This window comes from Strigops habroptila, chromosome 17 (genome assembly GCF_004027225.2).
Source record: "Strigops habroptila isolate Jane chromosome 17, bStrHab1.2.pri, whole genome shotgun sequence".
Lineage (NCBI taxonomy): Eukaryota > Metazoa > Chordata > Aves > Psittaciformes > Psittacidae > Strigops > Strigops habroptila.
In genome coordinates this window covers 3,244,239-3,359,651 of record NC_044293.2, presented here as the reverse complement: position 1 = coordinate 3,359,651, position 115,413 = coordinate 3,244,239, and the positions used below count along the sequence as shown (strand labels likewise).

General features: G+C 42.3%; 1 protein-coding gene across 8 annotated transcripts; it reads left to right on the top strand.

The window, feature by feature from the left end:
• Positions 1 to 24,199: 24,199 nt before the first annotated feature.
• LOC115616258 lies at positions 24,200 to 112,947 on the top strand. Of its 8 annotated transcripts, XR_003994250.1 has the most exons (12): positions 24,200 to 24,278; positions 24,945 to 25,043; positions 26,387 to 26,749; positions 28,889 to 29,117; positions 34,399 to 34,476; positions 37,205 to 37,329; positions 58,082 to 58,142; positions 73,779 to 73,858; positions 76,042 to 76,247; positions 96,395 to 96,583; positions 98,975 to 99,052; positions 111,425 to 112,947. XR_003994250.1 is itself a non-coding variant. In XM_030505277.1 (2 exons), the coding sequence occupies exon 1, from the start codon at positions 104,308 to 104,310 to the stop codon at positions 105,268 to 105,270; it is 963 nt and encodes a 320-aa protein (XP_030361137.1). In that variant the 5' UTR covers positions 102,525 to 104,307; the 3' UTR covers positions 105,271 to 105,298; positions 111,550 to 112,947. The 8 variants fall into 8 exon arrangements, 2 of the variants coding, with proteins under 2 accessions (XP_030361137.1, XP_030361136.1); XR_003994251.1 differs by lacking the exon at positions 34,399 to 34,476; XR_003994252.1 differs by lacking the exon at positions 96,395 to 96,583.
• Positions 112,948 to 115,413: the final 2,466 nt, after the last annotated feature.

The window sequence follows — 115,413 nt, the reverse complement described above, 5'->3', positions numbered from 1 at the left end:
CCATTGGATTATTAACATTTTATTAACTCCAAATCCATATGTTGTTACCACCTGAGATGCACATAGGTAGAGCAATATTGCTATAAATCACTGATTAGGTAATCCACTGCTTTTACTGGCCTTTTGAGGTTTACAAACGAACAGAACCAAGCCATTGCAACGATTTCTGTGTCCAGATAGGCTTTGCATGTCATGGACAGCATCTTCCCTGGGGATAGTCACTGGTTTCCATATGTTTGTTCATAGAATTAGGTGCTATTCAACAGGGGCAAAGTGGTTTCAGCTTGACACGTAGAAAACAGGGTGGTTACAGCCCTGTTAAAAGTGGAGGCATCTGAAATAAGACATGGAAGAACACATTGTCTTCCACTGGGAAAAGCCTGTTTGGAGGGACTCATTTAGCCATGGGAAGCTGGGAGAGAAGTGTGGAGTGAAAGACTAGCCAGGCAATTATTCTACTAATGGGTAAGATTGTGTTGGTTTTCAGTAAATCAGTGCAAATGTGTGGTTAACTATGTTGAAAAGATTCTGAATACAGAGAGCGTAAGGGGACAGACCCTTATCTGATGAAGTGTTCAACATCAATTGGGGATCTGCTTCCACTGCAGGATGTAAGGCAGATTGAAGTCCTTGTGCAAAACTGGCAGGGACTCTGTCTTGCTTGGTCTGGTCTTCCCTAAGGTTAAGACAGTTTTGTGCTGGCAGATTTCATTTTTCCTTATTCAAAACATGTGACATAGTTTAACAAAACCAGAACTTTGAATGCCATTAGTATGTTAGAACAACAGAAAACTTTCATGTGACAATATTGGCAAGAAAGAGCAAAGAATCCTTTAATAACTGTTGCTTTCTGTCTAACTCAGGGCAATTGCTATATTTCGATGTTGGGTTAGCAGTGCCTCATGTGCTGAAACATCAGCCTTAATTCAGATTTCAGAACACAATTTAAGCTTTGCAGGATGTTAGTTTGCCACAAAGTGATTTTGGTAGGAAAATTATTTGCGGTAAGACTTCAGTTTTATTTAGAAGCTGGAAATCTGCTCAACTGCTTTCTCCTACCTGTGTGTGGAATTCCCACTTCTATTGATGTGAATACATTTTTCTATGGAAATACTGTGCACATGCTGAAAATTGTGGACATTATTTTGTTTCTTTAGATTGACTATGATGAAGGACTTAACTTGGGTGTGAGTTAGAGGTTTAAAAAGGGCAATATACAGGTTGTGTTTCCACGTGCCTCTTGTTCCTTTGGGTTTTCATGATCTTTAGTTTGTGGTTTGAGAAGGGACTGAAGTCTAATGAAAGGAACTTGTCACCTTGTAGGTCCCGGTCTATTTTTCATTGCTACAGAATGTGCAGTCATTTCTGTAAGTTTCAGGGGCTTGTTCAAGCTTTCATCAAAGCGAAAATCAAGCTCTGCACTGCTAATAGTTTTCCTGTCCTTCACAGGTGTTCATTGTCTTGTCCAGCTTCATTGTGTATTACTTGGTGAAACAACAAGGGAATGAGATTAGGAGACTACATAATATGCTGTTGTAACGTAAAGGTATAATCAGCTGAGAGGACTCTGTATGTGGGTATGATATGGTCTGAAGTGCCTAAGGAATGTGCCAACGTTAGGTTTAAATGCTGAGAGAGCAATAAACCAGTTCCAAGTCATGTTCTTCCTACAGAATTTACCTCAGACTTTGTTTCTGGTTACATCTCCCTCCATTCTTCTGATAATATTTACTTTGATATCCATCTCTGGGTCATATTCCTGCCTGTGCATAGAAAATCCTTCCAGTCTTTGCCAAGTCATCACCTTCTCAACATGCAAATCCCTCCTAAAGTTTCTTCAGTATTGACCACATAAAATGATTTATTCTTCTAACATATCAGCATATTTGTCAAGGCTGTAGATAGATGAGCTAGGCAGCAGGCACATATCTAAATAAGCTGTGTGAGATTTTCACTGTAACCATGGTTCTTTCCCTCATTTATTTACCTTCCTCATTTTGCTTGTTTTGTTGTGAAATAAGCTGCTAAACTGCTTGAGTTAGGACATCATGTCAAGTGATTTCATTTATTCGTGTTATACATTTTGAATTCTGTATAAATAATAGGCAAGTGGCAAAAAATCCCCTAAATATTAATTCAAGTACAAGCTGCAGCTCAGAAGAATGCCTGGTTAGCATTAAGATTCAGCAACATGCAGTGGGCAATGGAAATCAAACAGTGGTGATGATTGCCAGTGGAGGATTATGTCTTGCTGAAAGCAACAGTATGGTTGAGAGACTGGACTAAGCCTTGAGTAACTTGGTTTGATCTCAGAGCTGACATGTGTTGAATAGGGGGTCCCTTCCAACCTGAATTATCCTATGATTTGGTGGGTATAGGTGGCCTGATGCTGGGAAATCGTGAACATCCAAACCCATGAACTCGGGGTAGTGGAAGGATCAGATTTCTGACACATGACCTGTTAAAGAAGCAGGCAGTTTTTACCTGTGAGCACTGAACTAGTATGTAGTGACAGTGTAGTGTAGTGTAGAAGCAGCCTTATCGCTGGTATGAGAGAGTGATCCAGGCTAATACTCACCATCTGCCTGTGCATGCTGGTGTTGGATGTGGGGAGAGGGTAACTGTGCAGCTGCACCTACTGAGGTGAGGCTGAACTGTTGTGAAGGCTGGCTGTTCATCAGGCTCCAGGTTGATGGATGCAGTAGTTGGATGGCCAGCTGATGCTATCGTGGGCTCTGTTGTGGGAGGCTGGCTCGGGCAGGGCTGTAGAGATATCATAGGTTGAGGCCAAGCCAAGATCCAGTGGGATAAGCTGTAGATTCATTGCTCCTCCAGGAAGAAACTTGCCCAGTCTTTCCCTTGCATGATCTATTTTAGCCAGATTTCCGGAAATAGGCCTAGATCATGGAACATTTCTTCATTTTAAGAGCTGCCCTTACAGTTTTGCCAGGTTTTAGCAGTGGATTTGGTATCAGCCCATGATAAAAAAGACCTTAATTTAAATCAAAAAGCTGATCAGGAGTTTTTCAGGAGTACCTTTTTCTTTTGAAAACTGTAATAAGTTAGTGAGTTAAATCCTGGGAGAGATTTTAATACCTACTTACAAGGAAAAGGAGAATGAGTTCAGTTTTGATAAAGTTTGTAAAAAGCTGGAGAAAGCACAAATATGTGTCATTTCATACAAGATGGTTACATAGCTTTTTATAAGTTCCAGGATGGACTTAACTATTGTAGGTAAAGTGAGTAAAAAAAAGAATTAAATGGGGAGAGAGACAACTGAAAAAGTGCCAGCATTAGTTCAAAGGCAGTGGTTAATCCAGTATATAGTTTAATTCAGTAGTTAATAAAATCATGTTGTCTGTTCAGCAGTTAAGTATGTACAGCAAGGTAGTGCATCATGTAGCATATTCCTCTTCTTTGAGTGCTGATAAATGGGTGTTCCTTACTGTTGTGTTCCGTATATTGACCTGATAGTTTCAGTCATTAAAGCAATATTTGGTTTCTGAGGATGCAGATCCCTGTTTTGGAAGCTTCTGTCCAGAAGAGAAAACTAAACGCTGGTAAATGATCTTTTGGGCCATCTGCTTCTTACGTGTTTAGAAAGCTGTGTTCGGAAGAGTAGATCAGAGAAGGGACTCTGTGACAAACCTTCATTGTTCTGAGGTTTAAAATAAACTTGTTGTGGCTAAAGATGACAGTGTTAGTTTCCCAGAATGCATGTTGTCATTTCAGTGCAGTATGCTTTATCAACCAAGCTGTGATTAATTGCAGCAGGGCTGCTCACGATTTGAAACAGACATCAAATGCTAATCTTTCCCTTAATGTACAGATCATATGGGGGCTGGCTAGGCACATAATTAGTCCATAATCCTACAGATACTTCTGCACACGTGTGACTGTGCTCATGTGAAGTCATTGAAACTCCATGTGAGCCACGTTCTGTAAACACGTGTTTGTGTAACCCACTGGTATGCGTCTGATGTGTGTCCCAGTTTACTGGCAGCTTAATAAGTGCTGCTGACCTGTGCCTTGCCCTTTCGTGCACTTAAGCAGGCACACAGAAATAGGAGTTTGTCTGGCCTGTTGATCAGCCAGCCCTCCCCAGGGACCAGATTTTCTGCCTCGTGAACTGGATCTGGCCCTTGAACTCACCAGCTGGCTATTCCACTGTAAGGCAGGGAGAACTAACTGCAGACAGGTTAGTTCCGATGCTCAGAGCAAGACCAGCCTGGCTAACACAGGGGCTAATTGTGCCAGGTTAATGTGGCATTGTATATTTTAGGTCCTGAGCTGATCTCTTTCCCTGGAACAATGCTGAGGTATGTAGGCATAATAGGTCTTTCAGTTATCTCAGAAACGTGATGCAGTGTTGCTAATGGAGACTTGAAGTCTCCTAACTCAAGGTCAAGCTGTAATTCCTTGTGTGTTCTAGCCAACACTCTTGTCATCATAATTAGTGGAAGCTCGACAGAGATATCCCAAGCCAATCTCTACTGATCAGAGAAGGGTATAGTCTGTTGGTCAGTATGTATTTTGCATCCCTTGAGTGCCCATATCCCAGAGGAACTGAGTCTGTCTTGGCTCTTGGACTTTGATCCCACAGCTCAGACTGTAAAGGATTATTGGCTTAACTCTGGAGGTCCTTGGTGCAGTCCCAAGTTAACTGGACAAGGTAACTTGCAAGGTAAAAAGCCCAAGGCTGCACGTTTGTAGATAAAAAGCTTATGAACTATTAATGTAATTTTGTTTCTGTGACATTATAGGCTGACTATAAGAGATGAGGTGACTTTAGATGTCTTCATGAACTAATCCACCGTAAAGATGGGCATTGATTATGATGTTAACTGGTTTTATTACAAGAGAAATAGAAACAATAATCCTAATTCTCCTGTTTCACTGCTTTGTCTCTCATTGTAACATCATTTCAATTCAGAGCGATTCTCCACTGCAGGCTATAAAACAAGAATATAAGAGTGGTTGCAAAGGAATGTATGATGTTACGGAAAGTGGATCACAGTGACACACAGCTCCCACAAAGGTTGTGGGGAATTTGAAAATGAAGAAAGAACTAAAGAGACAGGATAGTTGTGCAAGCTGGCATTTGCCTAAGTAGGTTTAAAGTCTCTGCTCTTTCAACAAGCAGTTTTATAAATGCATTCTTCATTGTCCTATTACTGAATCCTTCAGTTAAAATGCAGTGCAGATTTCGCTCTTCAGTTTACATCTTGAATAAAACACAAGATGCTCAAGTTATGAAATTGCTCTAAGTTATGAATCTGTTCTTGATGTCTCCTGGATGGATTTCAGTGAAGTCCAAAGCTCGGTGTGTTTGCTGGGAACTGATTTTGGCATTAGTAAAAGACTGACTGACACTTGCAAGAAGTGCAAACCAAACGAATGGGAAATTTATGTCAAGATCTCTGTAAGGTACAATTTGTTAAGCTGTGACGTTTCAGTAGGATGGCATAGTTTGTGGCAAAAGTTCAGCAGCATTACACCGTAAGAGTGTTGGGCTAGATGCTCACCCAGGATCTTCTGGTTGAAATCAGCTGAACACAGCTGACTGTCTGGTTTATGAGGTTATTGAGCAAACAACTCTACTTTTCCTATGTGTCACTGCTGCCAACAGGACTGTTCTGAGTAAAAGAACACGAGATTAAACATCTTTTACACAAGTTAAATCCAGGCAATCTTTACGAAGAAAACTATTTCTCTCTTAGTCTTAGTTGAGAAGGTTTTAACTTCATGGATGATGATTCAGCAGCCAGCAAGCTGGTAGGAGTCTCTCAGAGAGCTCCAATGGATTTTGGACCAAACTCTTCCCAATATGTGGATTATCCTGTATCTGCTTATTTATAGTGGGGTTTTCACCCCTCTAAACAAGAAGCTGCTGGCTGGAATCAGCTTCCAAATGGTACAGTAGACAAAAGCGAGCTCCCTGTGATAATCTTGTTATTCTAGAACACACTGGACTCCTTGAAATACTTCTCAATAAGCTGATACTGCATTTTGCATCACTGTTATTCAGTGAGCCTATTTCAGCTATGCCAGGAAAGTCATTGTCAGGTCAACAACATTCATTTCCTATTGAGTTTTCCTAGAGAGTTGAGCCACATTTCGGTTTAGTCCACGAGAGCATTCACAGGAAGAGATACAGGAATACCTCAGCCTGTTCCCTGAGTTAGTCTGGTCCAGACAGATGGTGGTTAATTCACTTAGCACTTAACTGAAATTATGAAGGACTTTCTTATCATTTTATTTAGTTTACAGAATGATCTCAGTGTAGATAATCTTCTGAGCTCAGGGATGGTGCTGATTTGAGCATAAGCCCTTGAGCACCGAAATGTCCCTCCTTCCCTTTACAGTTTCTTTTAATGCTCCTCTGGTCCCCTTTGGCTCAGTAGCTTACATATTCTTCAGTATGAAGAATTAGCCTCATTGATTTATTTCCCTATTTCAGTGGCACTGGAGACAGTTTAGAGCGGCCTGTTTTAAAAGTCAGAGAAGGAGAAGGAACCCAAAAGCAGAATTTGCTCTTCATCAGCTTGCATCTCTCTTCTTTTTTTCCGATAAGCTGGTTAGCTATAACCATACCAGAAGATACGGGTACAACATGATATTTATAATATAATTTTTAATCAATAGTTATGGAAATCATCTGATAGTTTGAAAGAGAACAGAAATGTGCTCATTATTCCTTGTCCATGATGTCAGTCTTGGTCCAGGACCTTTGCTCTTGCTGCCAAGGCTCAGAATTAAAGCTCTGGGTGTGGTAGCACTGCAGTGGCTTTTCTCTGGGACCACGGGCAAATCCCTGAAAGCCACAATTTGGAAAAGAGATTTAGGAACCTACTCTGTTCTTAAAAATAACATATGCTTCAGCTTAGAAGATGATATTAATTCAAAGCAATTAATTCCCATAGCTTTCAAAGTTTTTTCCTCTTTGTTGGTACTGAGCTCAGTAAATGACCCAGTTGTGCTTGGTACCTTCTACATATGTAGTAATAGAAATAATAAGTCCTGGATATATATGGAATGGGTCACAGGGACTGTGTGATGATTTTGCAGGTCATACTCATTGCCTGTGCTATATTTTGTTCAGGCGGTGATGAAAGTTTAAAGTCTTTGCTGTCATGAGATCCTGCATCTCTGCTCAGCCCTCCTGCACTGTTGCATGTGGTACCTGTGCTTACAGGTATCCAATCTTCTTTGGCTTTCCCCCGTTTGCTGGTGTAGCTGCTACTTCCAGGTATCCAATGTACTGCAGAGAGTTAATATTTTGTTCTGCATGACCAGATGTCAAGGAGACACCAGCTTGGGCTTGAAAACAGCATTGCTATTTTAGTGGAGAATTCTGAATTGCTAAATCCCATCTCTTTTCAATGCTTTTTAATCTGACTTGGAGCTCCTCCTAATCAGCTCTTCGGCATCCACAGCGTACTGAGCTGGCAATAGGCTGAAATTTAGCCTGGTCTCAGCTGCCCAGTGTGTGTAGGCTCAAAACCCTCGTAGATACTGACTCCAAATGGCACAACAAACTGCTGCCTCATGCAGTGACCACTGCAGGGCATCCCAGAGGGTCACTGTGACTTTGTTGCAAGAACAGAAGTATCAGTGGAGATATTAAGGACACAAAAATTCCCCTGCACAAAGAGTCTAGCAAAAGGGAAAGACCCATATACCACTGGCACTGCTCACTTCCCATCTTGCTGTTCAGGGCTCAGGTACCTTCATCAGCAGAAGGTGGAAGGAGCTGAGAAGAACAGAAGTCCTGAAAAGATTTTTTCCTCTGCTTAAAAGGCAGAGAGAGAGAAAGGTTATTCATTCTGATGTGCATCCAAGTTGTCTTTATTTGCACGTATTAAGTGGCTGCATTTACTATGGCTGTTATTTTAGGTCAGTACTGCCTTTGTATATACACTGGTAATTTATATATAAATGGAAGGCATAACAGTATCTGGGGGAATGAGCAGATCCTGGTTCCTGCTGAGTGATAGCAGTCCAACCATTTGTAGCCCTGACTCCTGCCACATGAAGTGCTCTTACCAGCACTCCTGTCTGCTGGTGTATTAGAGATGGTGGAATTGGGCCCACAATATTATGTCACAAAATAGAAAACACACGACCCTACACCGGCTGTAATAGCATAATAGGATAAGTGTGAGGGAGAAATAGCAGGATATAATAGGTACTCAGCTGCTTCAGAGATGGGGCCTCTATATTTACCTAGATAGAAGAAAGCTGGAGAACTAGGGCAACACAAGAACAGAGTGACAGTGTAAGTGCTCCAGGATGTGGTTGTGGGTGAATTGGAAATGCAGCAATATGAGATGTTATATAATAAATAATAACAATAATATCTGTGCTTAGTCCTGTTCATCCTGAAATGCTTCATCCAGCTGCTTTACAGAGCTCAAAGTAGTGTTGGGGCCTCTTTGGTATTAGCTTTCCTAATTCCTTCTCTTCTCCTGCTCTGTAAAAGCCTCTATGTGGTGTTTCGTGCCTTATTATGTCTGGAGTGTAAAGAAGCATTCATCTGCCTTTCTCTACCTGAATTTATGTTGCTCATGGGGTACAGAAATGTGTTTGAGTGACCAAGGCCAGCCATGCTTTGTGATATTTGAGAGTGGAGCTGATGCGGAATAGGAAATCAGAAGGGGGAAATGCCAGCACTTCCTGCCTTGTCCTCTCTTGACAGCAGTACTCCATCAGAATCATGCTGTCTCCCACAGGAGGTTCTTCGCTGCAGGTTGCAGATATCTGCTTCTCTGTATTTGGTTGTTGTGATGGTAGGAGGCCTCTGTGTAGACTCATTCAGGCCAAGACATGACTTTCTGGCACTCGCTAACATATTTAAGGTGTGTTTTCTATGCCTTTGATGTATACTTATCTTTGCTCGTGGCTTTGCGGCTTATCTAAGTTACCAATTTCACTTTCAACTTATTTGCTGACTTGGGTTAAAATCCTCCTGCTTAAGTGATGACTCATTTTTACTTGCATAAAAATTTGCATTTTCCTCCACAAAGGCACTTAGGAGCAGGTTAAATGAACCATTTAGATGGTTGAGAGGGAGATGCCAGGGAAAGTGGTAACATGTGCTGTGATGCTATTTTGTTACTCTTTAATTCAGATCACTTCTATTCAGTTACGTTCTTAGATGTGCATTGCTGCGTAGTGCCTCCCTCTGCATCACCTTCCTTTCCCGTAGTCCTGGGCTTGAATCGATTAGAAGTCATTTGTGTATTTTGGATTGTGGTTTCACATTGTAGTCCCAGGAATTGCCAAGGTGGATGGAACTGTTGAACATGTACAGAAAGATGCACATAGCAGTCTTTAGTGATAAAATAAAAGGTATTAAAATGACAATGAAAGCTTTTAAATATAGTATTCTTTGCCAGCTGGAGCAAGTGGAAAATCTAGTTTAACAAAACATCCCAAAGTATGAAACATACTTTATAATCTTTCCACAGCTTTGTGAGATTTATTAAGGGAAAATCAATGGTCATTTTTATCAATATACAGTGATGGAATCATTGTGGTGATTTACAGGTGGTCAGACAAGTTACTAAGTAAGGAGCTGAGCTTGCTTCCCTAAGGGGTATAATCCAAAGGAAGGAGGGGATATTTGCTCTTAGTGTTATCTTTGAGGACAACGGTTAGGATATCACCTGCCAATTCAGAATGAGAGGTTGAAATAAGTGAGCCATTCTGCGTAAGGATGATGCAAAATCACCCGTGTGCTTAGTGTGCTGTGCAGAAAGAGAAGGACCTGTTGATATGAGTTTGATACTTTCTGGAGTTGTAGTTAACTTTGAGTAGATGACTTGTTCATAACTGGGTTAAACCATATAATTCTTCTCACATAAATATAGGTTCTCGCCTGGCCTATATTACTGTAATATCAGGGTGTGCCCTATTTTGCTAATGTATTCTTCTCATAGCGTCCCAAAGATAGGATGCAGTGGTGGTGTCCTGTCTTACAAATGGGAAACTGAGGCACAGAGAGGCTAAGTGACCTGACCGAAAGTTAAACAGAACACGATGGCATTTTAGGGACTCAGATGCAGAGCCTTTCAAATTTTAAGCTCAGACCTTCCTCATGGCACAGTCGTTTCTGCTTGCAACATCTGTATTGTTGGTTGGCTATTGATAGGTGATGTGGGTAGGCATGTATTTCTTGTATGTGTGAGTACACACATACAAATGCACAGACAGCATTTAGAAGCTTATACTTTAATGGTGAGGGGGTGGTTTAGAAGTGGGGTTTGTTATTAAACAGCCTCTTTGCGTGGGCAATATGTATGTGTTTCTAAAAATCCGGTGTCTCCTTGCTCTCCTCCCATTTTAGGTCTCTATAAAAAGATGGATAACAAACATCCATATTCAAACCTGCCTTATGCATGTATCAAGCTTGAAAAGACATTTTACCGCAGCTGTGGGAACCTCAGACTGCCAATGCCGATGTGTCACATGATGGGCTTCAATCAGATTTCAGTCTGCAATATGCAGCTTTAACTGCATTTGCACTGATTTGCTTCATATAGAAGACACTGAGTTGTTTAGCATTATTGATTCCTCTTGACTTATTGGGTGCATTAGTTGCCGTTGACCCTGGCATCTTGCTGGAACAGACTGGCGCGTCATGTGATACTGTCTGGCTTTGTCCTTGTTCCGAGTCAATTCCTGTTTTACTCAGCAGATGTCTTTTGTTCCTGACAAAGATTGCTCATCCGATTGTTCGCCGGTGTGCCCTGTCCAGCCTGAGGTCCCCAGTCCCAGCCCTTCCTGGGCCAGACTTGTCCCCCCCTTGCCCGCAGTCTTTACTGCGGCTGCTGTGAACACCAGAAGGAGCCTGGTTTGCTTTGCCTTTTTTCCTCCTTCTCCCCAGGGGTCTGGCTGGGTTATTTCTGGCTCTTTCTTCTGTGAAAGTAAATGGGTGAAAATAGATTTCATTCTTTTGGTAGGTTTTTTTGGGCAACACCTTGACTAAATCAGCATTCGCCTCTCCTTAGGTTTGATTTGCATCAGTAGAGAATCTCTCCCACAACGTCTAAAGAGGTTTTCTTCGTTTGCTGCATGGCAATGCATTGCATCAACCTGCTAGAAGAGGAAAATGCTACAGACTACGACAGGGATTTGCGTGACAGCCTACAGGATTTGGGTGCCTGATGCACTTCTCTCTCATGCCAGCATCTGCTAAATTAGGCATTCTCACTCTTCAAATCAAAACCATAAATCACTGTAAACTAAAGTGAGAGTCTTCTCTGTCAGTATGACTGCAGTTCTTCGAGTGCCTTTAGGGCATTGGAGTGCCTTGTGGGTATGCTGCTGCAGCCAGCATTTGGGGATGTTTGGAAAAGCAGGGCTGTGTCCTGGCATGTCAGTTAGGAAAATGGGCATAGGGTCAGGTGATGGGCAGCAGAGAGGGAATGAGAACTCATTTCAGCCAACCCATTACTCCAAGAATGGCTCATGAGACTGCAACCTGGGGCAGGGGATGCTGATAAATTCTTCATTGTCTACTAATGGCTTTACAGTTCAAGGTTTTTCCTTGAGTTCTAAGATTTCTCTTCAGCTCTGATGGTATACCTTAAGATTTTCACTGCTCGTGTGGCAAGCCCAGGGGTTGAGTTCTCTCCCACTTCAGGTAGTACTTGTAAAGTTTTGGACAATTCCTTCTGTGTGCTTGATTGCCTTTTCCCTCCAAGAAATGAACAACATTGTCAATAGGTCTGATTTCTGCACCACCTTATTGAAGCCAGGTTCTGTTTGTTGGCATTGTAGTACTTCATTTCACCTTTACGTGCAGAACCTGAATCAGGTCCGTAAAAGCTGCTCAGAGGCCCATTATTTTCCATTATTATTCCTTTTTGTTCCATTATTATTTTGTCTCAGAAACTAAATATTTGTTTATATATTTATTTGTGTTATTTAACGTTGTTTAACTTAAAGCCACACTTTTACTACTAAAACCACAATAGATTTCCATGTTATCCCTTTACCTCACTGACTGCAGCTTTATTCATATGGCACAGGGATTCATGGAAAGGAGGGGCTTTTTTCCTTACTATTTTTCTGTCACCGGTGGGAATTGGAAGGGGAAAGGGCAGAATTAAATTAATAAAAAAATCTGTTAAAGGAGAACTGATTCTGGTGGTAAAACTCACCTTTTGGTCAGTACTGTATGTGATCCCCCTCTTCTGGTAGTCTGTGGAATTGGCCACGGAGGGAAGTGTTGCAGAGTAGCTCAGACAATAGGACTTTGGCAAATCTGGTCGCAGAGGTATCATTTTCATTATCCTGGTGAAAGACCTTTATGGAATGGTACGGCAGAATGTGATTTCTCTGTCTATTGGATTCACCCTGGTGTAACTCATTTGTTGGTGTTAATTTGCACTCAGCATAAGGGGGCTCAGTTGTATCTGTGTGCGGCTGGATGCAGCTCAGCTATATTTGTTGGGGCTCTATTTTTAGTGTGTCTTGCAGGACTGACAGTGAGGGAGAGTGGTTCTGCCCTGTCTGGCACCTGGTGTCATTGTTTGTGCCTACAAGAAGTCAAGGTGTGAAACACTGCCATTCTGATTTGGTAGTGCTTTAAATGATATTTGTCTAGATCAAAATCACGATGGGTTGAAGGCGGTTTAAAGCCAATCCTAGAGCATCCTCAGGAGGGGTTGTGTGAAGCATGAGTAGACAACAGGCAAAACAATTCACTGTCTGTCTGCCATGGATGCTATCGAAGAGCAAATCCATCACTGTGTGGGGTGAGGAAATGAAACGGGGGGTCAGGTTTGAAACTTCTGCACTGGAAGTATTGCAATAGTTTTCTGGGTGTAGGTTTGTTTGGCTCAGAGCAGACATATATAGCAGCCAGCTTTATATCCATATCCAAGCTTCATCTTCCAGAAACTGCATCTAATCATAAAGGTCATTGAGCTACAAACATGTTCCTGGCTAATTGTCTAACATCTGCCATCTTGCTCTTCCTTTTTGCAGCAGTAATCACATTGGAGTTCATAACCTCTACCCAGGCATTTTAAAGGAGGCAGCAAAATATTCTAAGGAAGGTATTGAATTGCAAACTGGGTTTAAATTCAAAGGAAGAACTAAAAGTGAAGAGAGATCACATCATGCCCCCCCACCTTAAGGAAGCAGCATTCCCTTACTGTTGCTCATCTTTTCAAGGCAGAGTGAGATGAACAGTCTTCTCTATTCTTCCATCCCTCCTGGCCTCAATTTACTGTAATTCCTGGTTGCACATGGCAAAAGAGATTGAACGTGGATGTTGAACCCAGTGCTGCATATGAAATGAGCCCAGATTCTCCTAGAGTAAAAAATATCCTCTATTTCCTAGAGTCCTAGAAATCCAGACCCTGAAATGGAGCCCTATAACAGAAGAAGGTTTCTTCTGGCTTTCTCTGTTGCTCCTGTCAGACATGGAAGTGTCATGCAGAATTTAGTTTCACAGTTGCGTCAACTGGGGGAGACATATTTTCCTTACTGCAGTGGGAGATGATTTCTGAGGGATGTAAATGCCAAAGCTCCCAGAACATTGCAAGGTAACTTTGTCCCACGTGTCCAAGGAAAGAGTCCTCTTGGGTAGGAGGAACTGGTTATGGGCTGCAGATTGGTAAATGGTTCGGACTCAGAGTGTCTCGGTTTTGTTGCTGGTGATGCTACTAGTGTGTTTAAGTCAACTCACCTCTCTGTTTCTCCTTCTCCCCTTCCTCTTGCTGTGTCTTGCAATCTACATATCGAAATCTGTGTAGTATAATGGGGCCCTCATACCAAATAGTGCCTCTGGGAAATGCCATAACGCCAGTAACATTCGTGTGACCCTTGATGTTGAACTTGCTGGTCTTAAATCAGGTGCCCTCTTACCTTCAGGGAAAGCACTGGGGAAAGGGATGAGTCAAAAGCTGCAGGGGGACTGCAGGAGATGTGTCTGACTCAAACCCTGAGCTCTGCCATAATGGATCCATCTCCCTTTCTGCTAGAAAGTTTCCGAGGAGTAATAAATTCACCCTAGGTCTGCACTGAATGCAAAATTGATCAGACTGCAGGAGCCACAGGGAATCAATGCTGGGTGTGTGTGTGCCGGCGCGTGCGCCCTCAGCAGTGCAGTCTGTGTGTGCGCTGCATATACATTTGCTCCCTTTCTCTGCTTCCTCCTGCATTGGCCTGCAGATGCCACAGCAAATTGATTTCTTATGAAATAAAAAGGTGAACCGTGGCATTAGGCGGTTCTGAGCCATCTGTCTTGTCAGGACACTTGTTTGAGGGAAGGAAAGCACACAGGATGGTTAATCAGAATTATTCATTAATAAAAGGCCACAAAATTTGCAGACTAGGATGTATCCTTCTGTGTGAGAGAGAAGTTCTCTTTTGTTTTTTCCTATAAAATCGGTGAGCACAGATTCTCTTTACCTTACAGAAAAGTCAGCACACACAGCACATCCAGTTGCATGAGTGTTTTCTTGCCACCAAAGAGCCAGATCCTGCCAAGGTGCTGAATCATGCCAAGCACCCGCAACATCTCCCACTTACAGGGTGAATTGCAGCTTCCTCGAGCCAGTGGGATGCAATCAGATACATCTTTTAATCTTGCCCAATACAATAATCTACTGAAAGAAAGCAACAGATGCTGAGTCATGACCCAGCAATTCTGCACTACTCTGTTCATCCAGAGAAGCTGGAAATGAGTTGACTTTCCTTGGCTCGGGAAGTAGGAGAGGATAGGAGGGTATCTGAAAGCATGGAAGCAGAGCTAAGGTGTTTTTGGTAACCTCTGCAGTATTTGTATGTATTTCAGCACTCGTTTGAGCATTTTTCCTTTGTCTTTTTTGTTTTAAACTGATTGGTTTCTGCTTTTCTTCTCTTTCTATATTTTGCTGCAATCTCCAGCCAGGTTCTCAGCTGCTGTTGCAGTAGAGGGCATTTCAGAATCATACCCTGTGTATGGACTGGCCTGAAGTTAAAAGAAAAAGAGATTACATTGTACTGCTCCTTTATTTCACTCTCATTCACTGTAACTCAAAGAAATCACAAAGTTATGGGAAAGATTCGACTTCCAGCCTGTAAACTGTGCTGTTTGCCTTTCCGAGGCGCAAGCTGCATCTTCCTTTTATTCCTTCAATATTGTATCATGTTGAAGAGCCTCTGTTTTGAGATCATGTCAGCGATTACAAAGCCCCAGAACCCTCTTCTGCCCCCGAAGAATCAATCAACCTAAACTAATACTTTAATGACTCCTTTTCCTACCAAGGAAACAAATTCAGGCACACACACACACACGCACGAACACAAAAAAATGTCTTTTTTTTTTCCCCTGTAAAAGAAGCTAGGGGCTGAGGAGGACCTCGTCTGGTCAATGAAAGAAAGAGACGGATGTCTGGTGCCATGGCAATGGAACAGGGATTACTTTGCACTGGAAAATAGGTTCTTTTTCTTTTTTTTTTTCGATTCCAGTGTTTTTTCTCAGGCAGCGAAGAGTTGTCACTGAGGCTGAGAGGCCCATTTAGAGGAAAACGAGCCTCTGAGTAGAATTGAATGCTTGCTTTCACCGGCTGCTGCTTGAACAGTCTGCTTTGCTTTACGGGCAAGTCAGGATGCAAACACCCATATTTGTTTAGAGCACTTTCACAATCACGGTGTGTGTGCATGTGTGTGTATACATCTCTATATGAAATAAGAGTAACTGGATGCGCACTTGGGCTAGCAGGAACAGACATTAGTAACAAAACTATGTGAGAAGATGTCTAATATAGCCAGATATATCATGTATGATTCGGTGCGAATGCATCAATTTACTCCTGGGGGGGTTGGAACTGGATGATCTTAAGGTCCTTTCCAACCTTAACTATGCTATGATTCTAACTATTCTATGATTCTATATTGTGTCTGATTTGAGGAGTATTTAGCATTTTATTGCCATGAGGCTAGATTTTGATTGGGATTAATCAATTCCATTAAATGCAGGTTAAGACAAAAGGTATTTCTGTGGGCAGTGCTGGTTTATGGAGGCTTCGGTTCTGTGCTGCCTGTTCCCTACCCCCAATTCCAAATATTGTTGGAACCAAGTTACCAAGTTTCAAGCTGAAGAAAATATTTTGGTCAAGACAATGTTGTTTTGCAAACTCATCTTCTTACTGTAAACATTTTCGAAAGACATTGGCCAATGGAAACATACCAAAGTGACACTATTTTCAAAAAAGATAGTATTTTTTTTAATTGAATTTTGAATTTCTGGACTTTTTAGAGCTTTTTGGCTTTTTTTCTCACCTCTTGGGGTGAAAGAAAGGTTCACTTGCGAATGTGTACCAGCCCCTAGAGTTCTCTGATCTGACTTGTTGAGCAGTGAATCCACCCACCAGCCTCCAGACAAGGAGGTGCTAAATAGACTATTTATGGCAAGTAAAATGAAATCAAAGACCTTTATGTGACTTTGCTAGGCTGGCCAGGGATTCCCAGGTGATACCAGCTCAAAGCTCTGTGACACCCGGGGTCTCCTTGGTGGCTCTTGCTTCTCTTCTCTGCTGAATGTCCCTCTATTTGCCATCCCAGAGGACAAGAGTGTTTCTTCCCATATGCAGATGGCAGAGATAACCCAGAAGTCAGTGGCCCTGATTCTTCAGTGCTTTGGTTTTTCACTCCTTCTATAGCCATGGACTTTGAGAGAACTGCGTTGATTTCTACCATTTTAGGGACTAAGCAGTGTATTAGCTTTGCAGCTTTAACTACTGGGTCATTTAGACACACATTTCACTGGCATGAACGATGGCACAAGTTCCTGCTGACATTCTGAGGTGTTGTTGCTTTTTACCATAGTAAAATTGCCTTAAAGCATGAGCCAAAATATGGTTTTAAGCTATGTTAATCTTATTCTCTATGTGCCATGCTTTTTGCATAGCAGGGCCACATTAAAGCCTTTGAAATCCTACTGTAATATTTTGTGCTCTCTGCCCTTTCTGGGCTGAGTAGATGTTCTAAGCTACGTTGTTGTAAATGGTATGTGTATCTCATCTCCCCTGTCTGGAATGAGAAATAGCTCCTCTCTTTGATCTTCCCTCATTTGCTAAAAAGTAACCAAAAATAATCCCTTTTTTCTGTTGGGGGGAGGTGGTGAAATGTGCCAGGATTCAAAAAACGTGACCCTCCTTTTCAGTGATTACTAACTGTGAAACAGAAAATCTCTGTCCAGGTAAAAAATTTGAGTTGTCATAGCAACAGCAGGATGGCTATTTATTTTTGGATTTCCATTTTCACTGATTTATTTAACACATTGACAATCCATTTATAATGAAGAGGAATTCAAGAGGGGTTTTGTTTCTGGCTAGGTTTATACTAAGCCAAGGTTGGGTTACTTTCCTTCATAGAAAATAAGCAGAGATAAAAGAGGTAAATAAAAATGAAACCTTGTGGCTTTCAGGGGCTTTTCTTGCAGGCAGATATGGGTGCTGAGTGGCACACAGGAGAGTGAAAACATGACTGACTTGTTTATTTTATGTCTTTTAGAAGAACCTTAGTGTTATAAAACAGAACAAAGATTGAAGTTCAGTGCAGCTGTGAGGCACACAAGCCATAGATGCTTCCCTCCACCTGCCTTTGGTTGCATGCACGCACTTGATGTCAAGAAGAGGTCATCAGAGCCATTGCAAGTGACTCCTACTGCTCCACCTCCTTGCAGAAGTCAGGGAGTGCCCCAAGGCCATGAACAAAGCCATCTTTCTCATTTTGGTTGTGACCTCTGCAGTGATGCTCAGTGCAGTTCAGTGCATTCTCAGGATCAGATTTGCCTGCTTTTCACAGTGGTTATGTGCAAGCAGGCACCTGGTCTGGGACTTGGAAGGAGCCACAGAGCAGCCTGGAATGTGGGGAGCCCAAACATGCTCCATGCTTCAGCATGGATTGGGTCCAAAAATGGTAAAGATGGCCTTGTCTTATTTTGGGGTGTTTGTGTTACAATGGGCTGTGTTGATCATTTTCATTCCAGGTGAGACCAGTAGCACTTTGGATAGGGGATGCGTCTGAAAGGTTTTGTGTGTGATGACTGCAGCCGTCCCTGGATACAGTCAGCTTTGGATCTAAGTGAACAGGCACCCATAAAATCAGCGGTACCTGGGAATTTTCATAGCTTAAAGCAGTGTGAGTCAAAGCACTTTAATAACAGTAACAAAAAGCCCAAGAAACTCCTATAACCTATGAATTCCTGTATAGCTTCTTCCCTGGAAATTTCATTTCAGTGCATGCCTTTGAATGCCATTGAATTTAACTGCCACAGAAGCTGAATTGAGCTTCAATGTTTGGTGACTTTTGAAAGCATTGAAAAATTGGGAGGTTTGAGGCAGATTTTGCAGAAGCGAGCAGTAAAATCAGAGAGGAATAACACAGCAAAAGCAAACCCAGCAGATTTCTGCCTGCAGAACGTGTCTGAGAGTACCTAGACGAAGCAAATTGCTGCACGGGTTTGCTCACAGCCTGTCTTTCTGCAATTGCTCTGCAGATTGGTTCGTCTCTGGGATTTGTTTCCTGTGATGGATTTGGGTGACTAAGATTGATGGCTTTAAAAGAACTAGTATTGATGACACATTTGTAAAGCTCACTAAAAATGGTGAGCCTGGCAGATAGTGGGGAAGCCTTCAATCATTTTCTTCTATTATTGCTGTTTGTGGCATGAACAAACTGGACTGTTCTCAAGACAAGTATGACAGGAGGCCAGCAGCTGGCCAGAGTAAGTGCTGCACTTTCAGTCCAAACCTGTTAATTTGTGAAGCGTGGGCTTGGTTTTTGACCAGTTACTTCAAGAAAAGGTGAGCTTTGACCTGTGTTTTAGATAAAACCAAGCGTTATTTCTGGATGTGGTCTCGAGCATATAGAGAGGAGAGTGCTGTCTATCAGTCACTGGTGTTCCCCCCATTTATCCCAATGGAGGATTCAGCTTGCAAATTGTCTTGGGGGCTGAGAGTGGGGGAAGGGTGGGAAAACCCAAGAAATCAACTTCCAGACATAACTACAATATGGACAAGTCATAAACATTATTAAAGCAAGTCTATCCCTGCAGGGCAGGTTTTTCTTCATAATGCTTTCCTGATTACGCTTCCGCAAAGCTGGGGAAGTGAATAGTGGGCTGATTATCCATGGACCATGATCTACATCAGTGTAAAACTGTTGCCATTGTATGTGAGAAGAGAACTTTGCATATTTACTGGAAGGGAATAGCCATCCTGCTTCTTATTCCATCTTCAAATTCACAGTGGGCCTGATCCAAAACACAGCTATGTCAATGGGATTCTTTGTTTGGGCTCTTCATATGTCCCACATTACCATTGCAAAACCTGCCCTGTTTATCATCTTAAATATACATGCCATAAATGGACCTCATATTGACATGGTATGCGAACAAACCCAGGCTGATTCCTCAAACACTTTGGAAAATCGGTAGATCAATGCATAGGCAACTGAAAAGGCTGGATATAAGGGGAGAAAAAACCAAAGAAAACTTACTGACTCTGTGACATATTAACAGAATTGTGTGTCATTGTTTTTCCTTTAAAAAAACAAAACCCTTGAGAGAAATCCGAGTCTTTTTACATAATGCTTTCTTGGAGCCAGGCTCCAGTTGTCAAGCTCATCTTAAGGACCACTGGCTTTGTTAAAGACTTCATACACACTATGGCACTGCTGGCTGTGAGAGTCCAAATGTGATCTTTGGTCAAGAGTCAGAAAGAATTGGACCTTGTAGGAAGGTTAGTGTTGGCAGTATATCACATAAAAGGCCACTTACGCTTGATACAGACCAAGTAGCAGATACTTTTTAAACAAATGCACAAGGTGCATTAGTTTCATTATTCAATTAGGACAGAATTTTCCTCAGCATCTTAACATTCATTTACTAACTATTAAACCATTTTTTTCCTGTTAAAACAGAAAGATCAGTGCTAGGAGCTATACATTCTGCAAGATAATTGCACCATGTAATTCTGGTGCTTCTACAATTTATACTGAAATATTGATGGATATGTTCCAACATTCTTTTTTTTCTCCCCACAACCATATTTCATAATCTTTTAAATATCTCTCTCCTGAAAACTTTAGTAGAAAGTACAAATCCCCTTATGTAATAGCAGTTTAATGCATCTGGATAGTGCTAATCAAACAAAAGTATTTCAGAGTGATTTCTGCTTTCAGAAAGAAAAGAAGTTGTTAAAGTGTTGTAAATATGAATTTATGAGGAATGTGCAATAGCAGAAGGGCATGACTAAGGATTCTCATAAGTTAAGGGCTTCACTTCAATAGTAGAAGTAACAAATATCTTTTCTGATTTTTGTGTGCATAACTAAGAATAAAACCCTTCCATTTCCAAACAGAAATGTAATGCTAAGTGGCACTTTGCATTATCTCCTTAGAAGAGTCACTCTGTAGCCTTACTGCCTGTGCTATGGTTCTAGTATTGACCAAAGAATAATGAAATAGAAATGCAATGAGGTTATATAGAACAATGAAGGAGTATCTCAGAGAAGGAAGCCTCACTTATAAACAGCGTTTGGAACATGGTTCAAGTGGTTTGTATGTTTGTCATGAAAGTAAAACTTTGATAAAGTGAATAATAATCATTAGTAAGTAGTCAGGATAAAGCACTTGGTTGTGAATTTCTACAAAGTGTGCAGAAAGCTCTTGGATTTGCTGTAGGAAGAGACTGTTGGAAGGCTGCAGAGTGCTAAGAGCTCTGCCTCAGGCTGTTGGATTAATTGGTACAGAAAAGTTGAGGGATTTACCTTTAACACTGCTATTGGTTTCTAGTGTGGGAACAGAAAGTAAACTACAAAGACCTGTGAAATTCAGTAAACGTTCATTGAATTTGCTCGTGTCCTCTTTAGTTATGTATTTACAATGAAGTTTCTGTTTCTCATGCTCTGGGTGTGTTACTCTGCTACCCACTTGGCAAGTCATGCCATGCTGTTTTTCTGTTGTTCTGCAGAGTTGTCTTTCCTACCTTTGTTTGACATCATTCTCTTCCTTTTGGTGCATCTTTCCTACACTGTATCTACTTTTTCTGTATCCTCTCCCATCTGCTGAAGAATTAAGTAAGGCTTGTACAGGCAACAATTCTGAACCCTGCTAGTTTGCCCCAGCTCTGTCCTGGGAAGTCCCCTCCACTGACAATGAGACATAGATCAGCCTTTCTTCCAATTCAGTCCTTGGCTTCTTTGGGAAGACCACTAAGATGGATGCTTACTGTGATAATGGTGCTGACATTTGCTCACCAGGAATTGGAACGAGACCATCATTTCATGTCATATAGGTCTCCAGCAACAATCAAATGCTAATGAGTGCCAGGCCATTAGAGGCCTGGCTTGCACTCCAGCTAGTGTCCTAAACTCGGTGTCCTTAGCCCATTATCCATTGTATCTGCTAGGTATTGCTACAGCTTGCCCCGCCAGCAAAGATGTTGCACAACCAGCTACTGACCACCCAGGGCTATTCTGTTTAGGCTGCATGCCATCCTTTCTGGGCAAGTGTACAGATCATGTCTTGAACTGTGCCAGACACGCTGTTTGTGGTTCCTTTTCTGCTTATGAGCCTGGCTGAACAAAAAAGGCTGTATATATATGTATATATGTACCAGTGGTGTTCGCGTTACATACAATCTGACACCCGGTAGATGCTCCCTGGGGATTATAACGAGGCACCCACTGCTATACGGCATGTTTTGGCAACCGGGAGGGCTGGCGAATCCCATGCCTGTCTTTCTTCTTCAAGTCTTTGAGTTTCTTTTTGGCACATACATGTAATGAAGCACAAGATGCAAATACTGCCAAAGCTCCTTGTAGAATAGATGACATTTATATTGTTATGCAGTTTGCTGATCTAAACATACCATTGCCTTGCCTTGATAGCCCAGGGCAAGTGCTAATCAGCTTGTTTCACGGGCACCATGCCATCTGAAAGGGTGAACACAAATAGAGACAGTATGTGCATCATCTAGGAGTGTTGCAAGAATATGATTCCCAGCTGAGAGTACAGAAATGTGTCTGTCTCCTGAGCTTGTATGTTGGCATGTAAAAGATAAGTGACAGTGTTAAATATAATGTATTTGGAATAAATCAAGGTTATATTCCTTAGCTGCTTCAAGCTAGTTTTCATTATATAGGTCACATCATCAACTGATGTAAATTGGCATAGCTGCGTTGAAAGTAGTGCATTTTTATCTGCTGAGCATCTGGCTCCATGTGACTGTTCTCCACGAGAAGCTTTTCTTCTCATTTTGCCCTCATTAGGGCATCATCAAAGGCTGTTTAGGCTAAAGGTAACATGTAAGATGAGGAGTTTGGGTTCCTATATTGTCTTCACAGCTCTGTCACTGACACTTGATGCTGAGTAATTTGCCCTCTGTGTATCTGTGTGCTTTGCTTCACCTAGTGTATGTAACAGTACTTTAATTAGTACCATAGCACTAAGGGCTTTAATCAAGGTTTGCTAGAATGGCAGGCATGGTGGAGTAGTTCCCTTGACTGCATTGTTGTGATGGATAGATGGATGCACCTCTTTGAGACTAAGATGTACATGGAAAACCAGGGTTGTGTTTTGTACAGAGGAGTAGCAGTGGATGTTGAGGAGCTTCTGGGTCAGGATTTGTGGGGAGGTCCACAAAGAGGGTGTCATGGTGGACATCTCGTATGAACCACCTGATTGAGAGGAAGAGCTGAATGAAGCAACTTGAAGACAAATCTTCTGTTAATAGATTTAGTTTTGATGTTTGCCATGTTTTGAGTATAAGAATGGCTGAGGTGACTCCCAGCAGTCTCTTACAACCTACATGTGAAATACTGCTTTTCCACAAATATCTGTGTCTCTCAGGGGTTTTTTCTAGATAAGGGGACAGATGAGGTGTAGCCTCTCCATCCTTGTCCTCACTTTCAGTAACACCTGAAGTACCCTCAGTGTCATCTCCTGCCTTCATTTGCCTGGTTTATATACTGTCCCTTTCTCCTTTGTGTGCTTTTCTTTACACCCATTTCCCTATTTGCTTGCTTGTTTATTCCTCAGATTGGATTTTTCCTGCCATGTTTTCAGGAAAACACAGTCTGTGGGTATTACGTATAAACAATGACATTTGAAAACCCCCAAAGATGCACTGAAAGTGGATACTTGCATGAAATAACAGGGGACTTCGGATGTACAAGTCGAACTTTAATAGCTGGCTTGAATTCTTTTTGGTAATCTGGCCCTTATCCCAGCCTTTTTGAAAGATAATAATCGTTCAAAAAGAGGTTTTCATTCACTGTAGCGTACACTTTATATTTCACCGTGTAATGTAACCTTCCATACACTCAAGGAAAACAATTTCCAGAGCTAATTGCTGAACTCTGCAGATCTAATACTTTAAATGGGTTATGTTAGATAAGAGTTTATGTTGAAAAAGAAGAAATGTTCTGGAGGAAAATTATTGTTTAGGGAACATTGATTTGGGTGAATTAATGTTTTCACTTTGGTTGATAGTTAAAAATGGATACTTAAGCTAAGCCACATTTTTAGTGTAACATTAATGCTTTGTTAGCTGTAAACTTAGGGTGCGAGCTGACATCCGTTGTTCGTTTTTTTTCTTAAGTCTTCAAACTCCAGTTGGCATTGTGTCAGCCTGTGCCACAGATTTATATTGATTTTCATGCAAAACAACCCTACATGGGCTCAGAGATGGGAGGATGCTTCGGAGTTCTCATTGTTACTTATTCACTTTAAACATCCTCTCCACCCTTCTGTCTCAACCTTCTTATCAGTAAGATTAGGGGCAGTGTTAATGATCCTACCTGACATAGATATTGTAGAAATTAACTGATGAATGTTTGTATAATACAGTATTTGTACAAAGGTGGTGTGTAACTTGTACTGCAGGAGCAGCCATCTGTCACACACATGCATTTAGACTGCAATGACCATTTTGGGCATTGTGGGAAGTTAAGTAACTTTCCAACAACTATTTATTTTTTATTTCTTCTATTTCTGTCAACTGTTTCTTATATTTTAATTCAGAATATAGCCCAGGTCTGTAACTGCTATCAGTTGTTGGGGGTTTATTGGCTCTATAGTTTGGGGTTATGGCACAAAGTGTCTATGTAAGAGGTTCAGCACTGTTTAGAAGGTGTTAGTAATGAACTAGACATAACGTTTGAGTTTAATTTCAATTTGTTTTCTCCCGTGTAGCTGAGTGTTGATGACAGATTGAGAGAGAAGGAATAAATCACAGCATTGCGATTTAAAGCAGCCCAATCAAATAAAGGGTATGTATATTTGTTTTCCATAGTTCTCTTTAATTGCCTTGTAATTCCTGTCATGCTTACCTTGGTTGTGTTTAAAGGAAGGTTGCAGATTCATATTTATCTAAAGAAGAAAAGACTGAGGATATGATACTCAGGTGAGGCCAGTCTTAGCCAGTGGAAGTAGAAATGTTGACTGTGGAGCTGTCCTTAGCCAGTGGAGCATCGAGAGAGTGGATTGGGGCTTCCATGGTAGGAGCCTGGCTCTCCTCATAGTAGAGTCTAGAGTTGAGGGCTCGCATCTTCTGCATTAGGAAGCTCTGCTTCTCTACAGGTAAGGTATATGCCTAAAGGTCAACAAGTACCTTGAGCTCCCTACCTGTAACTCTGCTGATTTCAGCAGACAAACACTGGAGAAGTAACGCAGCCCACTCTGATGTCAGGTGAGAGGGTCTGGCTCTTGATCAACTTGTACTGACAGGCATGTCCACTGCTGTCAGCTGGACTCTCATGCGCTTACCAATGTACCGAAATACCTCAATTCTTCAGGCTTAGATTGACTCGCTAATTAGGCATATAGCAGACTGTCAGCATGTGAATGGAGCTGGGCTCTCCAGCAAGCAATGACTCAGTAAAATGCAGACATCACGTCTAATTCCACTAGTGAGTGTGAATTTCCTTCTCTTTCAGGATCTACTAACACTGGTGAAGTCCCTTCTGTGAACCACACAGCAGAAACTGGGTTGCTCCTTCCCACTGGCAAACAGCCTAAGGAGGAGCTGTTTATAGGTGAGATGTTCAGCATCAACGGAAGCAATTAGCTTTTTGCTCCTTTCTATAAGAAGGACCTTAAGAATTGTGAATTGAACTGATAATTAAGAGCTCAGAAGCTCTTATAAACTGTTGCTATATTTGTACAATATTTGTACCAAGGTACTATAAGGCTACACTTTATTACACAAGCCCATTGCATTTGCATGGTTATCTTATTTCTTTCTTCCTCTCTTTCTATTCTGTGAACTTCTATTCTTTCAATTACCTCCTGCTACATCTTTTGATCTGTTGCAGCTACAATTGATCTCACCTGTGAATTTAACACTGTAACTTTAAAGGCATTCCTGTGGCACTGGCACTGTGTGAGGCACTGAAGGAGAATGAAGACCGGCAGGGTGGACTCAGTGTTGAATAATCATGTAATGTGGAGGTAATTCAAAGAACTAATCAGAGACAGGCACAAAAAGAAGTTATCTTCTGGAATGCAGAAAGTCAGGTGAAATGAAAAGCAAACCTGAAAACAGTGAATCTGTTTTACATCAGTGAAAGCAGAGGAGTCCTACCCGGGATTAGTTTGGCCATTGTCAGCGCTTGGTGCTGCAGATAACATGAATTCCATAGCAACGAATTTTTAACTTGAAATTCCTGGGTGCAAAGATGCATATTAACGAGCAAATGGACTTGAGTTTCACTGAGATCATTAAAAAGTATCTTTATTTTCCACCCACCATCCTGCTCAGAAAATGGACTTTTTTTTTTTGAAGTCCTTAATTAAAGATGAAAATTTAGTGTTAGGCAGATGCTGTCATTTTCTTCCTACCCCTCCAGCAAAAGCCCATGTGTAATGTGCTGCACTGGGCTCTGAGGCTGGAGGATGGGTTGTTAGTGATAAGCATCTGCAAAACCTGCAACACATGCCCAGGAACTTAGTCAGATGAGTCAGATGTTGCATGGGCCAAGTTTAAGCCCAGAGAGAATGTTACAACACAGGAAGAAACCCCTGAAAATAACAGGAATTGGTACAGTATTTGGGCTGTAAACACAGGTTAGAACAGTCTGGATATTTGCTTTAATCCTCTCTTATTCTATTTTGAATTCCAATGTTCCTGCTTGCTAAACCACTTTCCATTTCTGCTCTGTTTTACCGTGACATAAGGAGGAGGGATATTTTGGAAGCTGGAACAGTGCCGCTTGCACCAGAATGGCATGCCACTAATTTTTGCAGGTTTTTTGAACTGAGCATTGCCACCCTGAGAGCTCTGTCAGCCTCTTCTCCTAGGATTTCCCACAGAGATCCTCACCCTCCTACAAGGCAGGACATGCCCCAGGTTACAGGACTTCTCTTCCTTTCTCTGCAGGCTGTGCTGCCCCACTTGCTTCAAAATCAGGCGCTTTGAAAAGACGAACTGACTATCCCAAAAGATCAGAAGCACGGGTGCATCCTTAGGACAGGATGAAAAATGACTCTGCAATGTGTACTGACGTAGTTTAACATCTTTCCAAGCAAAGGTCAAGCAAATAGATCCAACTTTCTATGAGGCCAGTCTCCATGAAGGGTTTGGCTTTGTGGCAGCGAGATGGCAAGAAAACATCTGTGTAGCATGTGGGCTGGCCTGGAATAGAGGTATTTGTGGCAGTCCTAGCCAGGAACATGCCTAATGATGGACATTTCAGTGGCTCGTATTGCACAGTAGCTCGTGGTAAAGCAACCTCAGTGGTAGGTAAGTATAATGAAATATTACAAGGGTCTTGCTTTGCACCTTTGCTTACTTATGCTCTGCCATATATTTGGGTATAGCTTAGTAGGCATGACGGGTAGCCAAATTGAGGAATGTTGGTGTGAGGGAGAACCTCAAAATGTGTACAGTGACATAAAGAAGCCTCTTTTACAGAAGGTCAAACAAATCTCACTTCTGCTTCTTTATTTTTTTCTCCTTTGAGAAGAAATTTGGCAAAGTCGTTTAATGTCACCTAGTGAGTTTTCATGGAGGCTTGGAAGAGGAAGAAAAAAGCCCCTCCTGTGTCCACTTGTTTCTTAGGTATGCCACATTACCCACAGCTAGTCTCACCACTCCCAGCAAAAGTTTGTGTAAGTCCTAAAATAATTTCATTCCACTGGCCCACAAATATTCCCATTTGGTCAGCCTTATATAGAGTAATTACTGTTTAACATGGCACCGCAGCTGGGTCAGGGCTTATTTTGGGTTATGGGTTATAAAAAGCTGCTTGAAAAAAGAAATGTGTTTGTGGATCTGTCATTCTAAACAAATGAGCCCAGAAACTTGTTAGTTTACTTATTTTCTTTCACTTGTTTTGCTTTAAGAGTCAGCTTTCATAAGGGCACTGGCGTTAGTACCAAAGGCATCCAGCCATCTCATCCCGGCTTATGTAGATATGTCTGCACTTCAATTACATAAGCTGTAATTGTTGGGTGGGCAGGGGTTGTGGTGATGCTGAGTGAGTATTGTGGGGTGGCTCATGCTCAGGAAAGGGGGTCAAGGTTTAACCAGAGGGAAGTTCATTTTCATGAGCAGGTGATAGGTGTGATGGGTGGGAAACATCTTGGCTCTGTGCTCTCCTCCACATAGGTCTTTGCATTTTACGTGCCTTAAGTGCTGTGCAGAGCAGGCAGTTCATTCCCACAGCTGTGCTATGGTGCAATTAGCATTTTTCCAGACCATAGCAAGTCCCACATCAAAGATCCTTCTAATTTTAATAACTTTGATCTATACATATATATGCATGTGTCTTACGTTGGTGCATATATGGATAGATATGTGTGTACAGCTAGAAAAAAAGAACATACGGCTGCATATATACGTGTGTCATTTCTTATCTGCTACTAAAATACAGGTGTCTCTGTGGGAAACAAGTTGTTAAGCTGTTTATTGTACAAGAGTTCAGGAAGTTGAGAGTATTTTATTCACTTACATGATTTCCCATGCTGGATTGGTCATTTCACCTCAAAAATTAGTATCTCGGTCTATTTCACATAAGACCCCAATATTTTTAGTAATCATAGGAAAGAATGCTGTCCACTGGGACAGAAAAAGAGGCTGTGGATCAAGAACACAGGGTTTGGTTGTCCTTTTCTACTTATTTTATGGCCTGGGACAATTCTTAGCACTCTTCTGTGCCTCTGTTTAATAGCTAAATGGGACTAGTAACATTAGGTTACCTTGCACAGAACTATTTAAAGATGAAATTGAAGTTTGAAGACCTTTTACTAGCCTTTGGCATCGCAGACATAGAGCAGTTATGAGAAGTATTCATGTGGTTTGGCTTTATTAATGATATGAACTTCTTGAGAAGTTATATTAGTGAAGTGGAGCTGGGAAACAAACCAGAAGCAGATAGGCAGAAATCAAGCCCTTTCATGGACAATTATACAATATGCTAAGTAAAGATGGCTGTATCCTCGGATTTCTTCTCATGAAACATTCTGAAATGCATAATGAAAATAGCTTCAACTCTGTAACAAAAACTAACAAGACAATTGACGTTTCAATAGTTTTTAAGGCAAGACAAATGTGAAAAGAAATACATTAGGAATGATGAAAATCTTTCAAATTGGAAATCTGGGAACACAGGCTGTTGGCTCAGGAGTAGCTCTCAGGTTTCTTGGCTCTTTCATCTCCTTGGCTCCTTCATTCTTCATTAGCTATGCCAGACAGGTGGTGAACGGCAGCCCTGAGGTCCAAGCCCTTGACCAGAAGCAGATACCTCATGATAAGCAGAATCAGGATGGGGAAACAGAGCTATGGACACAATTTTTCCTCTGCTTGGGCTTCGGGTTTCCTATCAGGTCATTCATCATATTATTCATTATATGCATGTATTTCTCCTTCTTGTTTTCCCAGGTTGTGCCTGCTGAGTGTCAGAGGTGACAAAGTGCACACACTCATTGCCTTTCCTGCTGAGGACAGGTACAACGTGGTCATTCAGGACTGAGCGTATTGCCAGCACACCTTCCTCCCCAGGTGGTGAAGCGAGCAGTCAAAAGTGAACTGACCACTGTGCTAGTCATAGCAGCATAAGTTATTACATACCAGCTCTGCCTTTCCGTTGGATATTTCCTACATGTTCATGGTAAGAATCTAATTATTTTTCCATCTACAGCAAATCTAATAGGCCCAGAGAAATGTTCTTGTGTAGGCACTAAGACTAAGGAGAAAACAAGTATGATCCCAGGCCATCAGGGACTGAATCTTTTCCATTGTAGGTTGCTTCTTGATTTCATCTGAAAGAGCTTTCATTTTATTTAAAAGGCTTTTATTGATTAAAAAGGCTTCGTTCATAAGCTCTATTTTCTTGAGTGGCTGAAGCAGGCTTGACTCATGATAGGAGTTCTTATTTGAGTTCATTTTCATCATCTTGGTTGTTGCTAAATTTCATGCTTTTCTTCTCTGTAAAGGCAACTGGGAAAGAGGCACATGGTTTAGAGATAGAAAAAAAAGTGCAGGTTTCCTTCCAGTGCATTAATTTTCTTTCATGGAGCTCTGTACCACTTTGAGTGCACAATTGGGAGGAATCAAAACAGACATCTAGACTATTACATAAGATCAAAAAGAGAACAGATTTATTTGGAAGCTGGGTCTAATGTATTTGTCCGAAGTCATGAACGTTTTTGAGAGCTCAAAACATTCTTCCTGTTCTGCCTCAGGATGAAACTTAGATCATATGAACTGGAGAGAGATCCCAAAATATTTGAAGCCGTTTAAGTAACTGTAGACCTACTTCAGAGTCCTTACTGAGTGAGGCCAAGCAGGAATTTGAACCTGATTTTTATGCGTGCTCTTTTCTTCTCTTCCCTCCTTTTAATTTGAAGTTCCATCTTATATTGAAGAAACTGTCCCCGTGGATTTTATAAAACTGGATTTATTCAGGTCAGACACTTAGGATTTTTTTTTAACTGACCCAATGTTTTGTGTCCAACCACCCCCATCCCTGAAATAAACAAATAGATTTGGCTGTGGAAATTTCCATTAAAAATTTCCATGTGTTTTGCCTCAGAATTGTATTATTTCACAACAGTTTAAGTTACAACTCTTCCTAACTGAGCTTCTGTATAATGTAAAGGACAGCAAGCAAGTGGACTGTCCAGGCTAGGAAGATGTAGTATTTAGGGAGAGCAAACATCCAGTGTATGTGCATTGAACCGCAGTGGATGGCTTTGCTGGGTTCACTGACCTCTTGTAGTCTGTATACATGTCTGTTAGGAACAGGCTAGAAACTGGACTGAGTTCCTTCTGCTGCCAGTCACTTGCAGTCCTGAACAGAAAAGGAAACACCAGTTTTTCTTCCGTTGTCCGGATGCTGACTCACCTGTGTGGTGAAAGAAAATAGCCAAAGGACTGCTATTTCACCAGTGTCCCAATGTTCCTGGGGTTATTTCATAAGCTGCTTTACTTGGGCAAGTTGAACTGCAAAGCTTTAAGGCCTGAGGCCAGCTCAGTAGTTACTCGCTCTTGGTCATGCACTTGGTGCCTTGGTGTCTGAGGTCCCCACCACTGATAAGTAAGTTCTATTTCGCAGTTTATTTTGAAGCTATTGGCAACAGCTAGTTGTTTTGCATTGGTGTTTCATTGGTGCACGGTGTCAACACAAGCCCATTTTTCTTGTAGTTGGAAACATATTCCAAATCATCTGCCTCTTTGCTTTGTCTGGCTCCAGGACTTGACCTGGTCTGTGGTAGGACCTGGGAGCTGTGCCACTGCTGCTGTATTTCACTGCCCAATAAAGGGGTTTTGGTGGGGCGGGAAGAACCAGGCTGTCAGGGATGCACAAGATGAAGGAACTGCTATTCCTAGTTTCTGAAGGCTGTCAGTGACTAATCAGCACTGTTGTGGTAGCTGACTGTCATTGGCCATCCTGATTCAAGCCAGGGAAACTTTCTCTGGCCTTGTGGAGTGCTTCCATGTTCTCTGCCTGCCCTAGAAGAACCTCCAGACACCTTCAGACCATACAATTTTCTAAGCTTGCTGGAGAGGGCATCACTTCAGGTACTGCAGGAAAGAAGATTTCCCCCCTGCTGTTTTCTTTATGCCCTAATGAGTACCTTAGCTGGGGACACTGGTTCAGGCAGGTTACCAGAAGGGAAGTTTGCTCTGTGCATCTAGATCAGTGCTTGGGCAGGATGCTGATGGCCCTTGAATCGTGCCTGTTTGCCTGCAAGGTCAGGGTCTGAGCTTCTCACTAGGTAGAGGCTGGCCTGAAGTTCAGGAGTAGAACGTGCAGCGTCTGCTTTTCACTGAGAGCTCACTGCAGTGCTGCTTTGCTATCCGTCTGCCATCTACGCTCACCTCTGTGAGCATGGCCAGTGCGGCTAATCCCTGCTTATCTGAATGCAGACATAGGCAGCAAGAGATTTAATGCAAATGTAGCATTGCGCAGCCCCGTTCCTTCTCGCAAACTATTGATTATATGTCTGATTTGCTCTCCCCTGATAATAGGCCATAGGCAGAAGCCAATAGTGCGGGGAGGAGGAAAACCTGTCATGATCATTCGATGCGGCTGGTGAGCCAATGAGAGGAGAAAGCCTGTGGATTGGGCTGGGAGAGAGCAAGGGTGGGGGAACTGTCTTAGCAACAGCAGAAAGCAACTCTTTCCCCCTCCCACCCTGCAACCATGCTGGAAAGTTCCTGGTGATGTTCCTTAATGTATTTGTCTCGCTCATGCCAAGTTTGTACGTGATTTGTGTGACTTTGCCGCATTTTTGTGTGACTTTGCCGGTTCACCCCTTTTCTCCATGATCCTTTGAAGGGAATCTTTTCTTTGTCCATCCAACTAAAACCAACTAGTGAGCTGAAGGTAAAGGGCTCTGATGCTCGGTTTGTTGCTGTGCCAGCCCTTAGAATGAATTTTGTATTGTCTTTTTGTGCTTGGTATCTTCCTCTTGACATCTTTCCAAGACAGTCTGTTGTTGAAACGGTCAGTTTCTTGCCAGTCTGAGACAGGGGGAGCTGGACACCTTGATTGTATTTTCATCTCTGCTAAAGAGTCCTTATATGAAACCAGGTGAATCCTTATCCTTCAAAATCCAGATCACTTTGTCATGTTGCTGGGCTCTCTGGTTTGGGAATTAGAAGAAAAGATTTCTCGGTTAAGCCCTCCCTGTGATCTGTGGGCTGAGAAAAGCCAGTCCAAGTCACCATACTGCTTTGCCTCTTATCTTTCATCTGCCTTACAGCAGGAAATGTTCTTTCTGTCTCTCTGCCTCTCTCATGGTCAGTCTCTCATTGGTTTAACCAACCGAAAATGAAAATGGCAGTTAAATTTGTCCAAACCTTTTGAACATTTATTGGAACCAAACGTTGGCACTTTCAACACTTCCTTGAAAATGACCTTCATTGTCCTCCTCTCACCTGCTGCCTCCTCCTGCTCATAAGCATTCACACGTTTATCTTGCTATTTGCATGCTGATAATAGACATAGATTTTGTTAGTCCTGCATCTGTCGAGACGGCGGGGACAATAATAGAAGCACCGTCGGGACCAATATATATTGGTCTTAGGAGTGTGTCCAATAATGTCTGGGTCAGGGAGCCTTTAACTGCGGTGTCAGGGAATTTAGTCAGCTGTCATCGCTTCTTAATTAAAAATAGCTGAGACTCACATTCCATTGCTATGTGTTAGCTCATTTGTCATCTTGTCCTCTGCTCAACAGCAAAACCCCTAAACACCTTCAAAACCAGACAATGGACAGAAATGCTTGCAGCAGGTAAGAAAAGGGAGCAGAGAGCAGATAACCCATGCCATAAGCTGCTCTTTGGGTCAAGAGTTTGCAAGAGTTCAGCAGGATTCAAAGGGGATGGGGATACATAACACTGCAGTATGAAATATACTATGTGTATCTTTTATATACTGCACAGACATGTGTCAGGAAATAAATCCAACAGTAACTATCCTGGGGTTACAACAAACTTTCCTTGTGGACAAACCAACTTAAGTTTTTCTATCTAGAGTTTCCAGCATCTTCCTCTGGTCCAGTACTCTCAAAGACAACGTTTTCTCAGTATGATCCGGTCAGACCTTTCCTATGTACATAAGTGATTGGATTCCTAATTCCTCACTAGATGGAATTTAGTGGTATTTGTGATTGCTATCACCTTCCAGCAGGTTTCGCTAATTTATTTGTGCTATTCCTGAGGGGACACGGAGATGGGAGGTTACAGGGAGGTTCAGGAGCTGCAGAGGGAAATAAATAGCATGTTGTAATACCATTACTGAAAGAAAATGTATCTCTCTCCCCCTGCCAAAAAGAAGAATTTATTGTGATTCTAGCTAATGCTTGGAGCCAAGGGACAGTTTTGGCATGGGGAGAATTATTCTGGCTTCCTTTTTACAAGTAAATCAGAGGTGGAAGGGCATTAGACCAACTAACTTCCTGAACTGGAAGTTGCATCCGGATTACCATATTTAATTGTCTGTGATTGACCTATCTTCCATGAATTTTGCTAATCCATTTTTGAACCTGTTTATATATTTGGCCTCCACAGCATTGGGTGATGATGAATCCCACCATTAAATCACATATTGTTTGAAAAAGTTCCTCCAGGATGTCCTGTACAATGCTATCAATCTGTCCAGTGAGTAAATGGATGGCTGTTGCCAGGGCTTGAGATTCCCTCAGCTGAAATTGGTGATAATTCCCCTTGAGACCACATCCATCCCTTGCACTCGAGAAAGGAAGAAGCACCAAACCTCCTGTGTTTCGCCACCCATCTTGGGCTGCAAGAGACCAATGTTTGCTCCCACACAGAGCAGCTTCTGCAGTCCCAGTACTAAATGGTGATTCTTCTGACCATGCATTGTTATTTCCCTCAGCACTGTGTCCCTGCTGACTTGACTGAAGATTCAGTGATATTTGTTGATGTTCTAAGAATGTTAGATTTCCTCTAGAGGGGAAATTCCCATGCAGCTTGTGGGATATACCCACATTAAGATACTCTCTTCAATCCAGTCAGTTACTTTGAGTCCAGTGCAATAAAGCTGTAGGGATAAACAGGGATTTGACTCAATATTGTTTGGTGATTTTGAGGTGTGCTGGTATAGAAGCAACAGGTAGAAGCTCATCTGAGCCCCAAAGCATCAAACTAAGGAGACACCTTCATGTTAGTAGAGACATTTTCAGACTGCAGAATTCTTTTTGAAAACTAATTAAGCTCTGATGACTTCAGCTGTATTTTCAGCCTCTGATTAAGGCCATGATACTAATTAAACTCTTGAATTATTAAAAATGCAAATAGTCAGTCAGACCTGTGTGCAATAGCAGACTCGCTTTTCCATGCTCTGGGACAGCAGTGGGAATATTTGGGAGAGTCCCTTGTGGTCACAAGTTTTTCTTTTCTTTTTCCTTGTCTTTTTATAAGTGGCTGCACTCCACTTGATGCAGAACTGAAAACATCAGCTGCTGGGGTAAATGTCTCCACTGCCTTGCAGCTAGACAAGTAAGTTTGATTAAACCCCAGCAAAGTTTGGAAGGAACTCTGCGTTTCATGACATCCTGACTGTGGCATTTTCACTGAATGGGCTGTTGGGATTGAAATACCATCTAGTCCTTAGAGAGCGAGCCTGCTTTCAGTAGCAAAACTCTTGGAGCTGTGTTTAAGCTGCCTACTTTGTAGTCATAGTTCAAAAGCATGATCAATTATTTAGACCTCTAGCTGTCCTCCCACATCCTCTCTCTCTGCTATCCCCTACAACGTACATGCACCTCCAGTGAGACGTCTACACCAGGAGGTCTGATTGTGGCCTTCAGTCCAGGTATGTTTTGGTTGTGGCACTGCTACACAGCAAGGTATCTGAAGGACTTTTTGATCTCTTTACTGTCAACATCCTAGCAGGCATGAAGCACCTCTTGTGAGTAATAGCCATCCTTGTGTACAAATACATCTTTTGAAGTGGGATTTTTGTAATCATAAGAAGGGCTCATCTCCAGATGGATAGTCCTGCAGATGCACAATTAGCTGGTCATAGAGTTAAGATGGAGTTCTGTAGGCTGGGAGCTGAGCGAGCAAATATTGCCTCTCACTGTCTCACCAGTGTTGCTGTGTAGCTGGATCATGGAAATGTCTGTGTTTATTATATTATATAAGGCCATGAGTTCCAGCGATAGCCTGAGTACCACTCCTGTATCACTGCCTATACTCTGGTCAGTCTTTTGGCTGTGCAGCCCTTCTTCTGGTTGAGGCAGTGTCTGTGTCCCATCCTGTGGCCCTTTTGCCTTGTCGTTATGGAGGCTCTGCTGGATCTGGCAGTGTTTGCCGATAGTACCAGCTGGGATATTAGAGGGATATGCCAGTAGGCAGTCTAGTTATAACCTGCCCAGAGGGAAGTTTCTTTCTAGAGCCTACTTAGTTCGTAATAAAGACATAAATTAAAAAAAGGTGCACGAGACACTATTCAAATGCAGCAAGTGAACATCGTATGTAATGAACTGAAATCCTCACTGGTGTGAAGTGACAACAATTTATTGGAGTCACTTATCACAAAAAAATACAACCCAGTGCCTATAGTTGAGGCCAGTCAATGGCAGGTGTGATGGTGAAGCTATGTCATTTCTTTTGCTTCCCCTCTCGATTGTCCTTCTCGTGTGTTAAAATAAAGGATGAAGTGGTCATTACTTTACCTATGACAAGTGATGGTTTTTCATCCCCCTGCTCTAATGGGCTGCAGGTGTCTCCCAGCCAGCCCAGGCTAATAAGGACAGACATTCTGGCCACAGGCCAAAATTATACAACTGTCCAGGGAGAGAAGAAAAGCAAAGACAAGGGGTGGGGGTGAGGGGGTTGGAAGGAAAGCAAAAGAAAGCATGGGAGTCACTCCATGCTGAGATTTTGTACTTTTGTGTCTCCTGAAGTGAATACATCAGTCAGGAATCAAAGGTTTGCAAAGTCATTCAGCCCCTCCAAATTAGAAGGCGAACCATCTGCACGACAGGATGGAGCTCTCCTCAAAGGCTGCAGGCCAGGGCTGATCTCAGTGACACCAGGGTAAGCCTGGAGTATCTCCACCAGAGTTACAACCAGCTCACCCGGGATCTCAGATTCTGGCCTGGTGCATGCATCTTCCTGCCAGAATAACGTTTTGGACCCAGCCCTTTAATGTTGTATCACCATAGTGACAGGCTCCTCTGTTCCAGAGCTGATGAGGAATCACTGTGGGGTTGTCCAGTGTTAATTAATCCCTTTTAGGCAAAATTCAAGCTCAGTGGAAACTGCAAAGACAAGGCAGCCCATTCAGAGCTCTGCAGCCTCTCACCCTCTTTGATTTTAGCAATATGTCTTGCCCTCCAGTCCCACATGCCAGAGCAAATCCCTTGTGTTTCCTGGAAGTTAGAGCAGTGGTGGGAAGTCAGTGGGAAGGAAAGATGTGTCGTATGGGACCTGAAGATATACATGTGTCCTTGCTGCTTTGCAGACAATGCTGTTTGGAAAGACTGGGTTGTCATGCAGGCTGCCCAAGGTGCTGCATTTTTGGGTGTGAGCCAGACAGCAGCCAGGATAACCAAGCACAAAGGAAAAACTGGATCTGAGGCACTGGCTGGCTTGAATTGCCCTGAGGCTTTGTGACTGATGGTGAGAGATCAAGATCTCTAAATGTACCAATCCCAATGCGATTACATGAATGCCTTGGAGATGTCCCTCACCTGAACTACCTCAGGCAGGTCCCTAAAGTTAGATGTGTCCAGGCCTAAGGGCACATCTGTGTGGAGAAGGAGATCCCAAAGTTAGTCCCGACTTCAGTTAGCCACAGCACAGGGTCACAGAGATGCTCTGATCCTGATAGCTAGACTGCTAATGTAAAAACAGCCTGAGTGCATCTTCATCTGTGCTGCTCAGTGTTTCTGGGTCTGGATTAGCTCTGAGACACAACTGGAATGCAGATACACTCTTGCACCGCATCCTGGAAGATGCCAAAAGACATTATCAAACCTACCAAATGGTTTGGGGTCCAGATATCATAGCAATGGACACATCTGAGGTAAATTTACTTCACTTGATTTAATATGACAGATCCCAACCACCAATTTCTTCTCCAGATTTGTTTGGAGCTGGGATTTGGTTCAGGCCAAGTGTTTTGTTTTGTTTGTTTATCCAAGATATGGTTTTGGATGCTTAGCAGGAAGGAAAAGAAAAAGCCATAACTGATGGATGTTAATTATGTTCATTTCAGATCGCCTTTTGGCAGCTGGAGGAGAAGGGAATGCCACCATAAAGGAAGGATTACTGAGGCGAGGTTCTCATTGTATTCAAAGGGAACACAAGTGCTGTGCAATACACATATCACCACCACGACAGGTCAGTTCCTTTACTCTGGAGTCACTGTCAGAGTTCTGTGAGTAGCATCCATGATAACTCAGATCCTGCATATGGATTTAAAGGTGATAAAAATGGTGTTAGATTGAATGTTTTATAGTATGCAAATGGTTGATGAAAGGAAGCTTCCAAAAGTGCTTTGTTGTAATGAGGCAAACTGAATCAGCTTTGAATTTTCTGCCTTTTTGGATGACCTTTGGGTTTTTGCCTTGACCTGACCAGGTAGGCAAAGTCTGAGAATTCTGGCTTGTTGTTTGGAAAGTGCTGAGAACATCTCTGAAAGTACAAATAATAACAGTGGCAATGAACAGCAGCTTATCAAAATCTTTTGCAATGGCTTTAATTCTTTTGCTCTCTGCTTCACTCCTTGAAGTACCCAGTGCTTTGATTTCTGTCCTTGGATACCAGTAATGTGTAGCTAAGACCTGGGGCAGTTCCTAGGAAATTGAATGCAATTTGATTTCTTTGAAAGAGTTTCAGATAGGATCAGATAGAGCTGGTGCAAACCTGTGTCTTGGATGGCTTCGGAAGTTATTCCCTAATCTGGCAGTCAGGATTTGATTCTCCTGGTTAGAAGTTTAAGTTCCTTACAGTTCCCATAACTAGAACTCAGATTTTGGTGGCTTTCTGCTGCTTTGGTCATTCCTTTAGTTAACTTCAACATGGTTTTATGCATATACAGCTGCTGAGAAGACCGGGTGCCAGTGTGAATCATTCACACTTCATATTTGTGGCATTGAGACTGAAAACGTTTTAGGTGCATGGTGTTTTATAGTGCAAGTGCACTAGAGTAATTCTCATCTCTTGTACTGTATGTGCAAACTCCTTGAACAGTCTGTACTACTGTACAGACTCCAAACCAGCTGAAGACTGGTTCTATCTAACATTAAGCATGGCTAGGCTGCCTGGGACACGGTCCTATGCTTCTTTACATACCTTTGGGTGAATGGAGAGGAATAAATGGGTGCGGAAGGTGGCTCAGGCTTCAGGCAGATTGAATATTGCTCTGAAAGGGTCCATCTCTCCTGCCGATCATGTCGAGAGCTGAGGGCATAGCAGAAAGGGGATGGGTTCAGAACATTGCTGTGCAGGCTTTGGAACAAGCTGCAGACAAAGATGCCATATCTTTGTATGGAGTGTCCTGGTTTGGGAGCTGTTGTGGAGATGGGATACAGAACCGTGTACTGGGCGGCAGGGACATTACTTCGTTTTCTTTTCTTCTTAAGCTTATCTGAGGGGAGGAAACTGTAGACCTTATCTTTTTCTGAGTGGAAAAACTGATCTCAAGTACATATGTTTGAAGCTAGCAACAGCGTGAGCCAGGTTAACTTGACTAAATAGGCATATGAGGCCACAGAATCTGACTGAGCCTAATTAGAAACCAGGATGCCTCCCAGCACTTAAAGGTTTCTTTTAAGATTATGATGAGCTGACAAAACATATTAGTGAGAGGTGGAATTGGTATGAGCCATGTTTGGCATTTTACTACTTAGTGGCAGCAACAAGAGGCCCTATATAGAGATCAGAACCACACATGCACAAGCCTGGATTAACTCACCTCACCTACTTTTTGGTGTTTAATACCAGTACCTAAGTTAGTTGCACTCTCAGAGTCCATAGGATGGACTGAATCACCTTTGGAGATGCTGCTGATCTTCTGTGGAGCCCAAGAAGACTGTGCTATAAACGAGGGATCTCAGTTGATTGCCTGCACTTTGTTGGAATGAATGCAAGCCAAGATGTGGTGTCCACTCATCACAGTGAGACAACACAAAGCCCAAGTAAATTGAAAAGGAGAATAGCAGGTTCTCAGAACCGATTTGTAGAGGAGAGGCATTGCGGTCTGCTAGCTGCTGAATGCTGCTGGGTAGTTTGCAAGCAGTGGTGAGGATTTAGAGTTCAAGGAGGTGCATGGTAGTAGTTTTATATTTCTTTCCGAGCATGTATTTTGCTTTGAGGCAGCACTATCATTACCACCACTAGCCTGGATTCCTCTGCCATCCATCCTGCCCATCGCATTAATACAGGCAGTGCACTGCCTCTGCTTGTGGGATCAAGCCATCAGCGCTGGAGCAGGGCCGTACAACTGTTGTTGTCTGAGCACAGCCAGGCTGCCAGTGAGAAGCAGGGCTGATTGATGCTGGCTAACAGTGGGTCCTATTGCCTACTAAATGCAGTCCTCTCCATCCGATGCCAGCAGGTGCTTTGCCTATCTGGGCACTGCCAAGTTTCCTCCTACTGTTCTCCTGAGTTCCAGTATTTCATCTTTGCTCGTGCTGCTGTTTCCAGTCCCTCCACCTCCTTCCCAGCCCTTGGTGTCTGTTCAGAGACTCGGTCTCATTTGCTGTTGTCCCGGTGCCAGAATTTCAAGTCCGAGGCGATGGAGCTGCCTGTGTGTTGGGAGGACTCATGCTCGCTGGCTCCACCGTCTGGACCTGGCCCCAGCACAGAGCTCAGCAACCCCTAACAGGTCCCCTTGCTTTCTCTCCAAGAATATGATTAGAGGTTTGAAACTGAGCAGACAGCTGGTATACTCTCCCAGGGCAGCCTCTGTGTCTGGGCCTCCATTGTTTTTGTCCAAATCATATCTGATTCCTTTCCAAAAACGTTTCAGTCCGTAAAAAACAGACCAGGTGCCTTTGGTTGTGCTCATTCCTGAAATACCAGCTACGAACAAAAGCATTTTGGATTGGTCTTAAAACGGGTACGAAATTCGTTTCAAACTGGGATGGTTTTTATTTCCCAATTAGAGCATTTGAATCTTCCCTTGTGATTTCCTGATAGAAAACTGACCTTTTTCAAATCAGTCCTTGGTCTTATACCTGATTTACTGTATCCTCTTTTACTGGATATTCAGTATTGCTTCATGCCACACTGCAGTCCCTGAAACCTCACGCCTATATACATTCTTTGCACCCTGACATCTCGGGTATTTTACACAGAGTAAAACTATCAGATTACAGGTTTTGCTGCAATATGCTTTCCAGTTTTGCTCAGTAGTTTGCCAGAACAGGGGAAAAAGTGGAAGAAACCTTACCAGTCAAAATTGGTGGAAGTGTTTAAAAGCTCGGGTGGCCTCTGAGCTTTGGTTTACTTCTGCATCCCTGTTAACTGCCAAGCTAAGTGCTTTGTCCTCCAGACTGTCCTTCATCTAAACAGCATGAGCAGTACCACTGGCACCAGGGCTACGGAAGGGCTCCTGATGCTGCCAAGAAGATGGGCCCTCGTTACGGAGCGGAGATCTGCCAACCTTCTGTGCTGGGGAGTTTGCAAACTTCCACAACGCATCTGTTTTATTTCAGATCATGGATTGCACTGAATAGTCCTTTTGTGTGCTCTGTCTCTGACTACTAAAACTGGCTCTGAAGACGCCAGAGATAAATATGACAGCTACTGTTATAGAGTATCCCCTGGATACTATGGCCTGACCTGTACCCACTGTCTATCTTAACGTTGTCAGTAATAATGTTTATATTGCTGTGTCAACTTCATTTCTTATCGTGTAACCAGAGAGGGACCAAATGAACGTGGAAAGCTTTTCTGTACCTCTGCATTCAGGGTCATTTGGAGGTCCACAGATGGGACAGGCACTTTGCCACTGAGCTGTTTACCCTGACAAATGCACAGTGTTGTATGTATCATTCAAGGGGAAAACAGCACTGTTTGAAATGACAGGAGAGCATTGCAAGGGTAGACTGAATGGCATGACTGCAGATGGGCAGGTCTGCCTACCCACAGTATGTGGTGTTACAGCAGGTTTCGCAGAGGTAGGCTCTGTCCACATTTCCTGTGGGACATTACCTTCCAAACTCACGCAGATTCTCTGCGTGGGTTCAGATAGCTACAGTAACACTAACCACAGCTTTGTGTACTGTGCGTGTTCATTGTTAAATTGGCTTCATTTTGTATTGTAGAAATTAATACACTTCAATGGCAGGAGAAATGGATTTGTGTATCTATCCCTGGATAAAGGTGTGTTTGCATACGACTGTATCAATAGCCACGGAATGTGAGCATTCCTGTACCTGGCATAGTGTTTGTCATTACTTCCCTGGGAGCACCTAGCCCCAGTGAAGTGGTTGGAGTAAAAAGGAAGGCTGTTTCATTACACCTCTGAGCAGCAGGTCTTTGATGCCTGAAGAAGGGTTTCCATCAGTCGATCTTATCTCCAGAGAGTGGGTATTTTGGAAAACGTGACCCATTTCATTTTCACTGAAGCATAGGCACCAGAAAAAAGGCATGCTTATGCCTCTAGTCCTAGCAGTTCGGTTGCTGGAGTGTCACCAGTTCAAGACATCACCCAGCCAGAGCCACTGGGAGCCCAGCTTTCCCTGCGCTGTCTCTGGACAGTGTTTGACCAGACTGCTTTTATCTCTCTAGTCTGTCTGTGGGAGTTGAATCTTTGTACAGAGACTGCATTGCTTGGCATCTAATCTCCACTAGTTGACTCAGTCAGCCTCAGAAGGCAAGGGGGGGAGGGAGATAAGTAGGAGGAAGAAAGGTGGGAGTGGAAAATAACATATTTGAGGGGACAGCAGGAAGCCTGGGCTCATTCTCATCTTGGGAATTGCTCAGGACATGACCAAGTGAGTGTTTCCTGATCCCCTCTTTTTTTGGTTGTTTCTGTTCCAGTGTGGGCCAGGAAGAAAGGATGACTAGTAGGGCACAACTGGGGGAATCCCAGCATGGGTTATGCTCTTAGCCAACATCTCTAGAAAGCCAAGTGTCCCAGGTGGGTGGTAACCTTGACCCTCCAAAACAGCTTGGTTGCAAAGGCTTTCTTTATGTTCTTTTCTGTGCTACCTGGATTTCCATTGAGGATCACTCATTCAGTCCAGTCCTTGCTTATGCCTCGAGAGGAGTTCTCTGCATGGAGGATATTTTAATACACATTTGCTTGTTATTGTTTGCTTTTTCTGTAGGGAGATGGATCAAAATGGAGACTATATGAGGTTCTTTGGTGAGGGAAAGGAAGTAAGAAAGAGTTCTAAAAGATAAAAAACATTGCTGCTTTGGGACAAAGAGATGGAGTTGTTTCAACCTGCAGGTTATTTGAGAAGAGAGGGCATTGTGGAGGTGGAGCCGTAAAGCAGGACAGGAAGGAGACGTGTATAGCTATAGGTCTTTTCAAGTGCTTTAGGACACTCCAACATAAAAGTTGCCATGTGAATGTCAGATATTGTTATCCATTATTATTAAAGTTGGGGATCTGCTCACGCTTTGGAAGATCAATAATCCCACATTTTCTGAACAAGCAGAGCTGGGATCACAGGATGCTCATGACATGTTCCATGTACTTCAGGGATTGATTATGTCTTTTCTTTGTCTGCCCTAATTAAATCAATAAATGGCCTTTGTGGCAGGTGATGAGTTGAGCTGCTTGAGGTCACTGAAGAGGGCATCCCGGCAGCCTTTGAAACAGAAAAGGATTTTGATCCAGAATAGTCAGGATGTCCCAGTTTCTTAGTCCTTTGGGCCAGCTTGTTCCTAGAACAGGGCTCTGAAGGCAAATAGAAAAGAACAGAAGAGATTTGTCTTCTGTGAGGAATGATCTAAGAAATCTGGTATTTCTGTTGTCTCAAAGCTTTCACTGTTTACTCCAGCTGTCACCTGTTTTGTTTCTTCTATGCTTCTCCTATTAACATATTAGTAATGTAGTGATGATTAGGTGAGCAGGTTATGTGTCAATTTGCATTGTGATTTAGCTTCTAGTTGTATTGTAGCAACTCCTGGGTGTACAGGCATTGATGGGAACTGTATTGTGTGCTGTATAAACTCAGTGCTTCTTTGTCAAGGTGAGATCATTTTAAATGGAAGTGGGTAGAAAGAAATTTGGATTCAGATTCCTCTGGGTCCTGCGGTTGTTTGAAATCCAGATCAGCTCCAAGTGGATCCGAATTTTACATGCAATACATGTTTCTCATCAATTCAGCCCGAGTGTAAGATTGACACAGCCTCATTCTCAGAGATGAAAACAAATGCAAATCCGTGTGCTGTGGTTTGTTCTGCTGGATTAGCCTGTTTTGGGTTTTTTTTCCCCCCAGATTGATGCAAGGGCATTTGCAGGTGTTTTCTCTGTGGTTGTTGTTTGATATTGGGTCCTGGCATGCAGGTGTTTGGAAGAGTGGCCACTATGACTGGTAAGACTGCTGCCATTAACCAGCCTTCTAAGATAAGGGGTGTAAGCAGAAACCTATCCCTTTGGAAGCACATGTCCTTCATTCCCTGGGTCTCTCTGAGGTGGTTCATCATTCCTAGAACCTCACAGCTTGAGGATTACCAATCTAAAATGAAGCAGCACTAGTAGGATGAGGCGGTTTTTTCGCTCAGGGGTATAAAAATGGTATCTTTTAACTTGTCAGTATGCATTTAAAACACATCTGAGCTTTGAAAGAGGCTGTCCAAAAAGAAACCCAAGAGTAATAAGACTGTGTTAGTAGAGCCAGTAGGCATTGAATAGTCTCTGTGGCGGTAGAAAAGCCTTAGGCTTCAAGCGATTGCTAATTATGTGGCTCTATTCCTTTTTAAGCAAATACCATGCAAGGGTTGTGAAGGAGGTAAAATGTGTTAAGCTGTGGAGAGTTACCAGGTTTGGGCTTGGTGTTTTTCCTTCTTTTTTCCCATGCTTCAATTTGGTATTACAGACTGGGCTCCGGTTTTAAAATGAAGGCGCATTCCCAAGTCCTGCCATCCATCTCTTAGAGCCCCTGTGTAAAGGGCACAAGTTATTCCACCTTAAAAAGAAAAGAAAAAGGGGGGGAAAAAAAGCAAAACCCACGCTGTGCAGAGAGGGAGAGAGTTACAGAAAGTGGGCCCCCTGCTTTTCTCAGAGGGGGAATGTAAGCAGATCCTTGCTGAAACTGCTTCACTCAGCAGTTTTCAGCTTGTTTTAATTGGCCTGGCCTGAAAGAATTCTGAATGCTGTACCTGTGCCAATGAAAATGCAAATGTTTCCCCGAGACGAGGCACTGGAGTGCCTGTGCCCCAGCTCTGATAGCAGCAGCAGGGGCATGGAGACATGTATGTGGTGGGAAATGGGGAGGCCTTGATCTAACTCAGCTTCGAAAACAAAAGACTTTGGAAAATGAAGCATGAATGAGGCAGAAAAGGGCATAACGTAGGATACCTACTGGAACTCCTGCAAAACCAGGAGCTTTTCTGTAGCGAAGCCCATTACCTTGCACTGAACCATTGGATCCTTTACTAATTTACAGGGGAACTTGCTATCTCTTTCTTTCTGTCTTTATTTAATTACTTTTTACTGTAGAAGGTTTCCTGTCAGAAAGAAGGCTATTCCTTCAAGTGCAGAGATGCTGTCTTTACAGCTAGTGGGTACAATGGTGCTGGGTACCACAGTGTGCCCTTGGAGACTGTCTCTCTGTAGGAGGACTGAGGTTACAAACTGATCCCAGACTCTTGCTACCTGCAGGAATGAATAGGGTGAACTGAGAAATACCAATTCCACAACATAGGTATTACAGATTATAGCCACACAAAAGTCTGTTCTTACCCATCCATAAAACATGCCTCCTCATAAAGGACACGCACTAAAGTCCTTGAATGAATGACTAAGAAAAATTACCTGGCTCAGCTTATTTTTCTGCTTCATGTCAAATTACAGCTCAGTTGTGAGTTGGGAAAAGAATTAATTTTCAATAAATGGTTGATCAATTCTTTTCTGTCTTTCTAACTCCCTATCCAGTAATGAATATGCATTCTTTGCATTTTCCAGATAAATATCCAGCATCTTAGGGTATTTAAAATTAGATCTGTATACATTTACAGAGTAATGATTATTCTGAATTTCATCCGAGGCAATTAAAAAGCATCACGATGACATTTAAGGTGATATTTTTCTCCCCTATGTTAAATAATTATAAATAATAATAATGATTAAACAAATTATTCTGTTCCTCCCAGTCTGGATCAACCTTTAGGTTAATAATCTAAATCATTAAAATTCATCTGTCTCTCAAAGGATTGAGTAGTTAAAAAAATTGGAAGAACCTTTCTGCATAAGGGTGATTGATAATTACCAAAGCAAAGATGTTTTGTGGGTAGAAATTGTGAAGGCTCAGCACATTCATTGGGTTATGTATTGGTCTTGGTGAGGTAATATTTTCAACATTTCAACACAGTACAGTTTTATCAATTGATGTCCTCTTCATAGGATGATGCAGAGGTCAAGTCCAAGCTTGTTTATTAGGGGACCGGCTCTCAGGTATGCATGGTTTGCAGCTACAAACTCGTTGCATGATCTTGGATCACTGATGGCCATTTTTCGAGGTTATTATTTAATTACAGTGGGCGTAAGGCCTTTAAACATGTTGGGGGTATTTTATTTATTGTTTTTCCTTAAACTGGCTCTATGGGTGTGATTTCTCTTGATTAAGTTCAGTCATCTAAAATCCAGATGTCTCTAGACCAAGCTACTACTTCAGGGAATAACTGGTGGTGCCTGTCATTTCCCTGTTGGAAATGCTTTAGGGTTGGTTGATTTGCCTCCACAGGTGCCTGTTTCTCTTTATTTGTAATGTAAAGTACATAGAAAATGAGAACTGAAACCTGACTTCTAGATGGTTACAGCTAAAAGATGAATAGGACTCAAGCTGTCTCTCAGCCTCTGTAACCAGGAGCACTCTTTTCCCTTAGACGTTGCAAAGACAATGTGGCAAAAACCATGAAATACTGTTTAGCTTCTCTATTGACAAGAGCAATCTAAGATGACTACCTGAAAGGTGTATGGACTCTTTTGGACTTTACACCTCTCTGGATAATGAGACTTGCCTGGCCACAAAGCGCCAAGGAAGAATGGATTTCCAATGCGGGAAGGAAGGATAAGGATTTCCCTCAGGGGTTTATTGGATTGTGAATTGCTCCACCTATTTGCAGAGTTTCTCAGAAGTAATCTGTGTTCATCCATCTTTCCCCCCACCTCCCTCTGCGGTATTAAATCTCTTCCCACTCTACTAAAACCAAGCCTTTATGTTGCCTTAATAAATTGCTTTCCTTGTTGAACGTGACTGTGCTTTGCAGGAAAACACCCACTTCAAAGTAATCAGGACTAAATAGGTACCCCCTACACAGAACACAGACTGAGGAGACCCTCTTTTAAAATGCAGGGGTCTGTGGGGCTGTGGAATTACATCTGATTTCACTGAACATAGGCTCCAGCTGTTGGTAACGCTCTCTTCTGTCTTTCTGTCTCTCTTTCTTTTTTTTCCTTAAAGACATTTTATATTCCCATCTTGGTTTGGCCCTTAAACTCCCACTTTCCGTCCCTTCTATCTCCTTATCTTCTTAGGTCTCCCTAGCAAAGTATGAATGCTGGTATTCCAGCTCAGATCTAAAGTCTTCTGAGACGCCGTAGTCCAGCCCTAGCATCCAGTTGTTGCTTGCTGCAGACGGACTGACGTTCCCTGGAGAACAGCCTTGCTCAGGAAATGTAGCTATTTCCGGTCTCGGCTGCAGCCAGGAAATGAGGAGGCAGCAGTTTGGAGATATTTTCTGTATTTGAAGGGATTTTTCCTTACTTTATAGCAAGGAATAGTCCTGCAGCGAGGGGCTGGTTGAAACCCTTGGCCCAGGGAGGCAATGTCTGAATGTGGTGTTGTGTTAGACTCAGGTTCACATGAAGGCTTGGGATTTGAAAGCAGCAAAATGTTAGCAAATGATCACAAGATTTGAAGCCAAAATAGTAAACATGACCTCATAAAGCCTTTCTGCTTTCTGCTGTTCTCATTTGCTTGTTTGTTTGATTTTAGTTTGCTTGTTTGTTTTTTCTTTGGACACAATTAAATAATTTAAAGCCTCTTCAGAACTCAGAGCAGCGCCTTTTGGGTGCTGCACATGGACATATTCCCATCTGCTTCCACTGCAATGAAAAGGGTTTCAGATCCACTCTAATACTGTCCCACTTCTGTGTTCATTTTAAATAGAATTTCTTAAAAGGAACCTCAGGAGAGTGTAAAGCAGTCAAGGGTATTTTAGTTTTAATGGAAGACGTGTAGCTAATCCCCTAGATTGTTTTAAAAGTCTCATTCTTATTAGTGTGAATATCCTGTAAATTTCTACTGCGAGGAGTGGTTAAAACGCTGACAGTAAGTTTTATTCTATGCAAAAATGTTGCTGCACCATTAGCCTGATTTTTCCCTGGGTGAAGCTTCTGTGATTGAGGATAAAGCATTAACAGTTGCCAGTGCGTTGTGTTGCGTTAGTGCTTCGGAACTGGAGTCACAAACCACAGCCAAAATCCTGCCATCACCTTACAAACACAAACAAGAGCTGGCCTCTGCCCTAAGTGTGCGTATTACAAGAGTGCCTACAGCAAACATTTCCCAACAGAGGAATGCATGACACCAGCCATATATGTGCCCCAAAGGAGCCAAATATGTTATCTGTGCAGCCCCTGGTGCCACAGAGTTTAGGTCATAGCAAGGTGTTTGAAACGCCAGCACAGGGGATCCAAGCTGGAGTGGTGCCTTTTTGCACTAGGGGTGGCACAGGTACTTGGTTTTTTTACTGCATCCTAGGGAGTTTGCTCTAAATCGGTGACCTGCTGTGTTGTGTTTTGCTTTCCACAGGTAGGGCTGCGTTTAGGTTGGGTGTTTGGTGTCTTCTTGGCGCAATCTGTTGCTCACAGAGCAGAGAAGCCCGCAGGCTGTAGGTCTGAAGAGACAAAAGGGAGAAAAAGGGGGAGTGACTTGCTTGTAGTCATCCAGAAGGAAAACATAAATCTTCTGGCCTGCAGTACAATGCTTGTTCCCCTAGCACCCACTGCCTCACAAGCAATGTCCCAGATCTTTACGTATGTGATAGTCCCACTGAGTTCAATTGTGGCTAAGGAAACACAAATATTGTTCCTTACATGTGGAGAGTTGCTCATGTACTAATCAGATGAAGAACAAAGATATCCATCTCAGCCTTATTAACTTCATCACACAATTCATCATTGAAGTGGGTAACTGAAGGCTCAATTAGGCACTTGTGATTTTGGCTAGTGCCTGCAGAATAGTGTCTTATTGTATAACTTTGTTTGGTTTTGGTTTTATATAGTAAAGCACAAAAAACATTTGCTCATGAGACAGACTAGGGACACACTGCCAGAAATAGAGGCTCCCGACAATTATACAGGATGTTGCTGTGGTGTTATCATATGGTTCATCCACTATGAGTATGAACAATTGTTAACCTCAAGACACTCTCACTTTCACGCCCTCTGACACACATACCACTGAGGACAAATATCCTCAAGATGAGTAAAACATTAGGATTGGGATTTTAACTTGTAAAGATCAGTTCATTTCAGGTTCGTATGTTTAGCCTTAATTTTGCTGTGTCCAGTCCTTGAGCATGGGGGTTATAAGGAGGATTTTCTGCAAGCGATATGGTGTGCTTGCTTAGTGAATCCTTTTTGGATGCTGATTGACCATAGTAATGGCTGCGGATAGAGGCTGTCAAAATGGAAACCACTGAAATCAGTTACAAAGAGAGTAAATTTGGCCCAGATGGTCTGATACAACTGAGCTGAATTCAGGAGAGAGTTATGCTGAGTAACACATCCAGTAAAGCTGGAAGAAACATGGCCAAAGACATTCGAGCGCTTGCAAGTGTCATTCTTGTGTCTCTGCAGGCTTTGCTTGAATGTAAGCTTGGCAGTTATAAATTGGTAGAGCAATAACAGCTTGTATCAGCTGAGCAGCTGGACTTTAAGACTTGTAGCTGCAAACTCGCATGTCCTTAATGTCCCCTACCATGCATAACAGCTGGATAATGGATGAACTTCTATGCAACCCCTTCTACCGTGAGCGTTTTGTTATCTTACGTACCATAATGCTTCTCTTTGCCATAGATGGTTGAGGGCCACCACTGGGTGTGCCTTGTGCTATCATTTTTGTTTAATTGAGTTTAATTTAGTTCTGGACCTTCCTTTCAGAACTTGACTCAGGCACTTGCTGGTGGTCAGCCATCTTTTGCTGGCTATTCTTCTTGCGAAGTCGCATCACTAGATGGCAGTGCAATGGCAAAAACCTGCCCTGCCTGTGCTGCCGGGGAGAAAAGTAAAATTTCACCTAAAATTGGCTGAAATTTGAAATTTGAATGCAAAACAACCACACCTTCAAATACCTCTTCAACTTCCTGAAGTTCCTGTATCACTCTCTGTAAAAAGACCTAGGACAAGGTCTTCACTTATGGCCCAATGGCATAGGAGCTACACCGATTTATGCCACCCACAAATTTGGCGTCGCAGGAGTATCACAGCCGTACTTGTGGTTTGCATGTGTATGAGATTAGATCAGGAAATCTGGGTAAGTTTTCAAATGCAGAAACAGTAAAGCAAGCAAACATGATATTTTTCTTCAAAATTAAACTTTCCTCACTCTTCAGCTTTGGCTCACGCTCTCCCACAGGGTAATGGTTTCAGTTGCTTTTCAGCCCCAGACTTGGTGGTGCAATAAATTAAGCTACAGGTCACCTCAGTTTGCTTGAAATAAAAAGGCTCTGCAGCATTCAGTCCTGTTTTGTGGCCCAAAGGGGAATTGAAGTGGTGCACAGATATTGGTTTGGTTTTCTGCAGGGAGAATTCCATTCTATGAGCCCAGTGTAATTGAAGCATACGGAGTACGTGCGTTCATGTATGTTTTCTTAGATGTGGATTAGCACCCTCATTTATGACCAAGATTTTAACAAGAAGGAAAATGTCACAGTATAGGAAAATAAACAGGGTGGAAATAAATGGCAGAAAGACAGTGTACACCACGCTAAACATCGTCCTTTTCAGACGTCATGAAGACAGCTGTTGGCCGAGAGCGAGATCTGAAGGTCTTTGTTAGGAAACGTTATTGCTGAGATTTTCACTGTTTGGATTTCCTGTTTTCCTCACTTCTGAACCCTTTAGCTTTTGTAATCTAGGCAGGGTCAGGTCTGGTCATCCGTGGGGAAACAGACTGACTGAACAACAAGGCTATGTGCTGCAAGAACAGTGCTGGGGAGTCAGTAGGTAAACGGCTGGATAGGTTATGGAGTCAGCCAGGATTCTCATCAGGGTCTGCTCTGACCTTCCGTGCAGCGCTGGCCATAAGGTTTCCCTGTCTGAACTGCATCTGTCTAGATAAAAAATATCAGTCCTTGATTTTAAAATGCTGAGTGGTGGCAAACCACCCACTGTCCTTCAGAAGCACTTCCAGGGGTTAATTGCCTTTGGCTGTTAAAAATGAGTGTCTTATTTTTGGTCAAAATCTACTTAGCTTTAATTTCCTTGTCACTGCATTTGGTTATACATCTATCTGTAGGCAGAAGAGCTCCCATGAAAATTTGTTGTAGAAGTTTTTGATACCCAGATATAATGTGCTCCAAAAGATGCTCTAAGAGCTGTTGTCTTCCAGGTAAGATGTGAAAGTAGATTGGAACCATTTGATCTCTCTCAAAAACCATATTTTTTTAAAAGAATGTGCCAGAATCCATTCAGGTTTGACTATAATGCTGTGTCATAAGATGCTTTTAACAGTCCTGGTCTGAAGTGACGATCTCCCTGCATGCATGTGCCTTTGTGTCTCCATTGGCTGAACGCTGTGATGTTTTCCCTGGCAATAGGTAAAGCAAAGTTAGCCTAGAGGATGAAATTAAACCAGTGTAAAGGTGCATGACTGAAAATATAGAGAGGGAGGTTGAACAGTCCCACCCACTGTGTGCATACTTGGTGGCAGGTCATATAACTACACCAGAACAATTGAAGGGATATAATTCTATTGTGATAGGTGCTATTAGTGTTATTGTGCAATATTATTTGTCACTGTGTGGTACTTAACAGTTACTCTACATAAAGTGATTAAACACTGTACAATATGGGTGTGTAGCAGGTGAGCCTATGGAGTAAATCGGTGCTGCCTGTCAATCTAGTTCTTTGTGCAGAGCCTGAAGGAACAACTGACATGGGATACTGAGCTCATTTTATCTCCTGCACATGTATTTGGTTCAAGGTAAACTTGGTCCTGTCTTACTTTCCTTGGAGTATGACCAGGAATTCTGCATAGTACCATCTCTGACAGAATCCCTCTTTTCTTTTACATCTTTCAGTTTTTACTCCAAACACTGGTTTTCACCATCAGATAGGTTAGATCTACTCTGGGTCAGTCTTCACCAGGCAGATGTATACTCTTCAAATTATTCCTAATTATTCATGGCCCATTTTCTCACAGTTATACATTGGCTTTTCTCAGGCCCTTCTTTGAGAAAAGCACGTGGCACAGCTCATCTGTGGTTTTGAGTTCTTTGATGGTAGTGAAATCCTTCCAGCTGCAATTGTAATTACGTTCAACTTTTTGAAGGACAGCTGGGAAGACTTTCACAGGGTGGGTTTTAATGGTTCTATTTGTCCCAGAACCTCCAGCAAATGTCTTTGGTTTCACCTTCAAATTCATAGGTATAGGGAATGCCATGCAGACTTTCAGGACTTGATTCTCTTCTCACTTTCGGTGCTGACTTGAAGAAAAGCAGAGAAATTACCTGGCTTATGTCAGTGTCATTCATGTGTTTGTAAGAGGACAATTGGGTTCTTGGCTTGCTGAGTGGATAATATAAAGCTTTAGGTATCTGAAGGCATCAGGGCTATTCTGGAAGCCGAACTACGATGCAGAGAAAGGCAACCCAGGATCCTGCTGTGATATGTGAGGTGTACGCATCTAAGTGGGGCAGTATGCCCCATCTCTCCTTCTCCAGAGCAGGTGGACCTGCCACTGGCTCCAGTTCTCCCACTCACTGACCCTTCCAGCATTGCTGCAACAGGACATTGTGATTTACAAGGACGGGCCAGCAGGAAATTCCTACCTCCGCCCCCCCCGGAGAAAGGAGGAAGCAGGAGAAGCGCCGTGACTCAGAGTCATGCCTGAGTCACTGCATACGCGGTTCCTGGGGTGGTGCTCAGCTTGCACCAGCCGTTATCCTGACCCTGCACTCAGTCCTGGTCACCATCCCCTCAAGTACAGCTGGAATTGACTTGCCCTCCTCACTAATGCCTGGAGTTATGGGGAGGGCAGGCGGAATTAGAAGCTGCATATAGAAAAAGACCGGATTGTGTTAATGCTATTCTATAATACATGAATAAACAGCTTACAGCAGGTGCCTGGCATCTTATGATAATTAACAGGGTATTTATTTGGGATCAGAAAATATACTTAGTTGAACAAATCTCTCATCTGTCTCTGGCTTACCACAGACTCGCTGAAATTGGATGGGGTCATTTGCTGTCTACTTGCAGATAATAAATCAAACAGCTGAAGAAACTGCAGGAGAAAGGGCATGAACTGACCAAACATTCAGCTTATTGTAGTAGCCATCAGCACAGCCAAAGTGAAACTTTCCCAGCAAGTTTTCACTTATCTCAAATCCAGTTATTCCCTGCAGGCAGCTGAGTTGTCTAAGTAAATAGAGGTCACTTTACCTTGACTAAACAATGACTTTGCTATAGTCGGTGCCAGCTATGTAACAGTTACAAAATGTACTTTAAAGGCTTGTTGGAAACAGGCTGCCAGGGTGAATGAACCAGTCAGTCTGGTCTACTTTGGGCAGGATTTAGGATGCTTAGTTAGATGAAGCTGTGGTCGGATCAGCTGATCCCGTTCTTTGAGTGGGGATATAGTATGCAAACGAACAGACGTGTCTAAGAAGGAAGCGGACAGGAGCTGGGGGAGTGGAGAAAGGATGACTTTCCTCTGATGTCAAAAATCCCATCATTCAGTGCTCACAGGGAAAAAGACAAGAGGAGAAGAACGTGGAGAAAGAGAGAGGGAGAGAGAGAAGAAATGAAGGGAAAGGACACACTCATTTTCCTCCCGAATCATGTAGGCTAATATTGTCCACCTTAATAGAATGGAGAAATGAGCCTGATCCCGAGTGCCAAGTTCTGCACAGCCTTCCAAGCCCCAAGGATTGTTCACAACCCCATCCTGATCTGGACTTGGTTAGTACTGTCTTGATATGAATAATCAGGTAGATAAAAATTGTCAAGAAAACTTACTGCAGTTTCCTCAGGGCTCTCTTTGTGTTATCTTTTCTTTCTGGCAATTTTAATTCTCTGATCATTGTCTGTGTTTCTCAGAGGTGTTAGATATCCAGCTCTGCTAGGATTGCTGCAATGCTGTGAGAAAGGACTGTAAGTGAATTAGCTGGAGCACCAGCAGCAGGAGAGCTGGAGTTGCCTGGAGCTCTGTCCAGGTTGCTAATTCTTCCTTCCGAGGGGCTGGTTTCAAAAGGTGCCAGATTTGTCTTTCGTGCATTTTGCTGAGTGCCGTTGCCTGTAATTAGTTTCTCAACTGGAAAAGCTTTCTCAACTGGGAAAGAGTAGAAAAAAAGGGGAAGAAAAAGAAAAGAAAAGCCAGAAAACAACCCCACGCATTTTTGGCAATGGGCTGTTTTTCTAAGCAATTAATTAAGCGCTGAATTTAAAAGAATTTGAATGAATCCTCCTTCCACTCTGTGTCAAGCATGGATCTTGTATTAATCACTTCACTCCTCTCTGACTGAGTAAGGACTGAAAAAGATGCATAGAGTAAAAATTTCCTCAGGAAATGAATCAGACGAGGAACCTATGCCTCATCTCGCCTCCTACAAATAAAGAAAGAGAGGATTTTGTCAATGGTGGGTCAGTTTACAAATATGTCCTTTGCAGTGTGATTCATAAGTAGTGATACATTTCACAGCAATGCAACCACAGATGCAGTTTAAGTCCAGGACCGAATGCCAGCTAAAGATAAATAGAAATGAATCCTCATGCCTGTAATAGTAATGAGAATGAAAATGCAACCTGTCAGACCTGCTTGTGTGTCAGCCAGCTCTTGCTGCTTTTTAAACCAGTGGCAAGTTCTTGCTCACTTTAATGGGAGCAGAATAATCCCTCAGGATATGGTCTTGTGATTTCCATTTGCTGAGAAGCAAGGAAGAGATGCGGATTTTTACAGGATGGAGCTGATAAAGTAGCTGCCCTGCTGTGGGCACCTTTAGTTTACAGCACTGGAGTCCTAAGGAGAGGGGGCAGCATTTCAGTACAGTCTCCAGTCACATGTGGGTATCACCTCATTGCAGGGAGGTGATAAAGGATTCAGAAGCAGGTGGGAAGCAGCACTGTCTCTGGAGCTGGCTGCAATGTGTTACTAGGGTTGAGATTCCCAAAATGCTGGACAAATATTTAGGTTTTTCTTCCAAAAGCGCCAGCCTTTGTTAGTGTTATAGCTGCTAAGAGATGTGTAAAAGCTGTTGTCATGAAGCTACCATCAAGATTTGCTGTTGTTGTTTCAGTTGTGGGTGAGATAATGAAATCTAGCAGGAAATCTGAGCTGAAATACAAAGATTTGAGTAGTTTTCACTGGTGCCACTTTCCCCAGTGTTTCCTGAGACTAACCCTTGTAAGTGTGTTAGTACTCATGGTTTTCTTTACTGAGTTTCCCCATGTCAACTCTACCTTGCCAGGCTTTAAAAATGTTAGGCAAGGAATTAGATGTGGGTCAGATATTTCATAGAATCCCAGACTGGTTTGTGTTGGAAGGGACCTTAAAGCCCATCCAGTTCCAACTCCCTTCCACAGGCAGTGACACCTTCCACTAGAGCAGGTTGCTCCAAGCCCCTGTGTCCAACCTGGCCTTGAACACTGTCAGGGATGGGGAGCCACAGCTTTTCTGGGCCCCCTGTGCCAGCGCCTCAGCACCCTCACAGGGAGGAGTATTTAGTAGGTGTGCCAAAGTCAATGGTGCTATCACAATTAATTACTGGCCAAGATTCATACATTGGTGTGTGATAAAGTGTGATAAGACAAAGAGCTGAGATGCTGCACGTCTTTTTATTAAAGACAATGGCCATCCTTGGAAAGATCTTTATATTAAACAGGTTCATAGATGGTAGTATATTTGTGTATATGCAGTCTTTCAGTCTCTAAGCTCAAAGGCCCCTGCAGTTCACAAATATCAATCAGCATATTCCTTTCTAAAGATTTTAACATTGGGACAGCACCAAAAGGTTGAAAATGGGATGGAGAATGGCAGACATGGAGTCAAATTGAAACTTTTTAAATCATGGCCAGCACTTTAACCATAGGATCAGCCCTCTTCTCTTTAGGGTTAAGCATTCCCACTTACAAAAAGAGCCAGAGGCTCTTGATTATCCATGCAAAACAGGCCAGGGCTTTGATTTGTGAGGTTTTGTCTGACACACTTTTAAATGGATGAAGCTCAATTTAGATTCCAAAAGAAAATCTAAATTTGATGGTTGAGACATATACCCACTTTTCTCTCTTATCCTGAGGCACCATTCTCCACCCTTCCCTTTTCCTCCTCAAAAAGTGATACCGCCTAATGCTTTGAACCAAGAAAGCATATTTCAAGATCAGTGTGGAACAATTAAACCAATGATCTGTACGCTTCAAGGAGAAAACTGAGCTGCAGTAGCTCTGCTTTGACAGGTCTTTGGAGGATTTCAAGGAAGTTACACCCACTTCATTCATGATAATCGGCTGTTTAACGCAGAGCAGCTCAGTGTTATGAATGAAAGGGAGCATGTTTTGGCTTGCAGAACAACTCACAAATCTAAAGCTTCACTCGTCAAATAACCAGCCACATTAAAAAAAAAAAAAAAAAAAGAAAGGCTGACTTCATTCTTGAAATGAAATTAATGAATGCAAAATTCAATGGAAAAAAATCATCTCTTGCTTTAGAGATCCAGAAATATTTTACCTCTCCTTGCTGTGAATGTATGAGTCACTGTGGCTGGACAAGCTGGGGGAAAATGTAGCCTCTGAACGGACTTTGGTGCAGCTAAGACTGGGTCTTTGGTGGGTTTTGTGCATTTGATTAGAACATTGAATTGCTGGATTTAATATCATTTTGGTGGCAAAAGAAAAACAGAAGGAAAGAGAATATAAAGGGTAATATATGGATCTATGGAAGTAGTAAGTTTTCTCTTGGATGAGAAGCTGTGCGCTCTATCCTGTGCCTAAGTTGCCCTGCTGCTTAGAAATACATTGATTTTTGCCTATGGACCTGGCTTTGTGGAATACCACGATTTCCCCAGGTGTTGTATGGCTGTTGGAGCTGCCTTGGGCCAGGTGCCTTCGTGCCTTCTGGCAACACTGGGTTTATAGACGCTGGAGAGCAGGATTCCTGGGAGACTCTTGTAGGCAAATGTAGTTTAGGACACCTTGAATTAAAGGCAGGTGCAAAGATAGTTTAAGGCTGTCTTTCTACTTTCCCATATTCACAGTTCGTTTGGTAATAAAATGGCTTTCTGGAGGAGCAACATGCACATCCATCCTACTGTCTCCTTTACCAGGCAGTGATTTGCCTGTGCTTGAGCAGGAAGGAGCACACTTACTTTGATCAAATAAACACCCACAGGTGGTTGCAAAATGTTTGACATGGAACTAACTGAATGTTTATTACTTGTATCTTTGCAAGCAATGTGTATAATCGCTTCCCCTAATGGGTATAATCATTTCTCTTGCTGGTTCTCATCTGGATTTGGGGTGAAAGTGACAGATGTAATATTTTTCTTTTCAACAGTGTTTTACAAAACATTAATAGTTTTCACAATTTTTCTTCTGAGGGGATTGTATCATCAGGTTTATCTGAGAAATACATGGTGATAGAGGTTGATTAAGTGATTTTTACCTAGAATGGGTCAATAGTAAAGACTAGGATTAAATATTTAATCCAAAAACCATTAGAGCAGATCTGTCTTTTGAGTCCAAGAGCATCAAAGCATATCTCTCCATCTTAGTGCCTAGATAACTTCCAGGTCTATAGTAGTCAGGCATCCCACAGCACTGCATCACCAGAAGCTAGAACAGTGCTTCCTAACTTATATTACTGGATGGGGAACCGATGCGCTTGCCCACGACCTCAGAGAAAGCCCGTAGCAGAGGCAGTTTGGCTTTGGATCTATTTGACTTAAGTTTATGATGTGGTGTAATAGTAATAATTAATAATACTATAAAAATATAGTGTATATATATTTTTACTATTAAAAAGATTTTCCCACACATTAATGTTAATTAGGAGAATAAATGATTTTTCAAGAGGTCTGGGAGATGTCCCAAATGTCCCTTTTGGTGTCTTCCATTGCTGTCATTGCTGTATCATACGGACAAAGATGTTGAGACCTCTCTTGCTCCTCCAACAATCCAAGAAAATCATAACAGAATAAACAAGAATCTGACTGACTTTTTATTATGCATACAGAGCAAGAGGCAAAGAGTTCGGCTGTAGATAGAGGAATCACGGCAGAACTGTGCATCCCTTAATACCAATATTGATGCATGCATTGAACATTAGGCATGTGTATATGAAAGTGACCTCTGTCTGAAAGAGTGAGTTTTACTCAAAAGGAAGCTAAACAAAATCAATTGGAGAAAAGGCAGTTCCATATGAGGATCTTTCCTCTTCGTTCAGCTGCTGAGCACCTCTGATGGAAGGTGGGAAAACAATTTTTCTCATCCTTTTTACACTAAAATTATTCCCAGAACAATATTCAGCTAAAGACAGGATCTCACTAGAGCCCTTTCTACTTACAAATATTAAAGAAAGGACAGGTTGGCTAGAATCCACTCCCTTGTGCCCTGCAGGGGGAAACGGCTGAAGGCAAAGCAAGGCAAAGGTGGGCTGGATGGTGCCTGGGAAGGGGTGTGCTGGATCAGTTCTTTGTCTGCTGCGTACAATAAACTAATGTCCTTCTTTCTTTTTCTACTCTGTAGAACTGTGTTTTGGGAAATCAAGAACTGAACAGATCCTTTTCTATTTCCACTCATTTTCAGGGTGAGTGAATTCTCTTGTCTTCGCTACTGCTGTCATGTCCTGTGCAGCTAAGAAGTGTGACTTAAGGTTCAGAGGAAAATCTCTCTTTTTCTAATCTTTGCACTGATAACACTGTGCTTAATTTAGCAGCAGTGAGGCAGAACATTTGGATTTTGTCATCCATTTCCCAAACTATTGTTGGCTTCTAATTTCATTGTTCCCCCCTACTGCTCATTTTAGACTTGGTTTTGTTGTAGGTGCCAAAAGATAAGTTCATGCCAACTTGAGGATTAATTAACTAATACTTTTCTCTGCCTTAAGATGGAAAGCCTTTATCTAAGTAACCTATTAATTATTATTTTATTTATTACTGCATGGGTACATCTGAACACATTTGAGTTCTGCCCTCTCGAGAAACTTGGGCAAGAATTTACAGTAACAGGATGAAAGAAAACCAAAAGAATCTTAAACTTGTTATCAAGACGTATGTCTTAATGTTGGGATGAGGGTACTTATTTATCTGTATTTTGCAAGCTCCAAGCAATATCACAGTCTCATTGTCAAGCCACTGGTAACACACACTTCTGAGGCTTTGTGGCATGCTCAGCAATGCAAAAATCAATAGAACACTTGATTTTCAAGAGGCTGTGAGAATTGCTTGGGCATTTTTAAGGTATCTCAGCCTAGTTGCCCAAGCTTAGAAGGAAAAAGCACATCTGGAAGACTTCTAGCCTACCTGATCTATGCCATGAAGGTGCCTTTTGTAGCCAAATGTTGCCAGGAACCTCTGCACTGCTAGTAGCACATGTGCTTTCTTCATGAGCTGGTAGCTGCCTGCAGATGTCTCATCTCAAGTTAGTGTCTTTCCATCAGGAGGCTGGAATTCAAGATGGAGTTCAGAGCTACCTCCCACTGTGGGAATCGTTATTCAAAGTGCCATAAATGCATAGCATTAACGCAAGACTATAGATGTGAATAGGTTTAATTGAATAAATGAAGAGAAAGGAGGAAAATTGGGTTGAACAATGATAATAAGTTTATTGGTGTTGAGATTGGTTACCTCATCCTCTTGAAATTATGATTAGACAGTAGGAATGAGGTAACTACATACTTTATGGCACTTGTGAGAATCTTGCCTATGGGCAAAAATTAATGCTGTGGAAGAAAGAGGTATTGTACATACCAAGTAAAATTCCTACCATGAAGAAATGGTCAGACACCACATAATACACAGTGCATTGGACTTACAGCAGCACTGTAGAAAGTGGTGCATTGAGCCAGCCAATTCATTTATAAAGCGCTTCACCTTTAGAGATTTGAAATACCTCTATTTGCCTTGATATTAATCTCTCTCCTTCTCTACTTATGCATGTTCTAAAAGTATAGCACATCTAATTGATGTCCCCAAGTGCTATTGCAGATTAAATATTGAACACGTATGCCTACAGTGTAACATGGTGAATAACACGTATGGGTGTAGATAGCATGATAAGTTGGCTTGCGAACTGATGAATAACGTGTGTTCATGCTTACAATAAGCATAGCAGCTTTGTTCTGCTGCTGTTGAATTCTGGGTCCAAATGCCTTTGACGTTTATTAAACCCTGTGCATGAATATGTTGACACCTGTTAATCTGCTGTATTTATTGGCACCTAAATTAGAAGTATACCAAGTTTTCAGAAGTCTTATAACTACCCTTGGCTTCAGTGGGATTAATCTGTGTGAATAATGGGCTATTTTTAGAGGGGGTGTAAAGGAGATCAGTGACAGAATCAGGGACTTAGGGGGAAAAGTCTACATTTCCTCCCCCCAAAAAGGGAATCTTTTACCACCACACTATTTTCACCCCTGCTTAACATGATAGGTTTGCTTTGAGCTTTCACATAGCAAAATGCAGAGCTTTAAAAGCTGACCAGGTGAAGGAAGAGTAGTAGGCAGCAGCAGCAGTCTCGGTAGCATCTTCTTTTCTTCAAGCATCTCAGGAGTTCATGTGGTCACCTCAGATGTGGGACACCCTGGTTCGATTACCTCCCCTACCTTGAGGAAATTTGAACCACATCCAGCTTGCAGGAACGTGTGCCAAACTCCAGCTTACAATGCTGTTCCACTTTGCATGAATAACTAAGTATTGACAGAGGCAGAGTCTTAAGGCGGGTATTCACCTTCCTACCTCCTCCAGTGATTGTACTAATGATTTGACTAGCGAATTGTTTTATTTCAGTGACTATTTATATTGAGATTACAGCTTGGAGGACTGTTTGTGCATTTTAATTGCTGACTATTTAATGCAGAATGTATACATAGTCCTCAAAACAGGGATGGGAGCCCAGGCTTCCCCTCTGCTAGGTGAGTGCTGCAGGCAGCATATCAGGCAGCTGTGCTCCGTCTTTCAGCACACTGAGTCCTGCTGAGCTCTGTCCTAGGTTACGTGCTTTTCTAGGGACTGCAGTCTCTTCTCTTTCTAAAGAAAGAGAAGGTCTGTGCTCTTTCCTAGGCACCTATCCTTTTTCCTTAAGCCTGTGCTCTTTCCTAGAGCTCTATGCTCTTTCTCTAGGCATTGTTCTTTCGCTGAGGATCAGCTGAGCAGGCTAAAGTGGTATTGAGCATCATTGTTATTAGTGTATTTACAACATTGGAGAGCGCAGAGTTCTACACTGCGGTAGCTATTGAGGCACACAGTTATTAGCACATTTGCAGTGTCTGAGAGAGGAGGCCTGTGGCTGTGATAGCTGGACAAGACTCACAATTATTAGCATCCTAATAGCATCAGAGACAAGGTTTCGAGACTGCAGCAGCTATGGAAGCTCACGATTACTAGCGCATTTGCAATAGCAGTGAGGCAAGGCTCATGATGTTTCTTATATTGCCCATCAGTCTGTGTCCTGATACTGCTCAGCCATGCATGCTAGGAACAGCTTATCCATAGTACTCGGAGAAAAGTATGCCAAAATCCTCTTGTAGTCCATCAGCAAGGCTGTCAAAGGACCTCACAAGGCTATAAAAGGAACAAAACTATATTTGTATCTGTCTCTCCTTTTTCTTTCCAACAAGCAGGGATATTCAGCGTGATTAAATTGTTGGGGCTTTGTAGAAGGTTGAGAACTTAACAGAGGGAGTTGGTGACATGAGATAGGCTCTCAGGAAAGATTGCCTAGAGGAGTTCTTCCTCTGAGATGTTCACATACCTGCATTCTGGGTGTCACATACCAAACACAGTACATCCAATAGACCAAGGAGCAGCATTTCAATGCTTTCAGCAAATAGTATGTGGTTTGGGGTTTTTTTATCTCATTCCTTGCCTGTGTTTGTGGCAGAGAAAATAGGATGGGAGTGCCAGACATGCATTTTACACTCTAGATTTCTAGTGAAAATAGTCTCTCTTGGCCCTAGTTATGAACTGTCTGCATGCAATGGGTGATGCGTTAAACTTTGTGCCTTGCTTGTTTGTTAGTGAGTGTTCCAGCATCCTTAAGTGGAGATAGATATTGAGAGGATAAGTGCATTTAATAGAGAAGGCATCAGGTATGGGTGTGGGACACCAGATACCTTCACTGATATAGATTCTCCTATTCAGCTGTCTTTTAAATGAAACACAGATGTCCTGACTTCCAGCCTATGCCTGAACCACAAGACTGAAGGGAGGAGAGAGTATATGTTTATTTGAGCCCCTTGTTATATTGCTGGCAATGTATCACTAGTTTCCATTCCTATTTTTTGTTCTCTTAGCAATCCATTTGCTATTGCCCTTTTCTTCCTCACTCAGCCAGTAATCAACACACTCCAAAACACAATGGATTCCTTTTTGCGGTGAATCCCCTACTTGATGCAAACATTTGCTGGCCTCATTTCTTTGGGATATGTTTCAATGGGAAGAAGAGGGGAAAGTATTCCTTGTTCCTAGTGAAAAATTGCACTGGCAGCCTGGGTTATTTTGTCGGACGTGTGGCTTTAAGTGACGCCTTTGCCATCTGTTCTGTCTGCTAATTATGAATGCAAAACAAACGTAGCCCACAATTGCTTCATTTAGAATAAGGGAGATGGCAGTGACCAAAATAGTTTTATTTTGGTGTCAGATGCTCTTTTCATTTCTCCTGTCTCTTCCTAATCTAAAGCAGGTCTGAAAGCACTTCTCCTTCTTTCAGTTTGTAGCAATAGACATTGCTGTGACAAAGGAGACCATCTTCTACGTGTTCATCCTTTAGGCCTTTTCAAGCGGTAATCCCACATGAGGAAAGGAAAAAGACTCCATTTCTTGACCTGTGAGGCTGGTTTCAGGTTGAATTTTTTTCCTTCAATTATGCTGGTCTTAGATCTGCCAAGTGTCTCAAAGAGAGACCTGAGGATATCTCCAGAAAGCTTGACATCAATGTGTGAACAGCTTTCTCACTCTGTTCCATCCCCGTTTCCTCTTACTGGAGGCAAGTTGTAAGTTTTGTAGCCGTACTGGAATAGCATGGGGGTCATGAATGATGCATTTTGCTGTTGCTGTGTCCAGCAGCCGAAGATACATTGGCTTTTGATTTTGGGCCTTGAGGCTTTCTCCTAGAGTGAGCCTACAAAGGTAGGTGATCCGTCTCCTTCAGTAACTGTGCAGAAACTGGGTTATAACAATGCCCCTCCATTTGCTAGATGCTGCTTGCCATTTAGCATTTCCTAAGTTGCTGATGAGTTACTTCAAGCCAGGGCTGTGGCAAATCATAGACATATCACTAGCAGCACAGCCACAGATTGAGGTGACCTAGATTTAGAAAATGGAGATGAGATAAAATGCTCACTGCACTCTGTTCTAAGGGGACATGCAGCCAAAAAAGCTGAAGTGGTGGAACAATTTCTCTTTAAGTCGTTTGAATCTGAAAGAGGCAGTTTTTTCCCTATTAGGTGGCTCTATGGTAAGTGCTAAGCTGTGACCCCGTTTGTTCCACTTGTCCTTTCTCTAGTCTCAGGCCAAAGAGGAGATGGACAAGAGGCCATAAGGGTCAAGTTCCGCCCCCCTCCCAGTAAGGCTAGTTGCTTTCAGATATACATCTGCTTCGCTTCAAGTCTTCTTGCTTTGGTATTGAGCATGTAGGCACATGTTTCTTATCCCTCCTTCTTTCCCTCCCCAGCCATCACTCTTGCTATGATAATCAACATGTTTCCTTTTTATTTTCTGGCTGGTTCTGTGTTGAAGGGAAATGGGGTTACTGTATTTTTATACTGAAAAGCAATGTTTTGCACAGTAGATGACCTCCCTTCTTCCTCCCTGCAAATCTTCTCCAAGAAAACTTGTTGGTTTGTGCTTAAATATTCTCTTTCCAAGTGATTTTTGCAATTTTACTCACTACTTTACAGTACCCCTAAAGCTGTGGTTGTTTCATTTCCCTGCTGTTTGAGGTCGTACAGGGAAGGGGTGGCAAGGGAGACTCTCAGTAAGCTACTGTATTTGGAAAAAACTCTTTCACCATTTTCGGATCCCAGCAAACTGTCATAGCACAGCTGAGGCAGAAATATGTGGAGTGCTATGTCACATCCGGGGTGTGAAATGCCCAAATCGGATATTAAAAAGCATGGGCTCTTATCGAACAGACAGGTCCCAAACTCTGTGTATCTCTTAGAGCATTGGGCACTCAGATTAGTTCTTGTCCAAGGTTGGAGGCCACCTCTGCTACAAAACAACTACTGAAAATGCTTCAGGATCTTCCAATGCGAGAGTTAAAGATTCTGTTGGTGTCCTAGGCCTGAAGGATGATCTTGTGGTTTAAGCATTTGGGCTGGAACCAAGAGATGTGAGATAAATTCCAGGCTCTGTTGTGCACTTCCTCTGTCAGCTTCTGAAAATCTTGCCTTCTCTCTGTGCTTCCATCCCCTGCCTGTAAAATGTCATGCTCTGCTCTCCTGATCTCAGTAGCGAAGTTGCAATAGTGAAAGATCCTGATTGACGGTACAGGTAGTTTTCTGAAGGTCTTAACTTCAGGGTTAAAATAGTGTTCTAGCCCCATACACCAACAAAGGGGAAACTGTTCAGAATTTGAAGTAAGGGCACAAAAGCTCCGCCAAGTTTGAAGGACACAATGATTAATGCTATTTACTCAGCCTGATGGCAGTGAGGAACAGTCTGGTTGAGGGTGGTTGAGGGGGAGTAACACTGGGAAATGAAGTACATTTTAGGGTACTTAGGGTACATTTTTCTCTGGGTACAGTTAGACGCCCCAGGAATGAATGTCAACGAGCAATGCTAAAAGGCTGGTGAAGAAGAATAGATTTTGTATGCTTACATAGCTGTATTTTAGTAAGTTATAAACACAGCACTTGTCCAAATAAGTGGATTCCAATAATCAGAAGTGCTTCACAAATGACGGTGAAAATCTGATGGAGAAGACTGGGTTGAACGTTTGTCTCCCTGATACCTGATATGGACACTTGCCAGCTTCATATTAGGAAGGAGGGAAAGACAGTTACTGGAGACTTCAGTTAGCTGTATCAACATCTATTTCATACTTAATTCATTTGTACCTACTTGTAGGTTTGTGTGTCTAGAATAATATACAGAATCAGTTTTCCTGTATTAGGGGGTAGTGTTTCTTGTTTGAAGGTTTGGAGTCATATAAAACATGACAGCAACATATAACAAAATATCCTTCTTGCATGATTTATACCTCACTTTCAAATCAAAGGAGATGCCAGCCAAGCTTTTTGCCTTTGCGCTGGCTTTCAGAGGGCTGCTCGCTCGGAGCTCAGTGAATCGGTGGCCAAAGGAATGAGCCTTCCATGGAATAATGCAGAAGGAATGTGTAGGTGTGTGCACACCTTCTCCCGGGGGGCACATGGCAGGCAGTGGCAGCTCTGGGTAGGGCTGGGCAGCCTGGGTGAGCTGTGTGCACTCACCGTGGTCTCAGTGCCCTGCATGTCTTCCAGCATCAGCCAGGGTGTGCTGATGCCTGATGAAGATGATCTGTCCACTTCTTGATGCGTTCCCTTGGCATGATGTGGCACGTTGGTAATGCAAACAAAGCTGCAAATCCTTGAGTGCATTATTCAGCCTGGGACCCTGGGGTTGGGTTTCCCTTATTGAGCTTTCACGTGGTAGCAGCTTTTTGAATAAGCAGCTGTGAACTGGGTTTGGATAGTAGAATTTGTCCCCCACTGTGTTTTGCTCACCTACAAACTGTGTGAGGTTGCTCTCACTCCCAGTGAACCATTACTATTCTGTTTAAAATTTACCTTTGCTTGTCCTGGCTGGTCTCTGTCACAGCTTTGGCTTCAGGATGGAAGAAGGTAGGCTTTTTCTTTTTAGGATTTCTAGCAATCTATATATATATATATTTTTATACCTATATATAGGGTACATATAAGACAAAATCTCTTGCTAGAAAACCTTGACAGATGTGAAAAATGTAACCCAAACCATTTATAACAAATGTGACTCTGTTCACCACTTCATGCACTTGACCGACTCTTAGACACTGTAGCAGCTTTAGATCCAAGTACAATATCAAGTCCAACACAGTCTTAGGTCACACTGGGGCCATTGCTTGTCAGGAACTGGAATTCTACATGTCTTGTTGCTGGTTGCATGGCACATCTGATTGTTCCCCTTGAAATGTAATTTTAGACATCACACCTGATTGTGTCTGTGTCTCAGATTAGACCCAGATGTTTCCTGGTGCTTTGCCAATGTTGAGGTAACATCCCACTGTTGGTGCTATACAGTCTCTCAGATGATGGACCTTGGTTGTCAAGTAATAAAAGTGTGTGTTTTGTCTATTATAGGAAGAGATTGGAGTGGATCTCATTTACTTGCCTATCACTTGGGGACAGCGGTGATGAGGCAATAAAAAATCCCCATAGCCGTTAGTAGCAGCAAGGTAGATCAGTTACAGAAACAGCTAAACACAAGTGGCCTCCTAAATTAAATGGCCTGAGTTGCATTTACATCGCATTATACGAACCCTTAAGTGTTCCAAAACTACTGCTCTGACAGGTCTGCTGTAATTGTGACTCCATGTAGCTCCTTAAATAAGACATACTGTCTTCAGTCTTAAAGTCCAGTCCTGAAACAGTTTGATATATCCCCATCTTTTACTCCTTGGGAGAAACAGATCTCGCTGTGAATAGTGTTTCCTGTGAAAGCAGATGATATTTGTACAGATTTTCCTAGATGGCTGTGCCTTGACTACAACCTAGGAACGAGTGGGGTATCCTCCTTCTCTGCTGGGGATTTAGCCTACCCTGTGGATGCTGCCAAACAGTTTCTTTCTCTAGGTGACTTTAAAGCGTGACCTGTAAAAGGATTGCTTTTCCTTTCATTGGGAATGCACTAGCTTGTACCAAATGGTAGGTATTATCCCAAAATATTTGCTCAAGGGGAAGTAACTCTCAGACCCCCTGCAAGGATTTTATCTCCTCATCTTCAAATTACACAGTTCAAATACACAGATAATGACACATGTAATGATGATAAAATATAAGTGTGACTGCAAAGAGTAGCATTTAAAAATAATGATATACCTCTAACTAGGTCTTATAAAAGGAAGTCTTAAATAGCTAGAGAGAAACAGATGCTTTGGGGGACTTGTGGATAAAAATAGTGGCTTCAAATTTGCAACCAAAACAAAGATGTAGCCCCACTTAGTCAACCTCAACACTAGAACTCCCTCTGAAAACCTTAGGGCTCAGAATTGGGAAAGCAGGTAACGAACCTGGTATTGCATCTGCAGTGGCTTTAGCCTATTTTTGCCTCTTCTACCTTGTCTTACTACTTCCCAATTTTCTATCCGTACTGGTGCCTTGCAAATACCCAGTCTTACTAGGCCGGATGGTGTGTTTAATATCTGCCTAGTGGTGTGAGACCTACGATTCTCTTTTCCTTGGAAAGATGCTCAAGTTGTGTCCAGGCTATGCGCACACACTGGCCTGCTCTGTAGCCAGTATGGATTTTGACAGCAGTGGTGCAGGTGCAGTAAGTGTACTCAGATCTTTGCCCAGTATTGAGCTTATTCCTTTAGGCAGAGCTGCTTGGGGCTCAGTTGTCTGCCTCGGTGATGGAAGACTAAATCAGCCTCAGCAGAGCTGGATATGTCTGCTTCGCAGTAGGAGGTTTTCAAAGGCAAACTACAGATGGCTTGTTAGAGGCAAAGGCAAATATCCTCTTCCCAGCTCAACTGGGCTGGTTGAAGGTCTGAGTGTCTGCAGGCAGCTCTCACCCAAAGGAGAGAAGTGTGTGAGCAGCCACTAACCCAGTGCAGTGCCTGGTTAGGTCTATACCATTTCCTTCGCTGGTTTTAAGTTAAAATCGCCCATTTTTTCATTGTCACTTATGAGAAGCTGTGGCATGATTCCTTCTCCTGGCTTTGCTGTAAAAGTAATAACCTCCTTCAGAAGCAGTAAAGATGCAACATCATCTTAAACCTCATTTCAGTCATTCCTAAGTGTGTGGACCTGAGCTCTTGGTGTCCTGCAGGCAGATGCTTTGGCTCCACATTGTTGGGCTTGGAGCATCTCACTGTACAAAGGAACTCAGAAAGCTAGGGAAAGGGAAATATTTATCTCTTGTGCTTTCGTTTAACTTGGAAAAACACTAATATATGAGAAATAATATTTTTATGATGATTTCTACTTTTTCCTTATCTGCTGGGGCAACAGCCAAACCTTTCTCTTAAATGTGTAGTTTTAACTTGTTCATTTGGTATTTTTGTTTCAGATGGTTCTTCTTAAACAAAGATAAGCAGTCAGGTGAGTCAAATGTTCCAATTTCCAGTAGATCTATGGAACAGGAATGAGAAATGACAAGTGGAGGCAATGCTAGACACCTCTGAATTTCAGGGAGCAAGGTTCAGGATGGCTCTATAGCCACCTGAGCACTAACCCACTGAGAGGCACTTGAAGATGCATATTTCATTCTCTAACTTCTGTGCAGTGCCACAGATTCACTTGCTTTGGAGCCCAGATTTAGTGATTAGAACTTGATAATTTTCTCCTCTGTTAGTAATGCCCTCACACTGTCATTTGGAGCTGAAAGGAAAGCACGCTGCCAGATTTGGCCCCACCGGGTGCTGTGATAATAGTCTTAAGACCAAGACTGTCATTAGATTAAGTGGAAGATACCAGTAGAGTTGTTCTTGATGGCCAGCCTCTCCTTTCTCCACATGATGCTCGGAGTCCAACTATACTTTTTCTTTCAGATTTCCATATTGTCTCTCCTTTATGCCTTGTCAAGAGCATTAGTCACAGTTATCTGTTTGCATCTTATGCTGAAGCTGAGACAAAGCCCATGGGATGTGTGGCTGTTCAGCACCTTCACCCCTGCCATAGTACAGGGTTCAAGTCCCTCACGTGAATAGCAAGTACTACAGCAGGGAATTAGCATCTGACCCTGTATGCCCAACGCATGACGATGCTTCTCCTGGATGGGGTGGCATCATGATGTGACATTGACTGTGCTGAAACGAAGGCAGGGATCACTCTCAGCTCTGGCATGGAAACCCTCTTGAGGCTGAGCAAATGGATTCACCTCTGTGCTTTTGCTGGCCCAGGTATAAAGTGAAGATGATGCTCATTAGGGTGGTTTGGGTTCTCCTTCTGGAATATGCTGCCTTCAATAGAAGCCCTCAGTTAGACCTGAAAGCAGAGTAATGCTCTAGGACTAGCTCCAAGGCACAGCCCATGAAATTGGCTTTTCCTGTATGTGCCACCGTTGAATTTGTAGATTACTGGATTCCTCATGGAAGGATTGAAATCCTTGTCTAGTGAAATGCAGTGTACAAAACAAGCAAAAGGCAGGTGTTGAATGACTGTACCAAGCTGTCTGTCAGTGGGAGAGGATTTGAGATCGTGAGAGATGGAAGGAGCACTTAAAGAGATGTATTTCCTGCACCCAAATAACAAGGAACAGAAAAAAACCCCATAAACCCCCAAGTTTAATTTCGTCGCAGCCAAAGGGAATGGATTGTGGAATGGATTGTGCTGTGCAGCGACATGAATGGTTTGGGCTTTGATTTAATCTGCCCCTCCTAAAAGTAGAAGGTGAAAATATGATCCCTAAATGTATAGTTTAGGAACACGCACATCAGGGACTGAAAGCAAAAAGAAATCAGAAGGGTTGTTTAATATGTATACACGACCCCACTGTGCTGAGAGAATGAGGTAGTCTGCAGCCCCAATGTCTGGTGGCAGCGAGTGGGTCTGACATTGTTAGATCTGGCAGGGATTCAGACATCTGCCAGGGGATGGGGGATTTTGTTAGGAGAAGTGGGAGAGAGAGAGAGAGGAGCTAGAGAGACGCAAGGAAGCTCGGGGAGGCTTGCAGCTTTATATATACACGCCTGGATAACACTTCCTCTTTAAAATTCCCTTACTAAGCTCGGCTCCTATATTTTATATTCAGCACGAAGGTTCCCGCCCCCCCTCCAGCCCTCCCCACCCACCACCACCCTCTCTCCCTTTAACTTGTTAAGTTTGAAAGATGATATATACACACAGTTTGCTTTGCCAGTCAGCCCGTTTAAGGCCAAGATTAATGCAGTGCATTGGTGCAATCGTGCCGCAGTGGTGCGTGATCGGAATACGAGATGGAATATAGGGGGAAAGGCCAGAAATGTGCCTGTATTCTGAGTTTACACAAGTCTCCTTAGCAACTTCTCTGATTTTTTGGTGTCTTTTTTTTCATGGGGGGTTTGGGGGGTGTGTGTGTTTGTGTGTGCACAGGAGTGTTGTCCCAAATTGCCAGTGAATAGAACATTCCCTGAGTTTTTAAATAGCTCCGGTTGATGGTCTTGTTGTTGTTTTTCCTTCTCCTTTTCCTTTTGTTACATTAGTGGCTTATTTTTCCATCTTTTTTTTATCCCTGGAGGGAGGAGGGTACAGGGGGAGACTCCAAAAGGGATGGCAGAGGGGGCTGGGGGTGGGGGCACTGTACTAGTTTTCATTGTGACTTCTAGAGAGTTGGTTGCTTTCCAGTTGTTCACATCTCAGCATGTGGAATTATTGTGCTTTCTCCCGATTTGCCACAGAATTGGCAGTAGACTGACATTGTTAGTCATTTGAATTGTATTTGGAGCTGGGCTGATTTTTTTATTTTTTTTTTTTTTTTATTTTTCCCCATATTTATTTGTTTTGAAACAATCTATTTTGAAAATATGCACGATATATATTTCATAGTCTGTAAAATGGAGGAAAGGAGAGGGGAAAAAAAGAGAGTGAGAGGATTGTGGCAACACTGGTCCCCAAACCGTCCCGTTATTCCCCTCCCCATACAGTTCCTTTTTAGTTGCCTACTGAAGAACCCCCCTCCCTCCGCATAGGAGGGAGTGGCCTTTTAGTGATCAAGGTACGTTGGATTATTACTTTTTTTTCCCCACTTTGTGTGATCCTTTATTAATAGCGTGGGGCAAGAGAGAAGGATGTAGGGTGGGGAGAGCAGGGGAGGAGGTGACAGCGGGTGGAGAGAGAGGAAAGAGTTCTCCTCGAAGTACTGTACCTTGAAATAACTCAAGGGGAAATAGTTGCTGCCTCACTCGAGTCGCTTTCAGGATCTTGCTGTGCGCTTTTACTTTTTCTTTGACTTCTATTTTTTATTTTTTTACAGCTTTCCGGGGGGAGGGGGGAGGAAAAAAAAAAAAAAAGAAAAAGAATAAAGAAAAAAATAGAAAAAAAAAAAAAGAAACTGAGCCAAAAAAATTTTGAAGGCTTGATCTTGGCTGCTATACAAACAGATGTTGCCTGTCATTCCGTTGTTAAGCAGGCAGCAGATTGGAGCAAGCAGCAGCAGTTTAGGGGGAACTGCAGCAGAACTGGAAAGTGGGAGATGTACAGATATATATTTCTTTTTACTCTACACATAAATATTTTTCCCCTGGAATTATCTCTAATTACAACATGAGTATTTTCAATTTTTTTAATTCAATTTTTTTATTCGTTTTTTTTTTTTAAGTAGGCAAACCAAATCCAAAACAAACTGGAAAAGCACTAGGAACTTTCACCCAAATTTTACCAAAAGCAGCTACCTTTTGGGTTGGTTTTGAGAGCTTTTCAGTGGGCTTTTTTATTCTTTTTCACATAGGCGAACATGTGTAGGAAAGGGGGTTCTGTTGGAAATGCTTAAGGCATTCTCGGTAAGTGAATGTTTGCAATGAATTAGGTCAGGGATTCTGTTGTTTTTCTTGCTGCTAGCCCTGTTTCTGTTGGGTTTGCCCCGGAGTTCTCACTGTACGTGGAATTGTGAAGGTTGAAGGCCTTTCTGTCTCCTTTCCAAGTTTTAGCAACATTGTAAGAACAAGAATCACGTTGTTTATACAGTAGAAGTTCTAAGGAAGCCCCCATACGCTCCATATTGTGGCTCTTTTGTGTTCTGTATGTGCTTGTGGGTTTAATTCCCCATTCTTTTTATGCTCTTGGGTTTTTATTTCCCCCTTTATTTTTAATTTCTGCTTTCTGATTTAGTCGCAGTGATTGGGAGGAGAGAGAAAAGAGCAAAACACGGGGAGTTTTGAACCTAAAGAGTTAAAAGTTTCTTGGCACAAGAGCAGCAGTTTAGCAACAGATCAATTCATTTAAATGAAAGAAATCACAGACCAAGCCATCTGATTTTGAAATTTCACATCTTATGCTTCCACTTTAGAACAAAGCTTCTGTTTTTCCTTCCCCCTTATTAATTCACGCTGCTTTTGTTTAAGACTGTTGGTGTTCATCGAAACTATAAGTCTCTCTTTTTCTCTTAAAATATGAAATGGGGGGGGGTGCATTCATCTTCCGCTAGTTGCAGTTAGTTCTGCTGTAAAGTCAGCCGTAAACCTCTGCACATGTAACAGCTGGTGTCAGGGCTGTTTTCACCCTCGATTATTGTATGTTTGAAACAGCTTCCATTTTCTGGCTTGCAGGCTGTATAAACAGTCACCTATGTACTGTGAAAAATAGTCGTCTCCAGCCATTCTGACTACCCTGGGTGCATTTCATATGCACGTAGGTCTGTCTGCACAGGGAACTCAAGGAACCATGCCCGAATGGGATTTTTCTTTACACAACTACGAAGTATATGTTCCTCCAACATCTGTATCAAGAAGTAGTTGTACAGACTGGCTCTGTGTGTGTCTGATGAAGGAGTTATATCATTCTATGCATTCTAATGTACATTGAGCATAAGCCACCATAACGCTTTGAATAGTTAAAGTCTGAGAAGGATCACAAACAACTTTCTGTTGCTGTTTGTTCATTTAAATGCAGTTGAGCCTTGGTACCCGTCCCAATAGTTTTGTTGCTACATCAAGTAAAATAAGATAAATCAACTCATATACAGAGAAGTTGGGTTTTTTTTTTTTTTTTAAATCTATTCCCACCTTTTCCTTTTACACGATTTCTTTAAAAATAAAAAAATAAAATGAGTCGCTTACGATACATGAACGTGTTTGATGAAAGGATTCGCAGCCGGGGAGTGAATTTTGATGGAAGCTTTTGCGCCTTGATGTCGAGTCTCTTCACGGTGGCATTGCGTCAAAAGAAAGGCCGGGATGTTTGGGCATGGGTGAACTCCTATCAGAGGGAAGCAGCGAAAGGGTGGGGTAGGAGTCCGTGTGCGGGGGGGAATCCTTTTGTTAGGCTGCTCCCCAACCTCTGCTTCCCTGCACCCCCTGGAAGAAATCCTCAATGAGAAAGAATAGTCTTAAGCCGCAGAAAGTGGATTTAGAAAATAGGTGGTGGGGGGCAGAAGTATCAACCTCCACCTCTAACGTGACTACAGTTGATCGTAGGTCTGGACGTTTTTATTATTCCCTTCTCTTACACTAAGATCCCAACCGTGTTGTAGGCAAACGCCAGGATTCCGAGCGTGAGTCCGTCCCCCCCAATACTGGAAATATTTCTGTGGGTGTCGTTGTGGTTACATCACAGCGCGCTCCTTCCTCATCTCCATTCTTGTGCTAAATTCAAATAGTTCCCCCCCCTCCCCGATAGCAGCTGTGCATGGTTTTTTAAGTCGGTCTTTAACGTTGCGAAAGGAACAATAAAATGAAAGGCAAAACCGGCATCTTAAAACTTGGCAAGTGAAAGCAGCTTGGACTGGCAGCCAAGAATCCTGCTGTGGTGCAAAAAGAATAGCATCCACGAAGCCACCACAATCCGGGGTTTCTCTTCTTTTAACAATCGCATCGGCAGAGAGAAATAATTATTCCTTGTATCAGTGTTAAAAGAGTCAAAAAGCTTAAAATGCTTGCTTGGTGAACCTTCTCAAAAGCAGGTAACGATCCTCCTATTTGATTCTGTTTTATCAAACTTTAATTGGATAAGGATCTATCTATGATAACTAATCAGTTTAAGAAGTTGATGCGTGTTACTAACTAGCAGGGAATGCATTTGCTGTTGCAACCTCCACGTTGCTTTCTTTTGCTTAATCGCTTTGGTGGTAATAGTATTGGCAAACTTCTTAAATGTTTGTGTTACAAGAAATGCTTTATTTCCACAGATTTAACTCACTGTGTGGGGGAGGGAGTGGATTGATCCAAGGTGTAACACAGAAAATAACCTTAAAAAAATACTTAAATTGGGATATCAGGAGAGGGGAATAATGTGTCTCTTAGGATCTTGCCTGTTCCTTTTGCTTCTAAAGCTGGAGCCTCTGGATATAGTAAAGGTAGAATCTATTGCTTGAAAATATGCCGTGAAAATATCCCTAAATATTTTGTCTTCCAGAATGTGTTCCTTGAAGAGTTGGGCCTAGCAATATGGCAGCGCACATTCGATAGGAAATCTTGTAAAATGCTGCTACTGAGGTAATTTGGTTTCTCGTACATTCTCCAGTCACTATCTTCCTTTGCCTTATAAATTCTTAAAATCATTTGAAGTACAGAAATCTATTGACGCGGGTCTTTAACCTAAGATAGAGCATGTGTGTGTAATATACATATAAATCTATATATATCTATATATTTATAGGCCTAAATAGATTTGGGTTAAAACTGGGGAGAAGGGCTGGGGGGAAAGAATGGGAATTATGTAGCAGTCGTGTTTCTTATTTGCCTTATTTTCGTGGCAGAAGTATGAAATGGTTGCAAACAGCTTTTTACTCAGGCACACAATGCATTCCATAATGATCGATTTTCCTGGACAGGGCATTTATGCTTTGTGGTTTGCAAGAATACCACCCACAGACCAAAACCAGTGTTATGTCTTTAGAGACTTTATTTCTACATGTTTCCTTCTATATTCCTTTGCCTATAAATCTATAGAACACCAGTCTTAGACTGGGTTAATGCTAACAAAAGTGTATTACTTTTTTGGCTGTCCCAGGTTCTAGTACCAAAGCCTTGTTGATCCTGTGATCATTGACATATTATAAAATTAATAGAGAAGCAAAGTATGCATAGTGGAAGGAATATCACAATCCTTAATATAAATAATATGATCCTTAATGTACATGTTGAAACTTTTTGTTTGTAATCTTAACATTCTAAACAAATCCAGTGTGAAGACGATTGATTTGTTTGCCTCTCATGGATTTTCTGCCACTGTGTATATGTTCATCAGGTTTTCAAAAGGTACAATAGCTGTATGATTAATCAATGTAGGGAAATGTTTCAAAACCCAGATCTTGTGTAATCTATGGCTCTCATTCGATGTCCCTGAATATATCTGATTTGAGTGAAATTCATCTTTAAAAAAGCAGTGTTCATTAACAAAATCGCCTTCATTTGCTGCTGCCTTTATCAGTTCACTGTCTCAAAAACTGCCCATGAGTATGTTTTCCAAAATGTATGAAAAGGAGTAGGTTGGTTCCTGGATACGCGTAATTTACAGCATACAGGTGCCACTAAATGCAATCTCTGTGCCACCGAGCTGCCTGGCTCCAGGGCTCACAGGAATGCAGAAGGTCGGTCAGATTTATAGTGGGGACCTGCCCGAGTGATTTATTTGGCATATATAGGTGCTTTTCTAGAGAGAGCTATTGCTGTTTTCTCCTTTTCTCTCATTCTTTTTTTAACTAGTGAAGCTATGGCGATGGATCCTAACACTAGTTCTTCCCTTTTGTTTTGTAAAAGCCAATCAGGTAGCAAGGGAGTAGGAGATGGTTGGCCAGATCCGCAGCAGAGATCAGCCTTCGTTTAGGCAACTAAATAAAGGGCGTATTTTCTGTGTGGGTCAACACCTAACAGCTGCCCTTAGGAGCACGTGGTGGGCTTTTAGAAGGTCAGGCTTGGTTCTGCCTCTGACAAGAACTGAGATAATTCAGTACTAAAGAGCAGTTGCTGAAGTGCGTTGGGTGCCTGCAACTTCCATTCAGACCAGTCAGAATTGAGGACACGTGTCCTATACCACAAGGAGGTATGTACAGGCCACCCAAATGTTACATCTTGGTTTCCTTCGTGGACTTGAACTATCCCAGTGGTTAGAAAATGAGACTGTGAGCTATTAAGGGGGGCGAAAGAAAGTTTTTGAACTGGGAAAACCTATTAAAAATTTAACCTCCATGTAGTATGTGTACTTCAGTGTGGTCATTGCTTTTTTCCTGTCTCATATGAATAAAATAAAGTATTTCTTTGCCAGCAGAGACATGCAAATGAGCTTACCTTCATATACATACATTAATGTAAAGAATGTTAGGATCAAAATGAATATACTCATGAAGAAAATACTCTGTCTTATGCAGAATTGCATTATAACATGGGGGTGACATGCAAAAGTCTGATGGCAAAATCGCTTGCAGTTGAAAGAAATACTGGTATATGCAGCAGCAATGTTACTGACTCCTAATACCGTGCCAATTAGGCCCTATTAGAGGAGTCAAAAGACAATTTGAATTTGAATCTTAGGTTCCCTGAAATAAATGAGCTTTGTAGTTGGAGAGCTTGGGTTATTTTTGGTAGGGTAACATTTGTTATATTCCGTTTGCAGTTCGGTTCCAAAGCAGTGCACAATACGTGTATTTGTGCATGATGTGACTCTGTTCTGTCTGCAGGACCACGTGCTCCCTGACCCATTGCCTTGACCGCTGCACAATTATTGCAGGGCTAGAGCTTGCTGAATTCTGGGTGCTCCTAAATTGCATTTAGGCTCCAACATGAAAGTTGTCCTGATTTTTTCAAAGACCCTGAATCCCTGCAGCTCCTGTTCTTGGCATGGATTTTGAGTCCTGAAAACTTTGGAAAGCTGGACACTTTTAAGGTAGGTATTGGAGTATAAGCGTAGGAATCTAAACTTAGCTGATCAATTTAGATAACCTTTGGACAGATGGAGAAAGTTTAACATCTCTATTGCTGGATGGAACAGGAGTTTCTTGTAACCCAGCTCAAGCAGTAATTCCAATAAAGGAAAATAGTATTTTTTAATTGCGTACTTACCAGGCTGGAAAGGTTGAAGTGATTTATTTTAAGAACCTACATGAGAAGTGGGAAAACTTTCTAAAAGCATCCACATAGCAAAATTATTTTCCAAGCGTTTCATTTTATAGAGAATAATATTAGCTTGCATGAACATAGTTTATCTTCTGAAGAAAGACAAGAGGTAGAAAGTGGAACACTTTAAGCCACAATCGCTGCCTCTGATTTTGTTCACCGCTTCTATGCGGAGGCTTACAGCCAGCCTGCTTTTCAGCCTAATTCCCCACCAGTTGCCCACCCAATAAGATTTCATTAATGGGAAATGTTAGTTACGCAGGAAAGAAAACTTGGAAACTTTGGGGGAAGGAGGGGACGCTTCTTGCTCGCAGTGGCAAAACTTTGCTCCACGATTGCTTTTTAAGACTTAGTAGAAGAATCCTAAAGGAGTTTTGTATTTGTCTCTCTCATTTTAGGGAGAAATGCAGTGAGAGAGCAAAGAGCTGGAGTGAGAGGAAATTTCTGTATTGTTTAGCAGAGTGAAAGGGTTCTTTTTCTTTTAAAATAGAATTAAAATAGAACCCCAGACCAGCAATGACTTCTCTGGAAGTTAAAACAACTCTTACGCAGTTGTTTCTCCTGTCTGTTTTAAGGGGGCTGCCAGAATGGAAACAAGATAACTTTTTGCAGGGTGAGGGTATGCCTGTCTATTGCAAATCTTTCTACAAACAAAAACTTGGCTGTTTGATTGTTTGCTACACTGTCAGCGCTATACCTCCAATGTTGGCTGTTAATTCTCCATTGCTATGTAATCATCGGTGATTCTCTCCAGCAAAGTACTTGCGAGACAGAAACACAGATTTGCTTTCTTTTATTTATTTTAAAATTTGTTTTATTTTGCTGCTTTTTTTTTTTCCAAAGGGTTACATGGGAGTGAAGGAAATTGTAGCAAAGTCAGTAAGAAACTCTTCCCACCCACCCACCCCCCCCCCCATCCTCCAAAGGAGAAGTTTTAAGGTGCTGAGGAGAATGAAGGCTGCTACTTCCTAACAGCTCTGAAATTTCATTTGCAGAAATGGTTTTCCTCTTTAAATACAAAATCCACCCCCCAAACCTAGCAAATTGCAGAAGAGATCCCTGCCTGTTGCCGCAAACCCGTAGATCCGAACTTGTGGTCATATTCCACACAAGCTTGTATCTATAGGTATGTGTCTGTCTGGCAAGTGCACAAAGGGTTGTGTTTATGCATTTAAACTGACAATGATCAACTTTGCTGTTTGTACCTTTCGTCTAATGCCTTCTTCCCTCCTCCCTTCTGTTTTTTGTTTTTTAAAGAAATATAACATTACAGCTGCAAATCTTTTTCTGCAATTATCGTATCAGTTTTCAGCTTTGGTTAGTGTTAAAATACACTCGTGCAAAACAGCAACTCATTTGTGCCTGAGTAAAATGGGACGGGGGAGTTATTTGACATCAGACTGGAGAAATTAAATCTCAGCTCTGTTATGCCTAGGTCTGGCTATGGGGATACAGTAGGAAGTGCTCTTAGACTGTCTAGTTCTGAGGGTGTCGGGAAGCAGATGAAATTGTTTCATTTATAAAGTAACGTGGATCCATTCTTTCTTTGCATAGTGGTGGCAATTTGTTTGTGAGAGGAACAGACGCTTCTGTTCGCCTTGATATCAAGGAACTTTGAATCACTGGGCATACTGCAGGCTTGCAGCTCTGTAACAGAGAAGGGCATTGGCCCTGCAACTCCTATTCTCTCTCAAAAAGTAGTTTACTTTACAATCCCATTCCTTCCAATTTCATGGTATTAATGTCTTTGAAAATAGTTTTGAAGGGAAAATAATCATGCTGTAAACTCCAAAGAAGAGGTAGGGCAGGAAGAAAACCCACCATAGAAGCAGGCAGTATAAAACCTGCTGTGTAAAACTAACATTTTTAACTTGTGAAAGTGGAACTAGTATTTTTGAAGAAGTCGGGATTTTTAATCCCAATATACAGATTCTATATGAAAATAATTCAGCTGTAAACTCAAAATAAAGTCTGACTCTTTCTTTCCAGCAGCTTTCAGTGTTAATTCTACCCAAGATTTGGTCTGCATTTCCACTTTTCAATTTCTCTGTTTTTGAACTTGGCTGGTTTGACGCACACTGCCGCAGGCCAAAAAAGTTGTTTTTCTTTCTTGCTGAATTTCCAGGGTTTTCTATGTGTTTTCTATTTACTATAGAAGCCTAAAATGATGTCAAAGAAGGCTTCTGCTAACAAAATTTTGCTCTAACTACTCCTCTTTCTCCCTGTGAATTGAAACTTGCTTTTAATAAGAAAACAAACCGCACAGTTTGGCATGTCTGTGTGACCATGCGTTTGGGTACAGAAACCGGTGGTCAATATTCCCCTCCTGCATATATAGGAAATTAAGGTATAAAAGTAGATATGTGGTTTCCAGGAGGACTTTTGCTGCTGGGCTCTCTTTATGTGCAAGGCAGCTGGTTTTGAGGTGTATGTTTACCTTTGCCACATCATAGAGTGAATGTTGGGTGTCACCATTCTGGTCTCAGTTACCTACATGTACAAGGCCCTTGACATGTGTCCACAAGTGATGTTCCGGATGTTCAAAACACAGACAGTAAGAGGTGACTGAGGAGCGTAATAGATAAATCTCTTTCAGGCGAGAGTACTGCAAGGCCACATTGAAGCCTAGTTGTGGGATACTACCCACGGTATGGACTTTGAGTCAAGATCTCCTTTGGGATGTGGTGCTGGTTCCTACCTCTGCTTTGGCTTTGCTGGTGGATGTTATTTCATAAGTAGTGGAATGAGTAGGGTATTGTCATGGGCTGTGATAGAAGCAGGAGGAGATTGCATCTAGTTGTGACAGTAAAAGTTGTTTTTCCCAGAGGGGCTGTTAAGAATCTGTGTTGGTTTTTTGAGTTTTGGGGTTTTTAAATGCTGTAAATATTCACTGCTTCAGATTCCCATGGTTATGGCTATAAAGAAAGTATTAACTCTTTTAGTCTAACCTCCAAGGAGAAACGAGCTGGTCAAACCTAGTTCCCAATATAATATGTGGTGGTTTCTTCTCTGTAAAGCCATTTGGAGACTTCAGGCTTTTGGCAGAATATGCTGAGAAGAGCCTGGGATTTGTCATGGATGTTTCTAGAGGCTGGCACTTCAGGTGACATTGCTTTTAGAGTGCCAAAAGCCCATGGCAGGGGAATTGGGCAGATGTGCTGCAAAACGAGACGCCACACTTGGGTTTGAAAGCATATTTTTGGATTAGAAAATCAGTATTTGGATCAAAGAAGAGAAAAGAGGAAACAGATTATTTTAGTGTAGTTTCTCACTGGCTATGTTGGGACCTGCTAATCAAGATCCTTTTTTTTTTCCCCCCTTTGGTGAGAGACTTGATCAAAACATGGCTGGATGCTTAGAAAGCAAACTTTAGAAATGTGCCATCAGAAACGGGGCTAAGATGCTGCCCTGTGGGGAGAACTGTTGCATTATATTTTGTGGCTAAGCATGTTTTCTGGTTGCTTCTGGTTGCTTCTGGTTTCCTGGTGCTTGGCAAAGAAATAGGGTAGCTGTGCCACTGCGTGGGCATGCGTCAGCTCAGCCTTGTCAGGCTTGGAGACGCTGTGGCCCCTGCTTTATGGGACAGGGTAAACATGCCCAAGGAAGCCTCCTGATCGCTGTTGTCTTCTGCAACAAGAGGTACAGCAACGTGGCTGCAGAGAGGATGCCAACATGGGCATGGGTAGAGTCAGCACTTCTGTCAGTACCAGCATAGCTCTTACATTTTACTAATTTACTTTAGTTTGTTCCTTGCTAAACTACCCCCTGTTCTTTTTAACTACAGCTCCAATACTTGCACCCACCCCTTTGTTTTTCAGCTCAGCCTGTTGAAAAGAACTGTATTGTGTTTTCAGCATTAATTTGTATTTCTTTTCTGTTGGTCGTATTTCACTGCGCTTCATTAAGCTTTAGAGTGAAACTGGAGTCTGACAAAATGATGGGAAGAACCTTGAAATGTGTCTTCCCTTTAGGATGGAAAAAACTAATTGGAGCTTCTACCTGTACGTTTCTTAGGAATTCTTTTCCTCACTTTGTTGATAAGGAGCTTACATTTATGCAGCAGCTTTGATCCAAGTGCCATACAGAGTGCACAGAGATCTCTTCATCTGTCACTGAGGCACAGCGACTGCATAACAGTGCACAGACCCGCTGCAAAATTGCTCAGGGCAGGAAGTACTGAATGCTTCACCTGGTTTGATGTTGCAGGGGAACTTAAAGAAATAGAAGGCAGTTACTGTAACTGGAGATAAACCAGAGCACCTGCACGTAGAAAGTACCAGGAAGGCCTTGGGGACATGAAGAAGTCCCAATATCCTCTCCAAAAAATGGTACCTTAATTAATGCAGTCCCTTTCTCGAGCAACAGGCAGAGTTACTGCCTTAGCACCTCCCAAGAGGAAAAAAAAATGCCTCCTGTGGAACTACGTGGCTATATCTGCATCTGGGGAGGATTTACTACAATTGTGTTTCATTTGGCCAGAATTATAGTTTAAACCAGAAGCAGTAGTTCTTGTCTGAAGAAGCAAACCAAAGCTCTTCCAAAGCAGACTCTTCTTTTTTCAGATTGGGTAAATCACGTCTTTCTCTCTCGAGATAACAAGACCATTTCTCACTTCTGTTACCAAAAGCACCTGTAAGGTCCCTTGCAGACAAGTATGTTGCATAGTGTCCACTGGGGTATGAAAATGATTACATTTGTGTGCTCCCCCTTTTCCCAGCCTCGTCTGGTGTGGAGCACAGTCAGCCCTTGTCAGCAGAGGAGCACACAATAGCATTCGAGTAATTAGAATAACCATATGCAGTGGCAAATGGGATTCATGATAAGCAGAATGTAATTGTGTACCCTGGAATTTGAACTGTATCCAAATACTCTTATTCAGATAATCAAATCTGGTTAAACTCTTAAAAGGCAGATAAATTTCAGTATTCTGATTATTTCAGTAATCTGATTTTATTTTTCTCTTTGTTTATTTGCTTTTAATCAGTAAGGGAGAAAATAAGGAGAGGATGTTCTTAGGGGAGGAATCCAAGACGGAGTAAGACACCTGCCCTTGAGCTAGGAAGTCTCCATAATATGCGAGTATTCTGTAAGTGGCATTAGCCTCAGCAATCTGAAGAAGAGAGATGTGCTCCAGTTGGGCTGCGGAGCCTTTGATTGTAGATATGCAGTATCATAAAACTGTAGAATAGTTAGGGTTAGAAAGGACCTTCAGATCATCTATTTCCAACTCCGGTCATGATGAAATAAAACTTCATCATGCCTCCCTGGAAGTGGCACCAAGTTTTGGTACAGCTTCCTGGCAATCACCTATGAGTTCCTTCGCTTTTCAGCGTGTATGTGGAACCAGCCTTGTCTCTGGGTCCTTATCATGCTGTGCAGAATCTCAAACAAGAGCATTCAACCTGAGCTCACTGAGCTTCACACCAAAAGCATAGGGCACTGCTCAATAACAGAGCAAAAAGACCTAAATTTTGGGGTCATTTAGAGTCATCAGCCTTGCAGTCCTTTCCAGCCTTTGCCACCTTGCCCACGAGTGTCCCTGGTTGGCCCTTAGACCAAGTATCTATGTCCTGTGTTGTCCAAACCAGAATTGATGCTGCACTCCAGCTGCTGACAAAAAGCTATATATGGTTCAGGAGTGAGATCATGGCTACCCTTCCCCTAGAAAGTACCAGATATTGAAACGCAAGATTGAGTAAATCTTCAGATTGCTGTAACTCTTGCTACAAGTTGAGGCAGAGACCATTTTTGTCATGTGTTGAAAAATTCTGGGTAGCTTTCAAAACATTTACTTACTCTGGGTTTCAGCTGAGCCCAGATGAGACTTCTTTTGCAGTCTCTTGATGTTCCAGCCCTCTTCAGCATGTCTGCCAGACTTCTAGGAGAGCTCTCTGAGTTAGAGTAAACCTTTGAACCTCTTGAGGTTCCTCATCACAAGCAAGTTCTAATAACAAATTTTCATTAAGTAAAGCTGAATGGGTGAGATGACCGGTAGGAATCATGTCAGCATTTCCATTGTACAATCTCTTCTGTCTGAGGTTTATGAAAGTCAGCTGTAAAAAAGATCACTCCAGGCTGAGATTTAGCAAACAAGATTTTAGCCCTCAAACTGGAACAATATCGTTTCTGGGTTTTGGTATTTACTTTTTTTCTCAATGACTTAAGGAAATATGTTTGCTTCAGGAGTATTTTCTGCTTTCCACTCCTTCCTTGGCTAGCACTGCAATAGCCTGCCTGGGATCTGAAAGTGAAGGTGGATTCTTCCTTCTTCTACATCATTCACATCCATAAAGATTCAAAGCCAAATCTCAGCTGACGATTTTGCAGATAATAATAACAAAATACAATTCAGCTTTCCTGAACCCATCTGTACTGAATTTCCATTGCTGGTATACTTCGTTCATGTTTGTAAAGTCAATAGGAGTGGTCTGTAAATGCGCACGAAGTGTGGTATAGCTGCAGGGGATTAATATATGAGGCACTGTTCTCTGTGTCATTATCTAGGAATACTGTGCCCTTTGAAACCCTGCTTTTCTGTGACTAAATTGTTGCTTTGCATTGAAGCATGTTTTAAAAGAATTACATATTCCAGCCTTTCAATCCTCAGAAATCAGTTCTGTATTTGAATTCTTGGGGAAATATAAAATTTGGGTTCAGGTAGTATAAAGTAGGGGACACACGTTTCTTAATTCTTCTTTCACCCAAAGTCCATGAAAGGAACAGACAGTAAAATAAGTGATACTTCTGCACAACTTCCTAGTCCAGACTAAAGCTTGCACCTTGATCTGATGTATCCTGAGGTCAGTGGCATGGGCTGTTGTTAACTTCAGAGGTAGAAACACTTGATCTGTTTGGGAAGAACTGCTGCAATGACATTTCCTCTTCATTTGAAAATAAGCATTCACTGCACGTGAATTCTGCCTTCTCTGTGATAAGACACAGTCTTTGCCATGTTTACTTCAGGTACTGTATTTCAGAAATCAGGGGGTTACACTAAGTAAAGGGACACCATTTTTTGATTACACTGTTGCTTTAAAATACAACTTGCTGGGCTGGGACAGAGATTTCCTTTTGTCCACACAAGTGTGAAATCATTTCTGTGATTCTGAAAAAGCAAGAGGCCTAAAAGGGTTCCCAAACAATAGGCGCTGGGGTACATGAACTGATATAGGAATGCACAGCTCTATATGGAACGCAGTTTTCCCTGCCACAGTATTTAATAGGAACTTCCACGACATCGATACGTATCGTAATTGAACATTGTCATTAGATTACATATTTACTGTAATTACATAATTAGGTATGATTGTGCTAATTGGATAAAGACATAATTGACAAAAATCACCAGAAAACAAACATGGAGATTCATGCCACCAAAAGAAAGTGTCTTAATAGGACTAGCGCTGCGAATCTCCTGCTCTCCTCCCAGAAGAAGGATGTTTATAGTACATAGGAAGTTACTGAGGAGCCAGGCATTGACAGATGTGAAGGTGCAGAAGTAATGGCAATTAAATGACTTCTGTTTTAATGTTTGATCTCATTTCCTACACTCAATACTTCATGTCAGTAGTAGCAGCAGATATTCTAACTGATGAAATGACTAGACGCAAGACACTTTTTTTCTGCTTGAAATTACACTTCCTCTGGGATGCAAATACACTTTCATCTGTCCAAGCTTCATCTGAGCTTAAAGTGGTGTGAACAAAGTACCAGTAATTCTGAAGCCAAGCTCTCATAAAAGGGGAAAATTTGCCAGGATAATCTATGCATCAGGCTGCAGAGGTGTCTAAAATTTGACCAGAGAGTGAGTTAGGTATCAGACCCTGGGACAGAAATACTTTATCTTAAAGTCTCTTTGTACTGCTCTGTAAAGTGAGCCTAGCTTAGATACAGGTCCACATAAAGACTTGCTTATTACTCTCACATTTGTGCAGACAGGTTTTGGCATATGTGGGAACTTGGATGAGAATGTTTCCTCAGTGAGGACCTTCTCCCATCAGTTTGTGCTTGGACACAGCCATGGCACCATGTAACAGGTCATGGTACTTGCAGTGGAAGCCCATGTGCCAAGCAGGGCACAGCTCCCCAGCTCAATATAGTGACGGGGGAGGGAGCGAGAATGATCTTTGAATAAGAGCCAGCACAGAGCTGACAGCTCAAGGATTTGTCAGTGTGGTGATGAAGAGGAAGTTGAAGTTGTGATGGAAGAGCAGCAAGGAGAGGTGGCGAGTCAGGAACAAAACAGTCGCAGTGGCATTTGCTAACCTGAATTTAGGTTATTTAGGTGCAAGTTGAGAGTAAGGGATCTTTTCATAAGGAATTTTGATTGTGTTAGTCTCAGTGCAGTGGTGATGTTAACAGTACTTTCCTTCATTAAACTGATCATGTATTGATAATAATTTTTGTTTTATATTATGCAGTGGGTAACATTCATGACAAGATTGAGATACAAGAAAATACTTGCAAGGATAAGTTGTATTAAAAATGAGTAGCTTAGCCATGAAATGATCTAGTTTACATTTTGCAGTTTATAGCTGCAGAATAGGATGTTTTCAAAAGTCTAAAAGGGAGTTACATCTCCTATGTCACATACGAATTGGGTGGGATTTGAGATTTTCCATCACCCTGAATGAGAACACAGGTTCATTGGCTTCCATAGAGCTAAAGGAGTTACATCATTGGATTGCATGTCAGAGGGCAGATGTTCAGTGCACAGAAATTATGATGTTGCGTCAAGGAATTGGGATGATTTCAGGATGCTTTTAGAGAGTAATAAAGCTCCTGGTGAGAATACAGGACCAGAGAGCCATGGCTTCCTTATCCAGATTTGTGGTTGGATCACTGTTCTAATAAAATGGTTAACAGTGACTCTGCTGTTAGGGTACTGTACCATGCTGCTCACAGTGCATTTCTGCAGAGCCTATCAGGTCATTTACTGAATCTGGAGTCATTAGAAATTCCACTGATACTATCAACATTATATACATTCAAACCATGCAGAAAGATTGGGTTTTTATGGAATAATCTGGAGAGTGGTATTATTTCTCCCCTTCCTCCTTTATTTTTAGTCAGGCTTTGAATGTAAAGGTAGGGCACTAGCTTTTTTGTGATCAGCAGTACTACCTTATCCTAAGAAAAGAGAAACAATCAAGATGCCATCTATTCAGCACAGCTCAGCATTCGTTCACAGGGTTTGATTCCCTTGTAATCCACTTCCAGCACAGAGCTGTTGTGCCTGAGGATGCATTCACCTGAGAGGCAAGATCTCAGGACCGATTCAGCTCCACTGTCTGCACTAGCATATTTTAAGATGCTAATCCTTGTTTGTAAGTCATAATAAATAGGCAGCATACTGCTTTAAGTAATACCTTGGTTGGTAATGGGAATGACTCACAATGATAACATCCTGGTTGTTTGACTGTGAACTAATACAAGTTAAAAACGTAATGTGTTCCTTGTTAAGGGAACACCGTCTTATTCTGACTCTGAGAGAGGCTCAGTGTTGCATTTCTAACCTCACTAATCTTAACAAGGCATTGGTGCAAGGGTAAAGTTTACTTAAAACTTTCTAGCCTTTCTGCAGTTCTTCTCTTAATCCCACTTCTGCAGTCATCCTTTATAAGCATTCAGGAGCCAAGGTGCATGTTCCAAGGTCAACGTTATATGTGTTCAAAAAGGAAAAGACATGTTAGGACAAATTTCATATTAAGCCTTCTTTAAGTGCTTTAAAATAATGTATGTATATGCTCTGAGGTGTAGTGCAGATACATCTGCTGCGGAGGGGGAAAAGTACTTTTTTTGGCCAGGGACAAAATTCCTTCTTGTGTGAAAAGAAGTGACCACGATCTTGTCTCTCTCTAGCAGTAATAACCACAGCTCGTTGTGTCTTATCTATTAACATATGCAGTGTGGGGAGCTGCGTTTGGGTTTGGTGTCTTTTCACCAGCAAAGCATTTATTGCTTCTAAATTAGTACACTGAGAATTCCAAGGACTTTTTTTAACTAGAAACCCTGACATTTATGTCGGCTGTGGAGTGGTGGGTAGCTTTCAGCATTTTTGACTGCATGCATCCAGGTTGAGGTAGTAGGTTGTATAGTTTAGAATTACACCAAGGGAGATAACTGTACAACCTCCTAGCTTTCCTTGGGTCTTGCACAGAACGGCGTGATGAGCGACCATAATTCCTCAGCAATCTTTGCTCTGGACACATGGAACAGGAAAGAGCAGGTAAGATGAGCTGGAAAGCCTTTTCTTTTCTTCTGCCTCTCTAGAACTTCAGAAATGTTCATTCTCTCAGCATTTTTTACCTATGGGTGCTGTATTATTGAGTTTTTAGCACATTCAGTGGACTAGTAATGCTTGTCTTCCTTTATTAGCATTTGAGCAGCGCAATGTGTAACATTCCTAAAAAGCACCATGGCAACTTATCAGTGTTATTGCCTTCACGGTCAGCAATCAGAAGCCTCCAAAGGTAACATGAAAAGTGTCCTGTGTTGTATCTGCTATTGAGATGTGTAAGCAGGTTTCTCTTTCCACTAGTCTTGGACTGGTTTGGTTAGTTCTACACCAGGAGTTAAACAAGGCTGTGCCCTGTAGCAGTACGAGACCTGGCACACTCATTGTCTCTCAGGAAGCGTAGGAGGCTGGTGCTGATGCTTCCAGATAAAGCCTGTAAGGGTTTCTGTGAAAGTACCTAAATCTACAGTCCTTGGGAGAGCTGTTCTTAGGGAATATCCATTAGTGATTACAGTCAGTTAAAATGATTTGTAAGGGTTTTATTTCTAGGCTTGTACAGTTACATTAGGTGTTTCAAAGGCTGTGGCTCTGGACACATCCAATAGAGGTGGTTTGCTTCTCCCTCACAGCAGTTTGGATTAAGGAGCTGTGGAATCACCTTATATTTTGTGGAGGAGCTGTATGGAGAATAGGCACATGCTGAGCCAGCAATTCTGGGCAAAAGACCACATTCTTAATATATCTTACAAGCCTAAAACGCAGGGAATATACCAAATATACCTAGCTGCTATTGAAATCTACAGTCTTATTTACCAAAGTATTTGATGCCTAAAAACCCCTCTGAAACTCTGGCATTTATCTAGCGAAGTCTGAACACAAGAGTCAAGATCTTCATGTTGTCAGTGTTCAGGGTTCAGGTCCCCTGGCTGCCTGGATTAAGATGGTGGCTGTAATGCTTGATCAGGGCCCAGAACATGAGCTCTGTTATGTCTTTCGACTATATATATATATGACTAATTCTGGCAAGAGTTTTTGAGTTCCCAGAAATAAGAAAGACTGCTAGTGGGTAAACTTTCTAAGTTAGTGAATAAAAGTAAAAGGGGGGGCACAGGATTTCTTTCATTAGGCTAATCTAAAAGTGTGAAAATGATAACAATATTTCAAGGTATCTAAGTAACCCAGAGAAATATTCTTCTAGTAAAATGGTGCTTTAATATCTGCAAATCCTTGTTTACTGAATGCAAAGAGAAGCTGTTGGTTTCTTGAGTGTTACCCAGTGCTCGATTATTAGTTATTCAAAGAGTGGATTAGTGGGATTTTATTTCATCTTGTTTTCAAAGAGGTTATAGATATCAATACCATGGTTTATAACTCTGCAGTTCCTTAGGACAAGGCAAGTATCCGGGCTAACACAACGCAGCTTCTGTGTTCCACAGAGGCACATGCACTAAACACATGCAGGTGGTTAAAAAAGAGGAATCTTTTTAGCACATTTTAGGCAGTACCTTATTTCCCGCCCCCCCCACCCCCCCCAATAAATCTTTTTGCAGATGGAAGTGCAAATTTTCAGCTGTAAATCCACAAGCTGCATTGATTCCCATCCAATTTAGAGCTGTTCCATAAGAGTTGATTTATTATTTTTAACCTGTTTGGATAGGAATAGCTTTATAAACGGGTGGTAATAACTTCAAATGAGAACAGTTTCTCTTCATTTTTGGTGGTAACATTTTGAGTCTGCTTTGCACAGGTATAAGGGAACTTCATAAGGTCCAAAAATAGCAGTTGTCTATACTAACACACACACTTGTGGCTATCAACTTTAAGTATGTCAATCATACAGTATGTAACTCGAATGATCTATCTTGTTCCAAAGAACAAGGAATCATAATTAAAAAGGAGAATGGTCAGTGGTAAACATAATTCGATGTGCATATTTTTCTTCTGAATAAAATAGCATTCCAGCTCTCCCCCTGATGAGAGGAATGTATTGTCAATTAATTAGACTTCCATCATATGTCCTCGGATGCCCTTCTATCATATGCCTTCCATATGTCCTTATGTCATATGCCTTCCATATGCCCTCTATGTAATTAAGCTTCTATCATATGGCTTCTATCATATGCCATTTAAATAGATTTCCAGGAGAATGTGGCAGTGTTACAATTACGGACCTTTTGTAATGAGTAAAGGAACAACTCATGAGCTGTAGCTTGAAAGAGGAGGAAGCAAAAGGAAGGTGGCTCACCCTAAACAGTTTCTTTAATTGGCAGTTTTGTTTCTCTCAGCTTGGGCAACGAACAGACAAAAGTGGTTTATTTTCCTTATTTTCCATTACTGTTCCATTCCCACTTTTTATTCAGTGAAGTCTGTGAATAGCTGGGGAGATAGCAACTGTTTGTCAGAGAACATTTCCATTGGAATGTAAAATGAAAAAGAAACCATCCACCTCCCAGAAAAACTGTGTGTCCTATGATAATGAAATGTAAACTTTGATCTTGTTTTTGATCCTTTAAGTCTGTAACATAAAGTGAAGTACTAGAAATCTCATGGTGAAAGAATTAATGAAACTGAGATAGTACACTTAAGCACACATCCCTGTTCTCCCTTATGGACAATGGGTACAGATAGTATTGTGCTTTTCTTGGCATGGTGATTGCTTGGTAGATAGTGTCCTAATGTACAAGGATATGTAGTGAAATGGATCCCAAATTTACTCTGACTTATTAAGGATAAAAACCCAAAATAGGCACTGATGCTTATATACGTAATGAAGAAAACTGCAAGCATCCGAGGAATGATGAGGTCTTGGAATGGTTTCCAATGAAAAGACAGCTAGCATGCTCGTTTGCCTTATGTACACTTGTGTATCTGTGCCTTTTTTCTTCCCAACAACTTCTGAGACTATTTTCCAATCCCAGCCAGATTTGATAGAGGAATGGGGACTTCCAAGACTATTCTGCTCCAGCAAGCTTTACAGAAATGATAGAAATCACAGCCATATATCCAGCAGTCAGGAAAAAGGTTGAAAGGACAAAGAGAAGGTAAAACAGTCATATGTGCTGAGGTATCCAAACTATAAAATGGAGAGTGGTTTGCAGCATATGCCAGTTTACCTGGATTAACTGGATTGAATGAAGTAATGAGAACAGTTCAAACAGATTCCCACTGGCTAGTAACCAGCGTGTCCCTGAAGACTTTATACTCTAGTTGCTAGAGCATGCTAAAACCCATACCATCATGACTTCACTGCTATTTATATGTGCTCTGCCTAGATTAAGATAGAATTTACCAAACAATGGGTCCTATATTTTGCTGCATTAGCCACTATTTGTAATACAGATGCATTCCTGAAAAATAGGTGAAAGGTCTTAGTTTTGGCTTAATCTTTTTAGTTTCAGCTCAGTTTTCATTTAAAATGTGCACATATCCAAAATATAACCAGTCCATCTGGAAGCTCTAGGAAGAGAAAAATTCATGTTGTGGCGCTGCACCATCATTAGTTTATTGGTGCCACAATCATAAACTGCGAACTAAGGGAAGCCTTTAAGCCTCTTGTAGTGTACCACTGAAATTATCTGTCAAGAATAACTACTGAAGTGTTGTATTCATAAATAGTTCTTTTCTGGTTTGCTGGGCAGCAGGAAAATATTTGCACCATTGCAGATTATCTTTCACTCCTGTGTTTTCACCTGGCTATGAGGCAAGGGCTGTTCCTGGGACCTGAATGTGGTCCCTTTGGAAAGGAGACTGGAACTCAGAGACTTTCACCGTTACAGGGATTTTTTTTCCTTAAACAATGGCTTTCATCAATTTCCACACCCAGCTGAAACTATGCTGCAACACTTCTGCTGCTAAATCAGATGCATTAAGTACAGTCAAATTTGTACATAAAAGTTTTGTAAGAACTGGGATGAAATAGAATGGAATGCCAGAATGACTCATTGTTTAATGAATAAGGCCCTAAGTGTTCTATTGATGCCATTTATAAATTTGTATAAAATGTATAGAATTCATGTCATAACTGGAATTCCAAGCACAGCAACCTTGTGAGCTAAATTATGATGATGATAGGGTACTGCACAAATTAATATGAATTCTAACACGCTTCTGCTTGAAAGCTGCTCAGACAGTTAAAAATAAGACAATTTCATTATACAGATTGAAAGCCCAGACCTCAGAAATGCTGCTACTCTCTCCTTTGAAAATTATAAATTACTGAAGAAGGAAGTTCTTTTTTGTGTGTGTGTTAGAGTCAAAAAGTATAACCTATGCAGGAAAACAGATGTCCTTTAATTAGATGTAGATATCGATTGCAATGCACAGTGCAACTGGAAAATGAAAGAATTAGCTGGCAGAGACCAGCTCAATATCTGGAACTCTTGTATTGAAAATGACTAGTCTGAGGCCAGAGCAGAGATCTGAACACACATCTCTCTGACTTTTCCCTTCTCATTCTTACTTTTCCCTTTTCATAGCTTGGTGGCTTAGATATGAAACCAGGTGAAGTTCAGCATTTCCAGCATGAGTTTTTGAGATGAGTTCTATATCCATTCAGACTTCAGCCAGAGATGAACTCTTCCAGGTGTGGTGTTGGATTTAACCTTGTGAGAAAAGCTTTCAGTCTAAACAGGAACAGAAAGGAAATCTGACATCTGGAAATTTCCCATAGCAGAGGAAGATCCAAAATGTTTTATTTGGGAACACCCACCCCCTGTCTTTCTTTCTTTAAACAAGACAAGACTTCTACTTGCCCTGACTCTGCTCCAGGCGGTCCCAGTTGCATATACTTAGATTTATATATTCAAAATATAAAACGTATTCTCCCTGAGCAAATAATGTCTTACATGCAATAGGGTGAAATTAGCCTCTTTGTGCAATGTCATGGCCCTGTTTCTTGGTTAAATAAGAATCAGGTTTCTGGGGCAGATATGGAGAGGAATTGAAATGCTGCATTCCATGTTATATGCAGCGACTTCTTACCAACACCTCTCCCTGCTTCCTTCTCAAATTCCTCCCCAGTTAGGTGATCCACGATTGTCTGAGGTGTACTGCAAATGAAATACCACTGGCTAGACATACTCCAAGCAATTATTTCCTTCAAAGATGGGAGGAAGCCGCTACCACTGCTAAGGATGAAGCCACTTGCCTATGGGAAAGAGCTGTCATCCTGCAGGCAGGGGCCGCACCAGCACCTGGACCCATTTTCTGCCTCCCACCAGCCACCTCTAATGTGGAAGCCCACCACACTCAAGACCCCATCCAAAAGTACTGCTCAAGAGCAGTGTAGGTACTATAGGCCACTACAGAAGTCCTTCATTTCTGTTTTCCATCTACATTCTTGTAGGTTCTTGCATTTAGGTAGCCACGCTACTGGCCCAGAGGAGCACATTTTGTGGTGCAGGGTTTTCCCTTGCCCCTCCTGGGTCTGCTTCACGTGTGCTGCCATTTTTCCTTCCACCCTTTGCCAAGGTCTGATGACAAGGCTGTGATTTCTCTAAGCTTGTCTTTGTTACAGGTGTGACATGCAGCTCGTAGGGTTTCATTAGGGCTTTCATAATGTATTAAGGAAATGTCAGGATCAAGTAATTTATAATTAACAGTGACATGTAAATGTCACTTCTAACAATTGTAGTGTAAGAGTATTGTTTTGTGAATGGACCGTTTTTTACGCATGCAACTGTCAATGTCCAAAAAAGCCATCACCAGTCAGGCAAATGGTTGGTAAAGACAGATATTTCTTTCCCTTTTGTTTACTCCTCACTGAATTCTTGATAGGCAACTAGACCTTGTTGCCTGTTGTTCCTAGATCCAGCGCATGTATAAAGCTCAAACCATGACTGGAAGCTTTTATGAACATTTTAGGGCTTGATCCCGATATAAATACAGATGGATAAATCCCTGCATGATACTGATGTGAAATTCGTATGAGCACTGTCTGTATTATTGGGACCAAAGACAGGAAAGCATGCAGCGTAGGAGCTGTACCAAAAAATGTTTTAAAAAACAGTTCTTTTCCACCAGTTTCATTAAAAGATGAAGCTAATTGCTTTTAGAAGTTAATGGGAAGTTTGCAAGTCTAGAATGGATTAGATACTTATGTTTTTAATAACCATACATAGAATTACAGCAAGTCGTTATGATAACTTTAGAACTGAGTTTAGACTTCATGTTTCAGGGTTTCAGTGAAGTGCAGTGATTCAACATCAGGGAAGAACCAGTGTGAAGGGCAGCTCTTGATGTTAGAGGAGCCAGGATTCTGACCCAGTCTGTCTTCTGCAGAGGATTAAGCACTCAGTTTGTCACTGACAAACAAAAGTGAAGGGTTGACAGATGTTTGGCCTTCACTTGGGTTCGCATACTGAATAACTGCAATACAGCAGTGTTAGTAACAATTTTCCAATGGCATGGACCACTTACCATTCCATATGGCTACCATATGCAGTAGGAGAAGATTGCATGACCACTGTCCAGAAATGAAAGCAGAGGAAGGTGAATGACTTATCCAAGGCCAGGCAGCGTACCATTGGAGGGCTGTGTACAGAAGCCAGGTCACTTGGACTGCAGATCTGCATCTAAACATATGTTCTGTCCTTTTTCTTCCTCATTAAATATGTTTCTTGGAACCCTTGTATTACCCAGAAGTAATTAAAGTTTCAGAAACAGTGGGAGGGTTACACGTGGTTCTGCTTTCACACCCACTTTTCAGTATGAGGATGGAGCTGGTCTCCACCATGCAAGAGCATGTCATGCAGATATGCTCTAGCTGTCAGTGACTGCTGTGGGATGTGATGAGGTTAGGTGTGGTGCTGCACTGGCAATAACCCTGCTGGCACTTCCACATTGGTACTGGAGATCTGTGGTTGCAGCAGCTCACGTTGGTGCTGGTTTTGGGGTCCCTACAGTCAGTCCCCTGAAGAGTGTAGGCAGATCCTTCTTATTCCTTAGTTTAAAATGAGATTTAAGGAATTGTAAATAGCAGGTCAAACCCATTCCCAGATTAATGCCACTGATGTGGGTTTATTTTAAAGTTTGTTTTTCTTGTGTTTGAAGTGGCCTCTCATCTCTTCTGACAAGGAATAGCAGTTGTGGCATGAGAGTGGTTTGCAGTAGCAGTGTTTGCAGTCTGTCAGATGCCACAGCTTCCTTTTGGCTTTCTATTTCCTTTAATAAATGAGGTTGTTAGATTTGGAGGGCAGGATTTACGAAAAAAAGAGGAAGAGAAGGAAAACCAGGAAGGAAATGGGAAAGGAAGAAGGCGAGACTCGATTGCTCTCTGCTACACGTCTTGTGGTTTGAGTTGATTTTGGAAATTGCCCTTCCAAGAGCTTTTGAAATGTGAAAGGAGAACTTAATTTGTAAGAGCCCTAAGATAGTTCAGTCACGTGTTTCCCTTCATTTGTATGTGAGAATAATTATTGAATGAGAAGTTAAACAGTGTGGGTCTTAGTGGAAAAACTGAAATCAGTGTCCACTGCTTACTGTGTTAGCAATGATGTAGTTAAGACTGCTGAATCATGTCATGAATCACGTAGGGTTCTAGGAGAGAAGTCACTGGTCTGCAGTCTGTAACCATGGTGCTGTAATAAATCCTTATGTTGGTGGCTGCATTTCATAAAGTGACTACTTAGGACTTTGTGTCAGAATTAAAGAACTGTCATTTCTCCCTTCTTCAATAAAAGAGGAGGATATCCATACTCTGCCGGTGGAATTGCTAGTGAAAGAGATGCTATGGTGCTCTGTTTTGTTTATATTCCAACATATATATTTCAAAAATTATATTCCAATAGAGGGGTAATTTTTAATTGCAAAGTTCTCCGAGAATTATGTCATTTGGTCATTTTGAAATCTGTAAGTTGACTTACAGACAAGCTCTAGGCAATGGGACTCAATTCTGTCTGTAACAGCATTGCTCAAACAGTGCTTTGAGACCCATAGAGCCAGCGAATTCTGATATAACTGTTCACATTTTTGTTTGCTTCTTTTATGGCACAGGCTGCAACCTCAACAGTCATTTGCTAATGATGAGGATAAAATGAATCTCTCCTTTGCCTGGATATCTGAGGGAGGTTTAAAAACTCCACTTGGGAAGTTCCACGTTTGCAAAGCAGCTCCCTTACTTGTCGTGAAGCCCTTGGTCTGCCTCACGCCACATTGCATTACAGATTAACGCAGGCTTTGCATTATATATTAACGCAGATTTGTCCTCAGATACCCTACTGTCGAGAAGGCCATTTTTAAATCTTTAATAGGGCATTAGAGCAATTTGCCTGTGATTTAGTTTTAAGTGGGCAAGAGGAGCGGTGACAAACGAAGCTGGGAGGCCCTAAAATTCTTTGAATATCCCATGTTTTCCTGGAACTGTTGGGAAAAGGCTGCCAGAAAGGTCTTGGCAGGTTTTCTAGGTGGCTGGCCAAGTCTGAAGCAAATGTGGATAGTTAATAGGCTAAAGGAGCTCTGGTTCCAAGTCCATACATATATATAACATACGTTTTTATTTAAGAAATCCCACCACACGGAGGAGCAAATGTAGTGCTAATATATCTTCCTGAAGGAAAATAGCAAGGGGAAAAAACACTGTCATCTTGTAACGATAAAATAAGAGATCTTTTGCCCTTACTTTTTAGGGACTTGAATTGTCAGTCGAAGAGGAGAAGAAGTAGGAAATGAAATCAGTAGACAGGCAGTGGCTTTCCCATGAGGGCCCCATATTAATCAGGAATCGCTTATATAGCAATAGTTTGCGTCTAAGAAAAAAGGCAGAAGTTGTTCAAAGAATGGATTTCCGTTCCTAGATTGACTTTTTGTTGTTGCCATGCAAGTAATTAAAAATAGTAATTAAGCAGGAAAGTGATCAAGTAATGACTTGGGACCTGCTGCTGCATTTGCTTCCATGTGGACAGTTGGTTCTAACATGAAGCAGGAGGCTGCCTGTGTGGGTCTAATCATAAGAATTAAGTGCTGCTACTGAATCATCTCGGGTATAGGCTCATTTGGGAGGTGTTTCTCTGTGCACTAGGGTCAGGATCATGGTTCTCTGTGGCCACATGTACCTGGGGAATAGGTGTTTACTTTGAGTTGTTCCCAGGAAACACGAGTCCAGATTTCTCGGAGACACCAGGTGAATTAGCTTTGTAATTTTCAAGTTGTCTTCGCTCTAAGAGATTCTTGTTTGTATTCAGCTCCTGGGGCCTGTATTGTTTTATTATTAATGGGGTGAGGACCATGCGCACCCTCCACCGTTACAGTGAAACTATTATTATTTATTAAGCCATTGGTGCAGACCCTGAAGTTCTGTTAACAGACTTCCTACGGGATCTTGGATAAGTCTTTGTGTTTATTCACTGTATATAAAATAGAGGTCCTTGTTCCTCTTAAAGACAGAGGAACTAATCCTATGTGAATTGTGCAGAGGCAGTCATGTTGCATGTCATACTGGAATTACAACTGAGCATACTGTATATGTCTATGAAGAAATGTTTCATATGGACTGCCTCCATGCTGACATACACATTCATTAGATGTACAGAGTTAAAGCTGACAGTATTTACAATCTAATACTCTTTTTACTCAAAATCAACTTGAAAATGTTATTACACTTTAAAAATCCTAATTAATGTCATTTGTTATAAGTGAAATAATCTGATATTCAGATTGTTCTGTTTGTTTTCTTCATTTTGTAGCTCATCAAAAGGTCTTTTTGCATTATAAACCGAACTAAATCTAAGTTTAGTGTGTGCTAGAGCCTGCAGTGCAACGTTAATGATGCAGCAGTATGGACTGGCACCAGGAGTGGGGAGACTGGCTGCTGCGCTTGCGTCCCGCTGCTATTTCTGGCATGCAGAGGCTGAGCAGTGTCTGATGGGTCAAACGTAAGTCCTCAGAGGTTGCCGTGTCTTCCTTGCATTCTGACATTCATTCTGTCTGTCACATGCCTCCTGATATGTGGCTTTCTAATTTTTAATACGCTCTCATCACCAGTGAAGCAACTGAAAACAAGTTACTGTATGCTCAGACCTCTGTGTCTGGTTTCACAAGAGGGAAGGGTGACTAGGCTTGCGTTCAGGCTTCACCCGTGTTACAGCGCCCAAGCCTGTTACTTCTTTGACAGCAATACCTAAATGGCTTGGCATCCTGTAGACACCCTCTGAGAAGAGACTCCCTGTCCGCAGGAGCTTGCAGTCTAAACAGATAAGGCAGACAGAAGAGGAAACACAAAGAGATGGAGAGACTTGCCCAAGCCACTTATCACGTCGAGCGGCAGGACTGGGAACAGGGACAGGTCTTTTGGGTTCTCGCCACTGTCATCACCACTGATCTGGGATTCCTCTGGCTGGCTCTGCACCAGCTTCTGTCTGTCTCTCTGTAGGGATCGGTGGTTTGGGCCCACCAACCAGCTGTAGAAAGCATTTTGGTGTCCTACCTTTTGGTTTAATTCTTCAGCAGTGGCTGAGACAAGTATCTTTTTCTTGAGAGAAATATGCCCTCATGTGTTGTTTAATTACTTATTTGTAATAACAAACAAATAGTGCAAAGTGCCAAGTGCAGGCTGTAGCTGGAGTATTAGAAAACCTAAAAACCCAAGGCATCTCTTTGTTTTATTTTTTGAATAATTCTAACCTCTCTTTAAATAGAAAGTCAGTGCTGATGAGAAGGGCTAAAGAGTGACAGGAGTTGGGGAGGATATTTCAGGGTGACTGTTCTTCGAGGTTCTTCAAGTTCCTGTAAGCTCTCGGGGCTCTTTACCGATATTAAGACTCAGAATCACAATTCCTTTCTCATGTGCAATAGTTCCGTTACCTGCTTGTGTTGGGTTTATGCAGGAGAGAATTGGAAATAGACTGCAGGACTAAGAATCCGCAGTGAATTCATGGAGGAGATGAGATCTGTGGACTGCAGGCAGCCAGCCCTCCAATCTCTAAATTACAATCTCTCTTTTACAGATTGACCCTACCACTTCTTTCCTATTGAAATTGAATTCATTCTAGCTCTTAGTTGCATGGATTTCTAGTTTTAATTTAATTTTCTACTTTTCCTGCCAGGTCAGGTTCCCAAAATGCCCCTGAGCTTTATGCATGTTTCTGAAGTCGAGTCTAGGTTCAGCAGTTGAGATTCTAATTGACCAGCCTCAATGTGTATTATTTTTACTGGCTTTTTTCAGAATAGGAAAAATCCCCTTGATTGAGACAAACCGTCTTTTTCATACAATGATTCTATTGAAATTTCAAGTCAATTTTAAGAAAGCATTAAATGTTGACCAGCCAGAAAGTTTCTGTAGCAACCTTGTAGGTTAACATATTAACATAGCTCCATCACTCAGTAATTGAAATAATTCAAAGTTTGTCAGAGCATGAAGCCTCAGATCTTAAGAAATTATGTCACTAGCTAAAACCAGGTTAGATTTATCTGAAATTTTAGTGAGGTTCCTGGAGCTTTCGTTATGTTTTAAGTGAATCGAGTCTTATTTGAAACTTTTGGTGAACATGAAACCATGTGAAATATGAGGGGTTTCAGGTGCTTTATGTGATATGGAAATGGAAAATCATGCAAGAGCAGATGTAATACTTTTTTGCGTGACTTCATCCACATAACTTCGAGTTTCACCTTGAGTTTCTGAGTTCGGTTAAATCCGGTCTGTATAGGAGAGCTCACGGATAAGGGCAGATTGTTAACTCCCCATAGGCAAAACACACATAACTCTCGCTACTGTGTTCCCACTTCTCATACTGTTTCTTTGATATGGGATGAATTCATCCCTGTAACCTTTCTTTTCAAATCCCTCTGTTATATCAGCTGTCCTTTTGTTGAACTCTTCCCATTTCCCTAAACTTAGTTTGCAGTAAGGGCATGGAATGGTGCAGTATTCCAGGGCTTTTCACCAGGCCCTGCTCACCAGGAGTTGAACAGCACTGCCTCATTTTGCTTTTTGCTGGCTTTACTCACCTTGGGATTGAATTGGTTTATGGCTTTCTCACCTTATTATTTTAAGTGTTCACCATTATCCAGGGATTGATATAGTTGGAGCTCAAAGATCTCTGAGAAACCTGCTAGCAGAATTGGGGGATGGAGAGAAAATACAATAGCCACTATTTAAGCTGTGGTGCTGTCAGGGTAGTGCTTGGGTGAAGTAATTTGCTTAACGTATGCCCTGTTGGGTTGGGAGGTGAAAGTTGGTGGGTAAGTCAGGTTAAAAGGAATTGCTGGTGATGAAACGGAATTTACGTGATCTTCAACTACACTCCATCCTCTCTGTTGACTAACAGGGTAGCAGATGAGGATAACAAAAGTAATCTGGACATAGCAACTTGCTTCCAAGGACCTCCAAACACTCCAAGGACATGGTAAGCATTGTCATGACGGTTCTATATTATGGAGAAGCAAGGTAGGAAGAGGTGAAGTGATTTTATCACTGACTTGATGTGCAATTGGACAATAGTATACAAACCAGTGAGGTTTAAATTAGGAGCTTTTCGTTGTCAAACTCCTCGTTTGATAGAACATTGTCCTGGTAACACTCAAGTCACGACACCTTTGTCCAACTTTGCTTTCCGTGGGTGTGCCCCACACTATGAATTTGTGCTTTTCCTCACATTGTTTGAATTCTTCATTTGTATCAGTAAATACTTTTTACTCCACTGAAGACATTTTATTCATTTGCAAACTATTGTCACATATTATCATATATGCTGTCCCTACAGCAGAGACATTACTGTTACTTTAAAGATACTTCCTAAATGATCTTCTGTATAGTTTGTTTAGAGTGAAGTTATTAACTTGTCTCAAAAAGGCCTTAAGGTTTTATAGGTAATACTTAAGTCCCTAAAGCATCCTCTCTGGCTGAGGATCCCTTCTCCTATGTGTCGTCTTCTTTGAATAGCAAATTCCAATTGGTGTCAGAAAAACCAGTGTGTCTTTACTCTGCTTTCTGCTAAAACTGTGCACCTACCAAGATCTCCTCTTCCTTCAAACCTGTCTCCATGATTAAATTTATTCTTCCTTTCTGTTTTCCAGCTTTACTTTGCAAACTTCCTCTCACTCCATTTCTGCAAGAACTTTTCCTGCAAAACAGGTCTCTAAAAGGATTAGTGAAGGGGATACCAATTTATACCCACCTCAGCATGGTAGCAGCTAAACATTATAAGTTACTGGTTAAATAGCCTGTAGCACACGAAAGAACTGGTGCGGTTCAGAGTGGACAAGTGTGTACCTTACAGCTGCTCTGAACTGATCCCGAATGCTGGTGTTACTATTATTCCTTCTTAATCTGTTCACATTGGTAATATGAACAGGCATGCTCAGGACTAAAAGGACTGCAGAGACTTGGCCCCTTTTTAAATATGAGAACAATTTTCAGGCTTCTTTCAGTTGTGCTTATTTCACTCCAACTGAAAAGAACAGAACAAAAGAGAAATATGAGGAGTTGTGGAAACCCCTCAAACTTTCTCTGTCGAGATTTAGATTCCTGGTGGTCACAGTGCCTTGTGATGCTGCCATTGGTGTTTTCTTCTGTCGTTCCTGGCACGAAGGATCCCAAAGCAGTGAGCTAAGTTAAAATACATGCCTGTGATCAAAAGAGGATGACACCTCTATTTTTTTGTGCCATCCTGGAGGCCCTTAGGTTTGGAATTTGAGTCTTTGAAAAACAAGGTTACTGGACGCTAGTAAATGAAGTGTCCGGATGTTAGTGATGATTCATAAAAGCAATTAAAAAAGGAAAGTGCTTTTCCGCTGGGTGTAATGTCTTGGTTTGGAGATGTCCTTAAAGTGTGTGTGTAATGCTGCAAATACTGGTCAGTGGATAGTGACCGCTGTGTTTAAGATTATGGCTCTGTTTCCAGCGCAACCCTTCTTTTCACATGGTTCCGATGACCAAAACTGGTTTTTGGTAGTTGAATCTTTTTCATTTAGTTTCTATTTCAAAATAGTTCCCATCTCTTCCTTCTTAAATTTGGGGGGAGGGGGGGAGGATCTACTGAGGATGTAATGTTTTCCATGGGAGAAATGTGTTTTTTGCAACATGAATATTGGAGATGGCAGATAATTGAAATTCATTCATTCTTTTCCCCCCAGTGCTACTCTCTTGCATTTCAGCCCTGACCTTCCACAAACACGAACCACCTCATTTGTACAGCTTTCAAAGCGATTTTCAATGAGCAAGACTGAACTCGGTTAAAACATGATTAGGGTTATTGTTGTATACAAAGATGCATCAGCCCAGCCACATTACCTAAGCAAGAAGTAGACCCTGAGGCACACTCTACAGGCTTCTTCCTACATGGCTTTTCAAGTCGTCTCAACCAACCTGTTAGCATTTAGTGATGGCTCTTAGGCTCTGCTGCTGCTGTTGTGGAGCAGACACTTCCAGTCTTACTACCTTCTCCAAGGGGGATGCCTCTCGCTTCTCTTGTGCGTATTCCAAAGTTGGGGCTTCAATTTGCTTTGCCCTCACGTCCTGCCCCTGGTTAGCCCACACATGTATGCTAAGGGAAGCAAAGTAGTTTACTGATTTATCATGGATCATTAGATGGAGTAACTATTCTTAAAACATCACCAGTATAGATACAATAATTAGAGATGTGCTTTTGTTAACATAGCAAGCCTCTACCCTCTTGTACAGTACCCTTGGGTGCTAAATAATTACCCACTTTGTGTGGTTATCTAGCTCACTAATTACCCACAAAAATTGGGGTCAGGTGTTAACTGCTTGAAATAAGTATCCTCTAAAGACTTGGTGAAATTGTGTAAAGAAATTATGTGTTTGCAACAAAACTTTATAAAAAAAGAAAATTCAAACATTTTTGGGAAGCAAAAAAAGGGAACACAAAAAGACAGCAGACATAAATTGGTCTGTGTGATGGCAAAATCTTGCACACTGCTGTGATGGCGAGGGAGTGAAAGGATGCTTGGCAGATACAGTCTCTCTAATCCAGCCTACTTTTCCCAAAGATTAGATCCATGGGGTTCGATTCTTCCCCTATCTGAGCTGATGTCAGTCAGGATTATATCGGTAGAAATAAGAAAATTTGTCCATGGATTCCTGGACTGGCTTCACTGCATAATCCCACCTCTTCTATCACCCAGGGACTTCTGCATTGCACCCAATAATTTCATTGTCTTGTATATGTATTTCCATACATTTCAGTTGTTCCATACTCCATATGCATGCAGAATTCCATCCTAAGGCTGCTGCTCATAAAACATAGCTTGCTTTGAGTAATAATTTAATTCCTGTGTTCAGGGAGTTACCCCAGTGAGTCAAAGATTGCTAGATAGCCCCACCCTCCCCAACTTCCCGAACATTTCGGCTGCAGTCCCTTTCTCTTTGCCAGACCCACACAAGAAGTCTAACTAGCCAAAATCCCAAGAGGCAGCTTCTCCTGCATCCCCATTTTAGCCCCAGAAAACTGGGGAATAAAGCCCTAAAGCCCCTGAAATAGCAGGCACGTGTAACAGAGGGATATTTAATAGATTGTCTTCCTAACCTGGTTTCTTGCATAGGTGCTCTCTGCCTTCATACAAAGGAAACAGATTTCAGTGGGAGCTAAGAAGGTGTTTCTGAAAATCCCACTATGCACCCATCAGGGTCTTTGGATACCCGGATACCTTTAAGCTCTAAGCACCTTTGCAGTGCCCAGGATAACAAAGAAACTGCCTTCTTTACTTATGTCTGTATTTTGCGCTAGGTGCTTCCTCTCCTTCGCAGCGAGTACCACCTTCTGTTCCCACGAGCACCTTTTGAAACCTGTGCGGAGTCAGGTATTAGGCATCACCAACCCCACTGAGGGGACAAGAATGGGTCCCAGGTAAGGCCCCGCATGGCGAGGTGTGTGCTGGGTCTTCAGAGCCGTACCTGCGCTCCGCATTGTGTAGCGCATCTCTGGAAAATGCAGGGATCAGCCTCATAAAGCACAATGCAGATTTAGTCGTCATCTTTGTCTCTCCCCCCCCCCCCGCCTCGCTCTGCTCCCTGCTGATGTTAACTGTCTGTATTATTATTTATTGTTATCAAGGGATTTGGTTTGATCAATGAAGTGTATATGCGTCTGACGGACATTCGGAGAGGAAATGCTTGGAGAATGAGTAACATGTCTGCAGTGGAGGGTGTGTGTGAGGGAGAGAGGGAGCATCGGTACTAGAAACATTGACTGATGAGTTCATTTTAAAATCCAAGGGCATATAGCTGGTAAATTAGCACATATTGCAAATATAGTCTGGTGTGAGAGGCAGCAGTGCTGCCATTGAGCAGAGGGGTGGGTGTGTGTGTGCCGGGGTGGGGGGGGGGGGGTCGAGGAGAGGAGATTGTCAGCTCTAAAGTCATCACGGGCATGAGCCAGGCAGTCTGCCTGCCTCAATGCAGACGTGGGGCGTGCGATTTCCACGGGCGGCTGCGGGCTGCAGTGTGGCGGAGGGGGGGGTCAGGGGGGGGGAACCGAGATATAGCAGCGGTGGATTTTATTGTTTTAAAGCCCAGATCCAGCCAGAGGGATGCCAGGCGAAGGGCTGCAGCCCCGACACTTCCCCCTCCTTCCTTTCCTCCCCTCCCGGACGTCTTTAGGAAGGCGGGAGCGGGTGCCCGGCTGCCCGGGAGGGTCCCGGGGCCGCGGGGATGGGAACCGGGATGCGGCCGCCGCGACGGGTTTCTCCCTGGAGCTTAAGAGATTATTGGGGAGGGGTGGCTGGGGCTGGTGTGTGTGTGTGTGCGAGGCTGGCGGCGGCGGCGGGGGGAGCCGAGTCCTTATTCTGTTAAAGATTTAAGTAGGCATGCAAGGAATCTCTAGGATAGTTGGCAAAGGGCGAGGGTGGGGAGGGGGGGGGAAGGATCCAAAAGAGTCTGTAACCAGACACTGAAGCTTTCCAGGAGTGAGAGTGTGTGAGAGAGACGGAGACAGAGCGAGAGGAAGAGAGGGGGCAGTGTGGTCTAGTACATTTTCATCTGGTCGTTGATTTGAGCCTGATGCTTGCTGTCCCTCAACAGCCTCCCTTGCCTGTATTTTTTCTTTCCCCCTCTCCTCTCCTTTCCCTTCTACTTCATCGAAGCCTAGGGGAGCCAGTAAAGATTAAATGTGCTTTCTAAAAGGCAGCCACTTCATGCAGCTATGTCTACACCCCCCCTCCCCAGCTCCCCCTTTTTGAAATAAAAAAAAATAGAAAGAAAAGAGGGGGGAGACAGCGAGGGGGAGAAGGAAGGAGGAGGAAGAGGAGGACTATAGTTTAATGATGTCGGGACTGGCTGATCCACAAGGAGGAAAGAGAAAGGGGAAAAAAAATAAAAGGAAAAAAAAAAAAAGGAAAAGATTTGAGATCCCGGACGAGGAAGGACTTTGGTGAATGGGCTCAGACTCCTGAGGTGAGAAAAGGACGGAGTGAATGATGATGATGATGATGATGATGATGATGATGGTTCCGTAATGGTGCCTGTTACCGCTGCTCCCCCGGCCGTGCGGTGGCGGGGAGCGTCGGGTGCGGGGCCGGGAGGGGGGGGGACACGGGACGGGGCCGGGAGCGGGACCTGCTTTGGCAGCGCCGGGCGAGGAGCGGCGGATATTTTGCATTTTTAAACTCGGGCCCTCCGGTACGTTTCGGCTTCTCCCCGCTTATGCCGCTGGGCCTAAAGCGGTTCCAGAGATGGGTGGAGGGTGCGGATCCGTATTATTTATTTGGGCGGGGGGTGGGGGGGGGGGGGTGGAAAGAGGGAGGAAAGGGAGGGAGGGAAGGGGAGAGAAGAGCGGAGAAGGAGGTGGCAAGCTGGGGACGAAATCCTGCTCTCGGTTATGGCCGGCGTAAATTTCCATTGGCTGGGGTTGCACAAGGTGCTTTGGAGAGGAGTCGGTGCAGGATGGAGTCCCTTTTGTGTGTGTGTGTGTGTGTGTACGTGTGTCTGTGTGTGTGCACGGTGCTCGGGGACCCTCCTCTCCCGGGGAAGCGGGTTTTTCCTCCAGGTTTTCCTCGGCAGCCCCGGCCCAGGAGCGGCTGCCAGGAGCTGGTGACCGCGCTGCGCCGCCCGCCCGCCGCGCTCCGCCACCGGCTCCGGGCTGCCCCCCGCTGCTACCGGGGCAGGAGCGGGCCGCGGCTCCAGCCCCCCCCCCAACCCCGTCTCTTCATCATCATCATCATAATAATAATAACAGCAGCAGCAGCATTGGTGGGAGCGCGGAGGGAGGAGGCGAAGGGGCTGCGGAGGAATTTGGGTCCTTTTCCTTTTTTCCCCCTCTTTTTTTTTTTTTTTTCCTTGATATATTCCCTTAAAAAAAAAAAAAGGGAAAAAAAAAAAAAGAAGGAAGATGTTTTAAAAATGCAAGCGGCTTGCCCAGCTGCACACACCCACCCTCGCCTCCCTCCCCCGGCTTGCGCACACCGCACGCTCGCACTCGCTCGCTCGACCGCGCTCGCTCGGGTGTCAAAACCCGGCGGGCACCCAGCCTGGTGCGGGCACTGCCCCTGGCCCTTCCCCTGCCCCGAGCCCGCCTGGGGGCCGCCGCTTCCCACTACCAACACCCCCCCCCCCCTTCTTCTTCCGCCTCCCCACCGCCGCGCTTTTCCTCCCTGCTCTTGGCGCTGAAGATCGGAGCTTCCCCCGCTTCCAAATGGTGAGTTTCTACCTGATTTTCTTGCAACTCGGGGTTTTTTTTTTCCTCCATCCCTGCCGGCCGCGGGGCTGGCGGAGGGGGCGGGGAGGCAGCGCCTTTATGCTGCTGCATGCTTTGTGCCAGGCGGCTGGAGGGAGAGCCTGCATATTCCTGCTCTTATTTCTGCATTCCTTTTCGTTGAAACAATGAAAATAATTCCGTCACTGCCCCAAACTTCCCTTTTCTTTCTCTTCCTCTTCGTTATTCCAATGCGGAGACTTTTCATGTATTTGTCGCAAGCGACCTTGTTGGAAGCTGTAAGGAACCTGCCGCGCCTTGTCATTTTTTGTATAAACGATTAAAAATGGAATGTATTCTCTCAACAGAGGGTCCTTAGAGAAGCTCTTTCCATCCACCTGTGTGTCCTGTTTTGTAATCTTGAGCCAGGAATTGAACTTGCCTGCTCTTCTTTTCCTCTTTCTCCTTTTTATCTTTTGATTTTTGGATCCCTGTGGGGCTTTTTTATCATTTTTTATTTTAATTTTTTTTTTTTTTTTTCTTTGCAAGGAATAGTTTGTTGCGCCCCTCTCAATCCCTGAGACCCTAACTTGTGATGTTTAGCTTTTAAATCCACGGGTTAGGCTCTTGGGAGCTGTGAGTTGTGCTTTGACATCTTTATTTTATTTTATAAATATATCCTCGCTCACTATATATATGTCTATGTGTGTGCGCGCGTGTGTGTATATATAGACCTATACACACACATATAATAGTGTTTAGTAGACCTTTTAAGGGAAAAAAGAAGTGTATCTCTCCTCCTTAGGGCTGATCGGCTAATGGTAGGGCGGTGGTTGTGGCCATTTACTGTAAAAATCTCATCTCAAATTCAAACTAGCGTTTGCATGACAGAGATTTTGTGTGTGTGTGTATAGTCAAGCGATAATTTTACAGCTGATACAGATATGGGGGTGTATGTGTGTACACATATAGTGATTATTATATATGCGTGTGTAGATAAGATATACGCGATACGGACGCATGGAAATACAGCTATTGAGGTGTGTGTATAGCTACACATATGGATGATACGTGTGTATGAATATGTATGTAGGTAAATAAAACCCTAGATATGTATATCTATTTACATATGTAGGTATATTAATATACATGCCTCTGTTTTCATACGGAGAGAGATTTGCCTTGCCTGCAGGCCACTGCATAGAGCATCTCTCTCCTCTTTTTTGCTTCCCCCCCTCCTTCTTGAGAGCAACACAGAGTACCCTGAGAGCGTAACAGTAACAGCTCGGTACATTGGTGCTTGACCTCAGCTGAAATCCCAGCATGCCTCGTGCTTCCAAGTTTAAAACTGAACGATTAATCTTAGAAATGTGCTCTATGGACACACACATGCCAAAAAAAAAAAAAAAAAAAAAAAAAAAGAGAAAAAAAATGGGGAAAAAAAGAAATAAAAGACAAAAAAGGCAGGAGCCAGGTTGGATTTTATGGATCGATAGGTCCAAAATAAACTACAGAAATAAAATGGTTGCATGTACTAATGGTTGGAAACTGCTGAAAAGAAACGCTGAGTGAATGCTGAAGTTTTGTTTCAGTCCTTCTCTAAAGCTTCAACCTTTCCTGCTTTTCCACTCAACGTTCTATGTAAATGGCAAATCAGAAATGTTCAAACTGTTTTCCTGCTGCTGTTTTTCTTTATTAGATTTTTATATTGCTGTAAAATGAATTATGGTTGGAACTGTATTTCTTATCTCTGTTCTGCAAAGGCAATTTATAATGGAGTTACTGTACCTTGTTATGGCACTGAATTACTGTTTGATATTTGAATGCAAATGCTTGAACTTAAACCACAATGCACCAAAAATGGTGTAACATTTGGGATTTAAGAGCTTAGGATGCGTTTGAAGGTTCCCGTTGTTTAATAGTTATTGAACTGGAAAAGGTTGCTTGTTTGATTTTGATTTTAGCTTTTTTATTGACACTGTAATTTCATTGACTATTTTACCTCTATGAAAAAAAAAAAAAAGCCAGCAACGCCTTTTACTTCTGAAGTTGTACATTATTCTGCACGACCTCTAATTCCAAAGGGAGAAACTTATTCTGCATTGCCTTTATTTTCTGTTACCTATTTGGCATGAGAAATCAGAACACAGTACGTGAGAACCCGACCACCTTTGTCCAGCCGGTATCTCCACCTCGGAGACAGGCAAAAACTAATTTTTCTCCCTTTTTTTGCCTCCTGAAGCTGCTTTTAATCGCTGTTTCCCCCCTCCATGAAGGGAAGAGAAGGGGGGAGCGCTTTGTCTGCAAGGGACTGGCTGCACCCCGCGATGCTTTTCCCTCTGCCTTTCCTGGAGGCAGAGCCCTGCGCTGCCGCGGCCGTTCCCGCACCCCCCTTCCGCATCCGCGGAACACACTCCCCCCCGCCACCGCTCTTCCCGACCTCTTTTCCTTCCTCCCTCCCTGCAGAACCGCTATTGTCTGCTGCGCGGTGCGGTGCGGAGCGGTGCGGAGGAAAAGGGGGGGGGGGTTGCGCGGGGCTGCGGCAAAACAATGGGCGGGGGCAGGGCCCGCTCCGCGCCCCGCTCCGCTCCGGCGCAGTGAGGAGCATAATTGGGAGCTGGTTCAATCACTGCCAGTCTAGACTCGCCCAGACACATCAATTAGGGGGGCTGGCGGCTTAAAGGGACAGCGCGGCTGGAGGGAGCCGGGGCCTGGGGACACGCCGAGCGGATGAAATGGAATCGAAGGGGGGGGGGGGGGAACCCACCCAACCCAACAATTGGCAGGGATTAAAATAAGGAGGGAAAGCACAAACTGCACACACCCCCCCCACCCGCCTTTCCTAGTGGGGAAGGCGAGGTTCTCGCAAGAAGAAAAGGAGGGAATAATAACTGGAATATCGCATTCCCCCCCCCCCCCCGTCTCCCCAGCCTACCGCGAACTCAGAGCACAGGGCAGGCAGGTTCAGTGGGGCTGCTCAGCCACATTTGTGCGTGTGATCTGAAGAAATGTCAGCGTTATTGAAACTTAATTGCATTATAAATATCCAGTTGGAATAATTTCTTTGTAAGCAAACGTAAATCAATCCAGAGCTACTCCTGCAACGTTTTTACCTCCTGGCAGACAAAAGAATGGATATTGCGTTCTGGTTTTATTTTTTGCTTTATTACATATAGCTACGAGGCTTTCTTGTCTTAGCGTTACATAGTTCCTTCAATGATCATTTCATCAGGCTTTGCAGTTGTACGTTTTCACTGGAATAAAAGGAAGCTGCAGAGAGAAATACCTTTATTTTTATCTTAAGAGGAAAATGGTAGTGAAAATAAATATTAGGCATTAATTTAATTAATAAATAGAATAAATAAGTCAGCCTTAGTAAGGATTGAAGATCTTATTCAGCACTAAAAACAATTAGCAGACTGGGACTAGTTTCAATTAAAACTGTGTCTAATATGCATTTAATATAACACATTCCAAGTATGCCGTGCAATATGTGCTGCAAATAATTAAAAAGGGGAAAGACAAACCAAACATGACTTTTTAAGTATTGCTTGAAAAAAAAATAACACTAATTCTGCAAAACTCTGGCATCCAGGAGTTCTGTCTGAGCAGCAACTGTAGCGTTTAGCTCTGTGACTTTGACCCCGTTGTAGCTTAGCTGGAACTTGCTTTCCCAAGTTGAAAGGCATGGGGTTTGGTGGCAGTAAAAGGTAAAAAAGGTCCAAGGCATTCTGCAGTTTACTATTGTTGCTCTTTTATTCCGATGGGGTTTAACAGCACCTAAAGTTGCATAGCACTGCAGCTCAGAAAATGGAGAATACTTTCACTGTCTCTTTTTCCTGAATCATTTCCAAAGCACTCAAAGATTTATTGGGCCAGGTACCAAGTTATAGTTGAAATACGTATGTAGTGGCTAGTGCAGATTAGAATATTGATTTATTTCTAATCGATTTCTAAGTCAAAACTTCATTCACATGATAAATCCTTGATATTAAAATGTAGCTTGTGCTGAAATCTGCTTGCAAGCCTCTTCACAAAGTCACATTAACCCAGTCAAAATGCTAGCTGGAAATGGCATAATATAACCTCATTTTTTTTCTGTTGAATTTGTTAACTCTTTGTCTGTCATGAATCCTCTTTGGCCGTACTTCTGTACTTTAAAGTAATGAAATCTTTATTCATAATATGTTTGCACATACCCCTAATAGTAATAGAAGACACTGTAGTACGCAGAGTTTAAGGTAAACGTTAATCTTCAGCTTGAACCATTGTCAAATGATTCTATTTTAAAGGCCACTTTCCTTTCGTGCTGCCCTGATTCTGTTCACTTTCCTATGAGGTGGAATGCAGACGTACAGTTAAGAAGTTCAAAACGTGGGCTTACAAAAGGTGCAAGTTTCCCAGCGCCTCTGTGCAGCTCTGCACAAGGCTGGTGCTCACCATGCTTGGAAGAGGAGCCTCTCTGCCAACTGTACCGCATTCTTGCTTGTTCCCAGGACTCAGAAGGAAAGAGCATCCCAGTTCTTCTTCGCTCTTGGGAACACACACATTGTTTCAATAATCCAGGCAATAAATGCTAATTAGTAATGCTTAAGGACCCTACCAGTCAGAGTAATTATCATAATTTACCTCTTCCTTGTTAAAAACATTCCTTGCTGATTTAGAATTTTTTGAAGCCATAGTTTCTTTCCTCTTCCTCTGGAAAGCATTCCTTGTTGCATTAGCAAGAAGTATATGGGTCTGCTGTGGCATCGAAACATGTTTTGTCTATTTCATGGGGAACTGGAGCTAGAGAGAAACTCATGTAAAGATTTTTCCCACCCATAAGAATTTATTTTAAAGCTGATATTTTTCCTTCTCTGCTTCACCCCCTTTTCCCAGCACCACCAAAACCCACTTGCAGAGGGAGAACAAAGGAAATCGCTAACTATAAAGGCATCATTAAGTCTGAACAGCAACAGCAAGATAGAGTGTGTGATATGACAACATATTTATTGCACAAAAGTAGAGATAATTAAATAATTCAGTGGTATTCTTAGCTAATTAGCACAAAGATCTTTCAGAAGCCATCAAGAAAATGGATCTCATCAAATCTAATAATATGCTACATTTCCCAAAGATCCTATATTTTCCAATGTTGCTACTGCTTCACCACCTGATACAGTAACACAAAAGGTTACAGATAGTTGCACATTTAATTGGGCTATTTCTCAACATAATGTTTTCTGCATAAGGTGATGAGATATTCAGATGAAGTGAATATGTATAGCTGGAATTTTCAGTATTAGTCAATAATAGAGGAAAAGATCATAGCTTCAGGAAAGCCAGATCTATTTATTATAAGTGATCCATTACAAAGGTTGAATTATGAGGTAGGAGCCATTCTTGGGCTGCTTGTGATGTGGCTGACTCATTTTGATTTGAAGTTGGTGAATGAATGCTGGAGTCCAAGATCTTTTTATAGAGTTAACTGGGGACCTAGATTGCCTGTTTTCAGCTTTCCTCAACGTTGAGAAATGCATGGCAGAGTCTAGGAGAGGTCTGGCACCTCTGATTTAGTGTGGGCTCTCATTTCAAGGCCAAAGCATCCTCTCATTTTCCAGTGGTGCATGTGGGAAGAGCGCCATTTTTTGGGTCTTCAGTAGGAATTCAGGGTCTTGTTTTAAGTCTTCAATAGGATGACTATAACCATCACGCCGTGCAAACACTTTTCCTCCATGAGGTTTTGAGCTGGTTTCAGTGAGTGTACATGTTCATGAGCACAATGTGAGGTTGTCCATCCTATACAGGGGAACAGGCTGCATGGACAAGTACCTGCAGGGCATTGATACTACTACTGGAAAACTCTGTTAGGCATCTTCTCAGTAATTACGCATATCAAATATTATTCGGAATATCTCATTATACTCCTTTGACCTAAATGTATCCACAAGCTCATGTGATGCATTTACAAACTAATTTACTGCCTCTATCTTTGATAATATTTAGGGTTACTTTATCCTTTAAGTAAAATATCAGCATGAAGCTCACCCTTTCAGTAATGGAAGGGGATGTGTATCAGTCTTTTAGATACAGCATTAGTTCTTCTTTTACTCTGGGCCCAAACTGAACTTTACTCCTGTGTTACAGTTATGGTGCATATTGACTCCATGGACTACCCAGACAAGTAATGCAGTGGGGTAAGATGCTATGGTTTGTAATTATTTGTTATGCATGTAAGGTGGAACTTACAGGCTCATTCTGAATTTGCACAGTCAGTGTCCTTAGACCATGGAAGGAGACTTTCCCCTGCTCAGAAGAGATGGAGGCTGATTTATACAAGGTAGATGGAGGGAATATGAGGGGAAAAAGCACCTAAAAGTGATTTGCCCGAGGAAGCGCAGCACATCATTTGCAAAGCAATAATTGATGTCTCCTGGTTTACAGGGCTGCTGTACTTAATAGTATACATTCTTCCTCTGTGGAACTTTCCAGACTGTGAATAAGGTTACTGGCATGTCAGGAGACTCTCTCGTGTACCCCCAGATGTAACCATAAAAGAACATGTCACTTCTGTAAGCTGTTTTTACTCTTTTTTGTCATTCACCCAATGCTCTGGCAACTGTATTTGATATACAGGGACATTATAACCAATTAAAGAAAAAGCTATTTTTCAAGATGCTAGATGAGTCTCTGATATACATGGTACTCAAAGTGACTCTGGAAGGCTGAGACTACTGAAATTGGTTTTATTTAACAGCTCTTCCCGCAATGTAGTCAATGAATCTCTAATGTCCTGGACTGAAATGTCTGACGCTTATAGAATCATTTATTTGCTGGCCTTTGTATCCATGGTCAACTGTGTTATGCTCACAGGGCTCCACCTACAGCAGTGGGTTGATGGTACGCTGAATATATATTGTATGTTCTTTAAGGGGTGGGGAGACATAAAAGGATGAACATAGGTTTTGCTGTGCAATATGTGCTTCTCATGCTATCCTTTAAGTAAAGGGTAGCCTTCAGCAGCAACTGTTGAAGGATGGCTTGGGCTTCTGGGACACAAGGAGAGATTTGCTCTGGCATAATCTATTTCTTGCTGCTGACTCTCAGACCATGGCTACTCATGTCAAACAGCCAACATGCTGACCGAAACTTGCTGCTATTTGCTGCTGTATACCTTTGGAAGACGGGACAGAAGGGGTGCCCTTTGGTGTCCTGTGTGGCAAAAAGAAGGATACGCTAAGTCAGCTCCTGGGAGAAGTCTCCAAACAGCTCCCTCTGGCTACTACTACAAGAAGCTGAACCTATGGCTTCCGTTCCCTGGAAGCTGTGTCTGATGATCACAGGCCATTATATGCTTCTCACTTGACTGCCCTGCTGGTAACTCTGCTTTTAATATGAATTATGCAAGAAATGCTGTGAAGCATCAGACATTCAGGAGCTGAGGATTGTGAAGAGTCCTCTCACAGTGTATGAACTCATTTCTGGATAAAGTCTGAGACTCACACGGATTCCAGCTTCTTCAGAAAGGACAAAAAATGGAAAGGATCAAAAAGTAACCGGTGGACTTTGGTTTTCCTGTGCATGTGTGCTTGTATCATGTCTGAACTTGCAAAGAATATCCTTGGTTATTCACAAGGAATCCAGTAAATGGCAAATCTGTAAATCAGTTACTTCAAGTGTGTTTGTCTCATTTGACCACCCCTTTCTCCCTTTCCCCCCAGGGTATTCCTTGCTTTTAGAGCACCTGGTTCCCTTGAGAAGAGGATGGAGTTGCTGGGTTCATCCTGGGGCTCGGATGGGGGGAGAATACCACCTTGGGAAGAGGGGTGGTGGGCTCATGGAGCACCTTGCACACTTTGATCAAAATTTGCCTTCAAATCTTTGGTTAATTGTGTTCTCACTTCAAGACTATCTAGCAGGGTAAGGTGATTTGGAAGATGTCTTGCATCTCACTGTAGAGAGCCCAAATACACATGAAATCTCTATTTCTCTCTCCTATGTTTCATAGGTGATTCAGAAATAACAGTACAGCTTTGGCATAATTCCTGTTCTCCTTCATCCCCCTCTGATCTTTTTTTCATGTGACCTAACAGCCATGTGTAGTTTTGGGGTATAATGTGGATTTTGAAAGATGCTGAAAATAATTGGAAGAGGAGGGAAGCCCTGGTTTTGAATTAGTGGCATTCTGCTTGCTGTCTTTACGTCAGCATTCAGTTCCTCTCGGAATATATGAATAGAAGCATTAAAAAGAGTGATCAAAACCCAGTAAAAACATGACATTTTGGTACAATTGCCAAAAGTATTCAATAAGAAGCTAAAGTCCCCATATTCCTCAGGCAGCCAAATGCTTCCTTGTCGTACAAACATGGCATACAAACTGGCATTGTGGAGGCAAATAAAACTGGTCCATTTTTTTCCCCTCACTCCCTATTTTAGGAAGAACTTCCCCAAATTCCAGCCCCCAAAAGCACACACCTCTATCTGCTATGCTTGCATGGAGGACTCTATATTAGAGCATGTGTAGCTGTATGAGTTCACTGGGAGCTGGAGATAGGCAAAAGGAGACTCCAGTGGCAGAACCAAAGCTTAAAGTAGTATTTCTCCTGAGGGATCTCTCCAAGTCCAAACATGAAACTGCAGTGGGATGGTGGGAGAAGTGTATTTCCACATGTATCTTTTCAGCTGAGATGTAAACCCCAAGGTCTCCCCTGTTGTTCAAGGACGGATATCCAGGGGGAAGTTATGTTCCTTTGGCACATGCTGTGTGAAACTTTTCCTTCTTCCCCCTTCTTTAAAAGAAATAAAATCCTATTTTGGTTTCAACACATAAAAAGAGACAACGATGTTGTTGGAACCATCTCCTCAGCTCAGAAATAAAAAGACAAAATATTCTGGGATGTGTTTGATCCTCTCCAGGTTGGAATGTAGCTGTCTGTTGGAAAACAACACAGGGCTTAATGTTATAAAACATATGGAGCGATATATGAATGTGTTTTGTTCACATATGATCTTACGTCATTATTCAGTAATGCATCACCTCTACAGCAAGTTCCATCTGTGGATCTCAAGGCACTTTCTGCAGGGAGCTGAATTAACGCTCACAAGCCCCTTTGTGAGGTGGGTATGGAAGTGTTCCTGGTCCTTATTCACATGAGGGAGAAAAACCACAGGCAGAGCATCAAATCCCTTATTTTTCAGATTTTTAACCTCTGTGTCCTCCTTCCCACAGTTTCTTTTTCCTGATAACATGGAGGAAAACTATTCATTTTCAACCCTACTGTAGAGAGAATATATCAAGTACAGTAGAATCAAATATAATCTGATTTGTGTTGGTCTGTTACTCTATACAGAGCTTATGGGGTGGGGAGATGCTCAGTACCTCTGAAAATCAATCCAACCTAAGGCACTGATTAGAAAGTTTGGCTTAAGCATTTTGCCTGAGATGGCAGAGCTGATAATTGGATTTCACTTTGCTGAGATCCAGCCCATTACCACAGCTATAAATCACAGTGCCTGCCATCTAATGCACCCTTAGTTTTAAAATGTTTCCTTTACAGCCTTTTCCATCTGTGCCCATGAAGACACCTCAAATATAGGTAATACAGCAGCAGAGGCATAAAGCTGTGCCTCCAGCAGCTCTTAGTGCAGTGCACTGTAACTTGTTGACTCCTACCCAGCATTCTCTCTCCATAAAGCAGTTTTGGATGCTCAGGTTTGAATGTGCTACATTTGGCAGCTTCAATAGCTTTTACACCTGTAAGGATTTAACATCCTAGTCAGGGAAGCTACTTTCTTACATTTATTGGGTCATGTTAGGCTAATTTCAACACAATTTTGTGTCTTGGCACAAAAAAATCTGCTCTCCATAGTAAGAAGTTCAGGCATAGGATGGGGACTCGCAGCCTCTGAGACTACCTCTTACAGATTCCATCTTCATCACCTTCAGCATCTGAACTCAAGCTTGGGTTTAAGTAATGCCAATTAGCTCCCATTATAACAACAACAAGATAAATCTGGGAGAAGTGTGCAGCATCAGGGAATACCCTGGCTAAATGGTAGTTGAAAATGGTTTTTGCCATGTGAAACAAGTAACTTGGATGGGATGCTAGGATGACTTGCACTTCATAGCTCCATCA

Bases quoted from the DNA above. Each gene is read 5' to 3' on its own strand.
- LOC115616258 (XM_030505277.1), top strand. From the start codon at position 104,308: ATGCCGCTGGGCCTAAAGCGGTTCCAGAGATGGGTGGAGGGTGCGGAT.